Source organism: Bufo gargarizans, unplaced genomic scaffold, assembly GCF_014858855.1.
Source record: "Bufo gargarizans isolate SCDJY-AF-19 unplaced genomic scaffold, ASM1485885v1 fragScaff_scaffold_289_pilon:::fragment_2:::debris, whole genome shotgun sequence".
Classification (NCBI taxonomy): Eukaryota; Metazoa; Chordata; class Amphibia; order Anura; family Bufonidae; genus Bufo; species Bufo gargarizans.
The window spans coordinates 464252-608430 of record NW_025334083.1 but is presented as its reverse complement, the minus strand read 5'-3'; the positions used below and the strand labels follow the sequence as shown (position 1 = coordinate 608430).

Here is a 144179-nt window from a genome sequence, read left to right as displayed (position 1 = left end):
CAGCATGAGGAGGCCAAAGAGTGGCACCACAACAAAATATGGAGGTGTTAGCAGTATGAGGAGGCCACCGAGTGGCACACATAGAGTGGAGAGGGCAGTAGCAGCAGCAGCATCAGGAGGATACCACAGAGTGGCAAGGTGACATAGTGGGGAGATGGCAGTAGCAACAGCAGCAGGGGGATTCCACAAAGTGGCAAGGTGACATAGTGCTGAGATGGCAGTAGCAGCAGCAGCATCAGGAAGATACCACATAGTGGCAAGGTAACCAAGTGTGGAGAGGGCAATAGCAACAGCAGCATCAGGATACCACAGAGAGGCAAGGTGCGCCTTCTCACATCTGTCCATGCACTCAAAACGCTGGAAAATGGCAGAATCTAAAATGGCTGCCGTATTTATAGGGCTGTGAAATCACATGGCTGGTTGGCTGCTGATTGGCTGCAAGTATGCATGTCAATCCGGGTGATCCTGCCTTCCCAGAGTTCCTTGCCCCATGTCCTCATTCCTCGCACGTGTAGCTGCCATTTTAGAAAAAATTGTGATTCGTTACCACGAAACGCAAGGAAATTCCCATCCGTTGCGAATCAAATTTTTCCTGAAATTCTGATCGAATTCCACTTTGTCAACTTCGATTTGCTCATCTCTAACTGTGACGAGGGGACATCCTCTGCGTCTGGAGGAAAAATGTTTCTACACAAACATAGAAGAGGATTCTTTATGGTAAGAACAGTGAGACCATGAAACTCTCTGTCGAAAGAGATGGTGTTGGTGAGTTCACTAAACAAGTCAGCTCAAGAGGGGCCTGGATGTATTTCTGGAGTATAATAATATTACAGGTTATAGTTATTAGATTTCTGGAGAAGGGTTGTTGAGTTATTCTGATTGCCTGATTGGAAGGAATTTTTTCTCCTTAAATGAGGAAAATTGTTTTCTACCTCACGGAGGTTTTTTGCCTTCCTCTGGATCAACTCGCAGGATAAGATGGTGAACTGGATGGACATAGGGCTGTTCCCTCATTTTTCAGCCTATCGAACTATGGGGAACATATGTTAAGACTGGCGTTTTAGACGCCGGCCTTAATAAAGCCCCATAGTTGGCGGTGGTGCCTCTGCATAACTTTGGCGGATCCGCTGCCAGTTCTAAGTGTAAGACAGCTTCCTAGAGGGATTCACAGAGAGAAAACCATCTGTACTTCACAGGAAAAGAGAAAGAATTCGAAGGTCCAATTACGGGAGCCAGTCAGTAAGGTTACCTGTTTAAGGCTGATGGAGACTTTACTGCTGTGGGAGGGACATTTCTTAGACACACTTCCACACTTGGACATGGTCTGTCCTATAGTATTTTAAAGGGACACTGACAGGCCCAATAAGCATATTTAGGTATATATATATGACAGTACAGGTCTTATAAAGTGTATTAAAATCATCTAAGTATCCCCCCTGTCCACCTTATAAATACAGTAAACTGAAGTTTTATAACCTGCTTGAATCGTCTTCAATCTGCCCAAGGGGCGGCGTTTCATCTCCACTTGCGCCCAGCCAGCCTCGCCCCAACTGCCGTTTTGAAGCGCCTCCCAGCTCATCAATATTCACTTCGCTGGGTGGCTACTACTGTCCCCGACTTCACAAGATCCGGCGCATGCCCAATACAATCCTATGGGCATCGGCCTCCGTCTCATCTTCAGCGCATGCGCCCGGCACCCTCACTGGCCGGGATCACATCGCGCCTGCGTACAGTCTGCATCTTAGAGGCCGCTTCAGCCTCTGCATTATGCGCATGCGCCGGGCACTGTTCAGCGCAGCGCTTCAGAGCGGGGACAGCAGAATCCGCCCAGCAAAGTGAATATTGATGAGCTGGGCGGCGCTTCAAAACGGCAAGTGGAGATGAAACGCCGTCCCTTGGGCAGATTGAAGACGATTCAAGCAGGTTATAAAACTTCAGTTTACTGTATTTATAAGGTGGACAGGGGGGATACTTAGATGATTTTAATACACTTTATAAGACCTGTACTGTCATATATATACCTAAATATGCTTATTGGGCCTGTCAGTGTCCCTTTAAAGGGGTTTTCTCAACAGGCTATTTCATACTTACCTGGTCCCGGCGCGCCGTCCACTTCCTGGTTTCGGCACTCGGTAGGGGGCGGGCTCCATCTTCATTGATGTCTTCTCCCGGCCGGGCCGCGCACTGTACTGAACGCGCACGCCGAGTCCGCGCATGCGCCCTGGTGACTTCTTCCTGGCCAGTATAGTATACTTGCCAGGAAGAAGTCACCAGGACGCATGCGCGGACTCGGCGTGTGCGTTCAGTACAGCGTGCGGCCGGCCGGGAGTAGAAAAGAGAAGTCGTCTGCGCACGCGCGGCCACCGCGATTCCTGAGAAGAGCGGTGGCCGTAACCAGGGGAGACGGAAGACAACAGTCAGGTAAGTATAGGTTTATTTTTTTCTAAGGGGTGGGGATTTGTTAATAAAATATATTTAGAAAAATGATCACTGTTATATCCTTTTAATACTGTAACCCGCAGCTGGGAATTACATCCTCCATTGCAAGAATAATAGTGTCAGCCTTAGATTCTGCAGAATAAGACTGGAGATATACAGAGAATGAGTACTGAAATCCTCATTCTGGCCTATAGTCATACATTGCTATTCTTTGCACCTGCAAAAAAAACACTACACCAAGAGCACCCTTTTAACCATTAGGTAGGAACCCTGACATTAGGTTGTGTCCTGAGGGAAGAAAGGGTGTGCCCTCCTATCACTGCTCTGGCCCTAGGGAGCATCGTTGTAAGAACTGCCACTGTGAATAATTATTGCAGCCTGAGCCACTCCCGTGCTCAGCTCAGCTCCTCCAGGACTTGTGGTAACTCCCCTTTCTATGTCTACCTTTTACTGTAGTAATAGTACAACAGTTTTTTAACCGCTTCATGACCGCCCATTGACTATAAACGTCCTTGGGCTGGTCGTTTATCTCTGAATGGACGTTCTGAAACATCCATTCAGAGAGATGACAGTTGCACGCTAAACATGCATCTGCCGAGCGGTGGGCCCGCTGTCAGTGACAGCAGGGCACCCCAGATTGACGGCAGGGACAGTTCCCAAATTGTTAAAAATAGGGGGAAAAAATAAAGAAATAGACATATTTGGTATTTCCGCGTCCGTGACAGCTGGCTCTATAAATATATCACATGATCCATCCCATCCGATACATACCATAAAAAATAAAATAAAAATTGTGTCAAAAAAAGCCATTTTTGTCATCTTACATCACAAAAAGTGCAACACCAAGTGATCAAAAAGACGTATGTCCCACAAAATGGTACCAATAAAACAGTCACCTCATCCTGCAAAAAATGAGCCCCTACATAAGAAAATTGCTTAAAAAATAAAAAAAAACTATAGCTCTCAGAACATGGAGACATTAAAGGGCTTCTGTCACCCCACTAAAGTCATAATTTTTTTTTGGGCTAGTTACATTCCTTATAGCGCGATATATGAGAATATAATGTTGTCACTTACTTTCATTCGGTCGTTTCTTAAGAAAACAAATCAGGTCTCTACCAGCAAGTAGGGCGTCTACTTGCTGGTAGCCGCCGCAAAAAACCGCCCCCTCGTCGTGTTGATTGACAGGGCCAGCCGCGATCTCCTCCTCCGGCCGGCCCTGTCAGTATTTCAAAAATCGCGTGCCTCTGTTCATTCGGTGCAGGCGCTCTGAGATGAGGAGGCTCGTCTCCTCAGAACTCCCTCAGTGTGCCTGCGCCGATGACGTCTTCTCTTTCGGTGATGTCATCGGCGCAGGCGCGCGATTTTTGAAATACTGACAGGGCCGGCCGGAGGAGGAGATCGCGGCTGGCCCTGTCAATCAAAACCATTGTAAACTACCGGTAACGGGGAATCAGTGTTTGATTCCGGAGAGGGAGCCTGAGAAACGGCTGCCACATCCAAGGAAGGCAAGCGGGTGGCGCGCAAATCACACACTCCTGACTCGTGGAGGTAGTGACGATAAATAATAATACAGAACTCTTAAGATGCCCTGTTATTTGAATGAGTAATAAAAAATTACATCAGGCAGAAGATAACTTCTGCCTGATCGCACGTCCCCGTGACGTCCACGATCCATTTGGATATCTTACCTATCAATTTTCAATGTAACAGTCAGCTCAAAACCATTGTAACTACAGTTAACAGGGAATCAGTGTTTTATTCCCGAGAGGGAGCCTGAGAAACGGCTACGGCTACCACATCCAAGCAAGGCAGCATGCGTGCAAATTACCTATTAAGTATAATTAGCTGAGGGCCTGCAGGTGAGCTGACCCTTTAAAAGATTTGAGTTGCGGGCCTGCTGGTGAGCTGAACTGGAACCGACAAACCTAACTTGATTTTGATGGCTGCATGAATCTGCAGGTGACCGTCATACAGCTCTACAGATTTGTTTCCATATGCATCTTTCTCAACAATCTGTGGCCTCAGTCTTTTATCCAGACTCTGTCATTATGCCACTATGTGGCCTCCTCATGCTGCCATCTTCACACCATGTCACCTTGCACTCATTTTTATCACCATGCTGCTGCTGATGCTGCTTAAAAGGCCTTAAACTGATCACCAGGCCCACAATTTTATTAAGGTTTTGTAATCAATACACCCAACTTGCTTTTGTGGGCTGCATCAGTGGCGTAGCTAGAAATGTCTGGGCCCCACAGCAAACTTTTGAATGGGGCTCCATCCCACAGTAATTTTTTAGTGACCCCTTACTTTCATAACACCCCCATTCCTGTGGCTAGTAAACATCGCTCTCTCAGACCAGGGCAGGCAGCTATTCCATTCATTTTATACACTGTCTATACTGTCACTGTATATAATTTCATTGTGTAATACTGTTGAGGGGTCCCTGACCAAATCCTTTAGTCCTCCTCCTGGGTGGGCCCCTTCTGGGTCAGGGCCCCAAAGCTGCAGCTTCCCCTGCTTCCCCTATAGCTACGCCCCTGATCTGCATTAATCTGCAGGTGACCGTCATACAGCTCCACAGATTTCTTTCCATCTGCATCTTTCTAAACAATCTGTGGCCTTAGTCTTTTATCCAGTCGTCTTTTATCCAGTCGTCTTTTATCCAGTCTTTTATTGTGCCATTATGTGGCCCCCTCATGTTGCCATCTCCACAGTATGCCACCTTGCCACTCATTTTTATCACCATGCTGCTGCTGATGCTGCTTAAAAGGCCTTAAACTGATCACCAGGCCCACAATCTAATTAAGGTTTTATGCACAAAACCAAAGTAAAAAATCGATTTTATAGGAAAAATTTATTGAAAACATTCTTTCCTGTATATTTACTTGTATATAAAGTGCAAGTGCTGCCAAAAATTACAAGGAAGAGGCACTCCGATACAACATTTATATCACATAAAGGAGGGCCTCATTCACATTGAGTTGCGGGCCTGCAGGTGAGCTGACTCTGTGAAAGATTTAATTTGCAGGCCTGCAGGTGAGCTGACCCTGTAAAAGATTTGAGTCGCAGGCCTGCAAGTGCACTGACCCTGTAAAAGATTTTAGGTTTGGGCCTGCAGGTGAGCAGATCCTGTAAAAGATTTGAGTTGCGGGCCTGCAGGTGAGCTGACCCTGTAAAAGATTTTAGTGGCGGGACTGCAGGTGAGCTGACCTTGTAAATGATTTTAGGTTTGGGCCTGCAGGTGAGCTGACCCTGTAAAAGATTGGAGTTGCGGGCCTGCAGGTGAGCGGACCCTCTTAAAAATTGTATGTGAGGGCCTGCTGGTGAGCAGACCCTGTAAAAAATTATATGTGAGGGCCAGCTGGTGAGCGGACCCTGTAAAAAATTATATGTGAGGGTCTGCCTTGTTCATTTTTATATGAGTCAACCTGTCAGCATGTTCAGTTGACACGCGTATACGCTTATCTGTTATAATGCCACCAGCAGCACTAAATACACGCTCAAACAATAGGCTTGCAGCAGGGCAGGCCAGCACCTCCAAAGCGTAGAGCGCCAGTTCGTGCCACGTGTCCAGCTTGGACACCCAGTAGTTGTAAGGCACTGAGAAATCATTGAGGACACTGACTCCTTCACCATCTTCCCAATTTTTTTTTCCTTGTGGCAGTAAGCTGCACATCAGGGTGAGGGTGCTGGCGTGAAACTGTACCAGGCTTTAGAGAGTGTTGCCCTGCCTCTGTTGGAACTGCTGTGTGTTTCCCTTGTCTCCCCTCCTCAGTTGGCCAAGGAAGTACAGACTCTGCCGCCAGCGTTGTCAGATGGAAAATTTTGGAGCAATTTTTCAAGGATCTTCTGGTATTGCACCATTTTGCTCGCCCTCTCTACCAGACGAATGAGAGATGAGAAATTATCTTTGTAGCGGGGGTCGCGAAGGGTGAACAACCAGTAATCCGTGTTGTTTAAAATGTGTATAACGCGCAGGTCGCGGGAAAGGTAGCCTAACATGGTCAGCCATGTGTGCCAGAGTACCAACAGGCGAGACTTCGCTGTCGTCATCAGGAGGATCACTCCCAATCTCCTCTTCCTCCTCTTCTGCCTACCCACGCAGAACAGATGGAATTAAACTTCCATGGGTACTACCTTCTGTAACTGAGGCAACCGTCTCCTCCTCCTCTTCAGCCTCCAAATCGCGCTGAGAAGACATACTGAGGGTGGTATGGCTATCATCAACCTGTATAATGTCTTCCCCCATTTCCACCTCTTCCACATGCAAAGCGTCGTCCTTAATTGTGAGCAGCGAGCGTTTGGGAAGATATAGAAGTTGGATGGTGATGCTGATAATAGCGTTATAGCCGCTCACCATCTGTGTTGATTCCTCAAAGTTGCGTAAAACTTCACAGAGGTTAGACATCCATGCCCATTCCTCGCTTGTGTATAGCGGAAGCTGACTGGAAAGGCGACGACCATGTTGCAGCTGGTATTGCACTACTGCCCTCTGCTGTTAACAAAGCCTGACCAACATGTGGAACGTGGAGTTCCAGCGCGTGCTCACGTCGCACAACAGACCGGCTGAAGCTGTTGATGACTTGCGGAAATGTGCACACACGCGGCGCACCTCACCAGTAGCTCAGGCAGCACAGATGTGACAATTCACTGAAGGGACTGTTTATAGGAAAATTATGGATAAATTATGGAAAAAATATATTTGTTGTATCTAATATTTTTCCCAATATCTGGGCCTGACACACAGACGCTACTGCAGCACAGATGTGACAATTCACTGCAGGGACCGTTTATAGGAAAAATGTGGCTAAATTATGTAAAAAATATAATTTTTTTTCGTTAATATTTTTCCCAATAGCTGGCCCTGACACCTCAGACGCTATTGCAGCACAGCTGTGACAATTCACTGCAGGTACCGTCTATATGGAAAATGATGGATAAATTATGGAAAAAATATATTTGGTTTCGCTAATATTTTTCCCAATATCTGGGACTGACACACACACGCTATTGCAGCACAGATGTGACAATTCATTGTAGGGACCGTTTATAGGAAAATGATGGATAAATTATGGAAAAAATATAATTGTTTTCAATAATATTCTTCCTATCTCTGCCACTGACACACAGTAGGTATTGCTGCACAGATGTCACAAGTTACTGCAGACACCTTCTATATAGCAAAATAATCGCTATTTCGCTAAGTATATAAATAAAATCGAGCACTACTTTGCACAATTAAATTGCTGCCACCACACACAATAGTCCTTAAAAGGACTTTTGGGTCTTTGAAACGTTATCCACTGGAATATATTGCGATCACAATCTCCCTAAACTATCTGTCCCTTCCTAAGCGCAGCTCTCCCTGACTCGCAATGAGCCGAACCCGCGTCTGGCCAGCCAATCACTGTAATGCCAGTAGCCAACATGGCTACTGGTATCACAGTGATGGCAGTACTGACCTGCATGCTTATTGGCTGTTTAGCAGCCGCAAAACGTGCGGGGAGGTGTTTGGAGGTATTCGGCCTAGCATGCTCGCTCAACACTAGTCATCAGTGAAAGTATATTTTTTTAACCCCTGATTAACCCCTAAAAGGCTGAATGTGAGTCACAGATGCCACAATCAGCTTTGAACGCAGCACCTGAGGCTTAAATGATGTGGGGTGGGGTGCGTTCGCTGTTCCCTGTCATTGCGAAAGCTATTCATGAGGAAGTAATTTGTAACAAATTGAAATTCTTGTCAAAGTTTGGCGAAGCAGGCAAATTTTATTTTTTAAAACTTCACTCATCTTTACAAATGACACATTTATTAGCGAGTCAAGATGGCAATGTCCAAAATTATTATTAATGATAAAGAAACTTTATCTATTACTCAGTATAAATATAGAACTTGCTTCAGCATTTCTGGCATTTTGTAACATATACCCCATCACATCCATTGACCAATTTGGGGGAACTGGTCAGATTGGAGGTAAAATCTTGCATCTTTATTTTGGCCATGAATAGGAACATTTTTATATGTTGATGGATTCCATTCACGTTCACATATTTCACTTTCATTACAGCAGAACTTTGCACAGGTTGTAGATAATGTTTCTCTCTTATCCTTATGGGTGCCTGTACAGGTAGAGATGTGTGCCATGTGACTGCCATGTGGTTTTGCCATTAGTTACTGCAGTTTTTTGCCACACAACTTGTACAGGAGGAGTACATTGAAAATATATCTCATAACCTATGGCAATCAAGGCCTGTTTAGAGTTGTAGCTTTATAATTTTAAAAAAAGTAATGCAACCTCATTGCAAATCACTAGGAAAACTGATACAGTAAGGTCCATATATATTTGGACAGAGACAACATTTTTCTAATTTTTGTTCTGTACATTACCACAATGCATTTTAAACAAAATAATGCAGATGCAGTTGAAGTTCAGACTTTCACCTTTAATTCAGTGGGTTGAACAAAATTATTGCATTAAAATGTGAGGAACTAAAGCATTTTTTCATCTCAATCCCTCAATATTCCACTTCTTTGCTTTAATAAACTCCTGGGTTGCTTTGGCTTTATGTTTTGGGTCATTGTCCATCTGTATTATGAAATGCCTACCAATCAGTTTAGCTGCATTTGGCTGGATTTGAGCACAGAGTATGTCTCTAAAAAACCCAGAATTCATCTGGCTACTTCTGTCCTATGTCACACCATCAATAAACACTAGAGACCCGGTGCCACTGGCAGTCATGCATGCCCAAGCCATCACACTGGTTTCTCTTCACCATGGTAATTATTCTGTGATCATCTACCACTGTTGTCTTTCGTGGGCGTCCAGGTCTTTTTGCATTGTTGAGGTGACCAGTGCTTTCTTTCTTTCTCAGGATGTACTAAACTGTAGATTTTGCCACTGCTAATAGTGTAGCAATTTCTCGGATGTTTTTTTTTTCTGATCTGATAGTACAGCTCCTTGTTATTCTGCGGTACAGGCAGGGCCGGACTGGCATTAGACCCTACAGGGAAAATTTCTGGTGGGCTGATGCCCAGGGGACCACCCGAGAACTTCTTATGGACACAAGCCAGATAAGTAGTGCTCTGGTGTTAATTAACGCTGGGAGCATCTAGTACTTATTTGTCTGGCTGGCAGCTGGAGGTGCCCTCCTGACTTCTGAATTCAGCTGTACTGCCACCCTGAGGTATTTTGTGATGCACTGTGGTATCTGATCACCCTAGGGTGGTACTTTGTGCCACAATATGCTATTTATAGCCTTGACTACTTGTGTTGACCATGACTTCTATCTATATGGACCCAATATGGGTCCACTTTTAGTTTTTTTTTCAGGACCAGTTCCCAGTCCACCCCTGTGTACTGGCTTTGTATGTATAGAGATATTTTCCCTAAGTAGGAGTAAAAAAGCAGTCCCATCTTGGACTTTTGCTGTATACACTACGTGCAGAATTATTAGGCAAATTAGTATTTTGACCACATCATCCTCTTTATGCATGTTGTCTTACTCCAAGCTGTATAGGCTCGAAAGCCTACTACCAATTAAGCATATTAGGTGATGTGCATCTCTGTAATGAGAAGGGGTGTGGTCTAATGACATCAACACCCTATATCAGGTGTGCATAATTATTAGGCAACTTCCTTTCCTTTGGCAAAATGGGTCAAAAGAAGGACTTGACAGGCTCAGAAAAGTCAAAAATAGTGAGATATCTTGCAGAGGGATGCAGCACTCTTAAAATTGCAAAGCTTTTGAAGCGTGATCATCGAACAATCAAGCGTTTCATTCAAAATAGTCAACAGGGTCGCAAGAAGCGTGTGGAAAAACCAAGGCGCAAAATAACTGCCCATGAACTGAGAAAAGTCAAGCATGCAGCTGCCAAGATGCCACTTGCCACCAGTTTGGCCATATTTCAGAGCTGCAACATCACTGGAGTGCCCAAAAGCACAAGGTGTGCAATACTCAGAGACATGGCCAAGGTAAGAAAGGCTGAAAGACGACCACCACTGAACAAGACACACAAGCTGAAACGTCAAGACTGGGCCAAGAAATATCTCAAGACTGATTTTTCTAAGGTTTTATGGACTGATGAAATGAGAGTGAGTCTTGATGGGCCAGATGGCTGGATTGGTAAAGGGCAGAGAGCTCCAGTCCGACTCAGACGCCAGCAAGGTGGAGGTGGAGTACTGGTTTGGGCTGGTATCATCAAAGATGAGCTTGTGGGGCCTTTTTGGGTTGAGGATGGAGTCAAGCTCAACTCCCAGTCCTACTGCCAGTTTCTTCTTCAAGCAGTGGTACAGGAAGAAGTCTGCAAGGTAAGAAAAACATGATTTTCATGCAGGACAATGCTCCATCACACGCGTCCAAGTACTCCACAACGTGGCTGGCAAGAAAGGGTATAAAAGAAGAAAATCTAATGACATGGCCTCCTTGTTCACCTGATCTGAACCCCATTGAGAACCTGTGGTCCATCATCAAATGTGAGATTTACAAGGAGGGAAAACAGTACACCTCTCTGAACAGTGTCTGGGAGGCTGTGGTTGCTGCTGCACGCAATGTTGATGGTGAACAGATCAAAACACTGACAGAATCCATGGATGGCAGGCTTTTGAGTGTCCTTGCAAAGAAAGGTGGCTATATTGGTCACTGATTTGTTTTTGTTTTGTTTTTGAATGTCAGAAATGTATATTTGTGAATGTTGAGATGTTATATTGGTTTCACTGGTAAAAATAAATAATTGAAATGGGTATATATTTGTTTTTTGTTAAGTTGCCTAATAATTATGTACAGTAATAGTCACCTGCACACACAGATATCCCCCTAAAATAGCTAAAACTAAAAACAAACTAAAAACTACTTCCAAAAATATTCAGCTTTGATATTAATGAGTTTTTTGGGTTCATTGAGAACATGGTTGTTGTTCAATAATAAAATTAATCCTCAAAAATACAACTTGCCTAATAATTCTGCACTCCCTGTATATCCAACAGATCACATATCTGGGACTCCTAAAAGTTTCAAGAACAGGGCCCCATTTGCTGGCTGCACTGAAGCTCTAAGGCTGTGCTCGCCTGTTCTCTGAACTCCTATAGAAGTGAATGGAGAGAGCAACGAATATGCAACCACCTAGCTATACACTGCTGCTGGCAAACGGGGCCCCATTCTCAACATACAGTAGATGCTGGTCTTTGAGATAACATTACAGACACAATAGGGGGTACTATTATGGTTCCTTTTAAAATACCAGTACTCTAAATGAGGTGCAATAGTTTAGGGTCTTATATGGTCTCACTTTCCTCCATGTCAAACTTTTGCACCATGATCCAAGCTGGGGGGACATTTCACATCTACCTTTGTCTATGCAGCTTGGGTATTTCCATAAACTCCATAGAAATTAATAGAGATAGATGGTTACATTATATATCCTGCCTCACCAGGTGGAATAGGTGTCAGAGGACTACCATACTGAAGCTATTTGCAGGTTACAGAAGTGGGACCTGCATGTATCATAAATTTTATGCCATAAAACAGTAGTAGATCTCTAGGAGTTTGGAAGGCGTCATCAAGGCAGGAGATCTACAGTATACCTGGGTTCCCAGATAATATCTTGCAGGAATTATTATAGGGCCAAATTATAAGGAAGTCAAAGTGATTGAATGCCCTAGTACCTCCATGACACTCTCCACTGTGATAGGGCACTGTAGTATCTGGACATACAGCTATGTTTTTGCTAAAATAAAGAAAAACAACAGAGATTGGGAGACACGTAGTTTATTATTTTCTCAAGAAAAGTGGGAGAATTAAAATCACTATGCTCAGAAAGGAAATGTCTATATCATTCTTTGGAAATATTTAGCTAGGTGAAGGGTTCCTGTTCTGCAGAGATTCTTCTAAATTCTTCTTTTCAGATTACTTAGAGAACTTGTTTTTGATTTTCTGAATGCCTTCGGTAAAAAGTTCCCTATTGAGAAAGAAAAAAATGATGTATTAAATTCCTGCAGTGTGGTACTTTGGAGGTTCATATAAGTTTAGTGCATCTCTATATCATCTGGACTTCTAACAGGTATAATAAAGAAGGCTGATTCGGCACGTTAATAGAAATACAATCCATCCCTGTACATTGCCATCTCTTATTTAGGTGGGGCAGGGGGTATTTTACTTTTTGATTCAGGCAGGGCTAGAAGTCCTCATGGGCGGTACACTAACTGCTTCATCCATTGGACAGGTGGTTCTACTCCCATCCTTCACAACAGGACAGCTGCATGTTAGGTGCATTTTAGACAAAGGAATGTATATGCTGTTGAAATAAAGTTAACCTAGGTTGCTGCCACTCCTAAGGCCATGAGAACAGTAACAGCTACATTAAATGACTACATAGGTCTAGCAGCTGTGATCCAGTAAATTGGTGCAAGTATTATGCAAGTAATAAGTAATGTTCATACCTGGTCTTTGTACCAAATTTACTATCATGCAGGTCTTTAATTACAGACTTGGCCTTTTCTCCCACTTTGACAGCTGCATCTTTTATGGCTTCTCCAATATTTTTGAACTTTTCTTTTACGGAGGGCTCCTGGGACTCTGCTGAGCTGGGTTCTGTAATGTAGGAAGACACAATAAATAGGTATAAAAACTGCTAAAATAAAATGTGCAGAAATCCTCCCCAAATCCACTATAAACAAGCTGCTGATATCACACACATCTAGGTATGCAAATTATTCTACTCAGAACTTCTCACAACTGGACATACTGTATATATCATGGTAGAGATCATAGTGCAAACCTATGGCTCATTAGCTATTGCAAAACTATAATTCCAGCATGTCTTGAGAACCTCTATATGGGAGTTGTAAGTTTGCTATAACTGTAGGGTCACATACTGAGGACCACAAGTCTATGATATACACAACCCTACAAATACATACTGTATATCAAACTTTTAGCATCATTGTTGTCTCTTCAAGGACATTGTAGGACCAGACACATTTTGAGGATGGATGTTACAGTTGCCTGAACATTATCTTTTTTATTGCATGGATAATACACACAGATATTTCAGTATGACGATACTGAATATTGCTGGTCAAATTTAGAAGCATTTTTGTAATTTAATCTTAAAATGTCATTTGTTTTTAACAGGTGGGTGTGCAGCTCTCAGGGCCATCGACTGATAAAACGAAATGTACAAAGGACAAATGTTGTTGAGACTGGCCAGCAGCCAGCGTTTATGCCGGAACACGCCACTGGAACAGGCTGTCGGATCTCTTAAGGGTGCCTTCACACACTGCTGATTTTGGTGAAGAATTTTCAGCGACTGAAAATTCTGCCCCATTCATGTGAATAGAAACCTATTTTCAGTCGCAGACACTTCTGCAACAAAGTCTGCAGTGTGAACCTAGTGTAGTGATCAGGTATTATACTGAGGCACAGAGGCAGGACAATCTCTTATAGAAATACTCAAGATGACTACTAAGTTATATTGAAAAACTTCATAAAATCACCTACCGTACAAGTATTATAGAAAGAAAAAACTAAATAACATTACACTTGAAAAGAAATAATAAAACTTTATGCAGTGGTTCTTGAGCTCCCTCAGGGGGCAGATGCAGGTACTGTTATGTGAAAATCAGAGCTCAGACCAACATCAATGGCTTATACTTCTAGACAAGGCTGAGAACACTCCCTAGGGTTTCCATTTCCGTGTAGACCTCCATCTGTTAAATGTAATACAGATTGATTTTTATAGTACATCATGCACCACAAGAAATGTATGTGATATACCTGCCAACACAGAGAGGGCAATGAGGACAACAGACAATGCGAGTAGCAGCTTCATCTTCACCACAAATGGAAAAAACACCTGGTAAGAAAACAGGAAATTAGAGGGTTTTGTGTGGATAAACCTAAAATAACAACAAAAAATATGCTTCCTATTCTCCTGCACAGATTCCAATACATTAACTAATAAACTGAACAAGACCATTAGAATGCTTAGAACAAGAGGCTAACACTAGAATAGAATTTATTCTTAGTGATCCACTACTAGGACTCATGTCCCTATTACTTTTCAGTGGTATCTGCAACTACAGTGACTATAATGTCTCTATTACATATATGTTCAGAGGAATGTGTGTTCCACTTCTGACAGCACCCTACAAATGTTAACCGTCTATATCTGTAGATGTTTTATATGTGAAACTGTGAAGCATGCCCTTCAAGAAATATTATCAGGCAAGGATTGTGGTGTTCTTCATCTATAGATCCTGTATCGACAACTGCACTGATAGCACAGCATACAAGGGCACCATTGATTTTGGTTGGTTGGCCAACCAATTCCTTGAACTTTGGCCGCCTTTCATTTCCAGATCAAATATGTATGTCTAGGATATAATACAACATAAGGTTTATCTTTAGTCTAACCACCCTTGAATAGGATAATGTGATGTTCAAATATAGTGGATCACACAACCGTCATGAACACGATGATCATTTTTTTGCTGGTACAATGGACACAATCCATATTTACAACCAGCTGTTCATGATTTGACAGCATCAGGAATGCCTTCCGTGATTCAGAGAAGTCAAACACCCTCCATTCATGTTTATTGAGAGACTGCTGCTGGATTATTCTGCCTGGTATTTAAAACTTAGAAATGTCAGGTCCTTTTTGTATGTTCTGAAATTGCAACATTTTTATTGACTATAATTTTACTTGTGGCAAAATCTATCAAAGTGCTGTTTGTTTGCATGCATTATCTGTGAGCCTTTCTTATCAATGACTCAACTACAAAGAGTGACCTATGATATTTGATTAGCCAACGTGTACACACTTTGGTCACTTGCTAAAGCTTGTTTTTAGGAATTGGGGTGCATGAACATGTTTCTGGAGGTTCTCAGATACATGGAATGAGGCAATCATTTGAACTCCCTGTGTGTAGATTGTAACCTCTCTAAAAAGGTTATTATGGTATACCTAAAAAATGACAACAAATTACAATCAACTGTGCAACTCCGCATGATAGCTGATATGATCACTGTAAGACCAAGACCTGGGACCCCCACCAGTCATAAAAAATGGGAGTCATCAAATTCCCTGTGTGTATGGACCAATAGAATGCATGCTTGACCACAGGTCTATTCACTTTAATAGGACTGCTGAGTTGAGATATTTGCAATCTTCATTAGTCCCATATGAAGTGGTGGTTATGCATGCACACCACTGTTCCATTCACACACGGCACTCACGTAATCATAATCGGTGGGATGCCCAGTGGTCCTAACATCAGTGATCACATAATTATCACCTATCTGGTGGAGATGTGATAAATGTTGTTCATTAGGAAACCACTTTAAGCAATTCCACAAAGTTTTCTGAAAGTTTTACCTACCATGATCCTACATGTTGCTGATACAGTAGCCCATAACAGGGTACTTGCAAAATTGCTTGGTTCTATGTCAGGGTTAACAATCTTGACTCTGCCCTTGTAGGAGGCTAGAAGATGGACCTAGGTCTGCTTCTAGTTTAGTGTGTAAGTCTAGTGATAGCTGAGGAAGAGAGAGGGGCTACATATGCTCAATCCTTGGATAAACTAGGCCTGAGTGCCAGAGAATAACTATCTTGGAGATATTTGCATCAAGAAAGCCATCTCTACTCCACAGACTCAAGAGAGAGAGAGAAAGAACTAAACAATCCAGAATCTGTGAGGGCGAGCACTGAAGTCAGTCAGTAAGGTATTCACTGTTTAAAGAGGACCTTTCATTGGTCCAAACATTGTGAACTAGGTATCATGACATATACAGCGGCGCCCAGGGATCTCACTGCACTTACTATTATCCCTGGGCGCCACTCCGTTCTCCCGTTATGCCCTCCGGTATGTTCGGGGACTTGGTTATAGTAGGCAGAGACTTAGGGGACTTGGTTATAGTAGGCGGAGTCTGCCCTTGTTCTCCTGGGCGTCTCCTTCTCCTAGGCTGTAGCGCTGGCCAATCGCAGCGCAGAGCTCACAGCCTGGGAGGGCAGTCTCCTCCTACTATAACCAAATCCCCGAACATACTAGAGGACATAACGGGAGAACGGAGCGGCGCCCAGGGATAATAGTAAGTGCAGTGAGATCCCTGGACGCCGCTGTATAGATCATGATACTTAGTTCACAATGTTTGGACCGAAAGCTGATAGAAACTTTACTGGAGTGAGAGGGACATTCCTAATACACCCTTCCACACTTTGACATGGTCCTGCTTGGCCATCATGTCTTGATCCTGTAATCCTTAGCCTGGGAATTTCTGCCAAGTTTTGCCAGAACTTTTTTGCCTTAGATTTTGAGAGACACTTTAGAAATGAGTACTACAACCCCCATCAATGCTCATATCCATACATTGCTAACATAAAAGATTTACACAGTAAGTTGTTCGTAACTGTGTTTTCATACTGCTGGATGTACTCCAACTCCCATTCTGCAATGACTTGGCCACAACAGCACCTACATCTCCTGCCTTGCAGCTGTACCAAACTCATACCACTAAGGGCACCCAAACTACCATCAGACAGGAGCCCCCACATCAGGGTGTGCCCGAAGGAAAGATAGGGTGCACCCTTCTGTCACAGCTCAGCTCTGGGGATCATTCAGCCATTAGTGCTTGAAGATGTACAAACAATAAATTGACTATCAAACACTTTATCCTGTTCCCCATGTTTATCCAGATATCTGAGGCCAAAAATATCCCATATAGAGAAATACACCACTAAAGTTGGCCATGAACATCAGGACACTCATTTGACCAACCTTTGACCTATAGATTGATATTACTGTTTTGATTATGGAAAATGACCAATCATTCTTTTACATTAGATCATTTTCCAATGCCTCTGATTTGTTTATCAGAGAATTTCTGAAAATTGTTACCTAATAGATAAAGTCAGTGTAACTGCCAGCAGCATAGAACAGACTTTATTAGATATTATTGTATTTCACAAGCTTTTTAAAAATTTACATTGGCAAACTTATCATATTAGCAGATAGGATGACGGGTGGGAAATGGTTTAACAAAAATTATAGAAAACAGTTACCTTTTGAAAGCCACTCTGTTCTACCACCATGGCTCCCACCCTTCCCCTTTTCAGTCCCGGACGATTCAGAAATTATGACGTATCATTTGTAGTCACTTGACTTCTGCAGCCAATCACTGGCCTGGTGGTGACGTGCGCACAATATGGCAGGTTCAGCCTGTTATAATCTAATGTGTATTGAAGACTTTTACAATGTCGTTCAACTGATGGGATGCCATGTCATGGATATGATTGTGCTACACTCCTTGCCATAGAAGAGTCATATTAGGGTGATGGGTTCTTCAAGCTAGATCCTGAGTATAAGCTTAATTATATCTCTTCATAGTAATCAAGAGAGGACAAAAATAGTATATCATGAAAAATTGTTGGCTTATAGCATCAGAACCCACAGACTAAAATCAAGTTACTAAAAACAAATTATTGTGTGACTCAGTTCCTAAAATAAACCAACAAAGTTGTGAAGGCCTCATGATGGTTGATCTCATGATGAACCCAAACCACAATCTGATATAATAGAGGTGATATCAGATGGAAATGTTTAAAATGACCAGTCACGTGCTGTTGCGTAATGCTCCTTATCTAGGACTGTAAAAAGTCAATGTGTAGCCCCAGCTTCGTGCTACTTAAAGGGGTTCTCCAAACTTCTGTTAGTTGATACTATAACTTCATGATGTTTGTTAACATCTGCTTTTGGAGACTGAATTAGTGCTGGGTGTATTATATATTATAAAGTATTAAAAGGGTTTTCTGAGATTTTTATGCTGATGACCTATCACGTTCATGTGTCACGTGGCCTTGGAGCAGCTCAGTCCCATAAAAGTAAATGGGGATAAGCACAATATCAAGCACAGCCGCTATACAATATACAGCATTGTGCTTGGTGAGCTGCGAGAAGGCAACAGCACTCACAGGAGCGCCAGTGCCTTCTCAAACAGCTGATTGGCTGATCCAGGGTGTCAGACCCCCACCAATCAGATACTGATGACCTATCTAGAGGATAGGTCATCAGTATAAAAATCTTGGAAAACCTTTTTAAAAATTCCTTTTTCCATTACATTTAACTTTATTTATAAAACACAGAAAGTGAACTTAGATCACCACAGAACCATATGGAATTAAGGTTATGTGAAACTGGCCCAAGGTTGTATTTTTTTTACATTTTTGCTACAATTGACAACATTTAAATTTTTCCCTACCCATCTTCAAAAAGTCATACCTTTTTTTATTTTCTATTGACATAGTGATATAAGGGCTTGGTTTTTGCAGGACTTTTTAATGTAACAATTTAATGGTTTATAGTTTTCATGTAGAAACAGAAAAAATATTTGTGGGGTCTGACCTTTTCTCGGGAACAAATGTTTATGATGACAAGGGGCAGAGGCACACCACGTCTTGCCGTGTTCTCTGTGGAGCTAAAGCGGTACTTATCTTGAGAGGTTCGCCTCTCTAGACTCACCCTCTCTTTGTCTTACTTCAAGACCCAGAATTGGAGAGATTAGGATCTATTGGTTATTTTTTCATATTTTACTTCTTTGTTTTCCTTTAATTGTCCTCTTGCTTTGAGGTTATCCTCATCCCTATTCATGAGACGTGACCGACAGGTCATTAACATAAAACTGTATCTAAGGATCACCAATATTTTGATATTGCAAGTATGTATACATTGGACATTGTTTCTGTTTTGATACCTTACATTGTATATCCCTGTACCTGCTGCATTGACTATAACGGGGACGGGGGCGGAGCTCCGGCGCAGCACGGCGAAAGGCCGCCGGACTAAAATTACTGCATGTCAGGCTTTTTAGTCCGGTGGCTTTCGCCGTGCACCGCCGTGCTGTGCCGGAGCTCCGCCCCCGTCCCCATTATAGGCAATGGGGACGGAGCGGTGGTCCGGCGGCACGGCGAAATAGCCGCAAGAAGGATCCGACATGGTGAACAGCCTGTCGGATCCGTCCTGCCGCAAGTGTGAAAGTAGCCTTAATAAACATGAATGAGAAAAAATATTTGTGGGGTAGCTATGGAAAAAATGCAGTTTTCCCATTGCTTTTTTAGGTTTTGTTTTTACAGGTTTCTCTGTTTAATAAAAATGAAGTTTACTTTAATTAGCGGGTCACTATGATTATGGTGATACCAAATTTATATTGTTTTTGTTGTGACTATGGCAATAGCAATTTTATATTGTGTTTGTTATGTTTTATTATTTTTTAAAATTTTTAATATTTTTTGTTTTTATTAAAAAAATAAAATTGTAACTTTTTTTTTAGTCCCCTTAAAGGGGTTGTCCAGTTTCAGAGCTGAACCCAAACATATCCCCATCTACAGCCCTCTAGTTCCCCTGATATGAGCATCGGAACATTTCATGATCTGATGCTCTCCCTTGCCCTGCGCGATTCAGTATTTTTTGGAGATCCGGTGATGTACTGGGCTCTCCATGGGGACTGCTAGGCAGAGGCTTCCGCCTAGCAGTGAGCCCGGTGATGTCACCGGCACTAATGGGAAGGCTTTGGCGCTGCTCTAGCCTGTAAAACGGCTAGGGCAGCGCTAAAGCCTGCCCATCAGAGCCAGTGGTGCCACCAGGAACACTGCCCACCAGTGTAAAAGTTGAAACAAAAAAGCCCATGCCCTGCAATACAGAGCGGGACAAGGGAGAGCATCGGAGAGGGGCTGTCTGGGTGAAAAACAGGATATGTCCTGGTTTAGCTCTGAACGCAGACAACCACTTTAAGGGACTTAATTCTAGAATCATTCAATTGCTTGCACTATTCAGAGCAATATTTTTGGGTTGCAATGAATCACCATTTTAATGGCATGCTACAATAACTAATGTTTAATAGGAACCATAACATGGCCATAAACATTATACTTTTGTCAGCTGAACCCGTTGAAAACAACGGGTTCAGCCAACACACTGTGTATGGGGATCTCCCAACTCTCAACCAAGACCGGACAAAATAAATATTTTCACCAGATTCAATTCAACTGTCTGGCAGCCACTTTCTCTGTGCTCCCATAGCATACACAGACACATTCGGCCGAGCTGTATATGTATGAGAAAGCTGGGAAGGAGATGGGAGAGATAGCTGTTGGACAAACGATTATTTGGACGACTGCTATTGAATACGTATGGGCAGCATAAGAATACTTGATGATCTGTTCCCAATTATTGGGATGCATTTACAGAAAATCTGTTTTTCTAGACACATTCCAGAGAGCCATAAGGTGCCCATACACATTAGATAATTGTTGGCCAAACATCTAATAAGTCAGGGATCACCTGACTCTCCCCAATGATTTAGGAAAATAATTACTGGACCTTGTTGATCTTTTGAGGTCTGCCAATGGCTCTTAGCTTTCATGTATATGGGGAAATCAGAAGGCTATCTATAGGTTGCAAGTATATGGCCATCTACAGGGACATTGATTCTCTAGTTGTGACTTAAAGAAATACAAATATGCAAAACAACATAATAGGATAATTGGCCTTTTATGAAACTCGCTCTGACGTGTGTGTATTAGAAGAAAATCAGATTATGAGTTCTATTGGGGACAGGGAATGACTCTGTACATTGCTGCCAAATACGTTGGAGCTATATAACATGATTATATGCAAATCAGCAAATCTGGTCTAGTGATTTACTCATCTCTAGTCAACCTCACACAGAAAATACATATCATACTATAACTAACCAAATGTCTAAACAGGCAATATATCTTATAAATCAGGACAGACATGTTGTATAATTATATTATGAATCATTTGCATGTTACATAACAATAAAAATATCTACTGGCATTACCCAAGTACTCGAGACTACTTCCCCTCATACACAGACACTGCTGGGAGCACACTCACCTCGACGCAGACAAAAAGCTTCTGATCCTGTGATTATAGGCAGACATCCTCTTATGTGCACAATCCCCTCCCCAGCATGCCCTCCTCACAGGAATTCCCACCCCCTGTTAACAAGGAGGGTGAACAAAAGGGACATAAAGGCTCGCAGTCTTGCATGCAAATTCACAAATCCTTTTAAGATGCCTATGTGGTATTAAGTAACAGCCATCAGTAGGCTTACTGAAAGCTACTCAGACAAAAACAAAAAAAAATATACAAAAAAAAGTTGCTTTTGTTAAAACTTTTCTTTATGGATCTTGTGGTGGTACTTGAAGTCAGACCTGTTTGGGCCTATAGAACCTTGTAGTGGACTATGGGGAAATTCTGGTTTCCTGGGAAAGAACAAATTAAAATTTATATTAACACCAGCATTATCAAAATCAGGGAGTGTTTTTGGCAGTGTCCCAAAAATAATGCTAGCCAAAGTGACTCCATAACACAGGCAAACACATCAAGTCCCATTTACATGAGCCAACAAAGCAGGCAATTATTGGCAATGAACAGGGGCGGATTGGCCATAGAACCTACAGGGAAATTTCCCAGTGGGCCGATGCCCAGAGGGCCACCTAAACCCTCCTCTTGGCCAAAAGCCAGGTACATAAAGATATTATGCTCTCACCATTAATTTAGGCAGTATTTAGTGCTATATTCTGGTATTTGGGGCCACTTTTAGTTTCTTTTTTCCAGGGCCACTTTAAATTCCCAGTCCGCCCCTGGGACTCAATAATTGCCTACTTAAAAGAAGATGTACGAACTGCATTTACATGCAGCAATCATGCAACTGCGATCGGTCATCCCCATACAAGATTTATTATTTCTGGGCAGCAGGTCCCAGTTTATACAGGACAATCTGCTTCCTTTAAATGAAGATTTAGGTGTCCACATCAACAATGCTTTCCCCCATGAGCAAGCATTTGCTCCTTCATCTGATGATCAGTAGCACCTTTACCGGGGCCTCTTGATGGGAACAAGTGTCCATGTGAACGGACATTCCCAGTAATCATCCTGATAATCATCCTGTGTAAACGGACATTATCATTCTTGCTCTGGTTATTCTAGGTCAGTGACTTCTTCATTTCTTTTTTCAGGGGTAAATATGGGCTATAGTGATATTTCACAATCACAACCTATTTTATTCATTTTTACTTTTTGCTGATTATGAACAAAATATAAATGTTTGTTCCGTTCTGTGAACTATAAGGGCTATTAATATCTTCCAGTTAATCGCTTTTACTCACTTTCAGTCATTCTGCTTATTAGACTTTATATCTAATAAGACTTTAGATTTTTTTATTTTTGAGCCACTAAAGCTGCAGGCCTGAATCCTAAGTGCCTGCAGAATCTCAGGAAATACTTTAGATTCAGATTCTTTTGTTTCCAACAAGATAAGTGGCACCAGAGGTATCTTGTTGTTAATTATCCCTTCTAGCACCCTAGAAATCATATACACTTTACAGTGACCCAAATGGACATACGTATGGGGGAGTAATGTGAGATAGCTACTGATACAGTTATCTGATGACCATAATCAATGTCCGACTGGGGTGCCTATTTTGGGGGCCCATCGTACAGATACATTCAAATATTACCTGCTCACACAGCAGCAGGATGCTACCAGATGATTCAATATGGGGGCCCTGCAGCAACTTTAAGCAGGTAGGTCCTGGGGAGAAGAGGATACTGGTGGCTTTCCTCTGTACCTAGAAGTCATCTCAGCTCTGATCGTGTCTATAATAATAAACTGGGGAGTTTCTCCAATAATCTATCAGGTTTTTTATATAAACATAGACTGGTTAAGGTGCTGTACATTGAATATGTGTATGTCTACTGTGTTATACAAAAAGTGCAATGCAACAGCACACTGCAAACCAAATAAAGTACAAAATTGCATCATAATTGCAAGTGCTATACTAATAAATTAGAGATGCTTGGCAAATCATTTTGTACAAAATTATTTGAGCCCGTCTGCCACACGTCAAGGCAATCTCTAGTTAGACGGGTTCCTAACACTAAATTTTACCTGTTATGTGCCATGACGGCTATCATATAATTCAGAAAGTGCACGTTCCACATGCATGCTGGATCCGCCTGAATTTCTGTCATTTTTGGTGCCAAAATGGCCTCCTTTATATCCACGGAAAGCAGTTACCAGCATGCATGCCGGGCCCACTCCACACCACCCCTGGCGCCAAAGGGTCACCAAGGACTGCAATGAGAGTCCACACACTATCTCTCTCCTGGTGCCAGATGGCTTCAGTGAGTGAGGGGGAGCAGGCCAAGCTGTATACTAACACTAATTAAAATCAGCCTATGGGGCAGACAAGCTAGTCAGGAGTGCACGACTCAGGAGGCAGCCACACCTCCAGCACAAACTGCAAAGAAAAAGGGGGTCAGTCAGCACATCCCAAAGCGCAGGGGCATGTTGCTATGGCTGAGAACAAGACTGTTAGACAAAAGGTGCAATGCAACAGCTCACTGCAAACCAAATAAAGTACAAAATTGCATCATAATTGCAAATGCTATACTAATAAGTTAGAGATGCTTGGCAAATCGTTTTGTACAAAATTATTTGAGCCCATCTGCCACACGTCAAGGCGATCTCTAGTTAGACGGGTTCCTAACACTAAATTTTACCTGTTATGTGCCATGACGGCTATCATATAATTCAGAAAGTGCAGGTTCTACATGCACTTCTACAAAACGATTTGCCAAGCATCTCTAACTTATTAGTATAGCATTTGCAATTATGATGCAATTTTGTACTTTATTTGGTTTGCAGTGAGCTGTTGCATTGCACTTTTTGTCTAACAGTCTTGTTCTCAGCCATAGCAACGTGCCCCAGCGCTTTAGGATGTGCTGACTGACCCCCTTTTTCTTTGCAGTATACTGTGTTATGTGCCACTTGTGCAGGGGGTAGGAGACTATGGGTCCACCTTGCTCAGGGGCCCACCGGGGGATTCACCTGTACCCCTGTGGGCCAGTCCGAGCCTGAACATAATAATGACAAGATCAGTCATATCTTCTGAACACTTGTTCAACTTCAACCAAAAGCTATATCTGCCACCATGAACATGCATGCTCAGCCAGGTATACGTGTTTATGTCAATGAGAAGCGGGGATTAAGTGGCTGCCAGACTCTTCTGACAGAATCTTTAGTACCACAGGAGCAAAGCATCGGGAATGATGCAGTTGTATTCTTCTTTCCCTTGACATGTGCCAAAATAAAGTGGTTGTCCAAGGAAGAAATTATACAGGTGAAATTCAAAAAATTACAATATCGTGCAAAGTTCACTTATTTCAGTAATGCAACTTAAAAGGTGAAACTAACACATGAGAGACTCGTTACATGCAAAGCGAGATATTTCAAGCCTTTATTTGGTATAATTTGGATGATTATGACTTACAGCTTATGGAACCCCAAAGTCACAATTTTGAGGTCCCCTTTGCTCAGGGGGTATGGATTAATTAGCTGACTGGAGTGTGACACTCTGAGCCTAGAATATTGAACCTTTTCACAATTTTTATAAGCTGCATTAATGCAATTCCTTTTAATTTGTATCACTGAAATAAATGGAATTTTGTACGATATTCAAATTTTTCTAGTTTCACCTGTATATTTGAAAACAGGCATACTCACCTCACTAATTTCTCATCATGTCCGTTCGGAGGATGCCCGGTTTCCATGGGGGAAGTGAATGGCTGCAGCAGTCACATGTGCTTCTGTTAGGACGCCATTGCAAGCAGCGGGCAGTATGGAAGGGACCAGTCATCGTCCGAATGGGAATGAAAGGAATCAGTGAAGTGAGTATGTCAGTTTTCATTTATTTTCACCATGCTGGGAGCTAGAAGAAATATGGAAGACTGACAGAAGAAACATGACTACATGGTCCATCTAGTATGTTATCTTAGGTTAAATATATATTTATTCCAGGCATTATTAAATTCACTTACTTTTAAAGTGAACTTTTAAATTGATTTTTCCCATAGACAACTCCTTTGAATGTTCTAAAGAAGTGTCCATCAACTATAATGTCAATGGGTCTGTGTCTATGGGTAGATTATCAGCTTGTGTAAAAGGGCATTTGGTGAGCCATCACGTCATCTTACAGCCTTTATATCATTTATTACTTTCAATGGGAGTCTGGTCATTTTAAGGTGATGACTGAAAAAGACTCACATTTACATGAGGCAATCACTACAAAGGGAGTCAATTGAGTGTCACATCCTGTGATTGCTGGTGCTTCTGGTCAAAAAGCAGGTACAGTGCCTAAAACTGCAATGAGAAAAGGTCTGTTAGAGAAAAGGGCCTCTTTAGATTCTTTTGTTTCCTTCAAGAGGTGTCAATTTTAGGACGAGATTCAATATACATAGGATAAAAAGGAGTTGGAAATCTATCATAAATCTGGTCTAGATAGATAAATGGTCTTCTCAAAGAGGCGGTCATCTGTAGAGGTTTCACTGTAAAATGTGAGCAGCCATATTAATAATAGGTGCATCTATAGTAAAACTGCCCATGGATTTAGTAGAATAGATGTCTTAAAGAGGTTGTCACGCCACGTGAAAAAGCTTGTATTACTTTAGGATGAAGTAATACTCATATCCCCCACCACTCCCATTCCAATGATTCCCAGGACTCTTGCTGGTCTCTGTACTTCACAGACCCTATTGACTCGGAAATGTGACTAGTCAGCCAACCATGTGCTGTAGTAGTACCGAGATCAGTGGGAAAACTTGCACAATCACCAACATATCTTTTGTAGGTCTACAGCTCTGTAGGTCCAACATATCTTATGCAGGTCCGTAGTCACAATCACCAACATATCTTATGTAGATCCTTAGGCACAATCACCAACATATCTTATGTAGAGCCGTAGGCACAATCACCAACATATCTTATGTAGAGCCGTAGGCACAATCACCAACATATCTTATGTAGATCTGTAGGCACAATCACCAACATATCTTATCTACATCCCTAGGCACAATCACCAACATATCTTGTGTAGTTCCAACCTATCTTATGTAGGACCGTAGGCACAATCACCAACATATCTTATGTAGATCCTAGGCACAATCACCAACATATCTTATCTACATCCCTAGGCACAATCACCAACATATCTTGTGTAGGTCCAACCTATCTTATGTAGGACCGTAGGCACAATCAGCAACATATCTTTTGTAGATCCATAGCAACAATTACCAATATATCTTATGTAGGTCCATAGGAAGAATTACTAACATATCTTATGTAGATCCGCAGGAACAATTACCAAACTAAGTTATGTAGGTCCACACTCGTCAGACTTTTAGACAGTGGGAGATGGAGTTCTACAGACTTGGCCAATAAAAAAGTTATTTCCACATATATTAATGCTCATAGGACAGTAATGAAAACCTATATATTTCCTATATACTGTATCTGGCTCTATAGTGGCAGGTACACCACTCTGCTGGTTTAATAGTCACTTCTTTGTGCAGGCTGTTTCAAAGGATAAAGTAGTTTGCTGGCCTATGGAGGACAGATATTATTATGTGTAATAGGATTAAAATATTAGTTATTTGAGATATTCTCACAAAAGGTGTTCAGTTTTTTTTTTGTCAAGCACAAATGGTAGAAAATTAACACGGCTGTACTGACACGAGTAGCTGAGGGAATAAATATATGACATAAAGGGGAGCTGACAAATACAGTAAAGGTCATCTTTATAAAAATAATAAGGTAGTACAGTACAAAGAAACACACATCACAAAGGTTTTGCTGTAAGGAATGGTGATCTGTGTAAGGGTACTTTCATACTAGCATTTTAGTTTTCTGGTATTGAGATCCGTCATATGGGGTCAATACCTGAAAAAAAAAACGCTTCAATTTTGTCTCCATTCATTGTAAATAGGGACAAAACTGAACTGAACGGAATGCTCCAAAATGCATTCCGTTCCGTTTAGCTGCGTTCCCATACCAGAGAGCAAACCTCAACATGTTGTAGTTTGATTTTCATCCTGGGATGCAGAGAAAGACGGATCCAGCATGACCCCCAATGCAAGTCCATGGGGACGGATCCGTTTTCTCTGCCACAATCTGCCTCAATAGAAAACAATGGAGTTCATGACAGATCCGTCTTGGCAATGTTAAAGATATGTTAAAGATAATACAACCGGATACATTCATAACTGATACAGACGGTTGTATTATCAGTAACGGAAGCGTTTTTGCTGAACCCTGCCGGATCCAGTAAAAACGCTAGTGTGACAGTAGTCTAGTACATTGGGCCCACATAATACATTGTAGTTGGCTTATTCAATATAATTACCAACCCTCATTTCTTTGTGTGCTATATATTGAGTGTTTCCAGATCAAGTGACTACATGATAGGTATATATATACTTTAGAGGCAACATAAATGCCAGGATTCTATATGATTACAGCACATAGTTTGACAATGTTCCAGGGTTTTTGTTTGAGCCGAAACGTTGCATTCGGATTAAATGCCACCACTTTGGATGTACTGTCTCCAGTTTTTTGTTTTTTCATCTCTTTGATATGTATGCTGGATAGGGGGCTTTTTTTACCACCCCCTGGAGACGTGCACCCACCACATTGATACTAAAGAGTGTTGTCCATCCTTACATTGTTCTAGTTGATCAAATTGCCCTGTAACAGGAAACCCCAGTGATCCGTTGTAATCTGTAGGAGAAGCTGGCAGAATTCTCTGCAGAACCACCACAGGAGAAATGCAGCATTACACAGTCCCTATGTAATCAATTGCTATCTGTGTAAATGCATGTATTCGCTAGGTCCCCCAGCTGCTCTAACCTAACCACCAGTGAAATTATTAACTCAGAATTTCATAAGAGAGTCTTTGAAAACTTTGAAAAGACCTCTTTATTCTGAGGATCAATTTTTTCCGGGCAATCAGACCCCACTGGCTAGAAAGCTATTGCATATGTAAAGCACTGTGGCTCAGTGGTTAGCACTGGTGCCTTGCAGCACTGGGGTGTTAGGTTCGAATCCGACCAAGGACAACATCTGCATGGAGTTTGTATGTCCTCCCCATGTTTGTGTAGGTTTCCTCCAGGTTCTCTGGTTTCCTCCCACACTCCAAAGACATACTGATAGGGAACTTAGATTGTGAGCCCCATTGGGGACAGAACGATGCTAATGTCTGTAAAGCGCTGCTGAATATAGTAGCGCTATATAAATGCATTAAATAAATAAAGCCTGCATTACATCTGCCGATGTCGAGTGTTCGTAGGGATGATCCTCTTGAAGTGTAATGCTGCAAACGCTCGTTCATTGGGCAATCTAAATCAGGTGAAAAAAATCTGGCAAACAATCATTCAGTATGGGCAAGAGTGATGGTATAATTATAATGGTATTACTATGCATGTAATAGCAGCGGTCTCCTCCGCTAGCAAGCAGATGATTGCCGGGAAGGATGCTTGCCTGCTAAATTGGGCTGTCTAATAGGCCAAAAGAGCAGGAACTAATCAGGAATATAGTAGTTCATTCCAGGCCACACAGTGCTAGTCAGCTGCATCCAATGATGTATGGGGATGAACGATTGTTACTATGATCATTCTTTCCCCGTACTGTTTCATTGTTTGTTGGCAGCACATCACAATTTATGCTGGGTAATGTCATGCCAACAAATGAGGATTTTTGTTGCTGCTTGAACAATGTGAGCACCCAACAAATAAATGTTTGCTCCTGTGTCAGGTGATCGGCAGTACCTTTACATTGGTCAGTTATCAGGAATGAGCATTCTTAGGAAAGTATGTCCCTGATAATTGTCCCGACCCTCAGCTCTTAGCAATATACAGTTTCTGATCACATATTCATTACAATAAAATGTTACTTTAAGGTCTGTATAATAGGGTAGAAAAGGTGGTGTATAATGGTTGGCACACATATCTATGTTTTCAGACTGTGGTCCATTCACCATATACATAATACCCGTCTCATTTCCCAAAAACTAGTGTTTGGTATAGTGCCCATTCAATAGTACGACTCACAGTATCCATTGGTATATAACAGCATTGGTACAATAGTACAAGCCACTTCGCATATACAGGGCAGCCCACGAAAAGGTAGCCGCATCCAATATCTTCAAATCAAACTGCCTAATAGTAACTCTGTCTTAGTGGTTCATAGCAACCAATCAGAGCCATTCCAAAGCCAAGAGGTGGACGTCCAGGCAAAATATCGGAGTCAACAAGTCAGCTTATCACAGGGTCTATCAGTTCTGCTGCGATAAACACAGCAGTGGAGGTGGCTCGTTTGCTTCGTACTAGTGAGATTACAGACATCCATGTATGCACCGGGCGATACGCATTGCACAAGTCTGGAATGGTGGCCCAAAAAAAGATGAAGAAGCCTTGACTTCAATATCAGACTGATAAGCAACTATATAATACTTACTGTGGATCGATTGCCCAGGCGCTTGAGGATACAGCGATCTGTATATGTGAAGTACGTGAATGCAAGTGGTGAGAATATCTCTATTGCAGGAATATAAACTAATCCAAAACAATATTATCCAGCTCGAGGGAATACAAATCTATCTATACCCCATCCGGGGGAGCGACTTTGGATATCAAATTGCTACAGAACTATTCTCTTATGTGCGAGAGCTCCACACATGCAAAGAGAGGGGGACTGTGACTAAGTATTAATATACAGTTGTGTTCAAAATTATTCAACCCCCACTGAAATTGAGTGTTTTGGCCAGTTTGACATTGATTTTGATCATTTCAGTCATCTTGTTTACAATTAAATCAAAGAGGCACTTGTAAGTCAGACAAATATAACATAACATTTATAATGAAATAACCACAAATGTCTTTTCTGTGCTCACGTCATTATCAGTTTTATTCAACCCCCAAGTGACATTCAATCTTAGTACTTAGTACAACATCCTTTTCCAGTTATAACAGCTTTTAAACGTGAAGCATAGCTTGACACAAGTGTCTTGCAGCGATCTAAGGGTATCTTTGCCCATTCTTCATGGGCAAAAGCCTCCAGTTCAGTCACATTCTTAGGCTTGCACGCTGCAACTGTTTTCTTTAAGTCCCACCAGAGGTTCTCAATCGGATTTAAGTCTGGTGACTGCGATGGCCACTTCAAAATGTTCCAGCCTTTAATCTGCAACCATGCTCTAGTGGACTTGGAGGTATGCTTGGGATCATTGTCCTGTTGAAAGGTCCAACGTCTCCCAAGCCTCAGGTTTGTGACGGACTGCATCACATTTTCATCCAATATCTCCTGGTACTGAAAAGAATTCATGGTACCTTGCACACGCTGAAGCTTCCCTGTACCTATAGAAGCAAAACAGCCCCAAAGCATGATTGACCCCCCGCCATGTTTCACAGTAGGCAAGGTGTTCTTTTCTTCATAGGCCTTGTTCTTCCTCCTCCAAACATAGCGTTGATCCATGGGCCCAAACAGTTCTAATTTTGTTTCATCAGTCCACAGAACACTATCCCAAAACTTTTGTGGTTTGTCCACATGACTTTTGGCATACTGCAGTAGACTCTTCTTATTCTTTGGAGACAGCAAGTGGGTGCGCCTGGGAGTTCTGGCATGGAGGCCTTCATTACGCAGTGTGCGCCTTATTGTCTGAGCTGAAACTTCAGTACCCACATCTGACAAATCTTTTTTTCAGTTCCTCAGCAGTCACACGGAGACTTTTCTCCACTTTGCCCTGCAGGTAGCGCACAGCAGTCGAAGTCTGCATCTTCTTTCTGCCACGACCAGGTAGCGTTTCAACAGTGCCCTTTGCCTTGAATTTGCAAATGATGCTTCCTATGGTGTCTCTTGGTATGTTTAACATCTTTGCAATCTTCTTATTGCATTGCCCTTCCTGTGAAGAGAAATCACCTCTTCTCTTGTCTTCCTGGACCATTCTCTTGACTTCACCATGTTTGTAAACACACCAGTAAATGTCTAGAAGGAGCTGAGTATCACAGTCCTTTTAAAACTGCCTAATTGGTGCTTATTATGCTTGATTGCTGATCCTTGACATCCACAGGTGTTTTCAATACCTGATCGAAAACACTTGAATGAACCTCTGTTCTTAAGAGTGGTAGTCTTTAAGGGGTTGAATAATTGTGTCAATGAAGAAATCACAAAAAAAAACATTTAATACCCCCGTGTCTGGGGGAGGGCGCGCGTGGTGCGCGCTCGCTGCCCGGTGGCCGTCTGGGCTGCGGGCCTCTGATCCCTTCACCATTATAGATAATATTACGCTAAATAAGATGCTTTGTGCATCCGCTTTATTAAGCTTTGGATGCCGGGCGAATCCCGCTTTTCCCCCAGTAAGTGAGATCTCCATTTAATTTCCAACATTCACATAATTATGGACACTTGTATGAAAATTTTGTTAATCATGTTCACAAATCAGAATTGACGGACTCATGGATTTTATAATATTATAAATGTAATACGGATATGAATTTTTGTATTATACTTAATAAAGTATGTTAAAATAAAAAAATAAAAAATACTGTATTACAAAAACAATTGATGTCATTTTAGTTGCATTTGGTTCTTTAAAAAGTCCTTGTAAGATTTCATTCTGAACACAATTACAAATGTACACTAAATTCCCTAAAACCCTTTACAGCATTGAGGGTTGAATAATTTTGAACACAACTGTATATGGTATAGCCATTTGCATGCTTTTATATTTTTATTTATGGTGATATTGCACATGTGCATATTAAATGGAATTGAATTGTTATATTAATAGCTGGCCATTGGTTTGAATTTTGGAATTTGTAAGCTAAGTGGTGTAGCGGGCCAAGCACAGCTGCGGTGAGCGCTCGGGCTAATTGTATATTCGACTTCAATATCGTCATAAGAAGCATCAGCTCGAAGTTTGCAAAAAAGTACAAACAGTGGACAGTAGAAGATTGGATATGGGTGATTTAGAGCAATGAGATGAAAGGAATTGACTGGGCTCTAATGGGTGCAAATGGGTCTAAAAGAAACAAAGGAAAAGGGGGCTAATGGATTAGGATATTGAAGGATCTGTCAAGTTTGGTGGGGCAAGATAGATGGTGGTCTCAATGCTGAGCTATATGTGAGTATCCTACAAGATGAGTTACTTCGTACACTTGAGTACTATCGGTATGAAAAGGACGACATAGTGTTCCAGCAGGACACCTACCCGAAGCATATGTCGACATTGACGAAGAAATGTTTCAATGACAATGAAGTAAAGATGTTGGATTGGCCCCCATGGTCCCTAGACCTTAACCCAATAAAACACTTGTGGGTAGAGTTGGAGAAAAAGCTGTGTTTATAACCAAGTGACTCGACCAGTGTGCACCAACATTGGGAACGTGTTGAAGAGACCTGGGAACAGATTTCAGCCTAGACATGCTTGAATCTGATCGAGAGCATACCCAAAAGGATTCAGGCAGTGTTGAAAGCCAAAGGTGGATTTACAAAATACTAACAAAATAATAAAGATGTAAATTTAGAATTTTAGAAGCAAAACAGTAACAAGGCAGTTACATGACAAGAATTCACATAACTAATCATATGCTAAATAGTTTCCTCCTTGAAAATCTGCGCCATCAAGTAGTTCAAGAATGCCACCCCTAGAACATAGTGAAATGACACAAAGTGCCTTGTGTGAATCTGGCCTAAGTCCACTATAATAAAAGCACAGATTTATCGCACCATGAAACTTGACCAAAAGAAACTGTGAAATATGGGAAGGTATGACATAGCACTTAAAGGGGATCACTCAACCTCTAAAATATTAGAGTGTAAAAGTATGATCAGGGGACCTTCACTGACCCAGAAAAACTGAACAAAGAATAAACACAATATGATCGCCAGAATGCAAAGAGGAAAAAAGTGTTCTGATGCTTAAAGGGGCTGAACCCAGACATAAACCCTTCTTCACCCAGGCAACCCCTTTGAGTGGAAATGCTCCGATGCTCTCCCTTGCCCTGTGCTGAATTGCACAGGGAAAGGGCTTTTTCAGCAGATCCAGTGACCTACCGGGTCTCTGTATGGGAATGTTGGGCGTAAACTTCTAACTAGCAGTAAGCCCGGGGCAGCCTAGGGCAGTGATAAAGCTCGTCCATTAGTGTCGGGGACATCACCAGGAACACTGCTAGGTGGAAGCCTCCACCTAGCAGTGTAAAAAATATAAACAAAACAGGCCTTGCCTTGCGCTGCATCGCACAGAAGTGCTCTGACACTGCACTCAGAGGGGCTGCCTGTCCTGTATACTGGGTGTTATCTTCAGTAACTGCTCTGTATATATGGACACTGCACAGTACCACTTCTCCTGTCCTATATAATTGGTGTAATTCTCAGTATCTGCTCTTATTCTGTGTATATGGACACTGCACTGTACCACTTTTCTTGTCCTATATACTGGGCGTAATTCTCAGTATCTGCTCTTATTCTGGATATATATATATAGACACAGCATAGTACCACTTCTCTTATCCTGTATGCTGGTTATAATTCTCAGTATCTCCTCTTATTCTGTATATATGGACACAGCACAGTACCATTTCTCTTATCCTGTGTCCTGGATGTAATTCTCAGTATCTGCTCTTATTCTGTATTTATGGACACTGCACAGTCCCACTTCTCCTGTCCTGTATACTGGCTGTAATTCCCAGTATCTGCTCTTATTCTGTATATATGGACACTGCACAGTACCACTTCTCCTGTCCTGTATACTGGCTGTAATTCCCAGTATCTGCTCTTATTCTGTATATATGGACACAGCACAGTACCACTTCTCCTGTCCTGTATACTGGCTGTAATTCCCAGTATCTGCTCTTATTCTGTATATATGGACACTGCACAGTACCACTTCTCTTGTCCTGTATAATGGGGGATATTTACAGAATATACAGCACAGTACCACTGCTCCTATCCCGTATACTGGGTGTAATTCTCAGTATCTCCTCTTGTTCTTTCATGTTGCATTTGTGGACACTGCACAGCATGGTTGCCAATCATCAATTTAAAGTCAGTTAACAACCAGGTGTTTTTTTTTTTTTGTTCTGCCCTTTGTAGTGTCTGACAGAAAACAACCATGTGTTCAGCCTTTTTTGCTACCATCAGTCTGAGGAAAGGGTCGGAATTAAAGGGACTGTCCATGTATTCAGTACATTCCATTCTATAACTACGTGTAGTATTTGGACATTTTTAAAGGGGTATTCCCATCACGCTGTTTTATACTTACCTGCTCCCGGCGCGCTGTTCACTTCCTGGTTTCGGCAGGGGGCGGTCTCCATCTTGATTGAAGTCTTCTCCCGGCCGGGCCGCGCGCTGGACTGAATGTGAACGCCGCTGCGCATGCGCCCTGGTGACTTCTTCCCGGCAAGTATACTATACTGGCCAGGAAGAAATCACCATGCACGGCCCTGGAGTGCGCTTTCGGGACTGAGTGTGGCCGGCCGGGAGAAAATAAGTTGTCTGCACAAGCGTGGCCACCGTGGTTCAGGAGAAGAGCGTTGGCCGTAACCAGGGGAGAAGGAAGACAACAGTCAGGTAAGTATATGTTAATTTTCTTCTAAGGGGTGGGAATTAGTTAATTAAATATATTTAGAAAAATGATCACTGTTAAATCATTAACAGATTTAACAGTGATCATTAAGATGGGAATACCCCTTTAAGTAAGTTGTTTCAAGTTATTTCTTATTAATTCCCCCCCCCCCCCCTGTAATCAATGCAATGTAATCAGTGCTAAAGGCTCAGGATGACATGGAAGGGGGATGTGATGCAACCTTTGTACTTGTTTCCTAGACCTCTGGACAAAGTCATGATTTTATGTCTAATAATCTACTTATTTGTTGCAATCTCTCCCCCACAATCAGATAATAAGAACATTGTGTAAACCTCTTACATACACACAAAGTAAAAAAATATTTATTTCTAGTAAACACACACTATTACAAATCTGAATGCATATACCCAACCGCAAGTGCACTGACTACACAAGCCGTCCTTTGTTGTGATATGTTGATGGCAGTGTAGAGTTTACACAAGTCTTAAAAACCAAAATACACTTCCCATAATGGAGAGCACAAGGCTATAAGAGGGGTGAACCAGATACACTTTTCTGCAGATAATGGACTATACTCTATCCTTCTACAGATTTACTGACTCTTTAATTTGACATATATGGACAGAGGCTTTACTAAAGTTACTAGTAAAGCTACATATCTTAGTTTTTTTTATGTTGGAGATAGAAGTTTAGCCAAGAAATTTGATTTGTTACAAATTAATTTGTCACTAATCGCTATAAATCAGGTATACCCAGGAAACTTAGGGCCCTTGCACACGACCGTATGCCCTCCGAGACATACGGTTCCGTATGTTCTTATGTGTGCGGGACAGTAGCCCCGCGGGCGGCCCGACGTGCACAGCATCATTGTAATCTATGATGTTGTGAACTCCCGTGTGCACGATAAATGCTGCTCCGGTCGTGTGCAAGGGCCCTTAGGGAATCGCTAAATGGAGCGGCCAATTAATAAAGACCGCACTGTAGAGTTGGTCTTCATTGTTGATGGCTGTGTGGCACCTTTAATGCACCTTTAAACAGGCGCTGTTGCTGGTATGGGGTTTGGCTGGCTAGGTGAAGGCACAATATACAAATTATTGCGGTTCTGACCTGCAATGTCCTGCAGGTTATTTGACAGTAAACACAGAATATTAATCAGCTCTGTCATACCAACTTCTCCAACCTCAGCGCTCTCCAGTCCTACAGGTAGGAGCCCTTCTTCTGCTATCTGCTTTTCCTCCTTTTCCACATCATCTAATATCGATGAGAACATGTTATCAGGTACATCCAGCTCCTCCTCTCTCTGTATCTTTCTGACTTTTCTAGGACATGGAGATTTTGAAGGATGATTTGGAAGAAGTAAAGCCAGCAAAAGATGAGGATGGTCATCATTAAGACCTGGCCTTGCTAAGTGGTGCAGACTGGATGGTATTGGTTGGCATGCTGGCACCGGAATAATAAAGGCTTCCATCTTATTGGTATTGAATTATAGTTACTGCTGATGTGGGAATAAGTAAATGTAGGAATAAATAAATAAAAGTGACGCAGAATAAGTCTCCCTGCACTCTTCTTCTCCAATATTTTTCTATTTATCGTTTTCAGCCACACTGTCCCTAGCACATGAGCACTTGACACATCTGTTCCTATGCTCAGCTCACAGGACAATGGCGGAGACTGCGCGGAATGAGGACCATCTTTGGCTGCAATTACAGCTGCAAGTCTTTTGTGGTATGCATCTACCATATCTGGAGAATAGTATTGGGTTGTACTCGATGTCCAGGATGGTGAAGTGCAAAGTGTAATGGATTTAATCCCAAATCAATTGTAACAAAGTACCACTGCACACTCTTTGGTCAAATGCAAAAAAAAATATCTTTAATTCAAATCCTTAGTGAGATACAATATAACAAAAGACTGACTTAAATTCTGATGTTTCGGTACCCCAGTAGACCTTGGTCACAGAGTAACAGATGGAAGGAGGCAGAAGGAGTCAGGTAAACCCAGTGCAACAGCAGGAAGAGCTGTAGGGAAAGGGACATGTAGCACTTTAGCGCTGTAGCCTCTAACACATCTAGAGGCTAAAAATTTTCTTTGCAAAATAGCTCAAGTCAGTTTGGACGGATAGCATCTGTGAACAGCAATATTTGAGTCTTACCACAGATTCTCAATGAAATTTAGGTCTGGACTTTGACTGAGTCATTCTAACACATAAATATGCTTTCATCTAAACCATTCCATTGTAGCTCTGGCTGTATGCTTAGGGATGTTGTCCTGATAGAAGGTGAACCTCCACCCAGATTTCAAGTTTTTTGCAGCCTCTACCAGGTTTTTCTCCAGGATTGCCCTGCATTTAGCTCCATCAAACTTCCCATCAACTCTGACCAGCTTCCCTGTCCCTGCTGAAGTAAAGCATCCTCATAGCATGATGCTGCCACCACCATGTTTCACGGTGGGGATGGTATGTTTAGGGTGTTGTGTAGTTTTAGTTTTCCTGTGTAATAAAATTTCCTGTGTAATCACATAGCGTTTTACATTTAGGCGACAAAATGTTCAACTTTGGTCTGATCTGACCAGCACACCTTCTTCCACATGTTTGCTGTGTCCTCTGCATGGCTTGTGGCAAACTGCAAGCAGGACTTCTTTTGGTTTGCTTTCAAAAATGGCCACTCTTCCATAAAGGCCAGATTTGTGGAGTACATGACTAATCGTTGTTCTGTGACTGCGGACAGATTCTCCCACCTGAGCTGTAGATCTCTGCAGTTCATGCAGAGTGATTATGGCCCTTTTGGCTGCTTCCCTACTTAGTGTTCTACTTGCCTGAGCTGCTATTTTAGATGGACAGCCATGGAAGGTTTGCAGATGTGCCATACTCCATTCATTTTGGAATGATGGATTCAACAGTTTTCCTTGAGATGTTCAGAGCTTGGGATATTTTTATAACCTAACCCTGCTATCCACTTCTCGACAACTTTATCCCTGACCTGTCTGTTGTGTTCTTTGGTTTTCATGACATGATGCTGTTTAATCACTAATGTTCTGTAACAAACCTCTAGGGCCTTTACAGTACAGCTGTAGTTCTGCTAAGTATCAATTACACACAGGTGGACTCAATTTACTAATTAGGTGACTTCTGAAGACAATTGGTCACACTAGATTTTATTTAGGGGTATCAGAGTACATGGGGCTAAATACAAATGTACCCCACACTTTCCTGATTTTGATCATTTTCTTTTCACTTAACACATATTTGCTACTTTGTGTTGGTCTATCACATAAAATCCCAACAAAATACAATTAAGTTTGTGGCCGTAACATGAAAAAATGTGGAAAAGTTCAACGGGTATGAATACTCTTTCAAGCACTGTAAATGGCTGTGAATTTGGTGCTGTGGCTGCTTGTAAGTGAGAGCCTTCTGTGGACAGTAGCAGTGGAAACTATGTTTGTCTAGCTAAGCCCAGGAAGAGTCTGGTGCTAGCTAAGTAGACAGACCTTGGTGACACCAATGTGGTGCGCCACCACACTGGTGGGGAAAACCTATAAATAGAAGGGACTTGGCATCATTCAGTTAAAGTGCAGACAAACTGTGTGTGGCGTCAGGCCCTACTACTGAGGGCATGCGCATGTAACTAAGCAAACTAACTCTGCACCTTTGAGCAAGCTTGTCATCCTGCAGTAGGGCAGGAGAGGAAATTTATTCTCTTCTGGGGAAGTGGAGAACTGAAAGCATGACATAAGGTCTGTGCTGATCTGTGCAAAAGATCACATTTATAAGTGGACTGAAGTCCTGGAAAAGAAGGAGGTTCAACTGCCTTGTTAACCAGAGGTATTGAAGACATTTCACAGAGAGGCTGTTGCACTGACAGGTGGCCATTAGTAGCCTAAGAACTGGCAGAGAATTGCTATGTGGGAAGTTCAGAGAAGAGTAATATCAACTTACTGTAGCTGGGAATAGACATCTTGGTTTCAGGGTTTGGTGCTGTGCTAAAACCCAGAATGGAGGCTGTTAGTTTCTAGGTGGGATTAGGATGCATGTTGATGGACTACTGATACAGCTTTATGGATAACTAGCTGCCCTTCAGACTAAAGCATGAGCACCATGGAGACTTGAGGTGTGGTCTGTGTCCCGTGGTCAATTGGCTGAGAAAGAGCAGAGTATGTGAGAAACAGAACCCTTAAGATGTAGGGACTCGGGAGCTTTTGGCAGGAAGAGTGCAAGCTTGACAGTAGGGTGAGACTTTAGTGAGAAATTTGCATTGGACATGTGTGCTCTCTTTTGAGTGAGATTGTACGAGGCAACATTGTCAGGGCCTGGTCTCTGCTAGACAAACTGAGGCCTGGCAAGGAAAATTCCTTCAAAACATTCAAGAAATTGCTCCAATTTGTGTGCTGCAACCACCAAGAACTATGGTACCTCTTAAAAGGGTTGTGCACTTTTTTGGGGGGGAAAGGAGGGGTTGGCAAACCCCCTTCTTGCGCAGACCTGCAAAGAGGAGCATACTTACCTGTCCAAAGGTGGGGGGTTGCCAAACCCCCCAAACTGCACTTGAGTGCCCTTGTAATTGCAACTGTGTTTATCTGATGCAATTTTAATTGGTTTAGGGCTCATGCACTGGGCCGTTGCCGATTTTGTGGTCCATAGACTGCGTATCGGCAAAACACAGACACCGGCCAAGAGACTGCTCTCTTTTCTCCTTCAGAAATGTACTATCATTGTCTGCAAAAGGGACAAGAAAAGGACATGTTCTATTTTTTGTGGGGCTGCGGAAGGGACATACAGATGCGGACAGCACACAGTGTGAATGGGTCCACATCCGATCAGCAAAAAATACAGATCAGATGCAGACCAAAACCATGTTGGTGTGCATGAGCCTTTAAGGTTGTCTTAAAGGGAAGTGACATCATCCTTATTCATGTTACAAGGCTGCAGTACATTATGCAAATTATGTGGCCCACGATCTGCCAGGAGTTTTTCATGTTAGCACAGTGTGAAAAGATCTACTGGAATCCATCCGGTCACCCTCAGTGTGGTGTCACAATATGTTTTTTCCTCAGAGTGGTGTCACACTACATGTTTTTCCCAGTGTGGTGTCATACTATGTTTTATTTACAAAAACTGTTTTTATGGCATTTTCTTATTGGCTCTTTTTGCAATGAATAATGCTGCATCTCAGTGTTATATATTGGTAAGTAAAATATAAAATGCCCTACAAATATTGAGTTGTTGTTTTTTTTATAGGGGAGGGTTAGGTAATTTCTTGGTATTCTGTCGGTTACCGGTAGCTCTTTTTTCCAAATTGCAGCATGATCTGGGTGTAGTGTTTTTGTCAGTGCATTTTTTCATATACATAGGAAGAATAAAATCTGAAAGAAAAAAAACGCCACAAAAAAGCTGTGAGTGACTAAAAAAGTCTACCTGCAATAAATGCTTAAAAATTTATGAATTTCTTGGTGTTTTTTCCAAAACAAATAAAATATCAGTAAAATAATATTGTGGAGGCATCCTGACATCACAACAGGTGAAATACACACTAAAAATCCGCAGAAACAAATCGACAGGATGAGGATTTCAAAAATCCACATGACAGGTCAATTTCGGCATGGAAAGAAACAGCAAGGTGTACATGAGAGTTGTTTAATTTCAAACACTTTGCTGGTACTTTATTAAGCCTCCATTACACGTCTGTGTCCGTGCTCAAATCTGTGAGCAGGTGGTCAGTGATGCATCCGTGAAGCTGTCCGGAAAGGATACATGTTGGGTCCGTGTGTCCGTTTTTTGCTCTCCATGTGTCATCCGTGTTTCACTGACACTGAACAGCTGAAAAATAATTTTCAAAGCATCTCTTACTAATGTTCTGTGAAACACGGATGCAACACGGATGGCATCCATGTTGCATCCGTGGTTTTCATGCACCCATAGATTATAATGGGCGTGATGGATCCGTGCAACACGGACAGAATAGAGCATGCATCCCTGCTAAAAACACTGATGCACGGACCGTGCTAAAACACTGATTAAAATGAATGGGGACGTGTCCAGTTTTTTTCCATATGAAAATCTGCATTCAACTTTCTAATACTTTTTGTTTCAACTCTGCACAATTGTCAAGATCTCTGCTTGCAGTCAGTATATGCAAACCTTATTTCTTGCATTTAGAGGTTAAAAGTCAGGGACATATACTGTTCACGCAGGTGCATGGCTTAAAGGGGCTAAACCCGGACATATCCCCTTTTTTACCCAGACGACCGCTCTGAGATGAGCATCGGAGCATTTAATGCTCCGATGTTCTCCCTTGCCCTACACTGTGGCTGTTTGTTTATATTTTTACACTGCTAGGCGGAGGCTCCTGCCTAGCAGTGTTACTAGTGATGTTGCCAGCACTAATGCACCCATTAGTATTAGTGACGTCACCGAGCTCACTGCTCACCGGATCTGTAGAAAAAGCCCTTGCCCTGCGTGATTCAGCGCAGGGTAAGGGAGAGCATCAGAGCATGAAATGGTGTATTAAAGAGGTTATCCCCTTCCGCACCCAGGCAGCTCAAATATCAATCAACTATAAATGACCAAAACAGATTTTTAACCTCTGGATGTAATCAAGAATGTCTCCATTCATTGACAGTAAGCAGAAATATTTCCGTTGAAGCCCAAAGTATATTAGAAAATTGTTGAAACTTTCATTCTACAACATAAGTAGTCAGCAACTTGTGCCTCCAGCTGCTTAGAACCTAAACATGCCAATATCTCAACATGTCTCGACAGCTACACAAGAATTTGTCTGTAGACATGAACATTGTGCAACTCAACACCATTGACACGATAAGTAAAGCAAAGTATTCACAAAGTTGCTCAACTTTTTATGTGACTTTTACCTCTGGAGTGTTGTAAACTGTTCTTTTGAAAGAGGAGTATTCCTTTAATTATTCTGCCTAAAATAAACGCAGTAAACATGAAAAGGATGAACACCATAATTATATAACTGTCTCCTCAAAGACATGTTGACCAAGACAGTGGAGCCCAGTGCTTTAGCCCTCCTCATCCTCTTCCCATGACCCTTGCAACGTTTCCATATTTAACATCAGTCCCAAATTTGCCCCTAAATCCTGGCAAACTTGGCTTGTTTTAGCCCCAAACAGTGCTTAAAGGGGTTGTCCAGGTTCAGAGCTGAACCCGGACATACCCTTATTTTCACCCCGGCAGCCCTCCTGAGCCTAGCATCGGAGCATCTCATGCTCCGATGCGCTCCAGTGCCCTGCGCTAGATCGCGCAGGGCACAGGCTCTTGTGTTTTCAATAACACACTGCCGGGCGGTAACTTCCGCCCAGCAGTGTGTTCGGTGACGTCACCGGCTCTGAGGGGCGGGCTTTAGCTCTGCCCTAGTCGTTTTACTGGCTAGGGCAGAGCCAAATCCCGCCCATCAGTGCCGGTGACGTCACCGGGGTTCCTGTCAGCCCCATAGAGAGCCCGGTACATCACCGGAACTCAGAAAAATGCCTTTGCCCTGTGCAATTTAGCGCAGGGCAAAGGAGAGCATCGGAGCATGAACTGCTCCGATGCTCATGTCAGGGGGGCTGCCTGGGTGAAAATGGAGGGCTGTCCAGGTTCAGCTCTGAACCTGGACAACCCCTTTAAATGGCCCAAATTTAGCAACCGAAATTTTGGTAATTATGTGATTCTCCACACTGCTAACATTGCAGTTCTCATAGAGAGGAGAGTCCTTCATTGGCTATCATCCAGTTACTGGACCTCCTATGTCTTGCTCCTCCATAGCAGCCTCTTCCCCAATGGCACATACATCCTTGCACTTGTATGTCGTGTTTCGTTAAATATTCAATGAGTATCATTATGATTTTTTACTAAACTCCTCTTTACCGATCTGGGTATTCCACTAATTCCAGTGTCAGCAAATAAATGTTATTCTTTGTATATTTAAATATGGTTATTTTGTCTAGAAATGTACTCCAATTTTTGAGCGCCCACCCCCCTTCCTCATTTTAGTAAAATTGGGACTTTATTTGCCATTTTATAAAAAGTTGAAGTTGATAAACCTGGCATTCACGTACTTAACATAGCTAACCATGCTCACTTTCTTACCCACTTTTAAAAAATGGCAAGAGTGGCATCAAATCTATAAACAAGTCACACATAAATTGCATGCACCAAAATTTTCAACTGGCATCAAATGGCATGTACCCAAATTTTTCTGGTGTAAATGGCATGATAAATGACCAGCAGGCAGCTGCAACGGGGCCTGAAGCAGCACAGGGGCCCAGGCCGTCAGGCATGGGACTCGTCAGCCAGTACACGCAGAGTAATGATTTCGGGTCCAGCACAATGCTGTGATGTTATCACACTTGGCGAACTGAACAGGAAAGAGCACAGGCCGTGGATCATCCTCCGACCTTTGTGCTCTCCTGATTGGCTCAGCATGCTATTATGGAGAGCATGATGTGCTCTGTTTATCAGGGGAAAGGGGCTAGGTGAGTATTACTTTTATTATGGTTTTAACACTACAGGGTCTTCAATACTGTAAGGGGGCAGTAAGGGGGCAGTACTACTGTAAAGGGAGTACTAAAGGGCTAGCGTTAATGTAGGCCCTCCCCATCATTCTGGATCCGGCAGGAAAGTTGCGATTTTCAGAGTCTGTCCCACTGTCCTTGGACGGCTCAGGTATTTCCCCCTCCTTGGGCTTTTCACTAAAGGAGTCATTTATCAAACTGGTGTAAAGTAGAACTAGCTTAGTTGCCCATAGCAACCAATCAGATTCCCCCTTTCATTTTGGACAACTCCTTTGAAAATGAAAGGAAGAATCTTATTGGTTGCTATGGTGTCACGAGTGTGTCAAGAACCACGCCTGACTCCGTTATACCCGGGGTCAGGAAGTCGCAGCGGTTGGCTGCGCGCTCTATGTAGTAAGATAGGGCTGTTTCCTTATGGTAGCTTTCTGGGTTTGCTTTGCAACCCTTTTTGGCTCACTCAGGGATCCGTAGCTCCTTCTCCTCAGCTGTTCCTTGTCCAGCACTCCCAACCTCCTTATATGACTTAATAGGATGGAAGAACTTCCTCCGTCTGTTCCCACAAACCTTTACCTTACAATAACCACACCGACACCTTCTTTCTTTGGAGAAAATGACCATGACGGCCGAACTTTATTATTCATATACAATGATAATAATCACAATAATAACAACAGACACTTTAACACAACCTTCAACGTCATGACCCGCTGTACCATAACAAGGATCCTGGAGGGCAACCCAAACAAGCGTCATCTTCCTCAACCGTCTCACAATATACTTCAAGCTTACCCCTGGCCGCACTCACCGACCCAAGAGCACCAAATCCTTGAAGTATCCACGCAACTCCTCCTGTAGGCCTTTTAGCCCAAACAGGAGCCCCATCCTCCGCATTGCCAAACCACATGAGATGCAGGCTCCAACATGTCCCGCATCTCTTAACCATTGTATTGCTCCCCAGGATCTCATATAACTCAGCCACAGAAGACCACAGGTGACACCTCACCTGTGGGCATCCTGCCACACCCTAAGGGCCGTCTCCAGACCCTCCTGAATGCCCAACGCCCACATGTCCATCCCAACATCATTAAGGTGCACTCCATCCGCCCTCAGGAACTGAGGCGACGCCGCCTCCAATTCCCTATGACGCACCACTATCCCACCTTGCCTACGCACAAACCGACCAACCTCCTTATTCAGTTTTGCCCGAGCCTTATTAATTCGCTCCACCGACCTAGCTAACCGCCAGCTACTCCTCGCCACCACCTCAGACCATACCAACAAAACATTCGGAAAATCCGCCAACAGCCGCAACACATCCAGCTTAATATCCCGAATGACATCACGCGAACGACGTACCCCCAAATCATTCCCACCAACGTGCAAAACCAAAATATCCGGAGGCCGATCCAACTGCACATTCAAATGAAACTCGGGCAAAACCCGCCCCCACAGAAGCCCCCGCAAACCAATCCACCTAATCTGCAGCACATCCGCCGAGAAGCCCAGTTGACGTCCATTCCTCCGGACATCCGCTCGCAAGGCCCCCCAATGAACATACGAGTGCCCGAAAATCCAAGCCAAACAAGGCGCCGAACCTGCAATAAAACAAACACAATTAACCACAACCACCAACCAAACAACTCACATCATCCCCATACCCCTCACAACAGATGAGGCCGAATATAAGAACGAAAACAATCAGAATCCCAGCGCCCAATACGCCGAATAACCTCCTCCCCCAGGCCCCACCTGGCTGCCTCGGTCGCAGCCCCAATCCGAAACGAGTGAGAGGCATACTCCCTAGCAGGTAAACCCGCGGCCGCCAAACACTTCCGAAAAACAGCGACAAACTGAAAATGCGACAACCGCGAACCATCCTGATGAACCAACAACGTCCCCGGGCCACCGGGCCTAACCGCCAAGAAATCCCCCACACACCGCACAGGACAAAGCAAGGACCCCACCATCGGCCTCAGCCACAAAACCACCCCTCTACCCTCCTGATCGGTCTTAGACCTGCGAACATAACACCGCAAAACACCATCCACCTCTACCACGTCTTCCCATAACAAACCCCCGTCGCCCTTGCGACTAGCCGCCACCAATTCCGATATGCGAAAAGCCCCAAAAAAGGCCAGCGTAAACGCCGCCCTGAACAGACACACCTCGAACGCCGACTCACAAATCGACCCCGCCGCTGTCCACAGCATCTGCAACACCGCCAAGGACACCGGCCTACGGGTGTCCTTCCGCACCCGTACCCGGCGATAACCCTTCAACGCCTGCCGCACCATAAAACATCGAGACACGTCAGCGATGCCCCGCAACCGCAACCAAAACGCCACCGCCGCCACCCTCTTCGACGCCACCGAAAAGGACAGACCATCAGCATAACACGTGCCCACCCAAAACACCAACAACGTCCTAAAATCCTCCAACGAGCTACAACCACCCACCTGCGCTACCAAAGCCTCCCACAACGACCACACAGAAGAGTAAGCCGACCACGTACCGCTACTAATCAACCTCCTAATCAAGTCCGCTGAAACCCCAAGGCCACGCTCCAGAGCCACTGGGGACAGGGCAACCCTCGGACCTCGGCACCCGGCGCCAGACCTCGAAAACGCTCCCACTGAAATCGAGAAAGGGAATCAGCAAGTGAGTTATCAACACCCGGAACATGAACTGCAACAAAACAGGCATTCAACTGCAACCCCCGTAACACCAGATGCCGCAGTAGATTCAACACCGGCGGCGAGTTGGCGGACTGACTGTTGATCGCCTGAACAACACCCATATTGTCGCAGTAAAAGCGCACCCGCCGATTCCTAAGCCAGTCCCCCCACAATTCAGTAGCCAGAACAATCGGAAAAAGCTCCAACAACACCAAATTGGAAAGAAAACCAGCCCGTTCCCACTCCACCGGCCACGCCTCCGCACTCCACTGCCCCCTGCAAAAAACACCGTAACCACACGAACCAGACGCATCCGAAAACAAGTCCAAATCCACATTACTAACCCCCGCATCCATCCACACAGACCTGCCATTGTAAGTCATCAAAAAAGACTCCCATACCGCCAAATCATCCTTCACAGTCCCCGGCAACCGCAAATAATGAAAAGGCACAGTAACACACGCAGTCGCCAGAGCCAAACGACGGCAAAAAACCCGCCCCATGGGCAAAATGCGACAGGCAAAATTTAACTTACCCAAAACCGACTGAACCCGCTTGAGCTGAACCTTCCTAGCCCGCCTCAAAAACGCCACCTCCTGCAACAGATCCAGCACCTTGTCGCCAGGCAGACGACATTCCATAGCCAAACTATCGATCTCAATACCCAAAAACTTAATGACAGTGGACGGGCCTTCCGTCTTATCCGCAGCCAGCGGCACACCAAAACGTGCCGCCACCAGCTCCATAGTATGCAACAAGACAGCACACACCCTGGACCCGGCCGGGCCCAAAAACAAGAAATCATCCAGGTAGTGCAAAACAGAGCTCCACCCCGCCTCCTGCTTCACCACCCACTCCAGAAAACAACTAAACAACTCAAACAAAGAGCACGAGATCGAACACCCCATGGGCAAACAACAATCCACATAAAAACAACCATCCCACCGAAAACCAAGCAGGTGGAAACTATCCGGGTGAATGGGCAGCAACCGAAAAGCCGCCTCGATATCAGTTTTAGCAAGCAGGGCGCCGTGCCCAAAACGCCGCACCCAACGCACCGCCTCGTCAAAAGACGTGTATGACACCGAGCACAACTCCTCCGCTATCCCATCGTTCACCGACCCACCCACCGGAAAAGACAAGTGGTGAATGAGCCTGAATTTATTGGGCTCCTTCTTAGGGACCAAACCCAAAGGGGAAACCCACAAATCAGGCAAAGGAGACTCCGCAAAGGGGCCGACAACCCTACCGGCCGCAACCTCCTTCCCAATCTTCTCCCTTACCACCTCAGGAAAACGCAAAGCCGAAGACAAATTCCGGGACGCAACCTGAGCCCCGACCAAACCACAAGGAATAACAAACCCCACAGTAAACCCCTCCAACAACAACCGAGCCGCCTCCCTATTTGGGTACGTCCTTAAATACGGCTCCATCTCTCCCACCCTCACCGGCGTCACCCCTTTTCTGCACAATCTCGGATCCCTTACCCTTCCCCCGCCGGAAGCATCGAGACAGGCTATGGGCCCCGCCGCAACCGGAGCACTCATGCTTATACCTGCAGTCGGACAAAAACCGGCAATGTCCCTCGTTGAACTGCCAACAACAACCCCGTCTAGCCCCCCCTTGAGGCTCCACAGCCGAGGCACCCCCGGCCGCTCCACGAAAGGGCTGAGACCCCCCCCGGGGCGCCGCCATAAACCGCATCCAGAGACCAATATCCTTATGGTCCCAACGAATGCTAGGCCTGACCGCCTTCCGCTGCCGGAACTGCTCGTCATACCGTAGCCACGCCACACCCCCATATGTCCGATGAGCCTCCCCCACAGCATCCATATAGCAAAAAAGAGCCGAGCAGTGCTCAGGCGCCTTTTCCCCCACCACGCTAGCCAAAATCGCAAAGGCCTGCAGCCAATTCTGAAAAGTCCGCGGAATCAACCGATACCGCCTCCTTTCCTCCTCTTCCTTCTTACTCTCATCCGGCTTACCCCTGTCCAAGTTAAATTTTTCCAACGGAAGCAAGGAAAAAATCTCCACATATTCATCCCTCCATATCTTCTCCCTGACCTCCTGCTTCAAATGAGCCCCCAGCGGCCCCTCAAAACACATGTAAATCTCGCCTTTCGCAGCATCCGCCAACCGAACACCGTCGCCCACATCACCCCTAGGCCCAGCCGCCACTCCGGACCCCGAGGCCACCACACCAGCCCCTGCGCCCACGTCACCCGCTCCTAACACACGCCGTGCCGCCCCTGGAACCAGCGCCCCCTCCGGAGCAGAAGACCACACCGCCGCCGGTGACCCAGCAGAACCTGGACCTAACCGAGACAGCAACGCGAGCATACCAGACAACACATCCCGCACCAACACCTCAGAACCCCCCCCAGCATGCACTACATCACCCCCAACCCCCCCAACCCGGACCCGGACCGGACCGTCCCTCCCCCGCCAGCCGACCGCATCGCGCCGCAGTCCTCCCGCTGCGCCTGGGGACCACATCAGCCCTCGCAGACCGCAGCGGAGGGTGCCTGGAAGGACTCCTGACCCGCCGGCGCACACGCGGTGTAGCCTCGGGGCTCAGGCGCTCCGGCGGGACCGACCGCCTAGCCCGGGTAGGCCGCACAGCTTTATCCGACGCAGGAGGGGGGTTCAGAGCAGCGAGCACGGTCTCCTGCAGACGCGCAGCACCGTGCACTTGCACCACAGCCCTAACCGCAGCCATCAACTCATCCAGCGAAGACATCCTAAACGCGCTTGCCTTTCCTAAGACTGCCCTAAGCTCCTCCTATACCCACATCTATATACTGCCCGCGAATCTGTTGACCCTCCTCTTCCTCCCTTAAACCGACCCCTAGCCATGATTAACCTTAACCCTTCCCATCCTGCGGTCTTCCCCCTAAGTCAAGCCGCACTCCATTATGGCTACGCCTCATTCCGTCGCTTTCATTCCCCTCTCACACTTCTCTGGTTGCCAGATATAGAGCTTCCTGCCTGGACTTCTATACTGACCCACTGGAGCTGTGTTGCTGCGTTCTCTGGTTGTTGGTCCAGAACGTTTCCCTCCGGATCCCTGTTGGACCTTTGTGGTCTGCTGTTGTCGCCCACCTGGGTTTATGTGTTTGTCTGTATTGTCTGTCCTCTCCCTGGTGTTTTCCTCTTAGTGTCAGTGGTGCGGACTAGCGATCCCACCGGCCTGTTCACTATCTAGAGCTCATTTTAGGGAAAGCCAGGGTTTAGGCACGTGATCGCCGCACGGGTGAGGAACCCGTCTATGGACATCAGGGCAGTCAGGTGCCAGCCGCAAGGTGTGTCAGGGGTCACCACCTTTCCCTCTCCCTTGGGCAGGGCCTTCCCTTTTCCCTCCCTGTGCGTGACGCCGGTCATTACATTATATCTGGCCCTTACTTTGTGTAGGTAAAAAAAAATTATTATTTTTTTTACCTACTTAGAATCCAGTATGGATCCAATTGCTGCTCTGTCCAAGCAATTTCATGGCCTGTCTTTGGAGGTGGCAGGTGAAGGCGTCGGTCCTCCAGCAACAGCAGCAATTACAACTGACCGCAAGCCCAGCGGTTGCTACTGGTAACCAGGTTGTTGCGGAACCCAAGGTTCCTCTCCCTGACAGATTTTCTGGGGGAAGGGACAAGTTTTTGACATTCCGTGAGGCCTGTAAATTATATTTTAAACTGCGCCCTTACTCCTCTGGTAATGAAGAACAGCGGGTGGGGGTTGTTATTTCCCTGCTGCAGGGGGACCCGCAGTCCTGGGCGTTCTCTTTACCCACTGATTCCCAGGCTGTTCGGTCAGTGGATGAGTTTTTCGGGGCCTTGGGTCTCATATATGACGACCCTGACCGAGTCGCACTGGCTGAATCAAGATTACGGAGACTCCTACAGGGAGAGCGACCGGTAGAGGAGTATGGGCTACGGATACCCAATGGAACGACCCGGCTCCCAGGAGTCAGTTCTGCTCTGGGTTATCCGAAAGGGTTAAGGATGCGCTTGCATTATATGAGACCCCCTTTTCCCTTGATGCGGTTATGTCCCTTTCTATCCGAATAGATAGACGCCTTAGGGACAGGTTGAAAAAACCGGAGCAATTGGTAACCCCTCCCAAGCAGCAGTTAGTCTGTACGAGCCTATGCAGCTAGGAGGAACCACTCGTCAGGTCCGTCCTCCTGAGGTTCGCCGTAGGCGTGGGGTTAGTTTTTTTTTGTAGGGAGAGGGGTCATTTCATTAATGTCTGTCCTTCTTTCCTCAGAAACAAAAGACCGTCGGAAAACTACTAATCCCAGGCTGTGTGGAGGATGTCAGCCGGGGGGTATATGTTTCCTCCATACGTACTTCGCAATACCTATTCCCATATTCGCTATTGATTCTGCTCCTCTGTCTCAGAGAAACCTCACTCACATTGTTCATAATTTACACCTTTGTGTAGGGGACCACCATAACGAGATGCTTTCATGTTATGTTCTGGAGGGGCTTCCCACTCCGGTAGTGCTGGGCCTTCCCTGGTTGGCAGCGCACAATCCAGAGGTGGATTGGCAGGCCAGAGAGATATCGGAGTGGAGTGAGCATTGCAGAGAAAATTGCTTAAATAGCAATTGCTTAGTCGCCTCCATAACTACCCTACCTACATTTATTTCGGATTTTGAGGACGTTTTTTCTGAAAAGGGTTGTCAGAAGTTACCACCTCACCGTCCTTATGATTGCCCGATTAACCTTATTCCCGGCGCAAAATTTCCCAAGACCAGGTTATATAATCTTTCGGGTCCAGAGAGATAAGCCATGAAAGATTATATCTCCGAGAGCTTGGCTAAGGGACACATCAGACCCTCTTCTTCACCCGTGGCTGCAGGGTTTTTCTTCGTAAAAAGAAAGATGGGGGTCTGCGTCCTTGCCTAGATTTTCGCGAATTAAATCAGATAACCATCCGAGACCTATACCCTCTTCCTCTCATTCCTGACCTGTTTAACCAGATTGCGGGTGCTAGGTGGTTCTCCAAACTTGATCTTAGGGGGGCCTACAATCTGATTCGTATCAAGGAGGGGGATGAGTGGAAGACAGCTTTTAACACCCCTGAGGGGCATTATGAAAATCTAGTTATGCCTTTCGGTCTGACCAATGCTCCTACCGTCTTTCAACATTTCGTTAATGACATTTTTAGTCATCTAATCGGCAGGTTTGTCGTAATATACCTAGATGATATTTTAATTTATTCGTCTGATCTGAGAACACATGAGGTGCATGTCAGACAAGTACTGCAGGTCCTACGGACGAATAAATTATATGCTAAAATTGAAAAATGTGTCTTCGCCGTTCAGGAGATACAATTCCTAGGTTATTTTTTATCTGCTTCAGGTTTCCGTATGGATCCTAGGAAGGTCCAGGCAATTTTAGATTGGGATCTTCCTGAGAACCTCAAAGCACTGCAACGGTTCTTGGGCTTCGCAAATTTCTATAGGAAATTCATTAAAAATTATTCAGTTATTGTAAAACCCCTTACTGACATGACTATGAAGGGGACTGATTTTTCTAAATGGTCTGACGCCGCTAAAGTTGCTTTTTCCTCTCTAAAAGAGAGGTTTACCTCGGCACTTGTACTAGTCCAACCTGATGTCTCTCAGCCTTTTATTGTTGAAGTCGATGCGTCAGAGGTGGGAGTGGGGGCGGTGCTGTCTCAGGGTCCGTCTCCTGGCAAATGGCGTCCTTGTGCTTTCTTTTCTAAAAAACTATCTGCAGCAGAAAAGAACTACGATATTGGCAATAGGGAACTATTAGCTATTAAACTAGCGTTTGAAGAATGGCGTCACTTTTTAGAGGGGGCAGTCCACCCCGTCACTGTGATTACGGACCACAAAAATCTTCTGTACCTCGAATCAGCTAAGCGGCTCACTCCTAGACAAGCTAGGTGGTCGCTATTTTTTACCAGGTTTAATAACCTGGAGGGGGTAATGTGAGTGATCCGGTACCCATTCTTCAAAGAGGAGTGGTTGTTTCTGCGGTACACTCTGCTCTGGAGGGGAAGGTGTTAGAGGCCCAGGGGGACGCCCCGGTCTCTTGCCCCTCAGAGAAATTGTTTGTACCGTTGTACCTGCGTTTCGAATTATTAAAGGAACATCATAATTCGGCACTTGCTGGGCACCCGGGTAGTAAAGCAACCTTGGAGCTATTGTCTCGTCGTTTTTGGTGGCCAAGGATGTATTGGATTTTGTGTCTTCTTGTTCTACCTGTGCGCGCAAAAGTTTCGCATACACGTCCTGCAGGGTCTCTATTACCACTTGTCATTCCCAATAGACCATGGACACATCTGTTAATGGATTTTATCACTGACTTACCTTTGTCTGCGGGTAAAACTGTTATTTTGGTAGTAGTGGACAGGTTTAGCAAAATGGTACGCTTCATTGCGTTACCCGCACTACCTAATGCTAAGACTCTTGCTCAGGTATTCATCAGTGAAATCGTGAAGCTTCACGGGGTCCCTTCCGATGTTGTTTCAGATCGGGGTACCCAGTTTATTTCTGAATTTTGGAAAGCTTTTTGTTCCCGTTTGGGGGTACACTTGTCGTTTTCCTCAGCTTTCCATCCTCAGTCGAATGGACAGACTTAGCGTACCAACCAAAACCTTGAGACATATCTAAGATGTTTTGTGTCTGAAAACCAAGAGTTGTGGTCATCATATTTACCGTTAGCTGAGTTTGCCATAAATAATCGTCGTCAGGAATCCACTGGCAAGTCACCATTTCTTGGTGCATATGGTTTTCATCCCCAATTCTGTACTTTCAAAGAGGGGGGGTCTTCTGGGGTTCCCGAAGAGGAACAGTTTTCGTCATCTCTTTCATCGGTATGGCAGAAGGTGCAAGCTAACTTGAAAAATATAGGAGGTAAATACAAATGCATGGCTGATAAGAGACGGTCGCCAGGTCCGGACCTAGGAGTGAATGACTATGTGTGGTTGTCTACTAGGAATATTAAATTAAAGGTTCCCTCTTGGAAACTGGGTCCTAGGTTCATTGGCCCTTACAAAATTGTAGCCATCATCAACCCCGTGGCTTTTCGCCTGGAGCTACCTCAGACTTTTAAAATCCATAACGTCTTTCATAAGTCGTTACTCAAAAAATATGTTCCACCTCTAGAACCGTCACCGCTGTCACCCCCTCCTGTTGTTGTGGATGGTAATCTAGAGTTTCAGATATCCAAAATTGTTAATTCTCGTCGGGTCCGCTGCTCTCTTCAATATCTGGTGCATTGGAGAGGTTACGGTCCCGAGGAAAGAATGTGGGTTCCTGCGTCTGAGGTAAACGCCGACAGGCTAGTTCGGGCTTTTCATGCCTCTCATCCTGAGAGACCTGGTCCTGAGTGTCCGGAGGCCCCTCGTAGAGAGGGGGGTACTGTCACGAGGGTGTCAAGAACCACGCCTGACTCCGTGGCTGCGCGCTCTATGTAGTAAGATAGGGCTGTTTCCTTATGGTAGCTTTCTGGGTTTGCTTTGCAACCCTTTTTGGCTCACTCAGGGATCCGTAGCTCCTTCTCCTCAGCTGTTCCTTGTCCAGCACTCCCAACCTCCTTATATTCCCCTCTCACACTTCTCTGGTTGCCAGATATAGAGCTTCCTGCCTGGACTTCTATACTGACCCACTGGAGCTGTGTTGCTGCGTTCTCTGGTTGTTGGTCCAGAACGTTTCCCTCCGGATCCCTGTTGGACCTTTGTGGTCTGCTGTGGTCGCCCACCTGGGTTTATGTGTTTGTCTGTATTGTCTGTCCTCTCCCTGGTGTTTTCCTCTTAGTGTCAGTGGTGCGGACTAGCGATCCCACCAGCCCGTTCACTATCTAGGTCTCATTTTAGGGAAAGCCAGGGTTTAGGCACATGATCGCCGCACGGGTGAGGAACCCGTCTAGGGACATCAGGGCAGTCAGGTGCCACCTGCAAGGTGAGTCAGGGGTCACCACCTTTCCCTCTCCCTTGGGCCGGGCTTTCCCTTTTCCCTCCCTGTGCGTGACGCTGGTCATTACATATGGGCAACTAAGCCAGCTCTAATTTACACCAGTTTGATAAATGACACCCTAAGTGAGCGTAACTACTATATGGAAGCACTAAGGGGGCATAGCTAGTGTTTGGGCACTAAGAGGTTATGACTACTGTGTGGGGACAGTAAGGGGGAATGACTACTGTATAACGGCCCTCAGGGAGCATTTTACCGCATGGGGACACTAAGAGAGCATCACTAGCATTATTAAAAATCCGTTAACAGATTTATTTAACCAATCATTAGTAACAGGAGTCGTCCCGGAAGATTGGAAATTGGCAAATGTCGTGCCCATTCACAAGAAAGGTAGTAGGGAGGAATCGAGCAACTATAGACCAGTGAGTCTGACATCAATAGTAGGCAAATTAATGGAAACCCTATTAAAGGATAGGATTGTGGAACATCTAAAATCCCATGGATTGCAAGATGAAAAACAGCATGGGTTTACTTCAGGGAGATCATGTCAAACAAATCTTATAGATTTTTTTGACTGGGTGACTAAAATAATAGACGGTGGAGGTGCAGTAGACATCGCATATCTAGATTTTAGTAAGGCTTTTGACACTGTCCCACATAGAAGACTTATCAATAAACTGCAGTCATTGAGCATGGACTCCCATATTGTTGAGTGGATTAGGCAGTGGCTGAGTGACAGACAACAGAGGGTTGTAGTCAATGGAGAACATTCAAAACAAGGTCATGTTACCAGTGGGATTCCACAGGGATCTGTACTGGGACCAATTTTGTTTAATATCTTCATAAGTGACATTGCAAAAGGCCTCGATGGTAAGGTTTGTCTTTTTGCTGATGACACAAAGATATGTAACAGGGTTGATGTTCCTGGAGGGAAACACCAAATGGAAAAGGACTTAGGAAAACTAGAAGAATGGTCAGAACTCTGGCAACTGAAATTTAATGTGGATAAGTGCAAGATAATGCACCTGGGGCGTAAAAACCCAAGGGCAGAATATAGAATATTCGACACAGTCCTGACCTCAGTATCTGAGGAAAGGGATTTAGGAGTAATTATTTCAGAAGACTTAAAGGTGGGAAGACAATGTAATAAAGCAGCACGAAATGCAAGCAGAATGCTTGGATGTATAGGGAGAGGTATAAGCAGTAGAAAGAGTGAAGTGCTTATGCCGCTGTACAGATCACTAGTGAGACCTCACTTGGAGTATTGTGCGCAGTACTGGAGGCCATATCTCCAGAAGGATATAGATACTCTAGAGAGAGTTCAGAGAAGAGCTACTAAACTAGTACATGGATTGCAGGATAAAACTTACCAGGAAAGGTTAAAAGACCTTAATATGTATAGCTTGGAAGAAAGAAGAGACCGAGGGGATATGATAGAAACTTTTAAATACATAAAGGGAATCAACTCGGTAAAGGAGGAGAGCATATTTAAAAGAAGAAAAACTACCACAAGAGGACACAGTTTTAAATTAGAGGGGCAAAGGTTTAAAAGTAATATAAGGAAGTATTACTTTACTGAGAGGGTAGTGGATGCATGGAATAGCCTTCCTGCAGAAGTGGTAGCTGCAAATACAGTGAAGGAGTTTAAGCATGCATGGGATAGGCATAAGGCCATCCTTCATATAAGATAGGGCCGGGGCTATTCATAGGATTCAGATATATTGGGCAGACTAGATGGGCCAAATGGTTCTTATCTGCCGACACATTCTATGTTTCTATGTTTCTATGTTTCACTACTGTGAAGTGGGCACTGAGGGTGAATAACTACTGGGTGGAGCACTAAAGGGGCATACATGGCCGGGTGGTATGCTGTAAAGTAAACTCCTCCTCCTGTCCAGTGCTAGGAAGCATTGTATTGTCATATTTGTTACATGATTGAGTGTGGGGGGATGTTGTATAGAAAACATGGGCGGTCTCAATTAGTGGGGGTTATGGGGAAGTTGCTTGGAGGTGGGCATTCGAAAATTTGCTATGGGACCCAGACTTTTCTAGTTACACTCCTGCTTTTTGTGGAAATTTTTTAAGCCAGTCAGAAGTGGATTGGAAGGAAAAGAGAAATATAAAGGAAGGACTTATGCTTCTCCTCTCCTGGCTTTGGCGCTACAAACGGCCACAAAAAGCTGTTTGTGACATTATCCTTAAGCCCCAGACAGTACTGATATCTCTAGCTGTATTGGCGGCCATGTAGAAAGCCAGCTTTGACCTATAATGAATATTCCTATGTTCTGACTAAGGAACTTGTTTTAAAGCAGTGAGGACGCTCAAAGTAATTTTATAATGGATTAACCATGACTCAAGAGCACCCCCTATTGTACATTACCTGGACATCGTAGAGTTAATGTGAATGCAAGTGTTCCCAGTTAGACTGACTACAGACAATTGCTATTATACAGACTAATGGATCGAGTTTCCATGTAAACCAGGATGTGGGCAGATTCTAGAGTCCAAACAAACAGTTTCATTCAGGCCTTTGTAAACCTTACAGTAATATGAAATTGCGGCACTCAAATTGTTCTTTTGCAATTAAGATGGTTTATTGTTACATCAAAGAAAGAAAGTTGATGATCCAGTTACAAAATTGGAAAATTGATCATGAATAACCACTCTTTCTATCAATGCTTGACCGGATGTTTCAGTCCATACGGACCTTCTTCAGCGGTCTAATAATCTGTAGTTAGGTGGTGTGGAACATGGAGTCTGGATCATTGTCAACCTTACAGACTCCAGAAGTAGTGGAGAAAGTTATTGTGCAGGACTTTACCTTAACCCCTTCAGGACCCTGCCATTTTTCACCTTAAAGGGGTTCAGAGCTGAACTCGGATATACCTCCATTTTCCCCCCTGGCAGCACCCCTGACTTAAACATCGGAGCAGTTCATGCTCCGATGCTCTCCTTTGCCCTGTGCTAAATCGCGCAGGGCAAAGGCATTTTTGGGAGATCCGGTGAAGTACCGGGGCTCTCCATGGGGCTGCCAGGAAGCTCGGTGATGCAACGGCACTCATGGGTGGGATTTAGCGCTGCCCTAGCTAATAAAACGGCTAAGGCAGTGCTAAAGCCCGCCCATCAGAGCCGGTGACATCATCGAACACACTGCTTGAAAACATTATTAAAAACAAAAGAGACCTTGCCCTGCGCGATTTAGCGCAGGGCAAGGGAGCGCATCGGAGCATGAGATGGTCCGATGCTAGCCTCAGGGGGGCTGAAAAGAAGGGTATGTCCGGGTTCAGCTCTGAACCCGAACAACCCCTTTAAGGACCAGGCCATTTTTTGAAAATCTGACGTGTCACTTTATGTGGTAATAACTTTAAAAAGCTTTTACTTATCCAGGCCATTCTAAGATTGTTCTCTCGTCACATATTGTACTTCATGACAGTGGTAAAATTGAGTCAAATTTTTATTTATAAAAAAAATTCAAATTTACCCCAAAAAATTTAAAATTAGCAAATTTCCAAATTTCAATTTCTCTACTTTTTTTATAGATAGTAATACCTCCAAAAATATTTATTACTTTACATTCCTCATATGTCTACTTCACGTTTGTATCATTTTTTTAATGGCATTTTATTTTTTTCGGACGTTAGAAGGCTTAGAAGTTAAGAAGCAAATCTTGAAATTTTTCTGAAAATTTCCCAAACCCACTTTTTAAGGAACAGTTCAGGTCTGAAGTCACTTTGTGAAGCTTACATAATAGAAACCACCCATAAATTAGCCCATTTTAGAAACTACACACCTCAAGGTATACAAAACTGATTTTACAAACTTTATTAACCCTTTAGGTGTTCCACAAGAATTAATGAAAAATAGAGATGAAATTTCAGAATTTCACTTTTTTGGCAGATTTTCCATTTTAATCAATTTTTTTCCACTAACAAAGCAAGGATTAACAGCTAAACACAACTCAATATTTATGGCCCTGATTCTGTAGTTTACAGAAACACCCACTATGTGGTTGTAAACTGCTGTATGGGCACACGGCATTGCGCAGAAGAAAAGGAACGCCACACGGTTTTTGGAAGGCAGATTTTGCTGGACAGTTTTTTTGACACCATGTCCCATTTGAAGCCACCCTGATGCACCCCTAGAGTAGAAACTCCAAAAAAGTGACCCCATTTTGGAAACTACGGGATAAGGTGGCAGTTTTGTTGGTACTATATTAGGGTACACATGATTTTTGGTTGCTCTACATTACACTTTTTGTGAGGCAAGGTAACAAGAAATAGCACCGTTTTAATTTTTTGTTATTCAAAACGTTCATCTGACAGGTTAGATCATGTGGTATTTTTATAGAGCAGTTGCTACCGATGTGACAATATCAAATATGACTACTCTTTTAGTTTGTTTCAGTGTTACATAACAAAGCATTTTTGAAAAAAAATTATATTTTAGTGTCTCCACATTCTGATAGTTTGATTTCTTTTTTTAGCGACACAAGCTGTCTTGTGTAGGGGCTTATTTTTTGGGGGATGAGATGATGGTTTGATTGGTACTACAATAGGGTGCATATGACTTTTTAATCGCTTGCTATTAAACTTTTTGTGATGTAAGGTGACAAAAATGGCTTTTTTTAAACACCATTTTTATTTTTTACTGTATTCACCTGAGGGGTTACATCATGTGATATTTTTATAGAGCAGGCTATTACGGACGCGGAGATACCTAATATGTCAACTTTTTTTATTTATGTAAGTTTTACACAATGATTACATTTTTGAAACAAAAACAATCATGTTTTAGTGTCTCCATAGTCTGAGAGCCATAGTTTTTTCAGTTTTTGGGCTATTGTCTTAGGTAGGGTATGATTTTTGCGGGATGAGATGACGGTTTGATTGGCACTATTTTGGGGTGCGTATTATTTTTTTGATCGCTTGCTATTACACTTTTTGTGATGTAAGGTGACAAAAAATTGCTTTTTTTTTTACACCGTTTTATTTTTTATGGTATTTACCTGAGGGGTTAGGTCATGTAAAAATTTTATAGAGCGGGTTATTACGGACGCAGAGATACCTAATATGTCTACTTTTTTTATTTATGTAAGTTTTACTCAATGATTTCATTTTTTAAAACATAAAAAATAATGTTTTAGTGTCTCCATAGTCTGAGAGACATCGTTTTTTTCAGTTTTTGAGCGATTGTCTTAGGTAGGGTATGATTTTTGCGGGATGAGATGACGGTTTGATTGGCACTATTTTGGGGTGCATATGACTTTTTGATCGCTTGCTATTACACTTTTTGTGATGTAAGGTGACAAAAAATTGCCTTTTTTACACTGTTTTTATTTTTATTTTTTTACTGTTTTCACCTGAGGGGTTAGGTCATGTGATATTTTTATAGAGCAGGTAATTATGGAAGCAGAGATACCTAATATGTCTACTTTTTTTTTTATTTATGTAAGTTTTACACAATAATATCATTTTTGAAACAAAAAATAAATCATGTTTTAGTGTGTCTCCATATTCTGAGAGCCATAGCTTTTTCAGTACTTGGTAAGGTATGATTTTTGTGGGAGGAAATGATGGTTTGATTGGCAATATTTTGGGGTGCATATGACTTTTTGATCGCTTGCTATTACAGGTTGTTACGGACGCGGCAATAACTGATATGTATACTTTTTTTATTTACTTAAGTTTTACACAATAGCATTTTTGAAACAAAAGAAACAATGTTTTAGTGTCTCCATATTCTGAGCCATAGTTTTTTTATTTTTTGGGTGATTGTCTTAAGTAGGGGCTCATTTTTTGTGGGATGAGGTGACGGTTAGATTTTGGGGGGTATACGCCTTTTTGATCGCTTGGTGTTGCACTTTTTGTGATGTAAGGTGACCAGAAAATGGTTTATTTAGCACAGTTTTTATTTTATTCTTTTGACAGTGTTCACCTGAAGGGTTAGGTCATGTGTTAGTTTTATAGAGCTGGTCAATATGGACGTGGCGATACCTAAAATGCGTACTCTTTTTTTTCCCCTATTTTGTACTTTTTTCCTTTATTTTATCAAAAGGATTTTTTATGTATAATATTTAACTTTACTTTCTTTACTTTAATATTTTTTGGGGGAAAATGTAATTTTTGTCAAAAAAAATATTTAGCTTTATTTTTTTGTACCACTCTGGGACTTTTGGGGGTCTAATCCCCTTTAAAATGCATTCCAATACTTCCAATGCATTGGCTGTAAGTGTAATACAGTGTGTATTACACTTACAGCTTCCTGCCTATGAGATCCAGGGGGCTGGATCTCACAGGCTCTCCCCCGGAAGGCAGCCACGATGCCTAAAGAAGGCATCTCGCTGCCTTCCATGCCATCGGGTCCCCGTCACAGCAGCACGGTGCCACGGTCAGAACGCAATCGCAGTCAAAACTGACTGCAATTGCGTACCTACTCGCACGATTTTCCTGCGACGCACCCGCATCCTATCCGGCCCTCACACGTGACGCCCGTGTGAAAGAGGCCTAACACTTTTGTGGCATATTCTTGACCATTTGCAGATGTTATTGCTGGAGACTTCTGCCATCTGCGCTACAGATCTTCTGCTAAGGAAAATTGAAAAATCTGCAACGGGTATGTTCACATGGTTATACTAGTATACCAAAAATACATGTGTGGAAACTGTATCAAAATTCCACTTGTTTTCCAAGCTGTTTTCATGCAGTTTTACATTTTAAGCAGTTTTTGCAGCAAATTTTTGACACAAAATTTGATGTGATTTTAGGCTTTTTTTCTGCCACACAGCTCATTACATGGAAAGGAAAGTGCTCCATATGGACTACAGTGTAGAATTGCCATTGAAAACAATGAAAGGCAGATCGAAAGCAGATTCCACACAAATTTTGGTGTGGAAGATGTGCCAAAAGCTGGAGAGAACATTTCAAATCCACAAGAACATGTGCAGCACATAGGGTTAATATACGCTGAGTAGCAGCTAGAACACAGTAGTTGTAGTAAGATTTTATCTACCACAAATGGAAACCCCAGAAGAAGTGGCCTCCCAAAACTTGGGTGAGCAGTTCTCCAGGGCAACTCTAGACAATGCAATGTACTTTCAATGTTGTGGTTAATCTATGCTTTGTGAGTACAATAAATTCTTGTGTGATCAGAACCTCGGATCTGTCAGTGCTCCACTACGGCAGGCTTGTCCGTTTATGTCTCTTGTAGAGATTAAGGAGGACTTTGGCAGATATAAGTGTAAAGCTATTAGTAATAACATGAAGCCTATGGTCCACATTTACTAATGTGACTCCAGGGTACCAACATTTTGGCGTTAATTGTGTCAGAAATGGCACCATTTTGTATATCTAGGTTTAGAGAATGTTTCTGCACCTAGTCCAAAAAAGGGGTATGAAATAACCAAAAAGAGGCACATTGCTAAAAAAGTGACAAATTCTTGTCTCAAAGTAAGTCAACCAATAGTTGGTATAGAGTCAGAGAAAAGTATCTATCCCTGCACCATTTTATCATCCAGCCTGAGCCCCTGTGATAAATCTGGTGCAGGTCTAAACAGTCTGCTTAACTTCACGCCATCAATAGGATTAGTAAATCTACCACTATCTGTTCGGACTTCTGGTAGATAGCATCTTTTCTTACTATTCAACTTACAATAACCCTTTGTGCATTTGAACTGTTGCTATTATGTGGAGGAGGACCTGCTTCCATTGAACTTACGGAGACACTTACAGAGACTAATTTATTTCACTGTGTGAACATGGCCTAGGGGAATCCTCTTATCGGGATCTTTATCTATTACCATAGGGCAGGGGCATAGCTAAAGGCTCATGGGCCCTGGTTTCCCTCCAGCCACAGATGTAACCCGACCAGTATGTACTTTCTCTAATACCTCTGCCTTCTTATGTGACACATACGTCTTTGGCCCCCCTCAGGCTCCTACCTCTGCACCACCTATATATATCTACGCCTATGCCATAGGGGAATTAAGGTTACAAAGAGTGTTTCTCTCTGTGGAGGACTTGTCCTGTCCTGTCCTGCATTGTCCTGCATTCTGCAATATGTCCGCAAGTTCCCCTGTGATCTCCCTGCAGGAAATCTGAACACTTAGCGTAAGGACAAAAGGTTCTGTTCCATTGCAGTCAGCCCTGTGCCCTCCTGAGGGTGTCAATGGCTGCAGAAACAATTGGTGGATGTGACCTGCTGTGCGGCTAGCTCCACCGCAACCGGACCATTTATCCTTACTAATACATTTTCCCACAGATCCAACAGCTATCAACAGAAGAATACTTAGCAATATACTTTCTCACATCAGTTAATTGTGGATATGTGTTGTCTGTGTTCTCCACCGACAGCACACATATCCTTTCACTGATTGGGTCAGTGAGAAAACAACACAGACGTGCTTTACTTTGGTCCATAATGTGGACCAAACACGTCCATTGAAGTCTAAGGGGCAGATTTATCATATCTTCACTCCAGGATTCTGGCCTCAAAAAGTCGCAAAATAAGGCTTTTGCAACTTTTTGCACTTGCTTGCGCAAAAAGTTTACAACTTTCGGCAGTTTTACACCGCTCACTACAGATTTGAAATATGGGAGGAAAAGTGGGTGTGATCAGCTATGCTAATGCGTTTGACTCCAGATTTATTATCGCTATCTCTCTCAAGTAGCAGGGTGGAGTAGGAAAACTGGAGTAGCTTTCGTAGACAAAAGTGTTAAGCCTGTATTACTCCTGATGATCACCTGGCAGTCTAATACTGCCGCCCATTGCACGATGAATGAGCAAATGCTCATTCATCGGCAATCCTTTTGACAGGTTAAACATATCATAGTTTGCAGGCAGCAGATGGTGGTGTCTAATCACGATCTGCTGCTGGCAAACTAAGATTCAGTACAGGGAAGAGAGATGGCACAATGGTCGCTCCTCCCTATACTGAGGAGGAGATCTCTGCATGTAATAGCAGCCGTTTCCTCCGCTACCTAGCAGACAATTCCTTCCTGACAAACACCTGTTAAATCGAGCTAATACAGCCTATAGGTTTAGGGATAAGACAAATTTATCAAACAACATGAGACATTTGATAAATGTGGTATAAAGTACTGCAACACAGACTCAAACAAAACTGACTTGAAATAGTCCCCTTATGATAAATTCCCCCCTAAGGCCTCTTTCACACGGACGTCATGTTTTATGCCCGGATAAGAGGCGGGTGCGTTGCGGGAAAATGCGCGATTTTTCAGCGCGAGTGCAAAACATTGTAATGCGTTTTGCACTCGTGTGAGAAAAAAATCGTGCATGTTTGGTACCCAAACCCGAACTTCTTCACAGAAGTTCGGGCTTGGGATTGATGTTCTGAAGATTGTATTATTTTCCCTTATAACATGGTTGTAAGGGAAAATAATAGCATTCTGAATACAGAATGCTTAGTATAATAGTGCTGGAAGGGTTAAAAATAAAAATAAAAAAGTTAACTCACCTTATCCTCTTGATCGCGTAGTTCCCGGTCGGTCTCTTCTTTAGCTGTGGGCTAAATGACCTGTGGTGATGTCAGATCACATGCTCCATCACCATGGTGATGGACCATGTGATTGGAGCATGTGATCTGACGTCACCACAGGTCATTCAGCCCACAGCTAGTAAAGAAGGGACCGGGAACTACGCGATCAAGAGGAGAAGGTGAGTTAACTTTTTTTTTTTTTTTAACCCTTCCAGCACTACATACAAAGCATTCTGTATTCAGAATGCTATTATTTTCCCTTATAACCATGTTATAAGGGAAAATAATACAGTCAATAGACTGTAACCTAGAACCCATGCGTGAAAATCGCACCGCATCCGCACTTGCTTGCGGATGCATGCGATTTTCACGCAACCCCATTCATTTCTATGGGGCCTGCGTTACGTGAAAAATGCACAAAGAGGAGCATGCTGCGATTATCACGCAACGCACAAGTGATGCGTGAAAATCACCGCTCGTGTGCACAGCCCCATAGAAATGAATGGGTCAGGATTCAGTGCGGGTGCAATGCGTTCACCGCACGCATCGCACCCGCACGGAAAACTCGCCCGTGTGAAAGGGGCCTAAGAGTCTATTAAAACCACCGCCAGAACCCAGATGGTATTCATGATCATTGGTAGCCTAGCAGTGCATGTGGATTACGGATGACACAAGGAGGACAAAAAACATGCCTGGACCAAAATTGAACCATTGATAGATATCTTCTTGATGAAACAATGACTGTTTTGTCATCATCATCATCATGGACATATTGTCAAGAGACCCTTCTAACAAGTAAGAATTGTCCAAAGTGAAAAACCTCCTTAACCCTTTTCCCACACTTGGGAAATACTAAAAGGTATTCTTTCTGCTGCATTAGAACTTAGTTCGGAATCCTTGTGATCAAGCAAGAACAAATGCTGGGCCCACACCACCATATAGGGAGTATTAGTTAATGATAACATTATGTGCCCATAAGTTACCAAGTAATGAGCACAGTCTGTGCCAGTAGGTAACCCGGTGCTGAGTTCAGCCTGTGCCAGCGGGTTACCAGGTAGAGAACGGGTTTGAGACAAAAGCTTACCAACTATTGAACAGTCCAAGCACGTAGGTTTGCTGGTATTTAAAATGATCAGTGTCTGTGGGTTAGTATATACTAAATTGAATCTGTATCAATAGTTTACCAAGTAGTGAACACAGTCTGTGCCAAAGGTTCACCGGGGAGTAGGCAGTCTGGTAACTTGTAGTGTCTGTACTTTGCTGTTTCATAGGTTAATACGGACGGTGAATATGTACACTTCCCACCTCTGCAGAAACATGGGATGTGGGACATTTAAAGTAATTTATGGCCCTCCACAAAGGGTGGCTTTAGGTGGTACACTGAACAGCACTGGATTATACATATACTTTATACTGTAACTCCCCTTCCTGGAGGAGATAAGCTCTATATACAAAGGATTATGACACGTAATTATGCCTACGGATTTGCTTATAAGCTGTGCCCAGTAATCTCTGTGATAAAACTCCTCATTCTCCAACATTTGGCTAGTTTCACCTACAGGCACCTCTGCGCGCAGTGTTATTCCCTCTGTATTATCCTGAGTTATGAAATTCTTTTTCATGGTGGATAGAATGTTTTATCATTTAGAGAACGACCATATTGTATTTTATAATCATTCTAAAATCTATTTGTCTCCTATCTGCCACCCACAGTTCAAAAGGCTGAAAAAAACAAATGTCTACTTAGGTCATCCTGTAATTCATTGACTGTTTATGTGGTTGATTAACCCTTTCAGTACCGGCCACTTTTCACCTTAAATCCCAGGCTGATTTTTGCAAATCTGACATGCGTCACTTTATGTGCTAATAACTTTGAAACGCATTTACTTATCCAAGCCGTTCTGAGATTGTTTTCTCGTGACACATTGTACTTCATGACAGTCATAAATTTGAGTGAATATATGACACCTTTATTTATGAAAAAAACCAAAATGTAAAAAAAAATTGAAAAATTCACAATGTTCGAAACTTGAATTTCTCTACTTTTAAGATAGATAGTAATACCTGATAAAGGAGTTATCAATCAACACTCCCCATATGTCTACTTTATGTTGGCATCATTTTGTAACTATCATTTTATTTTTTAGGACGTTAGAAGGTTTAATATTTTAGAAGCAATTTTTCAAATTTTCACCAAAATTTCCAAAACTGTATTTTTAAGCACCAATTCTGTTATAAAGTAATTTTGAGGGGCTTATGTAATGGAAACACACCATAATTGATCCAATTTTAGAAACTACACCCCTCAGATTATTCAAAACTGATGTTACAAACTTTGTTAACCCTTTATGTGTTCCACAAGAATGAAATGAAAATGGAGGTTAAATTTCAAAATTTTACTTTTTTTGTAGATTTTTTATGTTAATCAATTTTTTCTTGCAACACAGCAAGGGTTAACAGCAAAATAAACCTCAATATGCATTACACTGATTCTGCAGTTTACAGAAATACCCCATATGTGGCGGTAAACTACTCTCTGGGCATGTGCCAGTGGTCATATGGATTTTGGAGGTAGATTTTGTTAGAATGGTTTTTAGGCACCATTTTGTATTTGAAGACACCCGGAGGTACCGCTACAGTGTAAACCCCAAAAAGTGACCCTATTTCAGAAACTAGACGCCTCAAGGAGTATTTCAAGGTGTGTAGTGAGCACTTTCACCCATCAGGCGTTTCACAGAATTAGGAAATACTTGGCTGTGAAAATAAAAAATTACAATTTTTTCCAGGAAAAGTTGGTTTACACCCACATTTTTCACTTTTACAAGGGGTAACAGGACAAAATGCACCACACATTTTGTTAACCATTTCCCCCTGAATACGGGAATACCCCACATGTGCTCAAAAACATATTTTTGAGCACATGGCAGGGTTCAAAATGGAAGGAGCACCAGAGAGCTTTTGGAGGACAGATTCTGCAGCATTGGCTTTTTGGAGCTATGTCGCATATGAAGACCCATTTCCCCCTGAATACGGCAGCACCCTATATGTGCTTGTAGCCTGCCGTATGGGCGCATAGCAGGGCTCTAGAAATAAAGTGCAAAATATGGATTTTGCAGGCTTGAATAAACAGATGTGGATTTTAGGTGCCATGTCGCATGTAAAAAAATTCCTGAGGTCTCCAGAAATTTAAAACCCCAAGAAGTGACCCCATTTTGGAAATAGCACCCCTGTGCGAACATTTTAAGTGGTGGAAAGGGTAGTTTTCAGCAAACAGGTGTCTCACAGAAGGCAGAAACACTTGTTAGGGTACTTTCACACTAGCATTTATCTTTTCCGGCATAGAGTTCCGTCCTAGGGACTCTATACCGGAAAATAACTGATCAGTTTCATCCCCATGCATTCTGAATGGAGAGCAATCCGGGGATGCATCAGGATGTCTTCAGTTCAGTCTTTTTGACGCTTTAGGACGGAGAAAATAATGCAGCATGCTGCAGTTTTCTCTCCGGCCCAAAAAACTGAACACTTGCCTGAATGCTGGATCTGGCATTTTTTTTCCATAGGAATGTTTAAGTGACGGATCCGGCAGTCAAAATACTGCAATGCCGGTTCCGTCTCTGCGGTCTGCGCATGCGCAGACCTTTAAAAATGTAAAAAGAATAGAAACTGATCCGTTTGTCCGTATGACAAACGGACAGACGAATCCGTACTTGTAATGCATTTGTGAGACGGATCCAAATCCGTCTACAAATGCTGTCTATTTGACAGATTCTGCAGCATTGGCTTTTTGGAGCTATGTCGCATATGAAGACCCATTTCCCCCTGAATACGGCAGCACCCTATATGTGCTTGTAGCCTGCCGTATGGGCGCATAGCAGGGCTCTAGAAATAAAGTGCAAAATATGGATTTTGCAGGCTTGAATAAACAGATGTGGATTTTAGGTGCCATGTCGCATGCAAAAAAATTCCTGGGGTCTCCAGAAATTTAAAACCCCAAGAAGTGACCCCATTTTGGAAAGAGCACCCCCGTACGAACATTTTAAGTGGTGGAAAGGGCACCTTTGACAAAACAGGTGTATAACAGAAATTAATATGTAATGGTTGGTGAAAAGTGGATATGTAAGCTCTGTGGACAAAATCAGTTATAGGCCGAATGCACACGGCCGTGAGCGGTCCGTGGAACCGCGGGCTGGATTCCTGCTGAGAGCAGGAGCGCACTGCGTCATTGGTTGCTATGACGCCGTGTGCTCCCTGCTGCCGCCACAGTACAGTAATACACTGGTATAGATCATACCAGTGTATTACTGTGTGCATTCGGCCATAAGGTGTTAAAATTACAGGGTACATCAAGGATGAAATTATTCCATGGATGAGTGATAGATTCTGAAACAATCCATGATGCACAGGCCAGGTTTTTTTAGGGCAGGTTTCGCAATGGTGAATGGTGTCTTTCCTTATCCCCCTGCATCTTTTTGGGGTCCTCGCTATTTGGGGGACTTCACCAGGGACATGTTGCCCTGGTACAACTCGGGCAGGGTAACTTACAGAAGTACTGGGACCCTCCATTGCTTGGTTTGAAAAAATTAAGGCCTTTATCACCACCTCTTGAAATTGTAGGAATGTTCTTGGATGGCCTCTAGATCTAAATAGCACGAACGCATTGTACAGCGCCATCTGTACAATTGTGTACGGCCAGCTTTTTGTACCACACTTTTGTATTTTGTGTGGCATTGTAGGGCTTCAGAAATTGATCTGAAAGATCAACCCCCCCCCCATGTATTTATTTATTGTAGTCCAGGATGCAGTCTGGCTTGGGGACAGTGGTTGTGGTACCACGTACAGCGGCAGGGGAGCTGGTGTTACTGTGAATGGTGGTCAGTAAAAGGACACCCCTCTTGTGATTGTGCTTAACCGCCAATGTGTTCTAATTGAGGAGAGCATGACTGTCTCCTTTTCTTAGTGGTTGCCCTACCAGGGATTTAGGGAGGCCGCTCAGATTTTTGCATACTGTGCCGCACGCCACAGTACCTCTGGAAGCTAGGGACTGAAACAGTGGTAGACTGGTGTAGTAATTATCCACGTAGAGATGGTAACCCTTATCCAGCAGTGGGTGCAGTCCCACACTATGTCCCCACTAACTCCTAGGACATGGGGGCATTCTGGGGGTTCAATCCAGGTGTCCATCCCTTCGTAAACCCGGAACTTGTGAGTGTACCCAGAGCTACTCTCACAGACTTTATACATTTTTATGCCATACCTTACCAGCTTGCTGGGCACGTACTGGCGGAATCTTACCCTCCCTTTGAAAAGTAATAGGGATTCGTCTACGCAGACATTTTGTTCTGGGGTGTACACTTCTGAGAACTTTACGTTGAAGTGGTCAAGGATGGGCCTAATTTTGAACAGACGGTCAAATGCGGGGTCATTCTGGGGTGGGCACTGTGCATTATCATTGTAATGCAAAAATTTCAGTATGGCTTGGAATCGATTACGGGACATGGCATTACTGTAAATTGGAGTGTGGTACAAGACATCCGCACTCCTACTGATTAATCTTAGTTTTTTTTTTACTAACCCCATATGCAGCAAGACCCTCCAAAAGGTCATCATCTCTGCTGCATTTACTGGGGTCCATCCTTGGGGTCTAGCATATGGTGTTGTAGTGTTCTGGGAAGAAAATTTCTGGGCGTATAAATTTGTTTGGGTTACCATCAAATTTATTACATTTTCAGAGAAAAAGATAAAAAAAAAAAAAATTCTGTGAAGGGTGCCTCATCACCGAATGATGATTATGAGGGGGTAAAGGAGTAGAAAGAAGTAGCATCCTCTTCTCCCTCACTGGCCGACTCAGTATGGCGTATGCCTCTTCAGTAAACTCGTTGGGATGGATGGGCCATTTTTATTTTATTGAGGTGCAACACGTGAAATAAAGTAAAACTTTATTTAGTTGGGGTGTGTATGAGGTGCTTGCACACATGAAGGGGCTTGTAATAAATTGGAAATTAAATTTAGGAGAAAAAAGGGAGAAGAAGAAAACGAGAAAAAAAAATTGCAAAAAAAAAAAGTATCTTCTGCACAAAAAAAAAACCAAAACGGTGAAAAATGAGCTGACGCGATCAGTAACGGACACGACTGATTGGTGCTCAGTGGCTTCAAAATGCACGCACGCAGATGGTGCGTGCGTGCAAAATACTAAACTTACACCAAACTAACACTGACTGAAATATATACTGTATATATATATATATATATATATATATATATAACTAACTACCTACTACTAACTGCAGGTCTTTTTTCACAGAAATTTTTAAAAAAAATAAAAATAATGTGCTGATATAAATGAGCACACTAGTTATCAGTGCTCTGCAGCACGCACACACACAGATCATGCGTGCAAAAACTGTAGCATAAAAACTCACTACAGTGGTTAAAAAGTGAACACTGGCTAAAAATGTAACTAAGGCCTCTTTCACACTTGCGTTGTCCGGATCCGGCATGTACTCCACTTGCCGGAGGTACACGCCGGATCTGGAAAAACGCAAGTGTACTGAAAGCATTTGAAGACGGATCCGTCTTCAAAATGCGTTCAGTGTTACTATGGCAGCCAGGACGCTATTAAAATCCTGGTTGCCATAGTAGGAGCGGGGAGCGGGGGAGCAGTATACTTACAGTCCGTGCGGCTCCCGGGGCGCTCCAGAGTGACGTCAGAGCGCCCCATGCGCATGGATGACGTGCCATGCGATCACGTCACTCTGGAGCGCCCCGGGAGCCGCGCGGACGGTAAGTATGCTGCTCCCCCGCTCCCCACCACACTTTACCATGGCTGCCAGGACTTTAGCGCCCCGGCAGCCATGGTAACCATTCAGAAAAAGCTAAACGTCGGATCCGGTAATGCGCCGAAACGACGTTTAGCTTAAGGCCGGATCCGGATCAATGCCTTTCAATGGGCATTAATTCCGGATCCGGCCTTGTGGCAAGTGTTCAGGATTTTTGGCCAGAGCAAAAAGCGCAGCATGCTGCGATATTTTCTCCGGCCAAAAAACGTTCCGTTCCGGAACTGAAGACATCCTGATGCATCCTGAACGGATTTCTCTCCATTCAGAATGCATTAGGATAAAACTGATCAGGATTCTTCCGGCATAAAGCCCCGGCGACGGAACTCTATGCCGGAAGACAGGAAACGCAAGTGTGAAAGAGCCCTTATATCTCTCTCTCTCTCTCTATAAATATATATATAGAGAGAGAGCTCTATATATATTTATATAAACCCCTAACTACACTTTATTCTTTTTTAACAAAAAAAAAAAAAGAAAAAATGGCAAAAACACAGATGTTGAAAAAACAAAAAAAGAGCGCAAAAAATAATCCCCCCCAGTGCTGATCAGGCAGGTATGTACTGAACAGCACTTGGTGGTCACAGCTGGCATGCAGAAAAAGTTGTGCAGAGCTGGATATTGTAAAAAAAAAAAAAAAAAAGAATAAAAAAAAAAAACATAAGAGTGCACGGACCAAATGGCGTCCGTAAAAAAAGAATGGGGGGAGAGAGGGGGGGCGTGAAGGGACAGGGACGGCAGGTGGTTTAGGGATCTGGAACTGATGCAAATGGGGAAAAAAAAATCACTGCAGCAGTTCCAGTTGTTCTTCTTATTTTCTTTCTTCTTCTTTCAGCAGGTAGAATCGCAGGAAAATCGCAGTGGTGTGGAACCACAAATCCCAGCGGGTCAAATACAGCACAGAGGGGCACAGGTCCACTCTGCATGCAGTCACCAGCTAGATTGGCTGCATGCAGAGAGGATCTGCCCTTTCCTGTGCAGCTGTAGCGCTGCCATTGGCTGCAACATTGTTCCAGCCAATAGCAGTGCTGGCAGGGGACGCCAAGCACTGGTGTCCCCTGCCTGACCCGGGGGGACAGGTGCTGACCAGTTCACCACCAGTCACCCCTGTACAAACCGTGTTCCTCCCCCCTGCAGCTTACTGGATGAATGAAAAATCATTCGGAGCTGCGATTGGCCGGTCTGCAGAAATCAGTCAATCGCAGCGATCCATGTTGCAGGAGGGGGTGGAAAAACCTCCCTCTGACCCTTGGGAAGATGGCTGCCTGCCGTCCTGAGCAGCCATCATCACCCGGTCACCGAGCGATTTCGCTCAGGGACCGGGTGAACACAGCGCCGTAGCTCTACAGCGCTGGTATTTTAAACCCGGTTCCCAGCACCGTACAGCTATGGCGCTGGTATCCTATGGGTTAAGACAACATGTGCACTTATTACTGTGTCTGGTGAAAATGTATTTTCCCTCATGTAGATGTGTCTTATTACATTTGTTGCCCATCAATGTGTAAATGGCACAAAGTCATTTCTAAGGCTGTACAACTCGATTGTGTTATAGTGAGAGCTGTTATCTCCAAATCTGGAACAGTGGTGAATCTCCCAAAAGTTGCCTCTATACTTAAGATTACTGTTGCAGCAAGCCCAGGAGGAGCCGGATCTAAGGATGGGATTGGTAGTGGCTCTGGCTGTTATAGTTAATTACAGTGGCTTTATTCTCTGAACTTAAATCTAGACCGACCTAAAGTAAGAGGTGGGTCCAGCCCATATCTAACCTCCTCCACAACCCCGGTTGTGTCATCTATTTATAGTTATACTGGGTACAATACATAACAGTATTACATAACAAAACATTGGCAGAAACCGCCTGCTCTGGGGTACTGCACTGTCAGATGAACAAATGTTCCTTCCATAACCCTACACAAGGATGTATGTTCATTTCAAAGGGTAGAGGGCTGTAGGCTGTTTTCAAAGCTGAAACCCTACATACACATAAAAAGCTGTTGGTCAAATGCTTGTTCAGCAGACACCTACAGTATATCTGTTGACTTCACCATCAAGATGATGCTGGGAAGAGGATAATCAACCCCCAGACTCATATGTCAGTCACTTTAGTCCCAGGAAATAAAAGATCGGAATATTTAAACACAATATGTCCAATTCTTGTTTCCCCTGACATCTACCGCGGAGGAAGAGTCAGGAGACCCCCTAAACACAGTGGGTAGATGGCCAGCCAGCCAACAGTGTCGGGTTTACCCTACATTCATGTAATGGGTATGGGCAGCATAATAGTGGTGGGTTTGTCACAATGGCTGCAAGGGGATAGTATGACCTCAGTGAAGTTACCAAATGTGGTGAAACCAACCTCGCCACTGGGTTTTGGAGGGGCCTGGCTGCCAGCCTCTTGCCTCAGGATTATGGCCCATACTAACTTTAAATGAGAAGACAGACCGGCCGCACAGCTTAAATCTGTCTTTGGATTGTATTGTATGTTATGTGAGGGTACCCAGATAGCTAATTTTATTGTATTCGTGTAGTCTGAGTGCCATTCACCTAATAATATGCACTCAGACTTGAGCTATCTGGGGATATGTTAAATGTCTATGTTTGCTGTAAGGGTTGTGACATTGTATGTTTAAATGGTGATTTCTGTCCTGTTGTCCCCACATGTGTATTGGCGATTTCCCTTTGTCCTGAGAGATAATTGAATTACTCCTCGGGTGTCTCCAGGGCAGAGAGGAGGAAACTATGATGCATTGTGGGGATGTATTGTGTCTGTCTATCCTGAATTGCTGCATATCTGTCCTGTGTAACAGTCTTCCATCTGGTCCCCTAGGGGAGTGTCCACCAGATGGGGACCTGCATAAATACGGCCGGGTAGCCCTCAATAAAGAGTTCCTGTTTTATCCTTCATCATGTTGAGGCTGGTGTTTGGGTAACTGATCAACACTGGGGGATTGCTATACGCTGAAGATTTGCTATACTCCCCTGGCTTTACTACTAGCTCTTGTAAGAGCTGTTCCTGCTCTCTGGTTTTAGGAGAGGTTCACCCACTGGAGCCTGGAGCCTTGTCGTAGGTCCAGGGTGGGTAGGAGACGGTGAGACCTCAACCAAGCTTCGGCGGTTCGTGGGGTCTGCAGTGCGTACGGTGTCAAGTGGAGTGCTTGGAGTCCTCGGAAAGCACTAGGAGCATCTATCAACGGAGGTACCCGGTTGGGGTGCCAGGAGATCCGTTACACCAAACATCAAAGCAATTGGGGGATTTTCGAGCCTTAGCTAAGAATAGTGATTATGGTTCCACAATAAGAAAGAAATTAATTTATGAAAAAGAACAAGGCGGAGACCACTGATCCAAGAATAATCTCAATCTTGACTTACAGTTTAAAAGCTGGCCATCTGGAATAATGTTTTTTGACCAGATGAGTCAGGATCTGATGCATAGGAGCAACTGCAGCATGGTCAAACATGGTGCTGGAGGATTAGCTGCCTCAGGACCATGAAAAGCTGCTATTTACTAGGGGAAACTGAGATTCAACTGTAACAGACTGCATAAAAAAAAAGAATGGTTTATGTTAAAAAGAAAGGGGGGGGGGGCAAAATTGATGTACTATGTTATACATAGTGCAGGACACTAGTGATAAGGGTTTAGATAATTTTATATAAAATTTTGTTGTATATATTTATATTTATTTATTTCACTAAATCTCTTAACACTTACCAATGCTTATAGTGATAGTTAATGAACTATTGCTATACAATACTTCGTTTATTGCTTTATATTTCTTTAAGTAATGTACTGAAATAACTTAAAATAAATAGTCCTAAGGGGGCATAATCTTCATTTGCTCCTTTTTCAAGTGTCTTTGAGTGGTCCTAGTGTTAAGGACTAGAGTTGAGCGAACCCGAACTGTAAAGTTTGGGCTCGTACCGAACTTTAGGTTTTTCGGCCCCCGGACCCGAACCCGGACATTTACGTAAAAGTTTGGGTTCGGTGTTCGGTGATTTTTATGGCGCTTTTTGAAAGGCTGCAAAGCAGCCAATCAACAAGCATCATACTACTTGCCCCAAAAGGCCATCACAGCCCTGCCTACTATTGGCATGGCTGTGATTGGCCAACTTTCCAGGACTATTTTAGAGCCATTTTAGTGGCCAAAAGTTCAGGTCCCCATTGACTTCAATCGGGTTCGGGGTCAAGTTCGGGTCCCGAACCCGAACTTTTTTTTTTCAAGTTCGGCCGAACTTCCAGGTGTCCGCTCAACTTTATTAAGGACAGCATACAGATGTAGCGAAATTTAACATGATGTGTTAAATACACTGTTGAAATAATCTTTAAAGTGACACGTAACACAACAAAAGCGATAGAAAAATCATGTTAAAGTTTGCTGCAACTGTGTATTTAACAAGTTAGGTATCAAGTTAAAGATTGTTACATCTCTAAAAGGAGGTCCTATTACTTGACACATGCTTGTTGTCTTTGGAACATGTTGCCTTCCCAGCCAGACTTTCATGCATTCTCCACACAAATGCTCTTACTTGGTATACATTTAATGGTGTATCAATAAAAGGCTTATTCCAAGATATAACACTGATGTTCTATGCTTAGGAGGTGTCAAAGCCTGGGACCCTCTCAATCAGTGACGTGAAGGGTCATTCTCAGTTGATTCTCAGAATGTGGCTGTGCCTGGTTCTATAGCTACGTGTAGTTGGATGGTGTGAATTTCTGGTATTGCAGTGCAGTGAAGGGATGCCCCCCCCCCCCCCCCACGATTATACATTGATAGCATTATCTAAGCATAAGCTACCATTGTTTATCCTGCAAAAAAACTGTTTTATGCAAAAGAGGAAAATAACTATGGAGTATGCTCCTGGTGAAGCTACAACAAGAAGGTCTTCTCCACACTCAATATGTCAGCTATTTCTTTTATTTAAAAAATATTGATTACAATTGACAAAAACATATATATATATATATATAGTACAGCTGACAGGCAATTTATGCACAGCCTCCGGTAGACAAAGGTGATGAGAAGACATAAGAGGATATTACAAAACACATAAGATGAAAGAAAGAGACAAAGGTAATGAAGGAAGAACTCAGAAATACTCAGGTATGGTAAATCCCCGCACAGAACCAAGATAGAGAACAGATATTAGTTGGGGTACTATCATTATAATAATTTAGTCCCCAGTTGTTGCAGAACTTTGCTTGCAGTCACCTATATGGAGCTGCAGATGTTCCCTTAGGCATCAAAACATTGGTGAGCAGTGTTCTCCTAGCTTCTCTGGATTGTAGATGTGTACAGTACACTTTAATTGCTTCAATTTAAGCTATATCCTAATATCTCCATCAAGCATTTCAGATCCTGGTGGTGAAGAAGAAATGAATCTGGACTTTAAGGTCTTCACATCTGGACTGACCTGAAAACAATTAGAAAGGTAACTATTCTGTTTGTCCACAGCATTTCTGGTGATGATATCAATATGTGATGTGGTTGCTAGTACATGTTGGGCATTAAATTTACAATTCATTGCTGGCTGCAAGCTCTTAATTCAGGATTAGCAGCAGAACTTTTAGCAAAAGCTAACAGCTTGGAAAGCTATGAGTGTGGTGCACCATGTTCAGGGACACAGGTCAATGTCTTATTGCTTCTTGTTTTGCAAACTCTTGGCCAGGTTTTGAAGCTGGTTACGGAGATTGTCTATGGAGGGGTTGAACCACTTTTTCATTTGGTCTGACAGCTTGTCTACACTGCTCTTAACATCAGAGGTCATTTTCTTGACTTTGCTCTGCACATCTTTTGCCACTGAGGCAAATCTGTCCCTGAGCTGTTTCCCTTGTTCATCCATGACATCTTTTAGAGACTGAAGACGTTCTTGTCCCTTTTTCTTCAGATTAGACACATAGGGGTCAATAGTTTTACGGAGATTTTCTATCTTTTCCTGAGTGTTCTTGCTGAGGTCTTCCCCATATTGGTTGAGTTTCTGCTTAAGATCTTCACTATCTTTTTGTAGGCGTTTTTTTAACTTCTTCATGTACATGTTAACTTTTCCTTGGACGTCTTCGATGTTCTGATCAAACATGGAGCGCAAGTCTCCTGAATACTGGATGGCCCGAGACTTTGTGTCCTCCATGTCACTCTTGAGTTTATCAGCTAGAGAAGAGACCTCATCGTTGAAACGTTGCTGAGCATCCTGAGCCATAGGTCCAACCTTACTCTTTAAATCATCAGCATAATTGCTCAGTTCTTGCATAGTTTCCTTGATAAGTCCACTAAAAATAAGGACATGGAAGGTTTAGGGAAATGTACAGTAGCAGATAAGTATGATCAAAATACACTAGTACTACAGGCGTGGGTCCCAGAGTTCGAGACCTGCACCTGTATCTAGAACAGAGCCCCCAAAGTGAACGAGAGTGCACTGCACATGCTCAGTGTGCTCCCCATTCACTTCTATGGGAGTTCAGAAAATAGCAGAGCAAGCACAAATTTCTTAGCGATATTCCACCTATGTGTAAAGTGACACAAACTCTTTAAAGAAGGTCAACAAAGGTCCAGTAGACATAATGTGAATATTATTGTTCCATTATATTTTAAATGCATTTGTCTATTATATTGAAATGACAAAACCTCTATCCCTCCATCTATTTGTCTGTCTTATCTATCCAGGGGCATGCAAAAAAATCACAGGGCCCCATTGCAAGAATCTAAATTGGACCATGATGCCCCATTCACAACCTTTACCCATTCCTAGCCAGTATATACAGCAGTGTACTGATATGTGAGCTCATACCTCACATGTCAGTACACTGGTGGATATACTATCTTTCCCTAACACACTGCATCTATTGTAGCTTGTAACTCATACATCAGTAGACTGTTTTATATAATATATATCTGTACACATTGCATCTATTATACCTTCTACCTCACATATCAGTACACTGCTGTATATATTGTATATCAGAACCCACTGCATCTATTACACCTCATACCTCACATATCAATACACTGCTGGGTATACTACATACCTGTGTCCAAAGCATCTATTATACTGTATAATAGATGCAGTGTATATATATATATATATATATATATATATATACACAGTTGCAAGAAAAAGTATGTGAACCCTTTGGAATGATATGGATTTCTGCACAAATTGGTCATAAAATGTGATCTGATCTTCATCTAAGTCATAACAATAGACAATCACAGTCTGCTTAAACTAATAACACACAAATAATTAAAAGTTACCATGTTTTTATTGAACACACCATATAAACGTTCACAATGCAGGTGGAAAAAGTATGTGAACCCCTAGACTAATGATACCTCCAAGAGCTAATTGGAGTGAGGTGTCAGCCAACTGGAGTCCAATCAATGAGATGAGATTGGAGGTGTTGGTTACAGCTGCCCTGCCCTATAAAAAAACACACACCAGTTCTGGGTTTGCTTTTCACAAGAAGCATTGCCTGATGTGAATGATGCCTCTCACAAAAGAGCTCTCAGAAGACCTACGATTAAGAATTGTTGACTTGCATAAAGCTGGAAAAGGTTATAAAAGTATCTCCAAAAGCCTTGCTGTTCATCAGTCCACGGCAAGACAAATTGTCTGTAAATAGAGAAAGTTCAGCACTGCAGCTACTCTCCCTAGGAGTGACCATCCTGTAAAGATGACTGCAAGAGCACAGCGCAGACTGCTCAATGAGGTGAAGAAGAATCCTAGAGTGTCAGCTATAGACTTACAAAAGTATCTGGCATATGCTAACATCCCTGTTAGCAAAGATACGATACGTAAAACACTAAACAAGAATATATTTCATGGGAAGATACCACAGAGGAAGCCACTGCTTCCCAAAAAAAAAAAACATTGCTGCACGTTTACAGTTTGCACAAGAGCACCTGGATGTTCCACAGCAGTACTAGCAAAATATTCTGTGGACAGATGAAACCAAAGTTAAGTTGTTTGGAAGAAACACACAACACTGTGTGTGGAGAAAAAGAGGCACAGCACACTAACATCAGAACCTCATCCCAACTGTGAAGTATGGTGGTGGTGGCATCATGGTTTGGGGCTGCTTTGCTGCGTCAGGGTTTGGACGGATTGCTATCATCGAAGGAAAAATGAATTCCCAAGTTTATCAAGACATTTTGCAGGAGAACTTAAGGCCACCTGTCCACCAGCTGAAGCTCAATAGAAGATGGGTGTTGAGTGTTATTTTGTTTTTACACTAATGTTGAAATGTGAATGTTTGATTCTCATTTTTTCCTGCGACATTATTGTTTACTTTTGTTGTACTATTTTGTTAAAAATAATAAAAAAGATTTTTACAAGAAGATGGATGTTGCAACAGGACAACGACCCAAAGCATAGAAGTAAATCAACAACAGAATGGCTTAAACAGAAGAAAATACGCCTTCTGGAGTGGCCTAGTCAGAGTCCTGACCTCAACCCGATTGAGATGCTGTGGCATGACCTCAAGAAAGCGATTCACACCAGACATCCCAAGAATATTGCTGAACTGAAACAGTACTGTAAAGAGGAATGGTCAAGAATTACTTCTGACCGTTGTGCACGTCTGATCTGCAACTACAGGAAACGTTTGGTTGAAGTTATTGCTGCCAAAGGAGGTTCAACCAGTTATTAAATCCAAGGGTTCACGTACTTTTTCCACCTGCACTGTGAATGTTTACATGGTGTGTTCAATAAAAACATGGTAACATTTAATTCTTTGTGTGTTATTAGTTTAAGCAGACTGTGATTGTGTATTGTTGTGACTTCGATGAAGATCAGATTTTATGACCAATTTGTGCAGAAATCCATATCATTCCAAAGGGTTCACATACTTTTTCTTGCAACTGTGTATATATATATATATATATATATATATATATATACACTGATTCACCACATTTTCTTCACCTCATTTTTGAAGTGCTGCCTCGTTTTTCTTACTTTTGTATATATAGTGGACCTGTGGCGCAGGGTCCCTGAAGGACTGTACCCACTGTACCCACATCTCCATTGACTGTGCTTCTGTTTTTCTTCCATTCTCTCTCTCTCTCTCTGTCTTTATAATCATTCTAGTCTCATTGGAGAGCTCATTGTGCACTTCTTCTCCATGCTGTTGGGGGTTGAAGGACCTGTGATGATGCTTTGTGCAGTTTCTTTACTAGATGTACAGGACTCGTGATGATGATGATGATGATGATGTCGTCATCACAGGTCCTCGCAGATGCTCCTATCTAACCTAGAAACTACACCATATAAATACTATACTGCAGCTGGACAGTAATGAGTGTAATTAGGGGGAGGGTCCTTTGGTTCACTGCTGGCACTTTTTCCCCATGGGCCCCATAGCAGCTCAGTGGTCTGCCTCTATTGCAGGTAAACCATTGTATCTATCTAATCTATCATATCTATCTATAGTATCCATCCATCCATCCAATTTATCTTATTTCAATCTACATATCTGTATATTTTATTGCATATCTCCAGCATATCCAAAACCTCCACACTCAGGGATTGACTGGCCATCAGTTCTAGAGGATCCTCTGGTAGGCCAATAATGAGCCCCACAAGTCTACCAGAAGACAACTGAAAGCATTCCAATCTGGCATTGTCTGTATATCTTATTGCAAAGTCACTAACTGCAGTAGCAGAGTGTTTTCTCCTAAAATGTGTATTTCAGTCTCAACTATATAAGATGTCTTTGAACATGTCCTGACTAAATAATGTTGCGTTACATTCCATGCTTCTGTAGATTAATTTCTGAGTCTTATAAATATATTTTACTTTTCTGCAGGGAACTCTCATTCCCCCCCCCATCGTCATTTGCAAACTGAAAAGAATGTGCTTTACAGTAAAATTGTAGTATTCCGGTATATATACATATATATATATATATATATATATATATATATATATATATATATAGTAGATTCCCATAATTCAGCTCATAAACCTTTATTTTATGTATCAGTTCATTTGTGCAATTTTCGTATTATTTTTCTGAAACAAAAACTGCAAAGGCAGACAGAATTTTATCATGTGACATAAAGAGTTATTCAAGGGGTTCTCTGAGACAGGAACCCATGGTCAGGGGCTTGGGCAGGATGGACTGTTGGACCACAAATTTGACATGCCATCTACATGCACATGAACACTGCCTGCCAACCAATGGTGTGCAGGAATGGCATGTGACTGCTAGGTTTACGCTTTGGAAGAGGGTGAGCACTACAACCCCTTCGAAGAGCTGGTCATCGGGAGTACCAAGAGTTGGACCACACCAATCAGATATTGATGATCTATCCTGAGGATAAGTCTTCAACATTTAAATTTCAGAAAACCCATTAATCACTGTATAAAAAAATACAGTGCAACTTTCTAATATACTTTGAATTCCCCACAATTATCAAAAGCTCATCCTGTGGTCAGTGAACAGAAGTATTCATGGTGATATATATATCCAGAGGCTGAAAATCTCAGTATATCTAAAATACAAGCAGCACGTATCACAGTGGATCAGAGCTCCCTCTTGTAACCAGTTGTTTGTAAGGAAATAATAAGGACATGTTTAATGGTTATTAGATGTAAACAGCATTTTTATTTATTCACTGACAGCAAGCAGAGATCTTGAAACCAGTAAGGAATTGAAACAAAATATTTTAGATGTTTGCAAAACTTTCTATTCTACAACAGTTAAAGGGGTTAAAAGGGTTTTCTATAACTTAGGTCATCAGTATTTGCGTCTTGAAAAATGCCTTTAAGTTTTTTTTGTTTTTTTTTATAATAAAATAAGTCATTACTCATCTCAATGATCCCCTGTCGCTCCTTTATGGTCCATCCCCAGTCTCTGCTTCCTGGTCCTACTTGACACACAGGAAATCATTGCTAAGTCAATGGCTGGCTACAGCGGTGGCCCGTAGGGCCAAGAAGCAGAGGCTATCAGGGGGCAAAGAAGCAGACAACTGCACAACCCGCTTGCATAAGATTGGAAAACCACGTTATGGCTGATGGCATTTTTTGCATCATTTTTAGTTAAAAAAAAAAAAGAGCTCATGGATGCCTATGGGAAATATTGAATGTAGGACATACAGACATTTTTTGTAGTAGCATTCTTTGGGTCGATGTTTTTTTTTTAAATCCCAGCATGATTTAGGTGTGTTTTTTTTTTACTTTGCATGAAGTTTTTTTTTGTACCAATGTATTTACCCTACACTGCTCTAAACAGGAAGTGACGGGGTATATATTTTTCTATATAAAATGCAAGTCATGCAAGTAAATGCTATTAAAAAAACAGGTGCTCAAATATATAGTTTGGTAAAAACACCACAAAAACGCCTCAAAAGATGCTAAAAAAAAAGTTACACATTGCACTGCACAAGACAGGATTTTTTAGATGCATTATTTTGGTCCGCAGCCTTTAAAGATCAACTAAATCCATTAGTTTTATGATTGGGGGGAATGCTCTGATATTATAAAGTAAGATGATAATGTCTAATAATACTAAGAGCTAAGAAAAGCGACTGCCGGCAGATGTTTTATGCGCTGTCCAAAGTGACTATGTTGTGCAGATTTTATCATATGTCTTCAGGCTACTATCACAGACACATACTATGTCTCCCAGGTGGACATGCCCTGTCCTGTCCTGGTCATTCCCACAGGCTCTTACTGCAATGTTCAGAGCTTCAGCTCATAAAATGCTACACCTGGTGACAGCTGTGTCTGTGCAGCAGAGTGGAGACGTGAAGTGATATGAAATAATTATATGAAGGAAAAAACTTCATATAGAACTGAGAGCTCAGTCAATAGCTAAATGCTAGTAGAGCTACCAATAATGGTGACTCTGGTGACTACACTTTTCATCACATCACATAAAAGTCCAGAATAATTTTTTATTTTTTTAGGAACAGCTCAACTCCTGCCCATGGGTTGTTCACTTGAATGGGGATGAGTTGCAGTAGCAGGCACAACCCATGGATAAAGGTGGCCCTGTCTCTGGAAAAAAGCATAGGGGGGCTCGGATTTATCATGATCATTGTGTGCCATGATATCCCTAACGCCCCTAGAGGTTGCAGGCCATGCCTCCGATTGAAATCAAGCTGGCGTAGATTTCAGTCATTATTTACACCAAATTTATGCCACTGGCATAAATGATGATACTTGTGCCGGGGCCGGTGGCCCACCTTCACCACAGCCCCTTTTGCCCTTTTGTAAAGTGGTGAGGGTGGCATAAAAACACCAATTAGGACCCAGGATTTGTGACTTTTTGCTCCAGAAAACTGGCAATGGGGGCATAATAAATGACCCCATAGTATTTGTTCTAATCCCATAAATCTCTTTTAGGTATAATTTTTTTTTTTTTTTTTTTAAATCAATCGCACATATACAATTCTGTATACAGTTGTACCATATTGCCTTCACTGTTTGTCCCTGCTTGGTGGCGATCCAGGCTACCCGCTATGCAGAAAACTGCAAATCTTCTTCATTCAAGTGCACAGTGACGGCTGCAGTTTCCTAGAAATCTAGGTGGCGGGAAGCTTCATTGTGCTGGGAAAACTTTGAAGGGATTGCAGTTCTCTTCATTCTCAAAATTGGTGGGGGCCCCAGAAGTCAGACCTCCACCAATCTTGAACTGATGGAAATACCCCCTTGGTTTTAAGGGGGGGGGGACAAAAACACTTTTTTCTACGTTTTAGAGGTTTACTTTAGGTCTATTTTAATAAAAATTGGGCTTATCTCCAATAAGTGGCAGACTAATGACATATGTATAGTGTATTGTACCTATTTTGAGAATATGATGTAAATGGTTGCAAACATTTCTAGAGTGATATGGTCAGTCTGAAGCACAACTACGGTTTTATGTTACTAGGTCTTGAGAAGCTATTGACCTGGCCCTACAGTCAACATATTGAAAGTTACCACCACCATGAACTCAACAATTTATTCTACTCACTCGAGTTCCTTGCCGATCTGAGAATCTTTCATCCTTGAAGTGGCTTCATCTGCGGCCTCCTCTACTTTGTTCAGTGTGTGCCAAAAGCTGTCCAGGGCAGATTCCCATTTTGTCTTTGGTTCATCTTTGAAAAGTGATCGGCCCTGGGCTCCTGTGGAAATATGATGGTGAGTGACATCCAAGCCTTGAGAGAGCCAAAATGTATTACTATCTTAGTACCACCATCAATTCCCCCCATATATCATAGGCCTTCTGTTATTGTTTAGCCATAAATTTCCTTATGGGCTACTATTGAATAAATTACCTGCCAGGAGCCCAATGGTCAGCAGCAGAATTGTCCACTTCATGATGCGCCTGTAGGATCCTTGAAGGGAAAAATGGATACTGAATGTAAAGAGATGATAGGGCTAGAACCCCAATATCTTAAAAAAGCTTCTACTACCCAAAAGGCAACCATCATTCAGTTCTTTCTACCCCATAACCAGAATCTTACCCAATATTACTCTTTATGTCAAGTCGATAGAAGTCCTGTCTTACATTTTAAACAAATTAGTTTTGGTCTGTTGACACCCAATCATATAGCTCTATATTTTTCAGTCCCTCTATCGGGAAGTCTCCGCCCCCCCAAACCCCACTACTACCACCACCATCCATCTCTCACCTTCTGAGTAGCAACTGCTATCCTTCCTCTGCCTCTCTTTATATAAGCTGCTGGCTGTGAGCTGTAAGGGTTGCACTCTTGCACCTTGAAGCTGGAGGCAAACACATGATCAGAATTAGGTTGGAGGGGGCGAAGTCTAATGAGCAATCTAGTCTCTGTACAGGGTTAACCCAAAGATAACTGGAAAGTGACAACATTAGACACAATGAATACTTGCAAGACTTTACAATTAGTCATCTCAGCGTCAGTCATGGTCAAATGGTATGTCTATCTATTTATCTATCTATCTATCTAATCTAACCTCATACTGTATATATCATATCTATCTCATACTGTATCTACTAGCTATCTATCTATTTTCTATCTATTATCTGTCTATCTAGAAAAAAATGTGAGTTGGGCAGCACTGCAATCTCCTGTATATGGATGGAGTGCCAGCGGCTGAGGAGACGACACTGCTCCAAATGAATAGATAGAAGAAATTCCACGGCACATCAAAGTAGTAAAATAAATGTAGTGATTATTCACCAGGCATGCAACGTTTCAATCCGCTTCCTGGGATCTTTCCTGGCCATTGCTTGAAAAAGATCCCAGGAAGCGGATCGAAACGTTGCATGCCTGGTGAATAAAGTCACTACATTTATTTTACTACTTTGATGTGCCGTGGAATTTCTTCTATCTATCTATCTATCTATCTAATATATATCTACTATCTATCTATCTAATATATATCTACTATCTACTATCTATCTATCTAATATATATCTACTATCTATCTATCTATTATATATCTACCATCTATCTTTCTAATATATATCTACTATCTATCTATCTATTATATATCTACCATCTATCTTTCTAATATATATCTACTATCTATCTACTATCTATCTATCTAATATATATCTACTATCTATCTATTATATATCTACCATCTATCTTTCTAATATATATCTACTATCTATCTATCTATTATATATCTACCATCTATCTTTCTAATATATATCTACTATCTATCTATCTAATATATATCTACTATCTATCTATCTATTATATATCTACCATCTATCTATCTAATATATATCTACTATCTATCTATTATATATCGACCATCTATCTATCTAATATATATCTACTATCTATCTATCTAATATATATCTACTATCTATCTATCTAATATATATCTACTATCTATCTATCTAATATATATCTACTATCTATCTAATATATATCTACTATCTATCTATCTAATGTATATCTACTATCTAATATATATCTACTATCTATCTAATATATATCTACTATCTATCTATCTATCTATCTAATATATATCTACTATCTATCCATCTACCTTTCTCTCTGTCTGAACTGACATTCTTGGATTTCCAGGGAGCTATATTAGGGCTGATTCACACCGTTCTCAGTCCAGGAACCACAGGCCGCATATGTCTCTAAAAGTACACCAGTGGGTTTCCTGGGGTGGAGATGATAAAACTTCTCCTAAAACTTAGACCACTTTAAAAAGTGGCAAAGTATGGTGTAAGTGGGTAAATGGGTAAAGAATTTTGCACACAAAAACAAAAAACAAAACATGCAACAAATCATGCGAAAAAAACTGTCCTACACAGAATGATAAATGTTCCCCGTAGCCTTGGAGACATTTTGGGGGGTGGAGAAACCCTTGGGCTGCACCTTACACTTGATCCTTGAGCTGTCAAATCGTTTTCTTGGCCAATTTCTCCACAGGATTCGACCTCTATCAAATAGCTAGAGAGCTCCAAAAGTCAAAAACATTACAAACTGAGAGAAGAAGTTTATTACAGTCACATAGGAAAGAGAGAACAACACCCCGACAGTAGCCGCACCAAGATATATCACTAATAGGCACAGGGACTGCAAAACTTTATGTATCTTAAAGTATAGCAAACTATTACAGTAGACCAACAGCCCTAGATCCAGGGATAATCTTCAGATCAGACACTAATCTGAATGTCTGCAAATAATGCTTGGAATTTGACTAGACTGGTATTAAGTAGTCAGCCGCAGCATTTCAATTACAAACATGGAGTTTACGTATCTAAAGCTACATTCACACGACAGTGGAAAAAAATGGCCATGAAAAACGGACACACTGTCAGTTTTTCATGGCCATGTTTGCATCCATTTTCTGGCTGTCTGGCTGTGTTTTAATGGCCGTTTTGCATTAACAATGAGTGATTTTCATTGGCTTTTTTTTTTATTTCAATTCCAAATCCTGCAGTAAACATAATGTCCTCCATAGTGACCCCCCCATTAATAATGTCCCCCATAGAGGCCCCAAACATCAATAATGTCCCCCATAGTGACCCCCATCAGTAATAATGTCCCCCAGCATTAATAATGTCCCCCAGAGTGGACCCAATCAGTAATAATGTCCCCCAGCATTAATAATGTCCCCCAGAGTGGACCCAATCAGTAATCATGTCCCCCAGCATTAATATTGTCCCCCATAGTGGTGCCCACATTAATAATGTCCCCCACAGAGGCACCCATCAGTAATAATACCCGCCACAGTGGCCCTATCAGTAATAATACCCCCCATAGTGGCCCCCAACAGTAATACTGTCCCCCATAGTGCCCCCCCCCCCCCCCCCCACAAAATAGATCCCTCTATTAACAAAGTGCGGGGGAGGGGGTCATAACAAAAAATAAAAACTACTCACCTCATTCACTTGCACAAGCAGAGGCAGTCGTTCCTCTCTTGATGTTAAAGGGCCTGAGCTCCCAGTGTGATGACATCACCATCCACTCTCAGCCATCACCTTTGGCTTCTTCCACCCTACCAGTCCCCAATCTGCTGATACCCCCAGTCTGTCTATAGTTATAAACTGGGGGTGAATTGATCAAGAGTGGTGTTTGAGATACCAGCTTTCTTCTCCTGTGCGCTGGAGTGAGCTGCGCAAAAATTTTTAACAGGCGCATCTTTAACTGAAATCTACACCAGCTAAGAGCTGGCACAGATTTCAACTATAGGTTATGCCAGTTTCTGGTGAACGGTGAGAGGCCACACCCTTCCCACTAAGTCCCATACCTTTTATTGCTACTTCTGAAAAGTGGAGTGATGCTCGAAATGTCGCAAATGCATAATCAAATTTTTGTGGCATAAAACCTTTAGAAAATGTGCCCAACGGTTTTAGCTTCCCAATCACAGTGCAGCTTTCATTCTGTTTAGTGCTGCGCCGTAATTGGTTATTTTGGGCACCAAAGATAGTTATTATTTTAGATGGTTTTAAAAAAATTGCCTCAAAGTGTTCCTATAAGGTTATTATACCCTTGTGACCTCCGTGTACATTTATACATCATCATCATCATTAATGACGGCAAGTATATAACTGTCAGGAAGAAGTTGTAGTTTTCTCATGACAGAGAATATTTCCCAACCAAGCACACTGCTGCGCGCATGGTGAGAAGATGATGATTGTGGCTTCTGTGCCCCCTTTATCACCATACAGAACACAGCTGAAGGAAAACCAAATACACTTACAGCAGCATTTTTACTAGGACAAAAATAAGTATGTGGTATCACCTCCGAGCAAACCGTATTAAAAGTGATGAGAATGGATAATACGTATTCACTCTGTATATGATAATGCCAGATAATGAGATGTGCACAGTTATATGTGGTGAATAATATATTTATGTATTTTACTCACTTAGCGCCAGTGGTGTAGCTATAGGGGTCACAGTGGTTGAAACCGGACCCCTAAGCCAGGGGGGCCCACAGGGTGCGTCTTATAAAGCGAATACTACTGAGCACTTCCATTATGGAAGCTCTCACTAGTTTGCAGGAGGCAGGGGGAGTGAAGCGCTATACTCACCCTTCTTCTCTGGTTATCCCGGGGCACCGTGTTGCACGGTCCTGACTGCGTACAGCATCAGGAACTTAGGGCACACACTATGGACTGATGCTGCAGGCAGTCGGGTGACAGTGCAGACCTAGTGAAGATCAGGGAGCGAAGAATGCAGGAAAGACCGCTGGACCTGGAGAGGAGCGGCGGAGCAGGGGAGGTAAGTTCATTTATTTATTTTAAGTTCTGATCTGGGGTTTGATATAGAGGTCTAAAGGGGGTCTGATCTTAGGTCTAATATGGGGGGTCTGACATGGAGGTCTAATGGGGGTCCGATCTGAGGTCTGATATGGGGTTCTCACATGATGGTCTAAAGAGGGTCTGATCTGATGTATGATATGCGGGGGGGGGGAACTAAAACAAAGGTGTGATATGTAAGTCTCATCTGAAGTTTGATATGGGGATCTGATATGGGGGTCTGATTTGAGGATCTGATATGGGGGGGTCTGATCTGAGGTATTATATAAGGGTCTGATTTGAGGATCTGATATTGGGGTCTGATTTGAGGATCTGATATTGGGGTCTGATCTGAGGTGTGATATAAGGGTCTGATTTGAGGATCTGATATAGGAGTCTGATCTGAAGTGTGATATGGGGGTTTGATCTGAGGATTTGATATGGGGGGTCTGATCTGAAAGGTAAGGAGTATTTTTTATACTGTGCCCAATATAAGGGGTTATATTTTGTACTGCGCACATTATAGGGGGTATTTTTTTTACTGGTGCACATTACAAGGGGGTATTTTTTGTACTGGTGCACATTATAATGGGTATTTTTTTGTACTGGCACACGTTATTATAAGGGGGTATTTTTGCACTGACACATTACAAGTGGTTATTTTTGTACTGGAACATATTAGGGGCGTTTTTCTACTGGCACACATTATAAGGAGAAATATTGGTACTGGGGGCTATTGGGAACATGATTACTAGCATGGGCACAAGGGGGCATTATTACTATTGAGGGCACTGTTAACACTATGCACTCTGGGAGATAATTATTTCTATTAGTGGGACTTTGGGGCACAATTATTTTTGGGGGACACAATGTTTGTCAGGGACACTAATAGGGATTTGCTTGTTACAGTTATTTTTTAGGTCACTGTGTGCCAATAATTATTGAAGGGGACACTGTCTGCATGGTACTAGTAATTTCAAGGGGACTGTTTCTGCAGTATAGTAATGGGGAGCACGGGGAGCACAGTATTTGGAGTGCCAGGATGGGGTGTTGAGAAGGTGTGAGGATGATGGAAAGGTAACTAAGATGTCTATTTGTCAAACTCTGCAGAGACAAGAGATGGCTGAAAGAAATCATCAGGGCTGTCTGGTCTGAAAGGAGATGAGGAGAGATAATATCTACATGAGAGAAGACATCACTGGATGAGATATGTGGTGCTGTATTTCCCTGTATGTTTTGTAGTGCTGTATGTAATGTTTTCCAGGAATGTCGTTAACAGTAGGGCTGGAGGGAAGGGGTAAGGTTGAGAATTTGGCATGGGGGGGGGGGTTGCTGTTTCAATTTTTGCCTTGGGCAGCAGAAAGGCCATGTGCTCCCTGCCCCTTTCCACAAAGCACTGAGGGAAGGGGGGCCCAAGCTGAACTCTTGCACCAGGGCCCATGAGCCTTTAGCTACGTTACTGTATAGTGCTGACATATTCCATAGCGCTTTACAGACATTATCATCATGTACAAACATTACACGACCATCAGGTTCTGACAGAATGTGGAGTTGAACAATGCTACATAGACACTGCTTATCTCCTCATACAGACGATCTACTGTGGGTGGCTTTTACACGTTCAGTGTTCGAACAGTGATTTCCATCAGTGATTATGAGCCAAAACTAAGTACAGGTCAAAAACACAGAACATGAGCAGATCTTTCCATTATACCTTATCTGTGTAGCCTCTACTCCTGGTTTAGGGCTCATGCACACGCCCATATGTATTTTGCGGTCCGCAAAAAAACAGATCTGCAAAAAATACAGATGACGTCCATGTGCATTCTGTATTTTGTGGAACGGAACAGCTGGCCCCTAATAAAACAATACTATCCTTGTCTGTAATACGGACAATAATAGGACATGTTCTATTTTTTGGCGGAACGTAAATACAGACATACGGAAACAGAAGGCACATGGAATAACTTCTGTTTTTTGCGGACCCATTGAAATTAATGGGTCCGCAAGAAAAAAAAACGTAACGGACCCGGAAAGAAAATACGTTTGTGTGCATCACAATCACTGATGTACAGTAAATCACTGACCAAATACTGACTATGAGAAAATTGTCAAGAAATTTCTCCTGTGGCAACCACTGATTGATTGATGTAATATGCCCCATGTATTTAAAAAATACAACTGCAAGAGTGTTCATTATAATTAATCATACATCTTAGGGTGGGTTCACACTAGCGTTAGGGATACCGTTATGGCTTTCCATTATAACATGGTTATAACAGAAAATAACGGAATCCATAAGACAGAAGGATGGATCCGTTATTCTGCCCATAGACTTGTATTATGACGGAATGCAAAATGGAAGCCTTTAAAAGGCATTCCCTTTGCTTTCCGTCCTAATAGAAGTTTATGGGAATCAAAACGGATCCGTCTGGGTCCCGTTATTCAAGACGGAAAACAAAGTCCTGTCGACAGGTCTTTGTTTTCCGTCTTGCATAACGGGACCCACTGATCCGTTATGCTTTCCCATAGACTTTTATTACGACGGAAAGCAAAGGGAAAGCCTTCGTTTTGCATTTTGCCTGGGCATTCCAGTATTTTCCATTATAACCATGTTATAACGGAAAGCCATAACGGAATGCCTAACACTAGTGTGAACCCACCCTTATACTGCAAAACATCCCAATACATACCTCAGCTTCTGCAGAACATCATAATACATACCTGTTGGAAAACATCATAATATGCCCCCCAGCTGCTGTAGAACATCATAATACAAACCTTGGCTGCCAAACATCATAATATGCACCTCATCTGCTGCAGAACATCCTGATATACAGTACACCCCTCACATTTTTGGAAATATTTTATTCTATCTTTTCATGGGACAACACTGAAGATATGACACTTTGATACAATGTAAAGTAGTCAGTGTACAGCTTGTATAACCGTGTAAATTTGGTGTGCCCTCAAAATAACTCAACACACAGCCATTAATGCCTAAACCGCTGGCAACAAAAGTGGACAAACTTTTCCCAATTAGCCATTTTCCCTCCCCGATGTCACGTGACTCGTTAGTGTTACAAGGTCTCAGGTGTGAATAGGGAGCAGATGTGTTAAATTTGGTGTTATCGCTCTCACACATGAAGTTCACCATGACACCTCATGGCAAAGAACTCTCTGAGGATCTGAAAAAAAGAATTGTTGCTCTACATAAAGATGACCTAGGCCAAGCATGTCCAAACTGCGGCCCTCCAGCTGTTGCAAAACTACAACTCCCAGCATGCCTGGATAGCTTACAGCTATTAGGGCATGCTGGGAGTTGTAGTTTTGCAACAGCTGGAGGGCCGCAGTTTGGACATGCCTGACCTAGGCTATAAGATTGCCAACACCCTGAAACTGAGCTGCAGCACGGTGGCCAAGACCATACAGTGGTTTAACAAGACAGGTTCCACTCAGAACAGGCCTCACCATGGTCAACCAAAGAAGTTGAGTGCACGTGTTCGGTGCCATATCCAAAGGTTGTCTTTTCAAAATAGACGTAAAAAATCATGAATGTACTAACCTGATGAAGGGGACTTAAGTTTCCCCGAAAAGTGTTGTTTTATTCTGGATATACTATACATTCTACAATACAGAAGAATCGTTTGATGTACAATCCATTTGTACCAGTGTTCTTTGTGCCAAAGTCGGGATTATCTTCTTCTATTATATTTCCTTGAGGGATTCGGCCTCTCTTCATCAAGGACACACTCCTGCAGCAGCATGCCAGGTATCTGGATTGTTATTACCATACAGGCCTACAATAGGATTGTGCCTACCTATAGTACAACCCCCCCCAAGGTGAGCATCCATTTTGCATTAGTCACCTACAATATTGTGTAGGATGTACTACCCTATTGTGTGCTTCTTTTTGTGTTTTAAACAGCTTAGACATGCCTATAATAATAAATACTGTGGTCTGATGAGACCAAGATAAACTTATTTGGTTCAGATGATGTCAAGCCTGTGCGACAGCAACCAGGTGAGGAGTACAAAAAAGACAAGTGTGTCTTGCTTACAGTCAAGCATGGTGGTGGGAGTGTCATGGTTTGGGGCTGGTTGAGGGAACCATGAATGCCAACATGTACTGTGACACACTGAAGCAGAGCATTATCCACTCGCTTTGGAAACTGGGCCGCAGAGCAGTATTCCAACATGATAACAACCCCAAACACACCTTCAAGACGACCACTGCCTTGCTAAAGAAACTGAGGGTCAAGGTGCTGGACTGCAAAAACACAAATGCAATCGCACTCTGCAAACCAGCACTCTGCCCTGCCTCTATGCTGGATGTTGAATGAGGCATTGGTGTACATTTTGGCCAAAGCGTAATAAGCCACTCACCACGTCAAGGTCGACCTCCATGAGTGGTCCCTAACACTAGTTCCTACCTTTTATGGGCCATGACAGCCACACAAAGTCCAGGGAGCGCAGGTACAGTATGCACACCTGCGCTCCCTGGACTTTGTGTGGCTGTCATGGCCCATAACAGGTGGGAACTAGTGTTAGGGACCACTCATGGAGGCGACCTTGACGTGGTGAGTGGCTTATTACGCTTTGGCCAAAATGTACACCAATGCCTCATTCAACATCCAGCATAGAGGTAGGGCAGAGTTGATTGCTGAAGAAAACCACAGAAACAAGATAATAATGCACTTATTAAAGCAGATGCAAGCACTATATATGGACTAAGTCCTCACCCTGATATGATAATGTCTGAGACACTTAGTCAACATATTTTGATCAAAACACACCACCTTGACGCTCGGTAGGCGGGCTTAGATGTGTTTTGATCAAAATATGTTGACTAAGTGTCTCAGACATTATCATATCAGGGTGAGGACTTAGTCCATATATAGTGCTTGCATCTGCTTTAATAAGTGCATTATTATCTTGTTTCTGTGGTTTTCTTCAATAATATGGCCAGGGACATCCGCAAATTTGTATCATATCGTGCAGGATGTTTTTATCTTAGTTTTTTCTGTGATTTTTTTTGTTTATGTAGTGTTTGCTTGAGGGAGTGGCACCTTCAAGTGTGAATGCGCACCTAGTATCTTGGGAGTAGCATTCCTCTGCACTTTTGCCCCCCTCCCCTATCCAATGAGCGCCTTAATTAGGTGGTACATATGGCTGTGCTTGCTCCTCCTCCCATTGGTTGCTTGATGCACATGGAGGTTACTAGGAGCAGCACACCATATGTGCGGCGTCTGCGCTCCTGAACATAGAAGCCCAACGGCTTAGGTAGGTTTAGCGTAGGACCCGCCTGACCTGAGACCACCTTGACGCTCGGTAGGCGGGCTTAGATGTGTTTTGATCAAAATATGTTGACTAAGTGTCTCAGACACTATCATATCAGGGTGAGGACTTAGTCCATATATAGTGCTTGCATCTGCTTTAATAAGTGCATTATTATCTTGTTTCTGTGGTTTTCTTCAATAATATGGCCAGGGACATCCGCAAATTTGTATCATATCGTGCAGGATGTTTTTATCTTAGTTTTTTCTGTGATTTTTTTATTTTTTTTATTTTTTTTCAGAGTTGATTGCTGGTTTGCAGAGTGCGATTGCATTTGTGTTTTTGCGTTTGTATCTGTATTTTTCCATAGCAATGTGCACCTGCATAAAGGGTTGTGCGGACTGAACCCCCCACATTTTTTTCTTTGTAGTATATATTGGAGGCGTGGCGATCTCCAAGCAGTCATGCACACCTGACCAGTCAGTCTGCCATGGAGGCTGGTTTTAAAGTCAGTATAAAACTGAGTCTGCTTATATAGCACCTACCAGTAGCAATTTTGCAGAACATCATAACACACACCTCAGCTGCTGCAAAACTGCATAATACACACCTCAGCTGCTGAAAAACTGCATAATACACACCTCAGCTGCAGCAGAACATCATAATACATACCTCAGCAGCTGTAGAACATCCTTATACACACCTCAGCTGCTGCAAAACTGCATAATACACACCTAAACTGATGCAGAACCTTCTAATACACACCTCAGCTGCTACAGAATCTCATAATACACACCTGAACTGCTGTAGCATCTCATAATACATACACAAACTGATCCAGAACATCATAATACACACCTCAGCTGCCATATAACATTATAATATACATCAGCTGCTACAGCATCTTATAATACACACCTCAGCTACTGCAGAATCTCATAATGCATGCAGAATTAATACACACCTCAGCTGTTGTAGCATCTCATAATTAGAGATGACCTTGCGGGCATTTCGCAATGAACTTTGCGCGTTCATGATTCGCCGAACATGCAAATATATGGCGATATTCACGCCCGCCATATTCTTTTACATTGTGAAGAACTTTGACCCATGACACATCCATCAGGTGGTACAGGACAGCCAATTGAGATGTTTCAGCACATGGACACCCCCCCACCCTCTAAAAAAAAAAAAAAAAAATCTGGCCGCCATTTTACATTCAGTCTTTTGCCAGTGTAGGGAGAGGTTGCTATGTGGAGCAGGGACAGACTGTTAGGGACACCAAACTCTAGCTAATAGGGCCACAAAAGTATTATTTAAGGACTGGTATAGGTGTGCTATCGATAGGTGTGACTTACTGAGGGGTGTAATATACTTATAATATACGTTCTAACATAGAAAGTGTATTATAGTGGATTTGTATTGTGCAGCAGTGGTGGTGAGCGGTTCTGCTGAGATACCGCAGCTACACAGAGGGACAAACGCTTTTGGAACAAATAATTTCTACTGGTGGGATTTACCAGTTGCCCCCCCCCCCCCCCCCCCCAAAAAAAGTGAAAAAAAAGTGGGCTACGGTAAAATTGTTATTCAGTGACCGCATAATGTACCTCGAGCCACATAATCAGAATTTAGGTGAATGCCTAATTTTTAAGGTTCTGTGGCCTAAAATAAAATCCAGCAGGGCACATTTCAGAGAATTTCCCTTTAAGACACATTAAAATGTTTTGTCATTGATCCCCCTCTAGTATGTCACTGTCCATGTTGTGGGACTATTTGTGCACTTCTACTAAGTATTTGGTGGCTACAAACATGAGCTGAAGGTTTTTCAGGTTCACCTGCCATTAAAGTGAATGGGCCCCGCCATGAACTTGCGGTTCGCGAACATTTGATCGCATTCGCGAACCGTCCCGGCCGATATTCATCCATTACTACTCATAATACATACCCAAACTGATGCAGAACATCATAATACACACCTCAGCTGCTACAGTCTAATATACACTTCAGCTACTGCAGAACCTCATAATACACACCTCAACTGCTGTAGCATCTCATAATACACTCTGCAGCTGCTGTAGAGTTTCATCATATATACATCAGCTGCTGCAGAACATCATGATAGACACCTCAACTGACACAAATCAAAATACACCTCAGTTGCCACAGAACACCATAATACATACCTCAAAATATTACAATGCACACCTGAACTGCTGTAGCATCTCGTATTCACACCCCAACTGATGCAGAACATCATAATACACACCTCATCTGCTGCAGTACATTATTATAAGCATCTAAGCCGTTGCACAATATCATAATACACACCTTAGCACCCCAACTCTTCAAAAAGGGGTTCTGCAGCAGCTCAGGTGGGTATTATAAGAAAAAAGCAGACCCCCCCCCCCCCCCCACTATACCTTATAAACATATTACCCCAGTTACCATGAAATTCTGTGATAAATATTCCGAGCATGTGGCCTCATGCTTGGTCATGTAACGGCTTGGTAACTTCTAATGTTCTTATAATTGACAGCAGGGGGCATTACCCCATATATTTTTACCATGGGCAATAGAGTGGCTCATTGGTAGCAAATTTGTGATCACAATAGGAAAGATTTCCCAGTAGGATGCATGAAATTGATCCCATATTACACCAAATTTCTTATAATGACCCAAACACAGCTTCCTTCCACCGCACTGTCGCCAAACATACTCACATACATGCGTCACAAAATGTTGGATATGTTTAATACATTTTAACTAACTTTAATAAACTCCTCTTTTTCACACTCTATTTCCTTGACAAGTTTTTTGGAAAAACATGTCGACAAATGGAGCTGTGAGGAATCATTGGAATGTTTTTGTCACTTTTTATTTTTTGTGCGGCACATCTACTATGTTATTTGCAATTCCACATGGCGAGTTAAAGCCCTTCAATCCACAAACACATAATACAAAGCAGCAAAGTAACATCTGCACAGGGTTTATGGGTCAGTGGTGAATTGTTTACATTCCTTGCTAAAGTAATAAACCCGCTTTTTTGTGTGTAATGATTATGCATTGGTCTGAACATTGGGAGCAAAGAGATAAAATCATTCTTGCCAGCTTCTGGGAAGGGTTGTCATAGAGATTGTAAAACTTATTGGGTAGTGTTTGCACCATTGTGGGGTGAATGCTCTTGCAGTCATCTTTACAGGATAGCCACTTCTAGGAAGAGTAGCAGCAGTGCTGAACTTTCTCCATTTATAGACAATTTGTCTTACCGTGGAATGATGAACAGCAAGGCTTTTGGAGATACTTTTATAACCCTTTCCAGCTTTATACAAGTCAACAATTCTTAATCGTAGATCCTCTGAGAGCTCCTTGGTGCGAGGCATCATTCACATCAGGCAATGCTTCTTGTGAAAAGCAAACCCAGACCTGGTGTGTGTTTTTATAGGGCAGGGCAGCTGTATCCAACACCTACAATCTCATCTCATTGATTGGACTCCAGTTGGCTGACACCTCACTCCAATTAGCCCTTGGAGATGTCATTAGTCTAAGGGTTCACATACTTTTTCCACCTGCACTGTGAATGTTTACATGGTGTGTTCAATAAAAACATGGTAACATTTAATTCTTTGTGTGTTATTAGTTTAAGCAGACTGTGATTGTCTATTGTTGTGACTTAGATGAAGATCAGATCATATTTTATGACCAATTTGTGCAGAAATCCATATCATTCCAAAGGGTTCACATACTTTTTCTTGCAACTGTATGTGTGAATGAGGGCTTATTCAGGCTTTTACTACTGATGGCCTATTCACCTGCACCCTCACCCATCAGCTGTTCTAAAGTAGACCCAGCACTGGAAGTATGCGCTGGAACAACACAGATCTATCCACTGTGTAGATAGCTGGTAAGTGGTGTGCTTCTCCCATTCACTTCACTAGTTGCAGTAACTAGCTCTGTCCACTACATAGTGGATGGAGCTGTATAGTTCTAGTGCGGACTTCAGGCCCCAGAGATACTGCATAACAGCTGATCAAAGGGAGTGCTGTGTCTGAACCCCACTGATCAGATATTGATTGACTTGTACTAATTATAGGGCAACAATAGTAAAAACATGGACGATCCCTTTAAGCTTGAAGCTTCACATCAGACTGTAACCATTAAGCCAAAAGTCTCTTGTGATAACTTGTAAGTTGTAACCACAAAGCTTGTTGACCCATATGAATTCAGACTAGTAAAGACCGCAGTTCACGTTACAACTGTGACCATCTGTTTCCTTCCATGGTCGTTGAGTGGGGAGCAAGGTATACCACTCACTTGCCAAAAAGATCCTGGGTAAAGTCTGACGTCCTTACAAATAAACACAAACCTCAGACCAAACTCCCTACACTAAGGCCTCATGCACACAACCGCAGCAGGTCCGTGCCCATATTCCGGCTCTCAAACAGCAAGTCCGCAATATACAGGCACCAGCCATATAAGGGGCTATATTGCAGATCTTCTGGTAGTAGGCAGCAGGTTGTAATATGAAGTCTTTCACATGGGCATCACAGATTTTATCCGGAGTGCGCACGCAATTTCAGTCAGTTTTGTCTGCGATTGCGTTGTTCAGTTTTTTCTGCGCGAGTGCAAAGCGTTTAAATGCGTTTTGCACGCGCGTGATAAAAAACTGAATGTGTTACCCAGACCGGAACCTGGACTTCTTCACTGAAGTTCGGGTTTGGTGTTCTGTAGATTTTATTATTTTCCATAATAACATGGTTACAATGGAAAATAATAGCCTTCTTAATACAGAATGCTAAGGCCTCTTTCACACGACTTTTGTTTACGGGCCGTTTTTTGCAGTCCGTATATGGAACCATTCATTTCAATGGCTCGCAAAAAAAAAAAAAAAAAGGAATGTACTCCGTATGCATTGCGTTTCCGTATTTCCGTTCCATTGAAAGGTAGAACATGTCCTATTATTGCCCGCAAATCACGTTCTGTGGCTCCACTCAGTCTTGCGGAACCATCTATTAAAAATGTTATGCCCAGCCCAATTTCTTCTATGTAATTACTGTACACTGTATATGCCATACAGAAAAACAGAACAGAAACGGGAACACAAAACGGAACAACGGATCCGTGAAAACGGACCGCAAAACACAGAAAAAGCCATACGGTCGTGTGAAAGAGGCCTAAGTAAAATGTCCACTTGATCGCGCAGCCGACATAGTCTTCTTTCTTTTTCTTGCAGGACCTGCAAAAGGACCTGTGCTGACGTCATCGCACTCACCACATAGTGAGCGTGGTGACGTCAGTGCAGGTCCTGCTGAATGAAGATAGAAGATCCTTCTAAGGGCTCATGCACACGACCGTATGGCTTTTTCAGTGTTTTGCGGCCCGTTTTTTACGGATCCGTTGTTTCGTTTTTTGTTTCCGTTGTGTTTCCGTTTTTCCGTATGCCATGTACACTAATTATATAAAAAAAATTGGGCTGGGCATAACATTTTCAATAGTTGGTTCAGCATAAACGGAACGGATAAGGAAGACATACGGATGCATTTCCGTATGTGTTCCTTTTTTTTTGCGGACCCATTGACTTGAAAGGAGCCAAGCACCGCGATTTGCGGACAAGAATAGGACATGTTCTATCTTTTCACGGTACGGAAATACTGAAACGGAATGCACACGGAGACACTTCAGTTTTTTTTTGCTGAACCATTGGAATGAATGGTTCAGTATATGTACGGCATACTGAACTAAAAAAACGGCCAGTATACTGAATGCAAAATGCTGTTGTGTGCATGAGCCCTAAGGGTTCATCTCATCTCCTTAGCAACCATCCGTGAAAATCGCATTGCATCCGCACTGGCTTGCGGATGCCCCATTCACTTATATGGGGCCTGCGTTGCGTGAAAAATGCAGAATATAGAACATGCTGCGATTTTCACGCAACGCACAAGTGATGCGTGAAAAACAACGTTCATGTACACACCCCCTATAGAAATGAATAGGTCAGGATTCAGTGCGGGTGCAATGCGTAGATTTTTAAACCGCTTCTAGCAGTTCTGGGTAATATTAGCTGTCGTCTATAGTTCAAGTATGCACAGGTCTGATGTATACTGAGTTCATGCGTATTCACATCTATATATCACTTCAATGGCTCCACAATATGGATATGGTGTGTAATGGAGGCACGGATCACAAGCTCATGGAAGCTCTACGGGGGGCTTCCGTGGGTTTTCTATCCGTGCCTCCACACTGCAAAAATGTAGTGCATGCGTGCGGTATGGACTGTCGGATGCAGATCGCAGACCTGTGTCTGGAGACTGCCGGCCCCTGAATTGTGGACCGCAATTTTCAATCTGCAGCATGGTCACGGCTGGCACAGGGTCGTGTGCATGAGGCCTCAGGCTACTTTCACACTAGCATTTTAGTTTTTCCGGTATTTAGATCCATCATAGGGGCTCAATACCGAAAAAAAAAACACTTCAGTTTTGTACCTATTCATTGTCAATGGGGACAAAACTGAACTGAACAGAACGGAATGTTCCAAAATGCATTCCGTTCCGTTTAGTTGCGTCCCCAGACCGGAGAGCAAACCACAATATGTTGTATTTTTCTTTCCGTACTGGGATGCAGAGCAAGACGGATCCTGCATTACCCCAATGCAAGTCAATGGGAACGGATCCGTTTTCTCTGCCACAATAGAAAACGGATCCGTCCTCCATTGACTTTCAATGTAGTTAATGACTGATCCATCTTGGCTATGTTAAAGATAATACAACCATCTGCATCCGCTATGAACGGATCCAGTTGTATTATCAGTAACGGAAGCGGTTTTGCTGGACCCTGCCAGATCCAGTAAAAACGCTGGTGTAAAAGTAGCCTTATACTGATGGCAGACCAGACAATAAATAGAAACCCCATAAATAAATAAAAACTAAACTAAAGACAGACCCTAGGTTAGGGTTGCCACCCGTACCGGATTGACCCGGACACTTCGGGTTTGTAATCCTGTGCCCAGGTACAAGCCTTTCTTAGACCCGGGCACAGGATTCATTTAAACTGCAGTGTGGACATCCGACTCCAACCGAGACTCCGATGATCCGATCGCATAAGCTGTGACTGCGGCGGCCGGGTGATCAGCTGAGCGCAGCGCTCCCCGAGTCCCTCCCTCCTCTACAGTGATGCCAGGCAGCGCATCCTCAGACTCAGAGCGCTGTGCTCACTCACTGTTCAGTCTCCGGTCTCCCTCACTCCTCCCCTGCCTCCCTGTCCCTCCCTCCTTCTCTCTGATAAGGAAGTCAGGTCCACAGGAAGTGACATCAGAGAGAGAGAGGCAGGGAGCTCCGTGGGAGAAATCATTCTTCTTCTCCAGTCCAGCAGCCTGCCCAAGTAGTGCCCAACCCAGTGCCCACTGTGCCCTGCCTGCAGAGTGGTTTTTCAACCTGTGTGTGACCAAGACAATCCTGACACCTGTCCTAGTCACTTCTAAAAAAGTATATAAAACATTTGACGTGTGTAAATGTAACAGTGTTTAAACAGGTTTCTGAATCTGTCAATCATCAGAAAAAGCATTATGTTATGTAGCAATGGGCTAATGTCAGCAGTACAGTCGTGGCCAAAAGTTTTGAGAATGACACAAATATTAGTTTTCACAAAGTTTGCTGCTAAACTGCTTTTAGATCTTTGTTTCAGTTGTTTCTGTGATGTAGTGAAATATAATTACACGCACTTCATACGTTTCAAAGGCTTTTACCGACAATTACATGACATTTATGCAGAGTCAGTATTTGCAGTGTTGGCCCTTCTTTTTCAGGACCTCTGCAATTAGACTGGGCATGCTCTCAATCAACTTCTGGGCCAATTCCTGACTGATGGCAACCCCTTCTTTCATAATCACGTCTTGGAGTTTGTCAGAATTAGTGGGTTTTTGTTTGTCCACCCGCCTCTTGAGGATTGACCACAAGTTCTCAATGGGATTAAGATCTGGGGAGTTTCCAGACCATGGACCCAAAATCTAAACATTTTGGTCCCAAGCCACTTAGTTATCACTTTTGCCTTATGGCACGGTGCTCCATCATGCTGGAAAATGCATTGTTCTTCACCAAACTGTTGTAGGATGAAGTTGCTGTTGGAGGGTGTTTTGGTACCATTCTTTATTCATGGCTGTGTTTTGGGGCAAAATTGTGAGTGAGCCCACTCCCTTGGATGAGAAGCAACCCCACACATGAATGGTCTCAGGATGCTTTACTGTTGGCATGACACAGGACCGATGGTAGCGCTCACCTTTCCTTCTCCGGACAAGCCTTTTTCCTGATGCCCCAATCGGAAAGAGGCTTCATCGGAGAATATGACTTTGCCCCAGTCCTCAGCAGTCCAGTCACCATATTTTCTGCAGAAGATCCATCTGTCTCTGATGTTTTTTTTGGAGAGAAGTGGCTTCTTTGCTGCCCTTCTTGACACCAGGCCATCTTCCAAGTCTTCGCCCCATTGTGCGTGCAGATGCGCTCACACCTGCCTGCTGCCATTCCTGAGCAAGCTCTGCACTGGGGCACTCCGATCCCAAAGCTGAATCCTCTTTAGAAGACGATCCTGGTGCTTGCTGGACTTTCTTGGACGCCCTGAAGCCTTCTTAACAAGAATTTAACCTCTTTCCTTGAAGTTCTTGATGATCCTATAAATTGTTGATTGAGGTGAAATCTTACTAGCCACAATATCCTTGCCTGTGAAGCCATTTTTATGCAACACAATGATGGCTGCACGTGTTTCTTTGCAGATCACCATGGTTAACAATGGAAGAACAATGATTTCAAGCATCACCCTCCTTTTAACAGGTCAAGTCTGCCATTTTAACCCAATCAGCCTGACATAATGATCTCCAGCCTTGTGCTCATCAGCATTCTCACCTGAGTTAACAAGACGCTTACTGAAATGATCTCAGCAGGTCCTTTAATGACAGCAATGAAATGCAGTGGAAAGTTTTTTTGGGGGGGTTTAAGTTAATTTTCATGGCAAAGAAGGACTATGCAATTCATCTGATCACTCTTCATAACATTCTGGAGTATATGCAAATTGCTATTATAAAAACTTAAGCAGCAACTTTTCCAATATTTATGTAATTCTCAAAACTTTTGGCCACGACTGTACATAACAGTGTTTTATAACTCCCTGCCTGCCGCCTTTCTCTTAAAATACTTATAATATGCTAATGAGCCTCTTCAGGGATGTAACGATCGCGGTGCAACAGCGACCAGGGGTGGAGGTAGGGCATGTGCGTGACTGGAGGCAGGACATTGGTGGGGCCAGGAAGGGGGCCCTCCCTCCCTTCTGTTCAGGTTTGGCTTGAAGAAAAGGTGACAACCCTACCCCAAGTCAATCTTTATTGTACTTACCACACCCAGTTTCTGCAGTTCTGTTCACTCTCAGGCACCATCGGAGACAATGGCACCCAGTAGACATGTCTGATCTTCCAAATGTGGAGAATATCCAAATGAGCAGCAGGGAGACCAGATAAGCACTTACTTACCAGCTCTCCTCTCTTCCAGAGAGAACTCCTTTCAAATTTTTACTGTTATTGGTGTGGTCAACCATCATAGAAATGCTTTATAATACTTCCGTAACACATGTGGAACTCTTTGAAATGGTCATTCTTCATTTAACCATTGTACAATGTAAAGACAAAGTCATCATGGGGACACTGGGCTCAGTAGACACCATACAGACCTCTTGGATCACTTTCTTGAAGGTGGTAGGAAAATAAGCTGAATTCTGTTTGGTTCTTTTGAGACCCAGGGACCCTATAATAACACCGAGCTTACAGGTTGCAGTGACTGGAAGTGTTATTATGGGGACACAGGCCTATAAATCAACCACTTACATAACACAGTCCATGAATAAATTAACCTTTCTTATAAGAATTTCTGAAAGTCACCTAAGGGGCTTCATTACAGATCTTCTGGTGGTATGCAGCAGGTTGTAACTTGAATTATATGAAGTCTTAAAATTTTACCGCTTCTAGCAGTTCTGGGTAATATTAGCTGTCGTCTACAATTCAAGTATGCACAGGTCTGATGTATATTGAGTTCATGCGTACTCACATCTATAGGTTACAGCCAAAGAAAGTACAAAATCTCAAAATCCATAAAACTGTCCACTATATATTATGTGGAAAAACACTTTATATTGACATAGCAAGTCTGATTTATAAGGCTTTTGCAGGAATTTGTTTAATACATGAACTTGCTTTTCATAGTGGTTGGAATTTGCCCTCCAGGAACAATAAGTAAATGTGAAGTTGGGACGTGGCAGAGTTTGACTGTGTGATCTTGGACAGTTTCATTGTGTTTATCTCCAGTTTAAGGGTTGATAACCTGTAGTTACCTGTAATGTAACCCAATCATCTCTATAGTCTTTTATGAAAAGCTGGGTGGCAACCATTGAAGTTGTCCGCATCTTTTGCAGCCCCATTGAAATAAATGGGTCCACACCCGCACCCAGAACTACGGACGTGTGAATGGACCCTAAGGTTTTCATTATTCTATTTGCCTGCTTATGTATCCCTGCATGTGACTCACGGATGTGTGGCGTCTGTGTTCTCCATGGACAGCACATGTACCTATTCACTTTTATGTGTTTATTCCGTGTTTTAGCACGGTCCATGGTTACCACAAAAGAATTCCCTATTTTTGTCAGTTTACAGATCCATTATAGACTATGTTTCCATGAAAGATACAGACACCATCCATTGTTTCACTGACCATTTATACGGGATGCACTAAAAGTCTGTGCAGTTTCTGTGGAACATGAATGACACGCGGAAAGCAAAAAACAGACACAAGGACCAAATAAAGATTCTTAAAGGGGTTGTCCGAGTAATTTTTTTGTTCTTTGTATGTTTCTAACTAATCAAATGCAACAGCTTGACCATGCACTTACTGCATCTGTAGTTGCTCCTTTCTCAGATTTCACTGAGGGTCACATGACCTGTGACATCAGCTTCTCTCCCTACTTTGTTTTGTGCACAAGCCTGAGAGATCAGATATGTGTCTGTACACAAGACGTCACTCTGCTGGCCACACCCCCTGCACTGCCGGATGCTGATGTCTGATCTCTCTGTGGATTCTTCAGGAAAACCATTAACCACCTCAGCTGCACAGACTCAGGGCTGAAGGCTTTACTGAGTAGCTGCAGGCAGTGAGGAGACATATGCTGGGCAAAGGAGCTGACAGACTGGAATAGTTCTTCAGAGCATTGCACAAGAACGGGTAGGGGGAAGATCCTGTGTGCATCAGCAGTGTCATTGTACAGCTGGGACTTTTAATCCTACAAATACAACATGCTGCTGAGTCTCCCAGCAGGCAGACATGTCACTTAGGGCAGACTTATTCACTCCCTATGCAGAGCGAGATTGTTGTTATTACAAATAAACAAAGGGCCAGAAGCTAACCAGGGAATTGAGGAAATGGCACTTTATATTTTTTTTTACCTAAAACTTACTTAGCTTATATATTTCTGCCCGTCAGATTTACAATGCTATATAGATATATATATATTTTTTTATCATAACTCAAGACAACCCCTTTAACGGATCAATCACTTACCCTATTATCATGGATTTCACCACAGACAAGGATGTGGCCTAACTAGACAGATTGTAGTCCAAGAGACTGAAATAAAAGGGTGAAGCCTCAATGGGTTGTCAGTCAACTTTCCCAGGAAAACAGATATAACTAAGAATCAATAGGACACAATTTGGCATCTATTTATGGGTGAAACCCAATATGGTGATGTTTACGGCTATCTTACAGGCTTCATTGGTAAATGTACACAAAAGTCCGGTTTTACCCCCTATACCACATACTGTGAGCTAGCATTTCCTTATTCTGTGCTGATTCTTTCTTACAAACATACCTTATGTGGAGGTTTTATCATCAGGAGTGTGAATATCAAGTTTTAGTTTGCCAGGTTTTGCTCCTGCAAGTGCCCAGGAGGGGCAGGTTCACTGCAAACCTGCTCTCGGCATTAAGCTGCTTCACAGCTCCTCCCCCTGCTGAGTGACAGCAGAAGTGGTCTCCTGGTTGGAAGCTACAGCTGTCACTCAGAGCAGGGGAGGGGCTGTGAAGCAGCTCAATGCTGAGAGCACTTCACAGTGAATCTCTGCCTCCATGGCACATGCAGAACCTTGCAGACTAAGGGGTCATTTATTATACTGAAATACGCCTATATTAGGAGTTTTTAAGGCATAGATTGTGGCACAACAGTCATTCGCACCACAATCTGCGACGTTTACCCGCTCACGGCAGGTCTAAAATTGTGGGCATGGCATGGGACGGGAGGGGGGCGGCTGGCAGGCCAGTCTCATTTACCATTTTCTACGCCTGTTTCAGGCGTAGAAGAAAGGTCTAAATTAGGGATGAGCGAATCGAATTCGGATGAAACATCCCAAGTCGATTCGCATAAAACTTTGTTCAAATACTGTATGGAGCAGGAGCTCCGTACAGTATTAGAATGTATTGGCTCCAATGAGCCGAAGTTATTGCTTTGTGACGTCTCGTGAGACGTCGCAAAGCAATAACTTCGGCTTATCGGAGCCAATACATTCTCCGTACAGTATTAGAACAAAGTTTTATGCAAATCGACTTTGGATGTTTCATCTCTAGTCTAAATGTCAGACAGCAAGGAATCAGTCTTACATTTAGAAGCAGCGGTGGATCCGCTTCATAACTTTGGCGATCCACCGTCAGCTACAGGGCTTATTAAGACAAACGCCGGTCTTAATAAATGTGCCCCTAAGTTTATATTCACACTACTCCTGATAATAACAGCTCCACATCAGGTGTTTTTCTAGTGTAGTCAGTAGTAAAACTACTTTTGGTGACGATAAGATAAGCTATTTGCCCCTGCCCTAGATATCCACTGATTTCATATTTGTTATCATGTAGTGGTTTCTGTTAAAGAGTAATATTGGACAAGGGGAAACTTGGCAGTGACTTTTATTATAAAATCATTCTCTCTCTCCCTGAGGTTATGGATTTATTGGTTTATTAAAACTGGAATGAAAATTGTCAGAGGTGATATTTTATTATATTTATCAAACTGCTGAGAACGGGCGCTGCTTGTTATTCATGTAAATGGGTTTCAATACTGAACACGTAGGTGTGGTTATGGGGACAGACATGCCGCAGGTTAACCCCATATGGCTTCTAGCACTCATATGCAAGATATTTTTTTGTAAATCATGTACGTCATAGATACCTTTGACTATTTGTGAGATATGCTAAAACTGGGAACATCTGGATGGGGACAAATTCTTCTGTAAATGAAACCCATCAACCACCACAACACAGTCAAATCATTCTTTGTGCGTGCAGGGGTCATGTCTACACAGATGTTGTAGCACATATTTCACAGAAACTGACACCTACTCATCAGTGCAGGTTGTGAAACAACGTCTTGTAGCGCGCAATGCAACATCTGTTCCATGGCCACCCTTTTATCTGAATGGTGGCTGGGTACTACTACCTAATGTGTAGGCAGCAGTTACTATTACCGGCACGACCCCATCACTCAAATGGGGGTGATCCACAATACCAGACACAGCCTAAAGACGGGAGTGGTGCTTTTTCTGGTAACAAGGAAGATCTTTTATTCTAATCTTTGACAACATCTTCAAAATGTATATTAAGCCCCAACATGTAAATGCCCCTAAGCATTTTTTGCAATTAGCTCACCTAACCCACAGTCCAGCATAAGTTTCCCACAAATATCCTTTTTTTTTCTTGTGCTCTCCTCCCAGGTGGTCACCACCACCAGCCCATTGGATTACAAGTCAAAGATCCCCTGAGCTTTCTGACGCGTGCGCAATTCTGATAACCGTGTTAGTAGCGATTCAGGCATAAGAAGCAGACCATGCACCAATGCCCCGCTTTGGTCCAGCTAAGTACTGTTAGTGATCATGCCCATGCATTGCCCAGGCTGGAAGAGAAGACCAAGAGAGATGTACAGCACAGCAATGGAAGAAACATCCAAATTAGGGCGTCACAGTAGGAGACCTCATTCCACAAGTTGCAGCCATTTTTCATTTGTAAGACTGCCCTGGAAAACCCCTTAAAATAGAATATTGTGGTGTACCACTGGGGGCCTGGGTTTGAATTTCCTCTCACTCCATGGGCATAGTGACAGCTTTAATGTGCCCTTCACACCTGGCCTCAGGGTATATACAAAGTAGGTAATAAGATTGGGACCCCAAAGCGGACAGAACCTAATTAAAGTAGAAATACATATTTCCCAGCGTCACGTCTCTATGGTTTCCTTTAACACATTTGTAAGCTGATGAGTATAATTGAAATGAAATGCGAGCAGAAGTTCATCTACATCAGGAGCTGACGTCATGTATACGATGTCACTTATTTCCTGTCCGTCACGTTATTAAAATAGGAGCAGCCAAGTGTTGTCAGTTCTGAATAGGTGATCTTTTTAAGTTGTCAATAGCTTCCATGAAAGCAATCACTCTTCATTATACAGGAGATCAGTGGAAGGACATGCCATGCCTATATGATGGGTGCATGGCCCATGCCCTTGTACAATCTAGGTGTACAAGTAGAGTTCCTTTGTGATCGGGTGACTGTCTAAAAACTAAAAGTGACAAATACAGTTGGACTCTACTCTGCTTGGGTGGGCTCAGAATTTTTTTACATTGGAGCCCTGAATTATTCCTGCTGCCAAACACCCATTTACAGTAATTTATGAAATGTCAACCCTTTGCACCATGTACAGGATCCACACACTCCACTGTGCCCCAATACAGTCAGACACTGACAGACGTGTGTGGAGTCTCAATGTGAAGGGACACGCTGCATTATTAGGGGAACAGTAAAACAGTTGTGCAATAATACAAATCACTTCCAGGAGGAATAGAAGAGGAAAAGCCAGAGGTCGCAATAACGCCTGCGCATTACATTTTACGCTTTACAAGATGGGTCGCATATTTCTACACGAGACTTTCTTTGGTCCAGAGCAATCAGGGCAGCTTGTGTAGACTGTCCAGTTCCTGCTGCCTGCATCATTAATGCTGGTATGGACGGCAGGAGCTGAACAGCGCTCACACAGGCTGCACCAATACAGCGCTCCGGATCACTGCGGGAGCCCAGCACTGATTGAAGCCGGGCTCCCACTCATTTCAAATGCTGGCCGTTTATCTCCCAAGATGTCACGATCAATAGTTACCACGGCATCAAGACAGGGTCAGCGCTGCTCCCTCTGCCATGCCTTACATGTCTATTAGACTGTGCAGCAGACATATTGCCCGTCACTGCTGCATTAGGATACAAGGTGTACCACTGCATTATAAAAACACTGTTCCCTTAGTGGGACTGAAAAATAATAGTTATAGATTAATAAAGTTTATAAAATAAAAAAAAATTACCATAAAAAGTGGTTATCTTGTGAAAGTGATATATAAAAAAAACACATATGATATCACTTCGTGCTTGCAGGAATCCTTATAATAAGGAAAACCCTGTGAAAAACATAAGTTTTTTTTTTATTCATTCTGCTCTCTGATGAAATAATAAATGGTAATCAATAACTCCCATGTACCACAGAAAGTGGTACCAATGAAAAAGACATAACGATCTGCAAAAAACAATAAGTATTTAAAGAAAAGTATTAAAAAGTATTTTTTTTTTTAAATGCACATATTTGGTATCACCATAACTATACTGACCCATGAAATTACAGTAATATGCTAGTTATGCTGCATGGTGATCATCGTAAATGTAAAGTGCAAAAAACAAAAGCCCAACTAAATAATACAATTCAATCCGCAAAAACAAAACCTCAAACGGTTACACTGAAGGAAAAAAAATAAAAAATTAAAAGCCACTAAGTGTCTTATTTCATACTCCTCCTTGGCTAAAAATAATCCTCAAAAAAATAAGGAGTATTCTTAGGCTACTTTCACACTAGCGTTTTGGAGCCCATGACAGATCTCAGAAAGGGAAAGCCAAATGGATCAGATTTGCCCTAATGCATTCTGAATAGAAAAGGATCCTCTCAGAATGCTTCCGTTCAGTCACCATTCGGCTCTAGAGGCCGACACCAAAACACTGCCTGCAGCGTTTTTCTGTCCGCGATCTGTTGCGGAGCAAGCTGGATCCGTCCTGACACACAATCTAAGTCAATGGGGATGGATCCGTTTTCTCAGACACAATAGAAAACGGATCTGTCTCCCATTGACTTTCAATGGTGTTCAAGACAGATCCATCATGGCTTTAGAAGACATAATACAACCGGATCCGTTCATGACGGACGCATGCGGTTGTATTATTGTAACAGAAGCGTTTTTGCAGATCCATGACAGATCCGAAAAAAATGCTAATGTGAAAGTAGCCTTAAGAAAAAATGTAGTGTGACCTTTGGGAGCGGCACGACAGTGTTATATATATATATATGGCTGCACCTGTCTACAGGTTGTGTGCGCTATTGCAACTCAACCGTTCACAATGGATCTGAGCTGTAATACCAGGCACTACCCATGGACAGATGTGGCACGGTTTATGGAAGAAAGCAGCCATGTTTTTGTAATCTGGAACAGTTGGGTTTTCACCCTGTAAAGACATTTGGCATTTTGTAAGGTGCGGCCACCGTGACGCAACAGTGGAACAGCTGCTACTACACAACATACGCAAAAATCAGTCATTCCAAAAAGATCCCATTGCAGAAGTCACTTTATTAGTGCTGTACAGGCCTGGTCAGGACTTTGCTTTGGGCTACTTATTAATTTTGTGTAAAAGATCAATGTCATATTGTTTCTTTTTTTTTTTTTTTATAACTTATAAACATGATTTACATCCACGCACCTAAAGATGGAGATCAGGTGGCAGCAGGACTCACCCCCAACCCCTCCGACAGCAGCACAAGGTCTATAAGGACAGAGGGCTCAGGTAAGGCCCAGAACAGACCTGACCCCCTCCCCCATATAGGACAGTTCCCTAGTAATCTGTAGAAAAAAAGAAATCCAGGAGGGGAGCAGATGACAGAACCACCACACACAGGATGAATACCCCCCTACATTCACATCTCAAAATCCCCATGGGAAGAACTGATGAATATCTGATAAGAGAGACGATAAAATAAGACAACTATAAGGAGTAAATCCTCAGTGCAGGACTCCAGAGAAAGAAGGAAAGACCGTCCTCCCCACAGAGAACATACATAGAAGGGAAGGTGGAGAGAACTACAAGGCCGGCGCTCTCTCCATTCTAGGTACCTACATTAAATATTCACAGACCGTTCATTCACTGCCTCCCTGCCCCAATGATAAAATAAATGTCATAAAATGTGCCTGGCAGGAGTTTGGGGAGAAAGAGCAAATTTAGAGTCTGAAAGGGTGTGGTGGAGGCTGTCAGAAAGCAGGAGGGAGAGGCCACATGTCTGACCGTGGAGGGGAGACCACAAGCTGAGCATGAGAAGCTGAGGTTAACCAATGGTCAGGCCAAAGCCACACTGGAATTTGTTCTTCCTGTGGTTGAGGAAGGCTCCCATGGCTAGCGTGAGGGGGAGCGGCGGGAGCTTCTTTTCTAAAGTAGCACCGACAACCCAGTTACTGTCCACTGAACCTGAAAAAGAAAAATGGAGGCATTACTGGCAGGCTACAGATCACAAGGGCCTACAACCAGGAGTACAAAGGCTTTAACAGCTCAGTCACCTGTAGCAGCTGGTACAGTGAGGTACCGTCCACCCCATGGCAGCCTGGTAGCAGTTTTAGGGCTCTGATTGTTATACTCTCATTCGAAGAGGCTGTGTTTGGTACTATAAATGTGAATGGGGGCGAGCGTAATTCAAATTACAATCTATGGATAAGCGTGGCTTATATACCCAAAAAATAAATATATTGTGACTTCTATGCACAGTCACCAAGAGCTGCGATCCCACAGCAGCTGCCTGGGCAATGAACTGTATCCTCCTGGTTACTATACAGTGAAAAGCTGTTGACATCACGCTGCCAACAACACATGCAAAAGGGGCCTACACACATGCAGAAAAGACACACTGCCCTCTGCTGGTGACACAATGTAATAACTCATACCTTTAAAAAGCAGGTTGGCTTTGGGGAGGTCCAGCTGGTAACCAAAGGAGGCACTAGTGTCCTGCATCCGAGTGCTAGCTTCAAACTCCACTCCTACTTGAAGCTAAAGAGACAACGAGTGGAATGTTACACACAAAATGTGGTTCTGATGTTTTACAGCACACGTACAGTAGATACAATATGTCCGGATACATCATGATAACGTGGAAAGCAGTTATTAGTTTTTTAGCACACTGTTGGCAGAGCAAGTGGATGAGGCACATGTAACACTGCCCATATCATGACTCCCGAAGAAAATTGGCAAGAAGCGGGATATGATATAAAAAAATAAAAATAAAACACAACCATTACTCACCCGTTAATTCCCCTCCCGGTCCTACAGTGATGACGTCACACACATCATTCCCATGACCACTGTGGCCACCACTGGTCTCAGCAATCACATGCCACAGTGGCCCATGACTGATAATGTGTGTGTCACTAGTGTAGGACAGGCTTGGGATTTACTGGGGGACTAATTTTTTTTTTTTTTACATTTGAAACCATTTCCTGCTCTTTCTTAAAATCTTAGGCAACCCCCGTAAGTGATGTCGAGCGTTCTGGATGATGTTTAGTTACAAACTTCATGGCAGATCATAGTCATGTCCCTGCCAATTAGAGCCACACAGTCACAAGTCAACGCCAATCTCAGATGCCAGAAGTACAGTCCAGACTACCCAATGGGGAAGAACGTCCTGCCCTCAGTATTGCCAAATGTTCCAAGTGCCTTCATGGACTACTGACAGATAGGCCGCGTTCAAAGAATCCACCATCTCAGAAAGGTTTGAATCAGTGGCCTTTCAGGTCATTTCTAAGGCTAGTTCCACACTAGCGTTACAGAGATCCGGCAGGGAACAGCATTGCCAGACGCTGCCTGAATGTCTGCCGGCCCCAATTACTATGATGGAGACCAGTGGAGATCCGGCCACAACCCGGCAAATATGCTGAGAATTGGCCGGCCAAAAAACAATATTGTTCCTATTATATCATATAGTAATAGATGCAGAATCCTAACACTTATCAGGGTTTCTCATATTATAAAGGGTGTGGGTCCGACCTCTGGGTCTCCCACAATGCTGTCAATGAAGGTGCCACAGTTTGTTTAGTGCTGCGTCCCCTTTACTGCTTAGGAACTGCCCCGTGGTCCGATTTAAGTGAATGGGGCCAAGGTCCAGTTCCCTGCACAGCCAGCTGACCAGAATCTCTTCATTCTTGGGATGAGTGGGGGCCTCAGAGGTAAAAACCCCTGTATCCTGGCACTATACTATCAACTTTGGGAAACCCCTAAACCCCTAGAGTAGCCTGCAGCTATACCACCCAAAACACAAGAACCAGCATATTCTATTAAAAGCCAAAGGTAAACCGAGATCAGTCACACTAGCCTTAGCTCCAGGAAGCTAGCGAGTGCAAAATGGAAAATCTGCACATACCTGATCGTTGGCTTTATGGTAATACGTTGCGTGTGCTCCAGCCTGTCCCAGTGTGAGTGTCGCCGTCCAATTAGGAGCTTTAAAAAACAAAAACATCATATACATTGTTATACCACATGTCAGTGTGCATGGCGGGGGAAGAGCAGGACGTCAGGGAGCAGCTGCAGACAGGGGTGACAGAGTGGGCACAGTTTTAGCAATTATCGGCCTTTGAAATCTTACCCTTGGGTGACCAGAGATAAAGAATTAATGGCCCTAGTATATAATGGGACTCTAGTCTATTTAACTAATCATAACAATTTGCCCGGAGTTGCACTTTAACTGTAATGGGTTACCAACCGTTGCCTCCCGTTTACAGCACAAGGGGTAACAAGACAGGAATCCTGGTGGTTATGAATACCATGCGAGAACAGGGGACGTCACTCCTAGCTCTCCCGACAACGTCACCAATTACCTCCGCTTTCATAAAAGTCTCATTACAGTCACAAGTGATCCGATGCCGCGAGTACTAAATTACACTTAATGCTCTGTTATTTGGGTAATTACACACATTAACGCTCCACTTGTATTTCAGACTTCAGTTAAGTCTATAAATCGCCCATCTGCCCGAGGCACTCATTACATGCATTAATGCTCCCCACTCCTAATGTGTGGCCTGAATGAGTAAACTGAACCCCAGATAATCCATGATGAATGCATGACGGCACATATTCAGATAATTCACACGTGGCGACATTACAAGGGCTCACACCAGCCAACTCTAACTAAGTAGGGCAGATTTATTAACCCTGCCTAAGACTGTTTTTTAAGATGGTGAATCAGCAGTTGTCAGCCAAAACCAGGGGAGGTGCCTACAGAGAAAAAGTATAATGGAATAATTTGCGCCTCTTATGTTTTGGACCCCCTGCTGCTTTTTGGAGAAAATTAATGACCTCTTTCCCACAAAGCTACACCAAATTGTGCAGCAATCTATAGCAGAAGAAGTGCAGCCACTGTATGAGCCGCCATTTTTATCTGCAGACTTTCAATCCCAGCCTGAAAATTTGGCCAAGACTGGCACGCTATGAAATACAGTAAACCAAGCAATGGACACACACAATTCATGGAGTTCAGCAACACATGACAGAACTTCTAACCTTTTATTGCCCAATGGAAAGCAGAAACCTGTAAGGCCTCTTTCACACGGGCGTCACGTTTTGGCTCCGGATGCGTCCCGGGTGCATTGCGGCAAACCCGCGCGAGTAGGTATGCAATTTCAGTCAGTTTTGACTGCGATTGAGTTCCGTTGTTCAGTTTTTATCGCGCGAGTGATTAAAAACTGAATGTGGTACCCAGAGCCGAACCCGGATTTCTTCACTGTAGTTCAGGTTTGGGTTCAAGGTTGTGTAGATGTAATTATTTTCTCTTATAACATGGTTATAAAGGAAAATAATAGCATTCGTAATACAGAATGCTTAGTAAAATAGGGCTGGAGGGGTTAAAAATAAAAATAAATAAAAAAGATAAATAATTTAACTCTCCTTAATCCACTTGTTCTTCAGGACCTGGGTAAAGGACCTTTGATGACATCACTGCGCTCATCACATGATCCATCACCATGGTGATGGATCATGTGATGAGCACAGTGACGTCACCACAGGTCCTTTTCCTCACAGATCAGCAAAGAAGAAGAAGACAGAAGAGAAGCCGGGCTGCGCAGACAAGTGGATTAAGGCGAGTTAAATTATTTTTATTTTATTTTTTAACCCCTCCAGCCCTATTTTTACTAAGCATTCTGTATTAAGAATGCTATTATTTTCCCTTATAACCATGTTATAAGGGAAAATAATATAACAATCGGGTCTCCATCCTGATCATCTACTAGAAACCATGCATGAAATTCACCCCGCATCTGCACTTGCTTGCAGATTCTTGCGATTTTCACACAGCCCCATTCACTTCTATGGGCCTGCGTTGCGTGAAAAACACACATAATAGAGCATGCTGCGATTTTCACGCAACGCACAAGTGATGCGTGAAAATCACCGCTCATGTGCACAGCCCCATAGAAATGAATGGGTCTGGATTCAGTGTGGGTGTAATGCGTTCACCTCACGCATTGCACCCGTGCGGAAATCTCGCCTGTGTGAAAGAGGCCTAACACGGTGGATTAATGAATGGGACGCGGATGCACAAGGCTTTGGCATTCCAGAAATCGTTTGCAGGCAAACTGCTAGAATCGTGTACTTATTGTGTCCCACTACCATCACATGTGCCATTATAAAGGCTGATGCATCAGTTACCAGGAAGAGTTAAAAGGGTTATCCAATTTCTCAAACCCCCCCCCCCCACATGTACCAGGCCTCTCACTGGTAATATACTTACTCCGGTCACCGCCTGCCATTGGCTACTCCCTCACCCCACACCGGATGTTTTTATCCATGTGCAGGGAGAAGCAGCAGCAGCAGCGGTGCAGGGATCAGGAGCTGCGCCGGGAGCGGGGTAAGTATATTACCGTGAGGGGCCCAGAACATTTGGGGGGGGGGGTTGAGAAATTGGATAACCCCTTAAAAGGATATGTACTCTTCTGCAACCAGCTTGTTTAATTCTTTTAAATCATTTTTTTTTTTCAGACTACATTCACATCAGCGGTAAACGTATCCATTTTCAAAGGTTTCGGCCAGACAAAAAAATGTTTTCGACCCGCTAACATGGCACTTCTGCTAGAAAGTGGCAGGATCCCCACCAGATCCCATTATAGTCAACGGGTTCTGGCTGTGAATGGCCGTATCCGGTGAATTCTGGCAGACTGTTCTCTGCCGGAAGATGCACCAAGTTTATTAAACAACTTGCAATGTTGTAGAAATTTGGTGCGAATCATGGCAGTGCAAAGAAGGCATCCAAAATTTGTGATTAAAGCCCCCGGTCTGTAAGATGTTTTTTCACAAATTTTCCAAATCATGAAGAGAACACTATGGGAAAATACCAGACTCAGAGGACGCTGAATTACGGGGGTGGGGGAAATACTTACCCAAAAACTACGTCAAAACACAAAAGAAAACAATACAATACAGCATTTTTTTGTGCCGGGGGGGGAGACAACTATCTTTTTATCAGTTTTTAGCACCTTATCAGGTGGATTCACACAAACCTCTATCACACGCACCATAAGAACCAGCAACTCTACATATTTTAGCAGAGTGCAGAAAGTTTTCACATACAGATTCCTCAGCCCAAGCAAAACACGCAGGCCGGCTAGGAGAGGTTTGAATTCATTTCCTGGACTGGATTTATGTATTGTCTCTTAAGTTACCTGTGTATCTTCCTGCTAGAGACATAACTGTTCCCTCCTCCCCAGGACGCTTATGGTAGACGAGTTCCCCTCCTAGTGCCAGACTAGGAGTGATGCTTTGGAGATAGTGAGCAACTACAATACCTGTTGAGAATAATGCAGAGGGCAGGTTTAGTGAATATGAAAACGGCTGATGCCACTTAGGATAACTTTACAACGTGAACTCCGGCAGCCTGATCTGGCAGAGGAACATATTTCTGGAGTTTAGCATATCCGCCAAAGAGCCAAGCACTTACAGATCCCTATTGGCTACAATAGGATCTGACAGGGATCTGGAGGCTTTCCGGCAAAAAAGCGGACAAAAAGTGCTGCATGCACAAATTTTTGTCCGGCCAAAAGCCAGCATTTATGCAGGAAAGTGGCCAGCAGTCTATTCCTCTACTGGACCAGGTTGCTTCCGTTTACATCAAATATGTGAATGTGGCCTAAAGAGGCATTCCTATCTAGAAATGTCAACAGCATAATACATAAATGTCCAGATGGGACAACTCCTTTAAAGGGTTTCTGTCACCACAATGTTTGCTATTAAACAGGCTGATATTATACATGTGCAAATGTCACCTGAATTTAAGTCTGCTATTCTTATTTTTTTTCCAGTGTGCCCCCGTTTTGTGCAATTATAACTTTTATTATATGCAAATTAGCCTCTAGGAGCAGGGGGGGCTTTGCACCTGCTCCTAGAGGCTCTGTTCTCCCACCTCATGTCACGCCCTTCGACTCTTGATTGACAGGGCCAGGCCAGCGTTGGTCTCCGCCTGTCAGCCCTGTCTGCCTGGGAAATCCTGCGCCGCCCTGTTCAGTATTCGGCGCAGGCGCAGTGAGGAAGCTGGCAGATGGCAAGTGTCCTTCCCTTACTGCGCCTTCGCCGAATACTGAACAGGACGGGTACAGGCGCGAAATTTCCCTGGCAGACAGGGCCAGCAGGAGGAGACCAACGCTGGCCTGGCCCAGTCAATCGAGAGTCGAAGGGCGTGACATGAGGTGGGAGAACGTAGCCTCTAGTACCAGGGGCAATGCTCCCCCTGCTCCTAGAGGCTTAGTTGCATATAATAAAAGTTATAATTGAACAAAAATGGGGGCACACTGGAAAAAAAAAGGAGATTTTTGTATAACTTACCAGTTAAATCTCTTTCTCGCTCTTCCTTGGGGGACACAGACCTTGGGTATAGCTCAGCTCCCTAGGAGGCGTGACACTAAGTAAAACTGTTAAGCCCCTCCTCCATCAGCTATACCCTCAGCCTGGAGATAGAGGCTACCAGTTGCGTGTCCAAGTAGTGAAAGGATAACAACCAATAACGGAAACAACCAGCCAGCAACCCAACGGGGCGCCAGACCATAACCCTGTAACCAAACACAGAAGGGTGGGTGCTGTGTCCCCCAAGGAAGAGCGAGAAAGAGATTTAACTGGTAAGTTATACAAAAATCTCCTTTTCTCGCCCATTTTCCTTGGGGGACACAGACCTTGGGACGTTCAAGAGCAGTCCAAGAAGGGAGGGACCACAAACCCAAGGCGGAACACCACCAGAGCATCAGGAAACCGCTGCCTGCAAAACCAGGCGGCCCAAAGCAGCATCCGCTGATGCATGCGTATGCACCCTATAGAACTTTGTGAAAGTGTGCAGAGAGGACCAAGTGGCTGCTTTGCACAACTGTTCAGCCGAGGCCCGATGCCTCTGCGCCCAGGAAGCTCCGACTGCTCTGGTGGAATGAGCAGTGACGCCGAAAGGCGGAGGTCTGCCCTTGGCTCGATAAGCCTCAGACACCGCCAGTTTAATGAAACGGGCAATAGCCACCTTGGAGACCGCCAACCCTTTGCGCGAACCCTCCGGAACCACAAACAGGGAGTCCGTGCGCCGAAAGGACCCGGTGACCTCCAAGTAAATCCTCAACGCCCTGACCACATCCAGACGGTGCAGTTCCCGTTCTCTGGGGTGGGAAGGAGAGGGACAGAGCGACGGAAGGACGATGTCCTCATTGATGTGAAAGGCGGAGACCACCTTTGGCAGGAAAGTCGGGACAGGCCGAAGCACAACCTTATCCTGGTGGAAGATCAGGAAAGGTTCGGAGCAAGAAAGAGCCGCTAACTCCGACACCCGTCGGAGAGACGTGACGGCCACAAGAAAGATGACCTTGCAGGACAGAAGGCGAAGGGAGACCTCCCGTAAAGGCTCGAAGGGGGCTGATTGGAGCGCCGAGAGCACCACATTCAGGTCCCAGGAAGGAACTGGAGGGCGGTACGGCGGAACAGAGTGAGCCACCCCTTGTAAAAAGGTCTTAATTGGCCCTAGAGGGGCCAGGGGACGCTGGAGAAGAATAGACAGCGCCGAAATCTGACCCTTCAGAGAACTGAGGCACAGCCCCAGGTCCAGACCCGACTGGAGGAAGGACAGGATTGTGGGAAGAGAAAACCGGAGAGGTGGGATGCTCCGGGACTCACAGAACCCCAGATAGGACCTCCAAACCCGATAGTAGATCCTAGAGGATACGGGCTTACGAGCCCGGATCGAATTCGCGCCACGGAAGGACGAGCGCGTCGGCGCCGTATGCCTTCGGGTCCCGTGCCCTGGCCAGGTATAGGGGGACCTTGTGGTTGAATTTGGAGGCCATGAGGTCCACGTCGGGGCGACCCCAGCGAAGACAAAGGGCTTCGAACACCTCTGGGTGCAGGGACCATTCTCCCGGGTCGATGGTGGACCGGCTGAGGAAATCCGCCGCCCAGTTGTCCACCCCCGGGATGTAAATCGCAGATAAGGCCGGCACGTGCGTCTCCGCCCAGAGGAGAATGAGGGTCACCTCTTGCATCGCTGCGAGTGCCTCCCTGATGGTTTATGTATGCCACAGCCGTGGCATTGTCCGATTGGATCCGAACAGGGTGGCCCCTCAGCAGATGGGTCCAGTGTCTGAGGGACAGAAGAATTGCCCTCAGTTCCAGAATATTGATTGGAAGTCTGGACTCCGATAGAGACCAAACGCCCTGGACGGACCGGGGAGGGAAAACCCCCCCCCCACCCCCGTAAGCTGGCATCTGTGGTAATCACCAGCCAGTTCAGTGGAAGGAAGGACTTCCCCCTTAGAGGGATATGCAACCACCAGCCGAGGGAAGCCCGAGCCAGGGGAGGCAGAAGAAAGGTCCTGTCCAGACTCCTCGGTGATTTGTCCCAGGCCGACAGAATTGCCCTCTGAAAGGTGCGGGATCGGAATTGTGCGAACGGCACCGCTTCGAAACAGGCAACCATCTTTCCCAACAACCGCATGCTGGATCTGAGGGAAGGGCGGTGATGACGGAGGAGACTGCGAACCGACCCGCGAAGGGCCAGACGCTTGTCCGACGGAAGGCGGACCTCCGCCAACTCTGTATCCAGGAGCATCCCCAGGAAGATCAGCCGTCTGGAGGGGGTAAGGGAAGATTTGGGGTGGTTGATAATCCAACCGAACCGCGTCAGGGTCTCCAGAGTGAGTTCCACACTGCGGGATGTCTGAGAGAAGGAGGGTGCCTTGACCAGGATGTCGTCCAAGTATGGGAGAAGAAAAACACTTCTTGAACGTAGAAGGGCCAAGACAGGGGCCAGGACCTTGGTGAACACTCGAGGAGCCGTCGCCAGACCAAAGGGAAGGGCGACGAATTGGAAGTGATCGTCCCCCACCGCGAAGCGCAGGAAGCGGTGATGACATGGAGCAACCGGAACATGGAGGTATGCATCCTGAATGTCGATTGAGGCCATGAAATCCCCTCTTTCCAGGGAGGCCACTGCGGACCTGAGAGACTCCATCCGGAATCTCTGCAGTCGGAGAAAACGGTTCAGGCGTTTTAGGTCCAAGATCGGACGCACTGAGCCTTCCTTCTTGGGAACCACAAAGAGGTTCGAGTAGAACCCCCTGAACCTTTCCGTCGGAGGCACGGGGGCGACGACACCCTTGTCCATTAGAGAGTGAATGGCCGCGAAGAAGGCGGCCACTCGTACGGGATCTCGCGGAGGACGGGATCGGAAGAAACGGTCTGGCGGAATGGACGTCTGAGATGTGGGCCCGCCATACGTTCCTGAATAGGAGAAGGCGGCCCCCCACCCGGGTGGGTGGGGGCGCACCTTCAGGCAGAGGGCTGCTGGCCTGTGGGAGCCCGTGCAGGCTGGGACTTGCGCCAGGTAGGTTGCGTCCGAAAAAACGGCTTCTTGCGTCTATCCTGGGCTGGGCCAGAGGAAGAAGAACTGGCCGCGGGTCTAGACCCGGTGGGCTTGCGAAAGGACCGAAAACGGGACGAACCAGCGCGACCACGGGGGGCGCCCATTAGCCTGGGGGAGGTGAGTACTCTTCCCACCCGTGGCCTCTGATATAAGTTCGTCCAGACGGGTTCCGAACAGGCGGGAACCCGTGAATGGTAGGCCGGCCAAAGAGCGTTTGGAAGCGGCGTCCGCCGCCCAAACCTTCAGCCAGAGTTCCCTCCTGACAGAAACTGCCAGGGCAGAGGAACGGGCAATGAGGGCACCCGCATCAAGGGAGGCCTCACAGACGAATTTTCCGGCCTGAACAATTAGTTGGGCTAAGGAACGGAGGTCCTGAACAGGGACGTCCGACCCTAACTCCCGTTCCAGTTGCAAACCCCATTCAGAGACCGCTTTGCCAACCCAGGCGGAGGCAAAGACCGGTCTAAGGGCCGAACCAGAGGCAGTAAATATGGCCTTGGAGAGGGATTCCGTACGACGGTCCTCAACAGACTGGAGGGAAGATCCGTCCTGTACAGGAATAGTAGTGCTTTTGGACAGGCGAGCCACGGGAGGATCAACCTTAGGCGGGGATGTCCACGTGGTCACAGAATCCGCTGGAAAGGGATAACAAATGTCCAGCTTTTTGGGTGTAATAAAGCGGACATTAGGCCGAGTCCAAGCCTTGGATACCACAGAAGAAAAATCAGCGTGTATGGGAAAAACCTTGGAGGCCTGTTTGAGGCGGAGAAAGGACACGCCGGCCTGTTCAGAGCTGGGGGGGGTCATCGTGTAGCTGAAAGGTATCACGGATGCTAGTGACAAGATGCCCCACCGCGGACGCCAATTTGGACGGAAGCTCCGAGTCCATGTCCACGTCCGAATCCGCCAGTTCTCCCTCAGAAAGCGTATCCCTTTGAGAGGATAGACTTGACTGAGCTCGCACGCATGGCGGAGAGAGCGAAGCATCTGGAGAAGATGTGCGCTCAACCCTTGAACGTTTCTGAGTATGCCGGGCCCTGGAAGATTCCTGGGAGGCAGGGAACCAGTGGGGGCGGCAGAAACGGTAGTCCCAGCGGGTGCGACAGGGATTGTGGCAGCCTGCGGGAGAGGCGGTCTATCCACGAGACGGCCCACTACGTGTGTAAGGCTTTCCACCGCCTGAGACAGAGACCTAGCCCAGTCAGGGGGTTCACAGGCACCGGGGGGCGCAGCGGGAAGCGGGCCCTGCACCGGGGCCTGACATGCAAGGCAATGCGGCTCAGATTGCCCACGCGGAAAAAGTTCCTTACAGGCGGTACAGGCATGGTACCAGGGTTTGGGGGCACCTGTGGGATCTGACATGCTGAAAGTGTGGTTGTACTCTAATATAGAGACCACAAAGGGTTATAGCAGCTATGACCAGGAGGGTTAGGAGAGGGTTAACTGTCCTACCAGTGCCTCAGAAGAACGTCAGGAGATGGCCCAGATCAGCAGCAGCAGAGAAGCAGTGAACAGCAGAGAGCAGCAGAGAGCGCCCACAGAAGCCGAGCGATGTACACAGGAGGTTAGAGTCCCCCACCGTGTCCCAGCTTCCTGTCAGGAGTGAGGAAGCGCGGGAAACCTCAGCAGAAAGCGCGGGGAACAAGCTCCGCCCCCTCCAGCGCTTGAAATGTCTCCTGTGAAGGAGAACGTAGCTCCGCCCCCAAAATGACGCACACGTAAGCCCCGCCCCCTGCCGGGACCGCTAAGCCCCGCCCCCCGTTCTCGGCGGGAAGGGGGAGAGAGAGAAGAGAAAAATGGAGTCAGCCCCGAATGAGGGGGAGGGGGGGGGGGGGGAAAGATAGCAGCGTGGGGGGGGGGGAACGGCGTGGGGGTGCTGAGGATGCTGCTGTGCTGCATTGTCCTGCAGATGAGCGCTCAGAATGAGCGACCACGGGTGCCCCCCTTACCCAGAGGGGTAGATGCAGATAGGGACGGGGTATGGGCTGGAATAGCCATCTCACCGTCCGACGTCTTCACCCTCAGTCCCTTCCAGCAGGGTCGCCCCTTCAGCCACTGGCACCGCAGTGGCAGGAAGCTGGAAGAGGGGCTTGGCGTGCGGGCGACCCCCTAGCTGGCGGGATGTAGGGGAGCCATTGCTGCCCAGATCCTCCTATTGCTTCTGTGGGGGAGGCAGCAGTGCAGATAAGTTGGCACTGGCGCAGCTCAACCCCGGGAGAGCAGAGAGGTCTAATGCGTCTCTGGTATCCCTAGGAAAAAATAAAATAACAAAATTAGAAGAAAAAGTAAAAATAACAAGGAGAAAACAGCCCTGCAGTAGCAGGGAGTGTCTTGCCTCCTTGGACACTAAGCTAAAACTGGTAGCCTCTATCTCCAGGCTGAGGGTATAGCTGATGGAGGAGGGGCTTAACAGTTTTACTTAGTGTCACGCCTCCTAGGGAGCTGAGCTATACCCAAGGTCTGTGTCCCCCAAGGAAAATGGGCGAGAAATATAAATAAATGAATAGCAGACAAATTCAAGTGACATTTGCACATATATAATGTCAGCCTGTTTAACAGCAAAAATTGTGATGACAGAAACCGTTTAAACTAGCTCTCTGGTTCCATAGAAAGGTTTGGTGTAACCAAAACTGCTACAACTAGAGATCTTGCAGACACGACTTGTACAGAATGTTCAGTAGATTTTGCATGAGACCGAAAATAAAATAATAGATACTGTTTAGTTGCCATGGTCTAAGCCACCACTAGAGGGAGCCTAGGAGCTTGCGACATACCATTTATGGCTTGTCCAAACTGTTTTTGTGCTCTAAGGGTACTTTCACACTTGCGGCAGGACGGATCCGACAGGCTGTTCACCAGTTCGGATCCGTCCTGCGGCTATTTCGCTGTGCCGCCGCTCTGTATCCATTGACTATAATGGGGACGGGGGCAGAGCTCCGGCGCAGCACGGCGAAAGGCTGCCAGACTAAAATTACTGCATGTCAGGCTTTTTAGTCGGCGGCTTTCGCCATGCTGCACCGGAGCTCCGCCCCCGTCCTGGCGGCACGGAGAAATAGCCGCAGGACGGATCCGACATGGTGAACAGCCTGTCGGATCCGTCCTGCCGCAAGTGTGAAAGTAGCCTAATTCTGCACCGAAAACCACCTCCCACTGATTTCCATAGGGAGTCTGCACTGCCGTTCATGCAGCTGACTGAGCAAAGAAAAGACATGGCCATTCTTGGGGGTGGCTTCCACACAGACAGTCTGCTCACAGATTACCCCACTGAAGAAAGATAAAGCCAGCAGTGGATCTGCTGCATTCCAACTGCAAAACACAGATTGTGTGTGGTGCTCGGCACACAAAAAACTGTGAACTCACCGTTATACGTATATTCATCTCAATAATAAATATGTATGCAGCAAGCATTGAAGATCACCCTAGCGCTTGATCCAATTCTACAAAATGTCATGGAGAAGAGAAGCTTTATAATCTGCTCACCAGATCCCACCAATACATCTGGGTTGCCGAGCGTGACTGCAGCGGTGAAATCTTCTCCTCTGTATTCTGTATCTATCTGCCAGTTCACAAACTTAGACTGCTGAGTCTAGAAGAGAAAGGCACGGGATGAACCGTTAATGGGGGCATCAAAGACAATGTTAGGGGATTTCACACTATAGTGGCAATGGGATATGTCAAAAATGTGTCCAGGAGCTGGGGAAACCCATTAAAAACTAATTTTTCAATAACTAACCCCTTAAGGCCACTTTGCGTCTGCAGATGAGTGATCTCCAAGAGCTATAACTTAACATTTTCCTACAGGCAAAGCTGTATGAAGGTCTCTTTTCTTGTGTGACGTGTTGACATTTTTTTTGGTGCTTTGGGGTACATCTATGGAATAGTAAAAAACTGCAACTCCTCTGATCGCTTCTGTATTACTTTGAATACTTAGCGGATTATTAAGGTCATGCCTCTGGTGAAGACCTTGGGAGCCTCTGCCAAGTCATTGGCACTGCACAATCACACTGGTGTTGCCACGGTGTGATGGCGGGAGCCACCTCGCTTTGTTAAAACACCCTAGATGCCACTGACTGCAGCAGGATGTTTGTTGTATATAACATCCAGCACCCACTGACGATTCCACGGGCACAGGAACGTACTATAATATACTACCATGATAGGAAGCCTACAGTTTGGATAATCGTATGTTCATTTGTGGGAAGAGGCTATAGGGCCCTTTACACAAGCTGACAAATAGGGCAATTATCAGGAAGAAAAGTTCCTAGAAATACTAAATCCCAATAATTGTCCTATGTAAAGGTGCTGCCGATGACCCAATTAATGAGAATATGCGTGTTCATCATGTGAAAGCATCGCTGATGCCACCAAAATCATTTCTGGGCAGCAGATCGTCCTGTGTTAGAGATTTGCAGCCCAGAATCAAGGATTCTCTATGGGGACAGGTGATCACAGTAGTGAATGATTGCCCTGTACAGCAGAGGAGATTGCTGCATGTAAATGCTGCTCTCAATTAGGCAGTAATCAGAAAGGAACGGCTCATACCCCATAACTGCCTGCACAGTTGGCCCCAATAAAGTGTCTCCGCTGATAAAAGGAGCTGGAGAATTTTAAGGCACAGTCAAACCCCGGCGGGGACGGACGGACACGTAACCCATCATAGGCAAATGAAAGGATAAAATACAGGACATACAGAAGGATAGCAATACCAATTACATTCACCCCTTACCTGTAATGCCACCTTTGATCGTACGTGTTGAGTTAGCTGATGGATTATTTGTGCGTTCAGGCTGCCACTGTTATCTACATCACCTACTAATACTGGGAATGCCTGGGAAGAGAATTAAAAGGAAAAAGAAAGAAAGTTAGAGAAATGTTCAAATTCACCTCCCACGCAGTCCTGTCTATAGTACTGGAAGTAAGGGAAATGCTATAAAATCCATAATGATACTGGAAGTGAGACAGATAACGGCAATTACCGCATTGTTGTAGGTCTACAACTACTGTGAATGTAAAGCAGCTCATGTCTGTGGCATTTAATACCCCTTAGGGTATATCCACTGGAAAAAAAGACCAAACGATGCATTTCTTGTGGCAAAAATGCTGGTGACTTGATGCAGAATTCACACTTTTCGTTGTAATTGGAGGAATCCGCAATGAAAATCTGCAGCTTCAGGAGGTAAAAATCTTCACCAGTCAGTGAAGGGTTGCACCATGTACCGTATCAGCGTCTCAATACTTTTTCAATACTTTGATGCCAGAATTGTCAGTTTTTCGATACTATGCTGCGCTATTGCACCGCTTAATATCAGAGTATGGTGCGCATAGCATGGAGAGGAACGGGCTGAGGGGGGGGGATATGAAAATGAAAGCTGACTGACTTGCCCTTCAGCTCCTGCTACCCTGCCACCAGCCGCCCCCCCCCTGCTCCTGTACAGTGAATCCCAGTGCCCACCTGGATTGTAAGCACTGACTTGTCCACTCCACCACCAACCAGTACTACAAGCTGGCCATGCCTGGACGGGGATCCATGTGCCCCGATACAAATGACACTGCTGGTCCAAAGGGCAGGGCCTCTGCTAATGAAGGGGCGGCATATTCAATGACAAGGTTTGGCTATGATAACTGGCTATCTGCATGTGTCAGGAGTTGGGCGGGGCCTCAGTCTTGGGCCTCTTGCACATGGCCGTTGTGCAGCCGTTCCGTGAATTGGGGACCGCAATTTGTGGTCCCCAATACATGGGCCCCATCCTTGCTGCAGCGGATCCGTGATCTGTCCACACAGTAAGAAAATAAATAAAAATAGCACGCGGCCAATGCCCGCATATTGCTGACCCTCTGTTTGCAGACCGCAATACGGGCCACAGAAAAATGGAAAGGAAAACACAACGGAAACAAAAAATGGATCCGTAAAAAACGGACCGCAAAACACTGAAAAAGCCATACGGTCGTGTGCATGAGCCCTTAATGTGACGCACATGGTTTTATCACTTCAGACTTCAATGGGCCTCATATTAAAGGGGTTGTCTCACTTTAGCAAATGGCATTTATCATGTAGTTTATACCAGGCACTTACTAATGTACTGTGATTGTCCATATTGTCTCCTTTGCTGGTTCGATTAATTTTCCATCTCAATATAAATGTCTCATTTCCAGGGGGTACATCCACCTTGCAACCCATCAGTGGTGGTCGTGCTTGCCCAATTTAGGAAAATGCACTGGCTTATGCGCACTCCCGTGGTCCCGGCCACCAGAGAGTCTAGCACTTTTTCCTGTAGTGTGCAAACATGGCCACCACTGCTGGATTGCATGGTGGTCATAACCCCTGTATATGAGCAGTATATGATGAGATGGAAAATGAATCCAGCCATCAAAAGAGGCAATATGGATAACAACAATACATTAGTAAGTGCCTTGTATTAACTTTCGCTACAAAAAATCTAATTATCTATGGTGCCCAGTGCACAAGAAAAAAAAACTATGCCAGAAATGTACTTTTTGGTAACATGCCCTCACAGAAAAACTATCTATAAAAACTACAACACGCCATGCAAAAAATGAGGTATCACATATCTCCTTTGGCAGAAAAAGTTCAAACCCTCACAATGGTCATGTAGTGAGGAAGAAAGCGGAGCGAAGAGTCTTCCAGTGTTCGGTGTCTATGAGGGTGGTAGAAAGTCAAGTTCAACGCTCTGATCTTTCTATTAGTCCCACAGATATGTGAAGGGGTCCTCCAGGACTAGAAAAAGATGGTTGCTTACTTCCAAGAATACAACCACACCTGTCCACAGGTTATGTGTATTACAGTTCAACCCCATTCGCGTTAATGTAACTAAACTGCAATACATGACTCAACCCATGGACCGGTGTGGGACAGTTTTTGGAATAAAGCAGGCCAGACAGGTGACACACATGCTCAATCATAGCAACATTCAAACTCCTCCTCACTACGGTCCTGCAGTGAAGAAGAACGGGGGGGGGGGGGGGGGGGGGCGGCTCAAGTGCTTTGAGTGACTAGTTCCCATGAGCCCAGCAGAAGCAGCTAAGCCCAACATTCGACTCTTACCCTTAGGGTCCATTCACACGTCCGCAAAAGGGTCCGCAATTTTGCGAAACGGGTGGGACCCATTAATTCTCTATGGGCCCGGACGTGAAGCATTTGCGGAGCGCGGCCCCAAACTTCCGGTCTGCAGCTCCGCAAAAGTTAGAACATGTACTATTCTTGTCCGCAGCTGTGGACAAGAATAAGCATTTCTATAGCGGGTGCCGGCCGGGGCCACAACACACCACGGATGTGTGAATGGAACCTTAGACTAAGTTTAAATCTGCACCGGGTTTTGTCCAGCCAAAACCCGGCACGCATGCTGGAAACTGGGTGGATCTTCTAAGTCTACAAGTGGTGTACACATGGATGGAGACATAATAAATGTTGAATTGTGGACCATCACCGACTAAGGGAACATATTTCATTATGTCCATTCTACAGCCACAAGGAACCATTCATCGGAACACAGTGAATTTATGATGAAGACAGCTGTATGTTTCTTTTAGGACCACCCACCGTTCAACCATATCTCACCTCTGTGGGGCTCAGCTGCTTTGTTCCAACGTATGTGGCTCCAAAATGATAATTTGAGTCGCCAACAGTACTGAGTGTGATTGTGTGATTTACCTGGGATACAAAACGAGAAAGTGAAAAAAATATATATAATAATTGTGGCACAATCATAACCCAACTGAAAACCATAAAGAAACGCATGTACTGAGAGCATTTAAAGGGGTGTCTACTCTCTGAGCACAGCTGTCAATCAAAGGACGTGCCCTTCTTCCCCTTTTTCGCTCCAGGCTGCACGGTTAGCCTATGATAACCAATGCCCAATCAACCAAGTGACGTTCTATCAATGATTTAACTTTTCACAAAACTTTGGATATGTTATAAAGACATACCAAAAGTTTAGATCAGTCCCTAGAATGAGGGGAGAGAAAGACGCACATAGCATGCTCTCTCCTCGCTGAACAAGCCAGGCTCCATAGAAGTCTATGGGCCCGTCCCGATACCGTCCTCAAGGAGAAAGTGCATAATATGTGCCTGCTTCTCTCCCCTCATTCTAGGAACTGTAGGGGTCTCAGCACTCAGACTCCAACCGAACTAAACTTTTGATACGTCTCTAAAACATATCAAAGAGTTTTGTGAAACGTTAGTGGCCCTTTAAATGATCAGGAAGTGGTATATTATATATCTATAGTATTTCTAGTGTGTGATTAGTGACCTAACCCGCACAGTAAAATCCTTACCTGGAAATAATTGCTTAACCCTTTATTTACAGTCAGTTTTACTCCTTCCATCTGCATGGGGAATAACTCTGAAAATCAAGAAACAAATACATTACTCAAAAACCAAGCCCAAAAAAAATCACGTGGATTACTTTTCATCTGTCTGCTAAGCAACACTTGTGATCAGGACACTGCAGGAGACCTGACTGGACCTCCACTTCTTCATACACACCCACCAGACTACCGGATGACTGTCTAGACTAAAAAAAACTTCAGCTGCAAGAAATTGTAGGTATGAACTTACGGTAGGTATGTGCAGACATCAACAACAATGTGCCCTTTCACTAACAGTAAATTTGGAATACTGTAAAAATCCAAAAGAATATGTACAGGGTGAGTCAAGTCGCACGACCCTCTTTTATTTCAGAAACTAAAGGGAAAATGAAATATCTGAATACCCCAGCAAGTAATGGGTGAGGTGGGCCTATTTTTCAGGCTATGTCTGGAACATGGCCGCCATCTTGAAAGCTGCCATATTTGATCAAGGGCAAATTTTCCCAATGGGAAGTGGGTTATGTAGCATATCAAAGACGGACAGAATTTTCTTAGAAATCGATTGCTGCAATCAGATTTGCAATATCTCCGGTTCAAAAGTTATCAACACAAAGTTCAAAACTTTAAAGTTCTGTGTTCAGCATCATGGACAACATATTCAACACATCAAATAGCTGTGCATCACAGGGAACGTTCCCAATTGTGTTGATAGCTTTTAAAACACAAGAGATATTGCAAATCTGATAGTGTCAATCGATTTCTGAGAAAGTTCTGGTCTGCTGTGATATGCTACATGACCCCCTTCCCATTGAAAAAAATTTGCCCTTGATCTAAGATGTTCCAGACATAACCTAAAAGGTAGGCCCCCTCACCCATTACTTGCTGGGGTATTCAGATATTTCATTTTCCCTTTCGTTTCTGAAATAAAAGGGTGGCCTGCGACTTGACTCACTCTGTATATCCACACTTTGGCCTACTCAGTTTAACAATTTACACTGTCCCCAATACATCTGCTATGACCTTAGATAAAATCCTCTGTGACAATAAACTAAAGTGTTTAGCACCCCCTTGGTGCAAGAGTGCCACCATACAGGGCGCTGCAGCCAAGACATTCCCTCGATTCATGAGGGGTCCAGATGTCGAGCCCCCGCCAATCATAAAGTGATTGCATATCCTAGTCACGTCATGATTTAGTCACTACAGAGTCCCCTAATCCCAACTAGATGATACTGTGTGGATTGGCACATCTACTTGTCCTTATTGTCACAGGGTTTCTATGAACAATAAAAGACGGCTAAAGTACCTGTCCTGTATGGCTTCCATGTAGGACAATGAAGGACAATGAAGGACCGCTGCCATAGCCTAACAGACACAAGCAGGGCCGGTGGGGTGGAGTATGCACCTAACATCCCAGCTACACACAGATCTCCTACCTTTACATTTGCGATGACATTCCTCAAAGGTGCCAGGATTAGGTAACCGCTCTTCCTGGGGTTCTTTCTTCTCAGCAGCTGTGCCAATGCCAGAAACAGGGGGCATTGTGAATCCCGGAGGAACATTTACTAAACCTGGGCCTGGGGGAGATCCGGCAGGGGGTGGTGCAGGAGAACTGGCAGCTAGAACGTTCCCCATTTTTGCTATGAAGGAAAAAACAGCACAGAGTTAGTGACACAATCAAGGCCATATTAAAGTGACACTGCTGGCAACAGTGTGGAGTGGAGGAGCTTGTCACCAAAGTCCCACACCAATTGGGGGGGGGGGGTTTGTAGCAGCCACCCTGCATGCTCAAACCTTGGGCCACACTAACTGCTGCCCAGGATATGAATACACTGACAGTGAGTAATAGAATGAAGAATCGCACTCAATTCAAATGTCTCTGGTGCCAGTCAAGGGCTGCGAACAGCCAGCAAATATAAAATGAAAATTGCGGCACTCAGATTTGGATTATTGCATTCAAACTTTTTTTATTTTTTCAAGTTTTAGCAGTAGTTTCATCCAAAAAAGCCCAATTAGATCCTTGGTACAAACAGTGTATTAAGACCAGACGTTTTGGTCATTTCAGACCTTCATCAGTGGTCACATACTTTATCTGAAACAATACATGGTGCGAGACATGAGTTGGTATGAAAACAACTGAAAATACATATTTTATATAAAAAGAAATAATTTTTTTTGTATATATATTATATATAGTAATCCAATATGTTGCTTAATACATAGCTTGGTTGACACATAAAGGAACATACTACAGACGTCTCAGGATGAAAAAATAAATAAATTTGAATGCAATAATCCAAATCTGAGTGCCGCAATTTTCATTTTATATTTATGAATACACTGACAGGCTGCAGGGGCGCTTGACCAGAAGACACCCAAGGTTCCCCCAAACGGCGGCACTGCCTTTGGCTGTGGAAAGAAAAATCAAGTAAAGTAAAAGCCTGCCCCATTGTCCAAGCCGCATCCCTTTCTGATACTTCAACAGAAGCTTGGTGAAAACTAAAGCTTTAAAGGGCTTCTCTGGGCATTTAATATTGATGACCCCCCTCCTCAGGATAGGTCATCAATATCAGATTGATGGGGGTCTGGCACCCCGCGATAAGCTTGATGAAGGAAAGCCGTGCACAGTGCGCACGTACAGTCTGCTCGCAGCTGCTATGTCTATGGAGACCACAGAGGAAGGTTTCAACCGAAAAGCGCGTTGGGGTGTGTGGTCTTCCTGTGGACTTGTCATTCTAGAATTACAGTATGTGACCTTTTCTGCTTACCTGGTATATACCATTGTTGTTGAGCCTTTTTGAACAAGTTTTTACCATATCCTTTTGCCACTTGGTTGTGGCTTGCACATGTACTTTATTATGGTACCTGCTGCATTTGACTAAATAGATGTCTATTCAATCAATGATTTATACTTGAGAGCTGCTACTCTTCACTGCTTATATTGCAGTTTGCACATGCACTTTATATTCAACGGCACCTTCCATTCTCATTGATTGTGGACATCTATATGTACATACATATTTCATACAGCAGTATTTTGTCTGTAGGCTCCATTGTTCAGGTCACGTGTTTTATTATACCTTTGTACTCTATAAATTCTCCCAGGATTGTACCGCACTTGTCTCTCATCTCCTTTTGTATGTTTTAATCATGTACTCTAATAAAACAATATTTTTACACCTCATCAATTCTCAGTGTTCGCTTATAGGTTTCTCTATGTCTATGGAGAGCAGGAAGAGAGAATGAAGATTGCAGCAGATCGCGGAGGTGCCGGGTGTCAGACCCCGCCCATCTGATAGTGATGACCCATGCTGAGGATAGCTTATCAATATGAAAAGCCCAGAGAACCCTTTAAGATAGTAGAAGGTTGAAAATCCATTTATTTGGCAACTATTCCTCCCAACCCCCCAATTACCATACAGGCTGGGCTCATCCAAGTGTGCATGTGTCCTCAATTGGGTGGAGAGGGAAAAAGACAAAACAGGACACCTCTGGCGTCAGCTTATCGCCCATGGGATCCGACATGTCTGATCTTTCTGAGCCCTGATGTCTGTGGTTGGGAGACAGTCGGGACATCCTCCTGGACTGACGGCTGAACCTGCTGATGTCATGAGATGTGTATGGCCGCCCTATGATATGAAATCATCCTGCTTCTCTGCCAGATTTCTATCTAGAAGGGCCAAGGCAGGCTGTGGCTCGTGACTATATTATGTCTCTTAAACGCGGTGTGAAGGAAAGAGGGTAGTGACACGGGTCACAGGATGGTGGTATAATAAGTCTATGGGTGACATGTGACTAACTACTACTTTCTACAGGGTGGGGCACGATGTAGTAGAGGATATGGAGGTCACAGAGAAGGCCTTCACCGCATGCTCTATGCACCACTATTGTATGCCTCAATGGCAGGACCCATCAGAGGCTATTCATTTCTGTTCTTCTCCATCATAGGAACAGAAAAATTTAAAATAACCGACATGCCGAATCAGTCACATGACAGACATCAATAGCCCCCGATGGACCCCCACCGACTGGACTGGGGTCCGCCAGGAGTGTCATTTTGCTGGACAAAACAGGACAGCATGCTGCACTACTCTGTCCGCCTGCGAGAGAACCTCCTGAAAGAAACTCCATAATAAAGTTAAAGGGGTTCTCCAGGCTTTTTAGGAAATGTGTCTTGTGGAAGAAAGATCGTTTTCTTAGTACTTACCCCTCCGCTGCACTCACACAGCCTGCGGGCTCGAACGCCCAGGTCCAGACTGTGCCCTGCCCTTCCTTCCATTTAATGCTACGATGCTGAACAAGAAGAGAAGGGCAAAGATCCAGTCGGGACCCAGGCGGAAGAGCCAGCAGGATCGAGGGACAGGTAACTAAACAATCTTTCTTCCACAGGACAGAAGGGCCGACTTCCTAAAAAGCTCATCCTTTAACGCACTTTCAAACATACTTGATCACCGCAGGCCGGAGTGACATCATCTGACCAGAGCTGCCAATCACAAAACGATGCAGTATCGGTCACGTGACATCACTATAGCTGAATGGGGAACTACGGAGTATATAGGAAAGGCCTAACACTAACTCACCATTTGGATGGTTAGGCAGAGGGTAGGGTGCAATACCTGCTCTAAAACATTACCAAAAAAATGCATAAGTAGCAATTCCCCAACTCCTGATCAGACAGATAGCGCCTGCGTCCTGTAAATCTGTCAGACAGGCCAGGGGAGGAGAAGGAAAGGGAAGCAGCCAAATCACATAATCCTTGGTTCCAAACTTGGGACTTTGAGGTTCGTGCAGAACTACAACTTGAGGGCATGCTGGGGGTTGTAGTTTACAAATAGCTTAAAGATTGCTAATAGAGACATGTGGTAACTGCTATTTGTGCAATTGCCCATTACCCCCATTGAAAGTGGGCCTGCACCAACGCTAAGCATTATGGGATACTTCCTCCACACTCAGCCTTCACTGTAATGATAATGGTGGAGATGAGGCGGGCACAGGACCCTGCCGGTCAGTCACTGCTGCTGCGCTTGTCCCCTACCTATTCCAATAACCTTCCCGGCATGTCCCATTCATACTGTGTGCGCCAGAAACATGTGCCACCCTCTCTGAGGCTCCATGCGGGCACACCCCAGAAACATCGCCCCCTCTCCCCTCTACTTTACACTCACCGTGGCTCTTCTCTTTCCTGGGGGGTCTACGGGATTTTTCACATACACTCACGCACGACACGCGCAGCCAAACCGGCAAGCCACTCAAGCCCCGCCTCCGCTCACGGTATTGGCAGAAAAACAGAAGTCCCGCCTCACTTTCTTACATTCATTGGCTTTTTTCTAATGTCAATCAACCGGCTACTGCAGCGCAACCTAGCCTGCGCACTGCTCACCTCTGATTGGTTACTAGCCCGGCAAGCGGGGCTTTCCATTGGTTGAAGGTGGAATTGAGGTCGCAGGGCAAGGTCATGTGAGCCGCCCCATAGTTCCACGTTTTTTATTTTTTTTTATTTTTAGTCGCCATCTTTCATCCGGTTGTTATGGTGACCATGACGTTCCCCTGGCGAGTTTTGATGACGTTGAGCTAGTTAATAACCCTCCCCCCATGGGTTTACTTACGGTGGATTCTAAATCCCATGCGACGTAAGGACCTTATGATGTCATAGGGTCATGTGACATTAGGATAATTATTATTATATTGCTAATCTTTATTAGCATGGGATGACGATATTACCCCGCTAGGACATCTCTGTGTCTGCTTCAAACCCACTTTAGCATGTCACGTGACGGTATGACATCACAAGGTCCTTACGGCGCGTGGGATTTAGACACTACCTTTTACTGTAGTCTGTGGGGCCGAAGACTGAAGGACTATCCCTAAACATTTGCCACAGCATGCATCCTGGGACTTGTAGGAAAACCATAGTTTTTTTTAGAGTATATATATCCTTTATGGGCCAACTTTTTTTTTTAGTTTTTGCCTTTAAAGGTTTAAGCCCCCCCCCTCCCCCCCTTCCCCAAGGTTTTTTAGTTTTTTAATTGACATGGCTGTATGTGGCCTAGTTTTATGTGAGAGAAGCATCTGAGGGAACGTATAAATTGCTTTGTAATTTATATACTTTTTGCATTGCAAATATAGGAAAAGTGACATTTGACATGCTTTTTTATTTTATTGTTCACACTGTACATATTTCACACTGAATTAGGTTGTTCAGGTTATTTTGGCCGTGTGGATACCTAGTAAGTGTAGGTTTTTGGGTTGTTTTTTTGCTTAAAGTTAAAGGGGTTCAGAGTGTAACCCGCACATATCCCCATCTTCACCCAGGCAGCCCCTCTGAGATGAGAGGCATTTTTAGGAGATCCGGTCAGGGGTGCATCTAGCCTTTCTGCTGTCTGAGACGAAAACTGAAATGGCTCCCCTCCCTCCCCAATGCCAAATTTTTAACCTAACTCCTTCCCTTCAGCCCATGGTCCTTCGGTTGCCCCTACCTGGTGGTACCTGAGGCGATCGCTTTACCTGGCCTCATTGGTGATGCACCCCTGGATCCGGTGACGTACCTGTCTCTCCATAGGGACTGCCAGGCGGAGGCTTCCGCCCAGCAGTGAGCCTGGTGACGTAATAGCCTGTAAAAACGGCTAGGGCAGCACTAAAGCCCCCCCTATCTGAGCCAGTGACATCACCGGTAACACTGCTGGGCGGAAGTCTCCACCCAGCAGTGTGTTGTTATAAACAAAGAAGCTTATGAAATGCTCCGATGCTCATGTCAGGGGGGCCAGAGAGGTGAAGATAGGGATAAGTCCGGGTTCAGCTCTGAAACTGGACAATCCCTTTAAAGGGTTTGTCCGGGATTGAGGACTTTGTTCCATTTGTACACGACAGACATACATATAACATACATCCATGTCCTACCTTTTCCACATGTTTCTAAAGCCCCGTTTTCTTATTGGTAATTCTTCGTAGGAAGTGACGTTTTCTTAGACTCTGAGACGTACCGGGTCTCTTGCAGACGAGCTGAAGCCTCTTCTGGCTGCTCAGGGAGGCCGGTGACGTCACCGGCACTGATGGGCGGGCTTTACCGCTGCTCTAGCCAGTAAAACGGCTAGGGCAGCGCTAAAGCCCGCTATCAGAGCCGATGACGTCACTGAACACACTGCCAGGTGGAAGCTTCCGCCTGGCAGTGTGTTATTGTAAACAAAAGAGGCTTTTCCCTGCGCAATTTAGCACAGCGCAAACGAGAGCATCCGCGCATGAACTGCTCCGATGCTCAAGTCAGGGGGCTGACGGGGTGAAAATATAGGTTTGTTCAGGTTCAGCTCTGAACCCAGACAACCCCTTTAAGTATGGACAATTAAATGTGTTTTATGAAACATATTTATTATTTTTTGCAAGCTTTTACTTCATTTATTTTTTATTTTTTTAGAATCCCTTTAAGAAGTTATTGTCTTTAAACATTTTATGCTTATAATATATTAGCACACTCCCTGATAATAATCCACATGATTCTCTGTGTCTCTATGGCACCAGTGTGCCCTAACAGCAGAATTACTGAATTTACAATTCTGGGGTCCTTTCTCGGTCACCAGGGCTGACTGCAGAGGACTTAGGGTACTTTCTCACTTGCGGCAGAGGATTCCGGCAGGCTGTTCCGTCACCGGAACTGCCTGCTATATCCGGCAATCCGGACGCAAATGGATGGTATTTGTCAGACGGATCAGGATGCAGATCTGTCTGACAAATGCATTGAAATACCGGATCCGTCTCTCTGGCATCATCCGGAAAAATGGATCTGTTTTTTTTTTTTTACAGATTTAAAGGTCTGCGCATGCGCGGACAGGAAGAACGGATCCGTCAATGCAGCAATGCACTAATACATTTCAATGGAAATGAATGCCGGATCCGGCATTCCGGCAAGTGTTCAGCATGCTGCGGTATTTTCTCTGGCCCAAAAAACGTAAGAGGGACTGAACTGATGCATCCTAAACTGAAGGCTCTCCATTCAGAATGCATTAGGGTAAAACTGATCATTTTTTTCCCGGTATTGAGCCCCTAGGACGGAACTCAATACCGGAAAAGAAAAACGCTAGTGTGAAAGTACCCTTAGCCTCAGATAAGATCACTGGGACCAGGGGCGTAGCTATAGGGGGTACAGTGGTAGCAGTCGCTACCGGGGCCAGGATCCTGAGGGGCCCCAAAGACCCTTGTACCACATGAGAAGACACCTGTTTTATAGAAGGTCCATGCTGGTCAAGTTAGGCTGAGTTCACACAGGCGAGATCTCCGCGTGGGTGCAATGCGTGAGGTGATCGCATTGCACCGGCACTGAATCCGAACCCATTCATTTCTATGGGGCTGTGCACATGAGCGGTGATTTTCACGCATCACTTAAGGGTTGCGTGAAAATCGCAGCATGCTCTATATAGTGCGTTTATCACGCAACGCAGGCCCCATAGAAGTGAATGGGGCTGCGTGAAAATCGCAAGCATCCGTAAGCAAGTGCGAATGCGGTGCGATTTTTACTCATGGTTGCTAAGATGACAGTCTATTCACTCTATTATTTTCCCTTATAACATGGTTATAAGGGAAAATAATAGCATTCTTTAATACACCTCCTCCTCTTGATCGCGTAGTTGCCGATCTCTTCTTACTTCTTTAATCACGAGCTGCCGGCTAAAGGACCTGTGGTGACGTCACAACACATGGTCCATCACTGTGGTTATGGATCATGTGATTGGACCATGTGATGAGCTCAGTGACGTCACCACGGGTCCTTTGACAGCTCCTGAAGAAAGAACAGGAGACCGGCAGCTACGCGATCAATTGGAGGTGAGCAATTTTTTTTTATTTTTTAACCCTCAATTGACCTTGTACTAAGCATTCTGTATTAAAGAATGTTATTATTTTCCTTTATAACCATGTTATAAGGGAAAATAATTACATCTACACAACACCTAACCCAAACCTGAACTTCAGTGAAGAAGTTCGGGTCGGGGTACCACAGTCAGTTTTTTATCACGCGCGTGCAAAACACATTGCACCCGCGCGATAACAACTGAACGCAATCGCAGTCAAAACTGACTGCAATTGCGTACCTACTCGCGCGGGTTTGCCGCAATGCACCCGGGACGCATCCTGAACAAATCCGTCACGCCCGTGTGAACCCAGCCTTACACCTCTGGCTGGAGGTAAGGTGTTAGGTCAAGAATTTGGAATGGTGGAGGGTGCAGTTTAAATTTTTGCCTCAGGCAGCAGGAAGGCAATGTGCTTCCCTGCCCCTGGCCACAAAGCAATGAGGGATGGGGGACTCAAGCTAAACTCTTGCACCAGGGCCTATGAGCCTTTAGCTATCAGAGGGGAAATCTCTTTCGATCATGCTATGGTCATAGACTGTGCCAGTCGAAGGGTTAACAGTTGAGACTGGAGCTAGCTCCAATCCTGGCTGTAGAGCAAAACAAGATGAATCAGTGATTCATCTCGACTTCTCTGTGGTGTTTGGTTTTATCCCTTACCAGAGCTGCCTCTCCATCCTACTGTTTTCTTTTTTTCTTTTCCCAATCCCTCTATCGTACGGTCCTGGTGGCGCCGCTTCTTTATCCTTCTCTTCAGGGACAAAGCACAGTCCCTGGTAGCTTTTGGATAACCTCCTTCTTTTTTCTTTTCTCCACTTCTGCTCTGTAGAGCAAAAGCCTGCTTTAAGAACTGGAGCTGTTAAATTCATAAAGCAGGAGTGCCCTCTAAAACAAGGGAGACAGTTGGTGGTCCTTAAGGGGTTAACCACCTTTTACTATATTGTACAGCCATATTTATTCCAATACATGTTATCCTCTGTGTTAAAGGGGTTCAAGAGTAGGGACCCCTTTTCATATGGCCGAGCTGGGTGCAGGGTTTAAAATAAAAAAAGACCAATCAGTGACTTCAGCAGTGAGGTTTGCAGGCATGGCATGTGCCACTGCTGAGGCAGTTAATTAGAGGTGATTTGCCTGTAGACTACGTGTCACATTCCTGGTCCAGCAGGGACTGGAGGCGAAGGAGTAGGGAACTCTGCACTGGAACCAGAGCGCCAAACCCCAGCACTCTGTCTGGCCTCATGAAAAAGGGGTTCCTGCTCTCAGAGGAGCCCTTTAATTGTACACTAGCGGTTGTATGCTTAAAGGGAACCTGTCACCAGTTTTATGGGGTCCTAACTAAGGGCAACATAAATAAGTGACTGATTCTCTTAGCAAAATGTTGGGTCACTTTCTTTAATTGACCCAGTCAATCTGCCAACATCTTGCATTGAAAAGCTCCAGCTGATAATAATGAGTCATGAATATTCATGAGCTCCTGACTCTCCCCGCCTACCTGCTGCTGATTGACAGTTATTTTCCATATGAATCAGCAGCAGGTGGGCAGGGGAGTGGCTATAGCTCTGAATTAAATATACGCTGGACTCAATGACATCACGCCGGACTCGAATCAGCTCATTAGCATGCGGCATCTTTGTGTGTATATTATGAGGTAACCATCTGTCACACCAGTAAGTGAATACATCTAAGGTACTTTTTAGTAGTTAATGATTGTATAAAATTAGTTAGATTATAGTCAAATATCCACATGACAGGTTCCCTTTAACCCCTTAAGGACACATGACGTACCGGTACGGCATGTTTCCCGAGTCCTTAAGGACACATGACGTACCGGTACGTCATGGCTTTAAATAGCGATGCCGGCGCCGCGGGGGTTAATCGGAACGGGATGCCGGCTGAAATCATTCAGCCGGCATCCTGTAACAATGCAGGGGGGGGTCATTTGACCCCCCCGCATCGACGATCGCAGAAAACCGCAGGTCAATTCAGACCTGCGGTTTTCTGCGTTTCCGGTCCATTCGGGTGTCCTGTGACCCGATGAACCGGAAAAAGACTGCGATCGGTGGCGTAATTTTACACCACCAATCGCAGTCCGAGGATTTGCAGAGGCGGAGCTGGCCCTGGTGCTGAACGCCGCTGTCCAGGGTGCTGATTGGTGCAGGGGAGAGAGGCGCGAGATTCAAACTTCCTGCGCTCCTCTCTCCCCTCCTCTTCCTGTCCAGCACCCTGACCGTGCAGCATCGTCCAGCACCAGCTCCTGTGTCCCCCTAATCGGCATCCATCACCCTCCTGCACCCATCGCCACCCAGGTAGGTTAGGGTCAGTGAGGGAGAGGCACCTTTAGGCAGGGATAGAAGGGAAAAGTTAGAAAAAAAAAAAAAAAAAAGCACATTTATTCCAAACTTTTTTTTTTCAGCTACCAGACCCCAGACCCCCCTGCCACTTGCCCCCCCCCCGCATCCCCCCCACCACCAGCACCCCCCCCCCAGCCACCCCCCCCCCCCCCCCCCCACCAGACCCTTCCCCCACCACCACTTTTTTTTTTTCTGCGTGCGCTGACTGGCCGGCACTTTTTAGCGTCCGTCCACTGTTAGCGCATCGCCCGCCCCACCACCCCACCGACCGCTGATCAGCGTTGAACCGCTGATCAGCAAGTTTGAACTTTTTTTTTTTTTTTTTCTAACACTTGCCCATTTTTTTTGCCTGGACTTTTTAGTACGTGAACACCCGTGCCCCCACACACACGCACATAGAATAAAGGTTTACACGCACGCACATACACACGCACACACACACACACCCATGGCCCGCCGGGTGTTCTCGGCCGAGGAGGCATATGCCCAGATTGCCTCCGACTCTGAGAGCCCCAGTGAGGATGAGGATGACCCCACGTTCCTTTTGTCATCCGCATCCTCCTCATCATCATCGGATGACGATGAGCCACCAAGGCAGCGGAGACGCCGCCAGGCGGAGCCAGGGGCCACACATGCTAGGGATCCTGTGGCCCACCCTAGTACGAGCCGCCCTGGGGTTCGTACTGGTTTCCCGGCCCACCAAATAAGTTCACCGGAGCCCCCTGCCGATGAACTTAGCTGGTGTCCCCCAGTGGACTTTGAGCCTGAGATTCCGGATTTCGCTGGCAATCCTGGAATCCAGATTCCCACAGTGGGGTTTACTGAAATAGACTTTTTTAGTTTTTTTTTCAGTAACCCACTGGTGAATCTGATGGTGGAGCAGACGAATCTGTACGCCCAACAGTTCGTCGCTCAAAACCCGGGCTCATTTTTGGCTAGACCCGGTGGCTGGACGCCGGTCAGTGCAGCCGAGATGAGGACATTTTGGGGCCTCGTGCTGCATATGGGTCTAGTGCAAAAACCCAGTGTCAGGCTGTACTGGAGTGGGGACGTCCTATACCAGACCCCACTGTACAGTACGGCCATGACACGCTCCCGGTTTGAGGCCATCCGGAAATGTCTGCATTATTCCGATAATGCAGCATGTCCCCCCCGAAGTGATCCTGCCTATGACCGGCTGTACAAGATACGGCCGGTCATCGATCACTTTGGGGCCACATTTCAGCAGGCCTACGTACCTGGAAGGGAGGTCGCGGTTGATGAGTCTCTCGTTGCGTTCAAGGGGAGACTCAGTTTCCGCCAATACATTCCCACAAAGCGGGCGAGGTATGGCGTGAAGCTATACAAAATTTGTGAGAGTACCTCAGGGTACACTTACAAATTTCGTGTGTACGAGGGGCGAGATTCCCGGATTCAACCACCAGAATGTCCCCCCACTCTGGGTGTTACCGGGAAACTCGTGTGGGACCTTATGTACCCACTGCTGGATAAGGGTTACCACTTGTACGTGGACAACTTTTATACCAGCATTCCCTTGTTCAGGTCCCTTGCCGCCAGATCCACGTTCGCTTGTGGGACCGTGCGGAAAAATCAACGCGGCCTCCCTGCCCACCCCCTCCAGGTACCTATCCCCAGGGGTGAGACCCGTGCCCTTACCAGTGGAAGCCTGTTGCTGGTCAGGTATAAGGACAAGAGGGATGTCCTTATGCTGTCCACAATCCACGGTAACAGCACCACCCCAGTCTCTGTGCGAGGTACCACGGCAACGGTCCTCAAGCCCGATTGTATCGTCGCCTACAATCGGTATATGGGAGGAGTTGATCTCTCTGATCAAGTCCTCAAGCCATATAATGCCATGCGCAAAACCCGGGCATGGTACAAAAAAGTTGCGGTCTACATGGTGCAGGTTGCCATGTACAACTCTTTTGTACTATCCCGAAGCGCTGGCAGCACAGGGACATTCCTCCAATTCTATGAGGCAGTCCTCAAAGACCTGATCTTTTCGGACCGGGAAAGAGCAGGCCGGAGTACCTCGGGAACTGGAGGCGCCCGGATCGTCCCTGGCCAACACTTTCCAGGTGTGGTCCCCCATACTGGAAAGAAGGGACGAACCCAAAAAAGATGCAGAGTGTGTCACAAGAGGGGGATACGGAAGGACACCACTACTCAGTGTGACACTTGCCCCGATCATCCGGGCCTCTGCGTTATCGATTGCTTCAGGGAGTATCACACTTCCATGGAGTACTAAATTTTTATAATCTCCAACAGTCCCCTAGAGAACATAAAACACTATGTCTCTCAGACTTTGGAGACACAGAAACAATTTTTTTTCCCCAAAAAAATATTAGTTTTAGTGCAGGCATCCTCAAACTGCGGCCCTCCAGATGTTGTAAAACTATAACTCCCAGCATGCCCAGACAACCTACAGCCATCAGCAGGGCATGGTGGGAATTGTAGTTTTACAACATCTGGAGGGCCGCAGTTTTAGGATGCCTGCTTAGTGTCTCCAAAGTCTGAGAGCCATACATATTGGGCATCGTCGCGTGCGTAAAAGTCGTCGCTATAAAAATAACATTTGACCAAACCCCTCGGATGAACGGTGTTAAAAATATAAAATAAAAACGGTGCCAAAACACCCATTTTTGGGCAAAATTTCCATTTGAATCCTTTTTTTCCAGTAATAAAGCAAGGGTTAACAGCCAAAAAAAACTCAATATTTATGGCCCTGATTCTGTAGTTTGCAGAAACACCCCATATGTGGTCGTAAATGGCTATATAGCCGCACGGCAGGGCATAGAACGAAGGGAACTCCATATGGTTTCTGGAAGGCAGATTTTGATGGACAGTTTTTTTTTTTGACACCATGTCCCATTAGAAGCCCCCCCTGATGTAGCCTAGACTAGAAACTCCAAAAAAGTGACCCCATCTAAGAAACTACACCCCTCAAGGTATTCAAAAGTTACTTTATAAACTTTGTTAACCCTTTAGGTGTTCCACAAAACTAAATAGCAAATGTAGAAAAATTTTAGAATTTTATTTTTTTGTTACCTTGCCTCAAAAAAGTGTAATATAGAGCAACCAAAAATCATATTTACCCCTAAAATAGTACCAAAACAACAACCACCTTATCCCATAGTTTCCTAGATGGGGTCACTTTTATGGAGTTTCTACTCTAGGGGTGCATCAGGGGGCTTGAAAGGGTACATGGTGTAAATAAACCAGTCCAGCAAAATCTGCCTTCCAAAAACCGTATGGCGTTCCCCTTCTTCTATGTCCTGCCGTTTAGCCAAATAGTAGTTTACGACCACATTTGGGGTGTTTCTGCAAACTACAGAATCAGGGCAACCCATTTTGAGTTTTGTTTGGCTGTTAACCCATTTTTTTCAGTAATAAAGTAAGGGTTAAAATGGAAAATTTTCCAAAAAATAGAAATTTCTAAATTGTTTCTCCATCTGCCATTAACTCTTGTGGAACACCTAAAGGGTTAACAAAGTTTGTAAACCCAGTTTTGAATACCTTGAGGGGTGTACTTTCTTAGATGGAGTCACTTTTTTGAAATTTCTATTCTAGGGGTGCAACAGGGGGCTTCAAATGGGACATGGTATAAACAAAACCAGTCCTGCAAAATCTGCCTTCCAAAACCCATATGGCGTTCCCCTCTTTCTACGTGCTCCCGTTTGGCCAAACAGTAGTTTACGACCACATATGGGGTGTTTTTGCAAACTACAGAATCAGGGCAACCCATATTGAGTTTTGTTTGGCTGTTAACCCTTACTTTATTGCTGGAAAAAATGGGTTAAAATGGAAAATTTTCCAAAAAATAGAAATTTCTAAATTGTTTCTCCATCTGCCATTAACTCTTGTGGAACACCTAAAGGGTTAACAAAGTTTGTAAACCCAGTTTTGAATACCTTGAGGGGTGTACTTTCTTAGATGGAGTCACTTTTTTGAAATTTCTATTCTAGGGGTGCAACAGGGGGCTTCAAATGGGACATGGTATAAACAAAACCAGTCCTGCCAAATCTGCCTTCCAAAACCCATATGGTGTTCCCCTCCTTCTATGTCCTCCCGTTCGGCCAAACAGTAGTTTACGACCACATATGGGGTGTTTTTGCAAACTACAGAATCAGGGCAACCCATTTTGAGTTTTGTTTGGCAGTTAACCCTTGTTTTACTCCTGGAAAAAATTGATTATATTGGAAAATTTTCCAAAAAATAGAAATTTCTAAATTGTTTCTCCATCTGCCAATAACTCTTGTGGAACACCTAAAGGGTTAACAAAGTTT

General features: G+C 44.1%; 3 protein-coding genes across 6 annotated transcripts; all 3 read right to left on the bottom strand.

Annotated features, from left to right (window-relative positions):
- Positions 1-12188: 12188 nt before the first annotated feature.
- LOC122922374 (apolipoprotein C-I-like) lies at positions 12189-21350 on the bottom strand. Of its 3 annotated transcripts, none has more exons than XM_044272965.1 (4): positions 21295-21350; positions 14212-14290; positions 12876-13026; positions 12189-12394 (listed from the first exon to the last, which is right to left on the bottom strand). In XM_044272965.1, the coding sequence occupies exons 2-4, from the start codon at positions 14264-14266 to the stop codon at positions 12343-12345; spliced, it is 258 nt and encodes an 85-aa protein (XP_044128900.1). In that variant the 5' UTR covers positions 14267-14290; positions 21295-21350; the 3' UTR covers positions 12189-12342. The 3 variants fall into 3 exon arrangements, with proteins under 3 accessions (XP_044128900.1, XP_044128898.1, XP_044128899.1); XM_044272963.1 differs by lacking the exon at positions 21295-21350 and adding an exon at positions 17498-17542; XM_044272964.1 differs by lacking the exon at positions 21295-21350 and adding an exon at positions 15819-15838.
- Positions 21351-75275: 53925 nt separating this feature from the next.
- On the bottom strand, positions 75276-105263 carry APOE (apolipoprotein E). Of its 2 annotated transcripts, XM_044272961.1 has the most exons (5): positions 105228-105263; positions 83995-84085; positions 83638-83697; positions 83334-83484; positions 75276-76646 (listed from the first exon to the last, which is right to left on the bottom strand). In XM_044272961.1, the coding sequence occupies exons 1-5, from the start codon at positions 105246-105248 to the stop codon at positions 76016-76018; spliced, it is 954 nt and encodes a 317-aa protein (XP_044128896.1). In that variant the 5' UTR covers positions 105249-105263; the 3' UTR covers positions 75276-76015. The 2 variants fall into 2 exon arrangements, with proteins under 2 accessions (XP_044128896.1, XP_044128897.1); XM_044272962.1 differs by lacking the exons at positions 83995-84085; positions 105228-105263 and adding an exon at positions 83827-83886.
- Positions 105264-110026: 4763 nt separating this feature from the next.
- Positions 110027-133984, bottom strand: TOMM40 (translocase of outer mitochondrial membrane 40). Its single transcript, XM_044272959.1, has 10 exons — positions 133874-133984; positions 130145-130348; positions 128679-128746; positions 127963-128055; positions 125113-125214; positions 123867-123972; positions 116167-116289; positions 112875-112951; positions 111406-111508; positions 110027-110935 (listed from the first exon to the last, which is right to left on the bottom strand). The coding sequence occupies exons 2-10, from the start codon at positions 130341-130343 to the stop codon at positions 110796-110798; spliced, it is 1011 nt and encodes a 336-aa protein (XP_044128894.1). The 5' UTR covers positions 130344-130348; positions 133874-133984; the 3' UTR covers positions 110027-110795.
- Positions 133985-144179: the final 10195 nt, after the last annotated feature.

Bases quoted from the DNA above. Each gene is read 5' to 3' on its own strand.
- LOC122922374 (XM_044272963.1), bottom strand. From the start codon at position 17,527: ATGGTGGTAGAACAGAGTGGCTTTCAAAAG. The intron at 14,291-17,497 runs GTAACTGTTTTC...TTTTCTTACCAG, and splicing joins AACAGAGTGGCTTTCAAAAG to GTGTTTTTTCCATTTGTGGT. The intron at 13,027-14,211 runs GTATATCACATA...CCTACATTACAG, and splicing joins TGCCCTCTCTGTGTTGGCAG to AACCCAGCTCAGCAGAGTCC.
- APOE (XM_044272961.1), bottom strand. From the start codon at position 105,248: ATGATAAAACCTCCACATAAG. The intron at 83,698-83,994 runs GTGAGAGATGGA...TTTCCCTTCAAG, and splicing joins TAGCAGTTGCTACTCAGAAG to GATCCTACAGGCGCATCATG. The intron at 76,647-83,333 runs GTGAGTAGAATA...CCTTATTTTTAG, and splicing joins CAGATCGGCAAGGAACTCGA to TGGACTTATCAAGGAAACTA.
- TOMM40 (XM_044272959.1), bottom strand. From the start codon at position 130,343: ATGGGGAACGTTCTAGCTGCCAGTTCTCCTGCACCACCCCCTGCCGGA. The intron at 128,747-130,144 runs GTAGGAGATCTG...CTTGATTTTCAG, and splicing joins ATGTCATCGCAAATGTAAAG to AGTTATTCCCCATGCAGATG. The intron at 110,936-111,405 runs GTATGAGTTATT...TTTCTTTTTCAG, and splicing joins AGCCAACCTGCTTTTTAAAG to GTTCAGTGGACAGTAACTGG.